Below are 144,179 nucleotides of genomic sequence, written 5' to 3' on the forward strand. Positions count from 1 at the left end.
CATACTTCGGGTTCTCAACTAGAGCCCTGTGCAATCCTTGGGCAAGAAACAATGCCAGGAGCAGTCACCATCCGGGACAGCAAGGGCATCTTCCTCGGTGCTGGAGAATGACCGGGCCGAGAACCATGGGAATCATCGTCACTGGCACGGTGACCGTCTGTCACAGACGCCATCCATGACATCGATGGCATCTTCGTCTGTGCTGGAAAATGACCAGGCCGAGTACAGAGGGAAACATAGTCACTGCCACGGTAACTGTCCATTACCATTCTGGACATCGGTGGCAGTTTCCTCTGTGCTGGAGAATGACCAGGCCGAACACCGAGGGAAACATCGTCGCCGGCACTGACACCTCACCGGCATCAATGTCCATTGAGCCAGTTGTGAAGCGGGCTCGGGTACAAGACTGTGCATGCTCCTCTGCACCCGAGGCATTCCCCACCCACACTGGTGCCAGGTACTGAGCCACCACAGATTCATGTGGAAGTGTCAAGTACGCCAGGCCTCTCTCCCCCTGTAGCTGCACTACTTATACCAGCTTCCAGGGAGGAGCTGGACGTCCTCATCCATCAGGCTGTCTTTGATGCCCTCCGGAACCTACTAACACCGGAGCCATTGATATTCACAACTTTGTGGCACCGCCTTGTTGTGGAACCTACCAACGACAGCCTAATTCATAGACGCAGACTCGTCCTTATGAACCTCCACAGACCCCTATACCTATCCCGGGATCCTCGAAGGGCGATGGGCACTATAATCCCACTTCGGCACAGATCCCATCGAGACCTAAGTAAAGGAAGTGTCTGAAACCATCCCTTTCGACCTGGTCACTAAAAAGGACCAGAAGTTTTCGGGAGGATCTAGGTTGTAACTTCTCCCAAGAACTATAATGGTGTCACATATTGCTATTTACCAGCTATATTTGATACAACACCAAGGGAACCTCTCTGCATCCACATGAATTTCGAGCAACATGTGATTGCTTTGAAATGTCCTCCCGTTGCCAGCAACAGGACTCAGTGCTAGATGGTGAACCTGGCTTATGGCCCCTGATTTAGGCCCAATGTCCAAGATAAACTAGCTGATTTGCCGTGCACCGCAGATAATCTCTTCTTGCACAAGGTCCAACAGACAGTGGCTCACTTGCAAGACCACCTAGAGAGGGATGCTAGAAGGACCTCTTACTGCTCCCACTCGAGACCAATGATATCTAGATCACGCCAGCTCCGCCAGTCAGGCAGGCTCCTGGATTTTTCAACCTTGCCAGAGAACAGAATGGTCCATCCCTCTGAGGACCAGGGCTCAGGATACCATTCCCCGAACGCAACAAAGGCAGAGGATTTTAATCCCGTTATTTCCTACTTTCAAAGAAAACAGGCGACCTACGCCCATCCTGGACCTCAGAAATCTCAACAAATTTCTTCAGAAAGAAAAGTTCGAAATGGTGTCTCTCGGCACCATGCTTCCCTTACAACCACAAGGGGGTTGCTTCTATTCTCTGGACTTTCTATACGCTTCATAGTGAGTCAACAACATTTTCAATACCAAGTTCTGCCATTCGAGCCTAGCAGTGACTGCCGCTCATCTACAAAGAACAGCATTCACGCGTTTCCTTACCTGGACGACTGCCTAATAAGGAGTCAATCCAAACAAGAAGCTCTAAATTCTCTAAGACTCACTATCAATCTACTACATTTGGCTGGGAATTCTGATCGACTACCATTAATCCCATATGGAGCAGATCTGGGCACTACAGTCGCAACAGCCTTCCTGTCCAACAACCGCGAAGACATCCTATCAAATTGTCCACATCTCTGTGCACAAGCAACATAGCCTCAGCCCATCAATTCTTCCATTGCTGGGCCACATGGTTTCCACGATCCACGTCACTCCTATGGCCAGACTAGCCATGAGAAGAACTCCGTGGATTTTAAAATTTCAATGGCTCTAAGCTGTTCAACCCCTTTCGTCCCTGATCCATATCACCGATCCAGTAACCAAATCCTCAGATGATCTTGGCCACGGTCGCATCCAACTTGGGTTGGAGAGCTCATATCAACACCCTCCAAACCCAAAATGCATTAACTCTGTTCCATGAAAAGTCTCAGATCAACTTCCTGGAGCTTCGAGCCATGCGTTATGCTCTTTATGCCTTCAAACACTGCCTCTCACACAAAACTTTGTGGATACAGACAGACAGCATAGTGGCAATGTGGTACTCAAACAAACAGGGACGCACAGGCTCTTATCTGCTCTGCCAGGAAGCCGTGCAGTTCTGGGCCTAGGCCCTTGCATACTCCATGCATCTCCAGGCCACTTATCTAACAGACATGCCTAACATACTAACAGACCATCTCAATCGATGTCTCCATCCCCACAAGTGGTCTCTGAATCCATGTGTAGCGAGCAAAATCTTCTAGCGCTGAGGTCAACCAACCATCTACCTCTTGCATCTGAATCGAACCACAGACTGGACAGATTCTGCTCCCTACAATGCGTTTGCCATGGACACCTTTGCTCGTCACTGCAACAAAGGCCTCCTATATGCGTCTCTTATGAAACCGCTCATAGCCAAAACTCTCGTGATGCTACAGCAGGTCAGGTTTTCAATGATTCTCATAACCCCGTACTGGCCTCCACAAGTATGCATCCCCATACTTCTCAACCTATCACTCCAGGAACCACTTCGCCTGCCCACAGGTCAACCTCATAACACAGACTCACTGATATTCTCAGGTACTTGTAGCTTCATGAAAACCTTCCACATGTAAATCTTACCATTCAAAATGGGCAAGATTTACCAAATGGCATGCACAAAAAGGTATTGGCCCCTTTTTCCTGCCCCACTCCATCTCTATTAGGCTATCTAGGATACCTTTTCGGATTCTGGTGCCCAGACATCCTCCGCACGGGTACACCTCAGTTCCATCTCAGCATACCACCAGGGAGAAGGGGATGCCCTGTTAACGGCTCAACCCCTTATGAGTCGGCTTATCATGGATTTTCTACAACTTAAGCCTCCTCTACGATCACCGGTTACGGAATGGGGCCTAAATGTAGTGCTTACAAGGCTCATGCGTTCCCTGTTCGAGCCTTTGCATTCCTATAACATTAAAATTCTAACATGGAAAATTATTTTCCTAGTAGCCATCACCTTTGCTAAAAGGGTCAGTGAGTTATAAGCCCTTGTTGCATACTCGTGACTAAGTGGTCCTCCGTATTCACCCTAAATTTCTTCTTAAAGTGGACACAGCCTCTCACCTTACTCGATCTATAGTCTGCCCTCTCTTTCCCAAGGCCTCACTCTCACCAGGGTGAGGATTTTCCACACCTTGGACTGTAAGCTTGCACTTGCATTCTATCTAGACCGCACTGTCACCCAACTATTTGCTTCTTTAACAAATACAAGCTGCGAGTTCCTGTGGGCAAACAAACTCTCTCCAACTGGCTAGCAGACTGTATCGAATTCTGCGATGAGGAAGCAAGCCTTCCTCTCCAGGAGTGAGTGCAGGCACATTTTGTAAGGGCCATGGCAACATCGGTAGCACTCTATCGTTCCGTACCAATTACAGACATCTGCTAGGCTACAAAATGGAGCTCTCTTCACACATTCGCAGCCTTCTACTGCTTAGATAAGGAAATCCACCAAGACTGCCTTTGGCCAATCTGTCTTGAAAAACTTTGTTCCAGTATAATCCCCAACTCCTTCCACAACCACTTGCTGTGATTTCAGGCTGCCTCATCATTGCCAATAGCACCCCAATTATTGTGCCTGCTGCACGAGTTGTCTGCTATTGGCCTGTTGTAATAGGAGTCAGCCTGTAGCTTGCTAATCACCCATATGTGAGGACTACCATCCTGCTTGTCCTGGGAGAAAGCAGAGTTGCTTACCTGTAACAGGTGTACTCCCAGGACAACAGGATGTAGTCCTCAAGAAATCCACCTGCCACCTCACGGAGTTTGAGTCCGCTTAAGTTTATTTTATTATTTTGCTTGTGCTTTTTGCTACAAACGAGACTGAAGGGAGACCCCTGTGGAGACAGGGATCATAGCATGCTGGGCATGCTCAGTGTGCCAGTCAAAAGTTCTAGAAACTTTGACAGAAAAGTGTTCCGTGACAGGGCTCCGTCCAGTGACGTTATCCATATGTGAGGACTACATCCTGCTGTCCTGGGAGAACACCTGTTACAGGTAAGCAACTCTGCTTTCCTGAATCTCACATTTCTTTTTTTGAGCTATGCCAGTTTTTTTTTGTTCCCTTTGTATATCTCCTGTTTAGTCCCTTTTACTATTTAGAAAAACCTGAATTTCAATAGATATTTGTTACTCTGGAACTATAAAAGATGGGAGTGAACCAATCAGTTATTACTCTTTCGGATAGTAGAAAGACTAGGGGGCACTCCATGAAGTTAGCATGGGGCACATTTAAAACTAATCGGAGAAAGTTCTTTTTTACTCAACGCACAATTAAACTCTGGAATTTGTTGCCAGAGGATGTGGTTAGTGCAGTTAGTATAGTGGTGATTAAAAAAGGATTGGATAAGTTCTTGGAGAAGAAGTCCATTACCTGCTATTAAGTTCACTTAGGGGTAGATTTTCAAAGGGGGTATGCGCGAACCTACCCCAAACCCCCCCTGCGTGCGCCGAGCCTATTTTGCATAGGCTCGGTGGCGCACGCAAGCCCCGGGACGTGTGTAAGTCTCAGGGCTTGCGTGTCGGGGGGCGTGCCGCGAGTGACACGGAGTTTCGGGGGCGGGCCCGGTGGTGTGGTGCCGGCCTGGAGGTGTGGTCGAGGCCTCCGGACCAGCCCCCAGGTCGGGTGATGGTGCGCGCAGATTTACGCCTGCTTTCCGCAGGCATAAATCTGCCAACAAAGGTAGGGGGGGGTTAGGTAGGGGAAGGTGAGGGGAAGCGGAAGGAAAGTTCCCTCCGAGGCCGCTCCGATTTCGGAGCGGCCTCGGAGGGAACAGGCAGCGCACGCTGGGCTCAGCGCGTGCAGGTTGCACAAATGTGCACCCCGTTGCGCACGCCGACCCCGGATTTTATAAGATACGCGCGTATCTTATAAAATCCAGCGTACTTTTGTTTGCGCCTGGTGCACGAACAAAAGTACGCCCGCGCGTACATTTATAAAATCTACCCCTTAGAGAATAGCCACTGCCATTAGCAATGGTAACATGGAATAGACTTAGTTTTTGGGTATTTGCCAGGTTCTTATGACCTGGATTGGCCACTGTTGGAAACAGGATGCTGGGCTTGATGGACCCTTGGTCTGACCCAGTAAGGCATTTTCTTATGTTCTTATGTTCTTAATCCTTTCTGGGGTTCTATAGTGTTGTCAACATAATTCAGTGATCAATTTCCTTAAACATTTTTCTTACTGTATTCTTTGATCCATCATTTTCCATTCATATCGTGTTCTGTTTACCCACCAATTTTTTAGCTGCATTTTCACAATAATTCATTTGCACTTAAGTTCAACAAAGAAGCTTTATTTCTATAAGTTCCAGAGGTGTAGAAGTTATGTGTACTAGTATCCATATGCCTAATAAAATTTTTACATCTTTCAAATTACAGCTGGGTTTGCTCTCAGAAATAACTGTTGTGTCCTGAGGGACTTCTCAGAGTTTAGAACATTAACCGAGGGATATGGGGCACCACAGCAAAGCCAACTCACAGGATTTCAGAAAGATTAACAAGACTCAAATCAACATTTAGAGGACACATTTCACATGGGTTTTATATGCAGAAATAGGCTTTTTGAGAACTGCTTAACCTCTCTGCCTGTTGAAGTACATGCATAGTGCCAGCACACACATTTACAAGCAGAGAGGGTGAGCATAAATGGCGCAGTTGGGGAGGGGGTTATCACTTACTCATTGATGTGAATATGCACATATTTTCACTGGAGAAAGTCCCCGCCTCTATAGCGTGCATATTTTCTGCCCCAATCTTCAATGGGAAAGATTTCCTTTAAAAATTGACCAAAAGGCAGCGGGTACTTTGAAAGTTGCCCTCTAAGCCCCTCTGAACTTCATTTGCTCTTCTAATCAAGACACATTTCAATTCTTTCGGTTGGATAATTGTTCTAATTACCGGTATGTAATGATTTTGGCCAAACTAAGTAACAGCGATAAGAATGCATTGCACTTTCACAAAGAGAAAAACAATTGTTGGTCTGTTGGATGTCGGGCTTTGCAGAGGCCTAGCAGGGGGTGTTGCTGAAGAACATGGTTAGGATTTAACTTTCCAGTTCTTCTGCTGTTTGCAGCATAGACACAGGTTTGTCCTCAGAAGCAGTGGGTCATTACATCACCGACCTAAGAAGGGTTTAATTTATTAAAGTTTCCCTCATTCTAATGGGGGAAAATTTTCATACCCCCAAGAGTCATTTCTCTAATGTGGTGATTCGTGTTTTTTTGTTTTTGTTTGTTTTTTTAAATTGCTAATAATAAAGGATGCCTTTAGCAGAAAGGGATTGTGTAAAATAACCCAATGTTTGCAGTACTGGAGATAAAGGCAACACATGCATGCCTCAGTTTAGCCATTCCTACTGCTACAAAATGATTTCTTATGTTTTGCATCTGGATATGGCCATATACTAACTTAACAACTTCAGGTCATATGGTGACTTGAGTATATATGGAGTCATTTCTTACTGGCCAGAGAAGTATGACTTTTTAAATATATTAAACTTACCATTATTTTTGTTCTGCATATTGAGAGACCTATTTGTTTTTAGTTTTTATTTTATTTTTCCTGGGAACTTCAATGTTATAACCAAAAAAAAAAAAAATTCATTTGAAAAATGACTTTGCTATAATGCACAGGAGGAAAATCAGTAAAAAAATAATTTTTCTACTTTTCTTGGTTTTTGTTAAGATTGAAATTCCCAGAAAAAAGAAAATAAAAACTGAAAATGAAGGTCCCTATGCATAAGGTCTGTGGACAGGAAGGACCAAAAATTACTGAGTTAGAGATATCTGCCAGTTGAAAACACTAAAAAAACAAAAAACCCCCAAAAAGTATTTCAGCACACCTTTAAAATGGACACGTTCTAAGCTTCCCTTATTTCAGGTCCGGCAGTTTGAGGGATGCACAAGCTCCAGTCACAGTGTTCCATCTGAACACACCCTTTGCCTTTTTTTTACATTTTCCCAGAACAGTATCATGCAGCTGTCATATCTTCCTTAAGGGGAACTAAAGTTTGTCCTTCCACTCTCCTCAGAAGACAATGCACAGTAATGTAATGTGACCAAAACTAGATTTTCATGGCATGTGCAGGATGACATTTTGGTTGGTTAGCCACGAGACAAAGCGTCACATCCTTGATGATGGTTTTTGAACAAACTATTCAACTGTGTTCCTTTTGTGTGCTCGTGAGGGTCACGCTCACCAGATGTGGTTTGATGCCTGCAGAAGAAGCCAGGTATATTAAGTGTAGTTCTTCATAAAAAAAAAAAAATAAATGATACGGATAGCAACAAAATATGCAGAAGAATGGAAAAGAAATGAACAGAGATAATCCATACGGATGCATATAATTAGGGGGTATGTTGCATTAATAATGAAGGGCCCTCTTTTCAGGAGTATGTTTCATTTCTGTACTTATGGCAACAATTTTTTTAAAATTCCAGATAAATATCCTGTTTGCACAGAGCTGTTTCTCAGTCTAGGCCATTGCTACATGAGATATCCGAGAACCTCCTTCCTCAACGGCATAACACAACTCAGTCTTTCCAGCCTACTTCAGGAAAACATTAGCTTTGATATGTGGTTTTTGTCTCGGACATACTCTTCATGAGGTTCAAGTACAGGCTGATTTTTCTAGAAATGCTCCCTGGATTCTGAAGAAAAAGTCAATATTAAGCACACTCGTCAGGATCTAGGACCATTGGATAAGTTAAAAGCCAAGCCAGCAAATGTTTTGTAGATGTCTGGACAGATTCTTTTTTGTACAAAATTAAACTAACCAAACATATCCAACAACTGTAAGGGACCGACTCCGCCTAACCTAGTGTGGTCACTATTGGGCCTTTGGTAAACAGACTGGAGGCGTTGTCTATTCAGTAGCTCCGTGAGAAGAACATGCCATTCAAATCGGAGCTCTTCTTGGGCTCTGATGTGTGCTGTTTCACAGATAGCACAAGTTAATATAAAATTACTTTCAGATCAAGGGGAATATATTTTGAATGAATTACTGTTTTATGTTTCTATTGAATTTATTATGGGTTTTTTTTGTTAGTCAGAATTTAAACCCTCCAGCTTATTGGAAGTCTCAACAGTTAGACGTTTTCTTCCAGAATAGCATCACATCCTCAAGAAGAAAGAAAACAAGATTGATTTTTTTTCTTTATATAATATTGTCATATTCTAGGTGAGTCTGAAGTCCATAGGAGAGATTATACTTTTATGCAGTCATAGTGTTTCCAGGGCTTTAAGCTAAAACCAGGCTGTTCCAGGAGTCTTGCTTAGAGTTGGCTTGTGGAGATGCGGTCAGAGCAGAATGGTGCCCTTGTGGTGAAAGCTTCAGGCTTGAGAGGGCAGGATGAATGGAAGAACCATGCCCTGAGAGTGCAGAAATTGATGATGCCTAAGCAAGATGAGAGAGAAAACAAAGACAATCAGACAACATACCCATGGATTCAAAATGCAATTAAAATATGTTGGAATCGCCATTTTAAAACCATCTTTCCATCTCCACCCTTACCTGAGAAATGGCACTCGAGTGTCCATAATGAGATGAGAGCCCTGGTTCTGTCTTTATAGGACGCATGTCCTCTATGTTAGTGTTGGAGTTGGTGGAGCTGGTGGTAGGAGTGAGACTCTCGCTAGTGGCTGACCCTACAAAAGAGCAACAATTATAGATGGCTACTTTCTATGGTACATTATGTACTTGTATTGTTAATTTAATAAATGTTGACACATCCTTCCGGTAAAGCTGTAGAAGATGCCCTTACTCATCAGAAGAGTAGAAAAAAAGAAATGAGACAGAACGCTCTTGCTGGGGTTGGAAGTCCCCTCTAATTCCAGTAGGGCTACAAACACTTCCAAGCATTTTTAAGATACATAAACCTTAGAGGCTCTTTCAAGTGTAAAAGATGAAAGTCATTACTCTCAATGTGTTCTATTACACATAAAGCTGAACATGATATCCTTCTGCCAGAAGCTACAAAGAACCAATAAGTGGTACTTAATAGAGATGTGCTTCGTTTTTTTCTACCGGGTCGTTTTTTGGTTCGAATACTTCGTGGTATAATTCGGGTCTTCTCGTTTCGTTTTCGGTTCGTTTGCCCGAAAACGAAACGAGAAACCCGAAACCGGACCGAAAAACGAATCGGTAACGAAGCGAAAAAAAAAACCCACCCCAAGCATTTAAAAACAATTTTAAGCATTTTCGTACATATATAACAACCCCCCCCCATCCCGATCCCTCCCCAAGACTTACAAAGATCCCTGGTGGTCCAGCGGAGTCCCGGCTTCCATTTGCCATGCCCTCCGTGCCCTAGTTCGTGCCAGTGCAAGCCGCGCGCCAAAATGGTGCCGAATAGCCCGAACGACCATGTCACAGGGGCTTTCGGCGCTATTGGTCAGCCCCTGTCACATGGCCATCGGCGCCATCTTGTGCTCCTATCATGTGACAGGAGCTGACCAATGGCGCCGAAAGCCTCTGTGACATAGTATGGGCAAAGGCTATCGGCGCCATTTTGGTTACTGGCAGCCGAAAACGAAATCGCTTTCGGACCCTTGCTGGACCCCCAGGGATTATTGGCAAGCCTTGGGGGGGTCAGGAGGGGGCTCCTGACCCCCCCAAGGCTTGCCAATAATCCCTGGGGGTCCAGCAAGGGTCCGAAAGCGATTTCGTTTTCGGCTGCCAGTAACCAAAATGGCGCCGATAGCCTTTGCCCATACTATGTCACAGAGGCTTTCGGCGCCATTGGTCAGCTCCTGTCACATGATAGGAGCACAAGATGGCGCCGATGGCCATGTGACAGGGGCTGACCAATAGCGCCGAAAGCCCCTGTGACATGGTCGTTCGGGCTATTCGGCACCATTTTGGCGCGCGGCTTGCACTGGCACGAACTAGGGCACGGAGGGCATGGCAAATGGAAGCCGGGACTCCGCTGGACCACCAGGGATCTTCGTAAGTCTTGGGGAGGGATCGGGGGGTGGTGTATTATAATTAATTTAAATTTGGGGTGGTTTTTAATTTAAAAAAAATAATTTTTGCCCCTCTCCCCAGGCAAACCCGAAAACGAATTTTCCCCCGAATTGCGGGGAAAATTTTGTTTCCGGTTTCGGGGGCTCCGAAATAACGGCGTTTATGTCGTGTTTCGGATACTCCGAAACAGAAACGAATTAGGAAATTTCGTTAAATTTCCTAAATAGGGCGAAAAACGAACCACATCTCTAGTACTTAACAGGGCTCTGGCAATGGCATAGTTAGGAGAGAGGCTGCATTAAAATGAGTTTCTAAAAAAAACAAAACAAAAAGCAAGAGCAGTATTGTAAACTTGGAGCTATTGGAAGTTTAGTGCCCATAGGCATTGTTCCCTTTTCTCTCCCCTTCATCCAACTCAGAGTACCTTTGATAACTTTTAGAATGACTCCTTCAGACAGCTAAAATGGATTTTATTTGTACATTTTGCTTTTTAAATTTTTAGCCAGCTGGAGCTCCTCCAAGATGAGCCATGTAAGCAAAATAATCAGTTGGTCTATATTAATTAAATTACAAGTACACTGCGTGGATAAATTTGAAACCATTTGAAATCCTTGCCAACCTGGTTGCATCCAGGAAAGGTAAACCATGGAGAAGAATTAATTTATATAGGGCAGACATACAGTATGTCTCACTGTGTGAATATTTTGACAACAGCTTAACCTTTTTCATTGATATGCTTAACCTTGATCTCAGGTTTAAGCAAGCAGTGACCTTTCTGACATAATTGTAATCCTTGTGATTTACTGAATTGGTTGCGTTCCCCGCGATCTGGTGTTGCCTGTTAACAGGAGCAGTAATAAATAGTAAGTGAAACCTGGTAATTGTATTTGCAGTCCATTCTCTGGCAAATGATGGGTTGTGTAGATCTGGATTTTAGATTTAATTACTTGCCCTTCCAAATCCTAGCTCAAGGCAAATTACAATTGGGTGCAGATGGTAGGTTCCTGCCTCAGATAGCTTATAGTCTAAGGGGGGCCTATTTACTAACCTGAAGTAAAATAGTACATCCTCATACTATTTTACTGCAACTTATTTCCATGCAGGATTTACTAAACTGCGTGCAATGCAACTCATTTACCATGACTATGTTGCACCTGAAATAGCCAGCGAAGCGCACATATAGCTAATTGCAAATTCTGTACATTTATTTGCATTTTACTGTGCACAAACTCATTTTCATAGCTTAATAAATAGTCCGCTCAACTTGTACCTCAAGTGCAATGGAGGGTGAAGCAATTTGCCCAAGGTCACAGGGAGTCTTAGTAGGACTGGAATCCCTGGTTTTAGTTCCACTGCTCTAACTACTAGGCTACCTCCTCCATGTACCCTAATAGCTCCTCAATTTCTGTTATACAAAAACAGGGAAATCTGTGCTGAATTTAGGTTTTACCGCCTCTAGGCATTAATAGTGCTGTTGCCCCCTGTCCCCTTCTCAGACAATAAAGAGCAGAAGGGCTCAGAAAAGGCCTTCTTTGCTCTGCTCTCTCTGCTCCAGGCAGATCTACTTCTCTACTTAAGGACTGGAGGATAGCAAAGATAATGCCAATTTCCATAAAGGGCTGCAAGGATGCCCTGAGTAACTATAGACCGGTAAACCTGCTGTCTGGGCCGGGTCACATGGTAGAAGCTATTGTCAAGAACAAAATGAACGGTCATATAGATAAACATAGCTTAATGAGGAAGACCCAGCAAGGGCTTTAGCAAAGGGGTGACTTATTAACCTGCCCGAATTCTTTGAAGGTGTGAAAAAGCATGTGGGTGAAGGTGACCCGATCAATACAGTGTATCTGGATTTTCAGAAGGCATTCGATAAAATCCTTCATGTCAGACTTTTCACGAAAACTAAAAAGCCAATGGGATAGGAGGTGATGTCTTACCCTGGAGTGGTAACCGGTTAAAAGATAGGAAAGAAAGCGTAGGACTAAATGGTCAGGTTCTCCCAGTGGAGAAAGGTGAATCGTGGATTGCCCCAGGGATTTGTCCTTGGTATTGTTTTACTGTATTCATTAATGAGCTAAAAAAGGGGAGCAGCAAGTGACGTGATTAAACTTGCAGTTGCTACAAAAATATTCAAAGTAGATAAAACACAGGCAGACTGTGTGGAACTGCAGAAGCCTCCAGAAAAGGAGAGGGCAGGTGATTTGTCTTCTGGCTAAGGAAAGAGCATCTTGGATTTTCATCTGGTTGGAGAAGAATTCCAAGATGGGGGTTCAATCAGGTCTCTAGGAAAAAGAAAACCTTTAAGCTTGGCTGGAATACTGGATGCACAACCAGGTATTTGATGCTGTTGAACGTGGAAAGTGGGTTCCTGAGGCCTGAGGGTGTATCTGAACGATGAGAAACCCTTTAGGAGTAAAGGGAAGGCCAAAGACTCTTGCCACTGTTTTACCTGAGGTTCCTGAGGAGAGGCATTTTGAGGTTGTAGACTAAATAAGGGCTGTGACTGATTTATTTTGGGGGATGCTATTACTGGGAAAACTATTGTTTTGTACTGCTGAACCTTCGATTTGTCGTAGGGTAAAACAATTTTTTTGTTTTGGACCATAACTCGTAATTTGTGGACTGTTTTGTCCAAGACATTGAATGTGACCCCTTTTCCTTCATAGCAGGAGCTGTTTTTCCAGATGGCACACTAAGTTGCGAAGTCCTCTGGAGATCCATGAGTCTGCAACATTCTGTAATCTGTTTCATGGCACTGAGCTGGGGGTATAACATGAAACCTAAGGCATTCACTCACAGCTCCATATATTTTCCTTCTGTTACTTCCTCCCAGAGCCATAGCCAGGCAATTTGGCACCTATAACCATATGCTGTGCCGGATTTAAGACGGGGGGGGGGGGTTGTAGGGGTAATGGTGGCTGCCCTAGGCATCAGGCCCAAGGGGGCTGTTACCTGCAAGGCTGCTTTACCTATGAGCATAGCATGTGACTTGTTGTTTAAATTATACAAGGCTGTGCCCTGATGACTATATTGGTCAGTTCCCTGAATCTCAGGCAGCAGAGAACAGCCCACTGCTTTCTGTTTCAGCCTCACCCCTGCCAGGTAGCATGCAAAGAACAGGAGGGGGCCAGCTTGTGAACCTGAAGCAGACAGAACACAATAGAAAGCACAGAAGAGTTTCACTGCCCCTCCTTGCCTCTTGTTCCTCCCTCCTTCATGCCTACAAGGAACAGGAAGGGGATGAAGCTAGATTGCAAAGAAGACAGTTTTTTGTCTGCATATTTCTATTTCTAATTTGCGATCCCTTATTCTGTATTGGGTGAGGGTCTGTGTTCTGTGTGTGTGACTAGGGTGATTATTCTGATAGCATGTAGTTTCTGGGTAGGGATCTGAGGCACTCCAGATTGTTCTGTTTTCCCAATAGGAAGCATATTGGTGTTTTAAGGCTTGGTAGCAGGGGTAGCAGAACACCTTTTTGGTTGGGGAGGGCAAGCCAATCAAACTCCATCTCTTCCCCTTCTCCCCACTCTCCTCTAGCTCTTTCTTTATTCCCCCTACATCCCCCTTTCCCCCCTCCCATGCAAATCAGGGGCAAGAGGCTAACTCAGATATCTAGACAAACCCCTTTGAATAGTGACTGGATAGGTTTTAGTGGATATGTACTGTAGAGTGCAATTCCAATCTTACCCCTAGATTCATCAAAATGCGTTAATAACGCATTGATAACGCCTGCGTGCTGAGGGAAATTTTAGAATTATGGTGCGGTAAACTTATCGCACCCTGTGATTATCCCTATTTTTCGCTGAGAGAGAGAGCCTAACGCCAGGAAAAAAGTTGTAGTTATTTCCGGTGTTAAAACCGTGCGATATTGCCCCTCATTTCACTAAATCCCGCCTGTCCCAAAAATTTGCATTCATGCCATACGTTACTGTTCTTAGCGCATGCGTTATGGCGTTAACGCCATAACGCATTTTGATGAATGGCCCTATTAGTTTGATTCTGAAGGTTGATCTTTGCGACATGTCCTGCTCATTGAGCTGCCTCTTCACAGCACTCACCTGTAGGTGTCTTTGGTTTATTGAGGTTCTTCGGTTTACGTTTCCTGGTCTGAATTCCCTCTTTCTTCATTGCTAGTGGTCTTGGTACCTGCAAAGGGGGAAGGACTGTTTTCATTTTCTATGTAAACAACATGTTGAAATTTACAGCTGAGAAAAATGTATCCAGCATAATTGCATGACACGTCATGATGCACCACTAGATCAATCGGAGCAAATCTGCTGGTAAAGCCAGGTACCCTCTCATCATCGTGGAGAATCCTGCTGAACTCTCTCTACTGTAATGAACTCTTGCATGGCTGATGAAAGTGTGGTTTGCTTTTTTGTGGTGTCAATATGCAACAACCGCCTCCGCTTTTGGAGGCTGGGCAGGGAATGGTGGTACAGTTCGATTTATTAATTTCAGAATGAAGGCAGAACTTTAAAACTACATCGTAGTTGAGCAGTTTTATATAATATATGTAGAAGCATAGAAAGATGATGGCAGAAAAAGACCATATGGCCCATCCGTAAGATAAAAGTGAGGTAATTTTCAACCATTCTGCATTGGGACAAAGCGCATAGGTCCTTTTTACCCACAGACCTTGCATGAATCTTGAAAAGAGGATGCTCGTACTTTTGCTCTGAAACTTGGAATTAGAATTTTTGAGGGATTTTATAAACTATCCTCAAGACATTTGTGCCTGCTTTTTGTAAAGGTACTTATTTTGTGGAAAACAATCTGAATCGATTTTGAAAATGCAATCTGTGTGATTTTTCCTTCCCTAAACTGGAAACGCCACCGCGAATGCCTCATCAAACTGCTCCTAAACCCGCATAACTCTGAGCCTCAGCAAGGGAAGGCAGTTTACAGAAGGCCAATTTACTTGGGCAAAACACAATTTGCCCACACAAACTGCTTTGGAAATTGTCCTTTAGGAGGGTTTCAAAGGAGTATCTGCAGCATTTGATGCGCAGAAATGTTCTTTTACTTAATCATCCACCTGACAGGTGGGCAAACTTACATGCCTACCTCCTGTACGTGTGTTACATTACCCGTTCACAGGGGAAGGGTTGGGGGTGGGTTGGGACTTGCATGCAGACCTTTTCATTTCTAAAAGTAGGGATGTAAATCTAAAAGAAAGAAATTCTGCACACATTGTAGCTGGCAAATGCGCACACCGGTCACATCAATTGCTTCCATTTGTGCGGGTAAATCTGGTGAGATGATTTTCAAAGCGGACCAACCCGCATAATCCTCCTTTGAAAACCTTTGGTGGCTAACTTATGCACGATGCTACAAAATTACCCCTGGCATCTGCTAAGTGAAAGTTCACCTTTCTACCAACATTAACTTTGAGTTGGATCTATTTTTACCTCTTTTTAATAATTGCTTGCCCATTTATAACCCTTTTCATTTACAGGCCGATACAGTAAAATCGGCAGGAGAGCCGGCACTCCGAGGCGAGCGCCCGCTCTACCAACGTGCGCCCAGGCCACTTTTCTGGGCGCGCGATCCAGTATTTAAATGAGGGTCCGCGGTAAAAAGAGGTGCTAGGGACACTAGCGGGTCCCTAGCGCCTCCTTTTGGCCCGGAGTGGCAGCTGTCAGCGAGTTTGACAGCTGACGCTCAATTTTGCCGGCGTCGGTTCTCGAGCTCGCTGACAGCCACGGGTTCGGAAAACGGACGCCGGCATAATTGAGCGTCCGTCTTCCGGGCCGCGGGCACATTTAACTTTTTTTTTTAATTTTGGGGCCTCCGACTTAATATCGCTATGATATTAAGTTGGAGAGTGTACAGAAAAGCAGTTTTTTCTGCTTTTCTGTACACTTTCCCGGTGCCAGCAGGCGTTAATTTCTGAAAGTAAAATGTGCGGCTTGGCTGCACAGAGTGCACTGTTAGCCCGCGATTGGCTGCGCGTTTTCGACGCGCTATTACCCCTTACGTATAAGGAGTACTGTATCGGCCTGTTAGCGAGGCCATGCATTTTTATAGGGTGTAGGAAGAGTGCGAGCCTTTATTCAGTGCACTGCGATAGTTGATCTGAGTTGCAGTTTTAGGGCTTAGTGAATCGAGGTCTTTTGCTTTTCAGGTTAGCTTGGGCTGTGGATTCTTGGGGGCGGGGGTAGTATTCACAGCCCCAGGAGGGGAGGGAATTATAGTCCTTGTGCAATGCTGACATCTGGTGGCCAGACCTAGAGCCCATGATTGTAGGGTTCCTGACGGAGCCCTGACACATGATCCCTGCCGGCCAATGACTGTTGCGCAATCCCTTACTGAGTGAGTTGGGAGGGGGTGTAAATTAGGGGAACCCACCCAGGCAGTTGTGAATGAAGGGCCAGAACCTAGCCCTGGCTCTGATTGAACTGAAAGTACAAAAAGTGCAGGAGGGAACTGAGGCATCAGAAAATAAAAAGCTTTCCTAGTTCAGACAGAGCAATGGCCTATTGACAGATCAACTCTGTGTCTCTTAATTTACTTGCATCTTTGTTTATACCAAATCTATCTTCAACAAAAATACTGGGGCAGATTTTCAAAAGGTTACGTGCGCCGGGCCTATTTTCAAAAGGCCCCGCGATGTGCGTAAAGCCCCCGGGACGCGTGTAAGTCCTGGGGCTTGCAAAAAGGCAGGGAGAGGCGGTCCAGGGGGCGGGATGAGGTCAGAGGCTCCCGGCACAGTGGCCATTTGCTGCTGGGCTGGGGATCACGCGCTGGCAGTTGGCCGGCGCATGCAACTTACTTCGGCCCCAGGGCCGAAGTAAGTTTTACAACCAAAAAAAAAAAGAAAAATGTAGGGGAGAAAGGGCGGGGGGAGAGAAGGGAAGGTGGGGTGGGGGGTAGGGAAGGGGGGAAGGCAGCGCGGCTCAGCGCGCGCAAGGTGCACAATTGTGCACCCCCTTGTGCGCACCAACCCCCGATTTTATAACATGCGCGCGCATGTTATAAAATTGGGCGTACATGTGTGCGCTCCGGGTAGCACGCGCACATGTACGCCCGCGCGCATGTTTTAAAATCTACCCCACTATTTCTCCCACCTGCAGTCCACTCAATATAAATTATTAGCATCCTGGGAGAGTTTTCTGTACTGATCATTAACATTCATTCATTGCTTCCACCTGTTTGAAAGGGACAGTGTCAGGGTAGTAAACTCTGGAAACTGAAAATCTCTAAAACTTTATGTCACCCCTAAATAGTTATGCCTTACTATTATTATTATTTTTTTTTAAGCATTTTGACTGGTTTCAACCAAACTTTCAGCAGTTTAGGACAGCATACCCACCACTGTGGCCAATATTTGCAGCCTTTGGGCAGTGGCACAGACATGCAAACTGCAGCGACGGAGCCTCAGCAGCAGTGCAACAGGAAGACTGGCTCAGCACTATGAGCCACTTCAGTTTCTCAAATTAATTAAATCTAACTGAAATTAGTGGCTGTATGCAACAATTGTTTTTCTGAAATTTATCAGGGGAAAAGGCTAAATAATATGCATGCAGCAACAATAAGCAGCACCTATGGTTTTATAATTCACTTCCCTCAGGAGTCTGGGAATTCAATTTAGCTTAGAATATTTTAAAAACAGTACTAAGGCATTCCAGAGTATGGGGTCTTGCCCACCTCACACTTCGACAGTCCCTTTGCCACAGGCCACGTGCAGTGCCTTCAGTATATCTGAGATATTAACATTCTAAGACATCCTGGAATGTCTTGCATCGACTTTCTGTTCAAAGCCAAATTAAGAGCCTGATTTATTAAAAGCATTTTTCCCATTCTGTGTCTATGGGGGAAAAAAAAAGCATATTGAATCCGGCTCCAAATTCAGTATTTGGATTCTTCTAATCTCAAGTTAGTCTGGGTTTGGGCCTATCTAAAGGCCTCACCCTGACTTTGGTTTGTCTTTCTAGCCATGAATAAGAGAAGAGACAAGAAAGAGCAACAACAATATAGTGGTTCAATTGTGTAAGTTCTCTTCCTAATTTACAAGTACCCTAGAACATTCAACTCAAGTTCAACGCAACTTTGAAGATACTGGGAAAGATACTGTGAGCACTGTTGGATTGTGGTTTATTCTTTCTGTGGACAGAGTTAAAGAACTGAATGCTCCCTATGATGCTTGTCTCTTGGTTCTGCACACCTGCTGCTCAGTTTTGCTTCTCAGGTTTTTGTCTTGCTCGCTTGTCTATTTCCAGTTAATAAGAACTGTCAGCCTCAATCTAAATGCATGACAGTCTGTCCAAGTTCCATGCTATTAGAAGTGCGTGTGACAAAGGCTCATTACCCCATGTAGCTTCATGTATAGCCCACAGGCGTTACAGACCGGCTCACCCTCTGCGTTCCTGCGCCACAGTGTGGTGGTTGTTGTATGACAGTTAGCACATGATAGTCCAATGCGACGGGAAGCTGACTGTAAGAGAAAAAAAAAAAGAAAGGAGCCACATAATGATGGTATGAATTTCTCATTTTGACCAAGAGTTATACCACAAGCATGACAAGACTTATTCAAAGCTTTCTAATCGTGCCACCCCCATTAGTTTTCAGATGATGCATTTAAAATATTTCATATATCACTTCTACTTACAACCAAGTTTCAAGGTTCCTGACCATTTTAGGTAGTAGTTAAGAACAGAGCGCTGTGAATCTGAAGGTCCTGCTTCCTTTCTCTTCTCCATGTGATCAAAGCCCTACACCTCTGAGAGCTCAAAATTAAACTGTAAGCAACCTGGCATAAAACTGGAGCATACTTTAGGCTTCATAGTTTTAATTTACCAGATTGATTAACTTTTCTTTCTCCCAAATGCTTCTCTGATCCCAAACAGGTTTTACTGAGGGCTATCCCTGTCTTCATCCCATCCCCTCTGAACACATACTTTACTAATGCAACATAGCAGCATCTGTTTATGGAGGATGAGCAGTAGTTTTCAATCTTGTTCTAATAATATTTTGTCCACTAGAGGGGGCTAGAATTAAGAATAAATGCCTCACAGATAAGACCTTGCTATCCCGAGCAATGTAACATACAGAGCAAAAACTAGGAATATAATTTTGTTCACCTGGCTTGCTAATTTTGGCAAAAACACTGCAGGTGCTTTGAAAAAGCATTTGAAATGTGAGAGAGATATAATAAACTGAGAAATTATACTGAAACCACTATAAATTTGTTAGTTGAACTATGTCTAGGACCTCTGATTTCCTGTGAAGCCATGGCAAATGCCACCGAATGTGCCTTTAGCCACAGAATCAGCTATGCTGTGCTCTACAGAATCATGGGAAAACAGAAAACTCTACCACTGCCACCTCCTATCACCCAATCATGCTGCCTTCCCTGGAACACCACACTCTTGTTGTTCCTGCCTACGCCTGTAAGCCGGGGAGCGTGACCACCTGGAACATATCGCTCCTTATCCGAGACAGCTTTTGTCATCTTCCTTTGTGCTCCAGTCTGCTGGGTAGCTAAACATGAAAGAGTCCATTTTTTTTAGTTCACACCCATTACCCCTTCCCTCTTATTTCCTACTACAGGGTCCCACGATAATCCAAACAGCCACCATCAGCACAGCAGTTACCTAAACATCCAGAGCCCTAGATCAATGTGGTCTTTCCAGACAGTACTCAACCACCACTAACCCTCTGCACCGACCCAGTCACCACTATGAGTGCATAAGCCTTATGACAGATCTGGCTATGTAAACACCTGCGTTTCCACTAGGACTTCCAGGCTTTGCTCTTCTTGCAGCCTGCCAGACTCGGCCGCTAATACATTTTTCTGTTGACTCTTCACTTTTTTTTCCTTTTTTTACAAATAGGGATCCTCTGTGCTTTTCCCATGCCTTCTTCAAAATCCTCCCCCCTCTGGGCCACACTGCACCTCTCTCCTTCACCTTTCCTCTTCCATCCCGCAGGACATAACCTGTTTCCCAGGCCCCTTCCACGAGGTTGTCCTGTGGAACTGACCTGGCATCCAACAGCCATGGAAGACTGAGGGGGACTTAAAGGGGCCATGCCCTTTAAATGCTTGACCTAGAGAGGGGGCAACAAATATAAAGTTGGTAACCTGGGTGTACTTTCTATTCATCTGCCACTGTACCTCTTCTCTATCAGATCTCATTCTCTCTTCTTTTTGGATTCCCGCATCTCCCTCTCTTTCTCATTACTTTCCCATATCTGAGCTGCTGCTCACATGCAACCTCAACAGTAACTTTTTGTTTCACTGTGAAAGCCAAGTTCTTGTTGGCTTCAAGTGGCTTAGTTGAACCATGGCTATAGGCTGAGGGGGTAGGGGAGAACCAAGACCAGATTAAGAGATACTGAGGCCCTAATCTCAAGTTTAAGAGACCCCATAGCATTACCAAAAAATGTAAAACTTCAATTTAGATTTGTATTTAGAGGCCCTAAACTGTGTTGGCATAATGTGGCTGAATCTGGCACCAAGAGAACCTGTGGGAGTCAGCATGTGAGGATGGAGGGATAGCAAGGGATGTGACTAGAAGGGGAAAGGATGGAATGTGATTGGAGGAGGGGGTGAAAGGTATGTTGGGACAAGACCTGGGTCTCCAGTCTCCTTCGATTCTCAGAATATGCCACTTCCCATAGAGTCCAGCTGCTGGTCCCACCTTTCCATGCTGCGATTCTTTGCCGACCTGGCATGCCTTTCCCTCACTGCAGCTGCTGCTGGACCCTGTGCCAGCAATGTTTCTTGGCTCACTAAAGCTGAGATGACGCTCAAAATCGTATAAATGAGCAGGCTGCTCCTCCAAATGATTTTCAAAACCTGACAGACTTTCTCAAATCCTCTGCCATAGAAGTTATTGATTTCCCCATTTTGTTAAGTTTCCTTAATATCAAAACAGGATATAAGTAAATTGATGGTATGTTACTTTAAAAATTTAATTGCTTTGTTCCATGGCAGTAAGGTTCATATGTTTCCGGAAATATCAAAGATCACACAGGAAAGACGCAAGGGTTTCCTAAATATGAGACAGGAGGTGATATCTTTTGGGACTACCTTTTTATTACGCTACCCCTGCAAATGTATCATAAAAAATGAATCTGATATATATTTTTTTTTCTCCAGAGCAGCTGAGGGCTTACTTGGACTCTTTTTCCCCTCAAAATACCATAGAGAATCAGGGAGTATAGGTTAAAGTAGAACAGCACCGTTATCAGGTTAAGCTTTGTTTAGAAAATAATTTCCTAAATTCTCCTTGAAGTATACCCCCTAGGACTTAATTATAATGAGAACTGGTTACTACATTAGAATATAATTTTCAAATTGTTTGTTTAATGAGATGTAAATTGTTTCTTCTAATGTAATGTAACATGTTACCTGTAATACTTTACAATACAATATGTATTAGAAAAGTGATAAAGAATTAAAAAAAAAAAAAAAAGCTGAGATGAATAGTCCAAAGCTATTTCCTGTTCTAACTGTAAATTGCAAAAAAAATGGGACAATATTGTTGGCATGACATTGCTCAGCATCAGTGAACAGAGCATCATGGAGCAGAAAGAAGGATGGCGTGATGGCACCAAGTAAACAAAGATGCATAGAGGTTGAGGGAGAGGGTGAGATGGACCTCTGTGAAAAGGAGAAGATGGAGGGAGAGAAAGAAAAGTTATATGAGGGGTAGAGAGGATGGAATGAAGGAAAGGAGAAGATGGATGGAACATGCAACTAGGGAGGAAATTCAGAGGAGAGGGAGGAGTTACAGAGAGGAAAAGAAGGGCAGGAGTGGAAGAGGTAGGGAAGTAGGACTGGAGATGAAAATGGGAGGAACGCTAGAGAGACTGGAGAGGGAAGCACAAAGGATAAACTGAGGAAGAGGGGATCAAAAAGTGGAAGATAGGAGAGACGGAGGATGCAAGGAGGTGAGAGGAAAATAGTGGCAGGTACAAGTAGAGACATGCTGTTTTGGAAGAGGGTGGAAAAGAAGGAGAAAGAAAAGGCAAGAAAAAGGAAATTAAAAGGAAAATAGTGAAAGGGAAAATAAAAATTGGGAAACATTTAAAAATGCACAGATTTTTAATAAAAGTGGCTCTTTTGCATATTAAGCAGTACAAAAAGTTCAGGCTATATCTTAAAACCTGTGCTGCAGATTCTGTCTCTGAGCTGCTGCAGAAAACTGGGGGCCTTGACCAAACATCTGCACTGAAGTGTCCTGCTTCACTCCTTTTCTATAACCTTGCATATTTTATTTTTTTTTTGTGCCAACAATAACACAAGGCAATCTTTTGTAGATTAATAAATGCTTTTCTATTCCACACCATTAGAGGTATGATTTCTTACAACACAAGCTTGCAGTGTGCATTTATATTGAATGCTATAACTAAAGATTTTGAATTTCTAGAAATGCCATGATTCTTCCTTCTGGGCACAGTAGATATTTGTGATTGTGATGTGGGGAAAATAGCATCCCACAGTGTAGCATTTTGAGCCATTCCAGCATTTACTGTGAGCTTGATCAGCTGCAGTTGAACAGGCAAGAATGCCTTAGCAATCCCTGTACAGGCAAGAAACAGGTAGGAATGATTCAAAGGTTCTGTGCAATAGAGATATGAAAACATTTTTCACTGGTGAAAGGACCTCAGTTTGCAGATACGGAGAAATTACTTACCTGATAATTTCGTTTTCCTTAGTGTAGACAGATGGACTCAGGACCAATGGGTTATATGCTCCACTGCCAGCAGATGGAGACAGTCAGGTTTCAAAGCTGATATCACCCTAGGTACACCCCTGCAGTGACCTCAGCCCTTCAGCATTCTCTAGTATGTGGACATACTATTGAAAAAACTAAATTAAAACCAACTCAACTAAAAATCGGACAACCATAACTGGACTCAACCAAACATAAATGCTGAATCCCAGCAAGATTATAGATGCCCTGATCTAGGGATTGGGCAACGGTTTACCCGTAATCTCTTGGAATCGATATTCATATCATGGGCGATTTCTTGACACCGTTCTTGAGCAGCCATGGGTGGGATGCTGAGTCCATCTGGCTACACTAAGGAAAACTAAATTATCAGGTAAGTAATTTCTCCATTTCCTAGCGTGTAGCCAGATGGACTCAGGAACATTGGGATGTACAAAAGCTACTCCTGATCGGGGCAGGAGGCTGTCCGCGGTCCAGTTAACACCACCCTCGCAAAGGCTGCGTCCTCTCGGGCCTGAACATCCAGGCAATAGAACCTGGAGAAGGTGTGTAAGGAGGACCACGTCACTGCTCGGCAGATGTCAACAGGAGACAACAGTCTAACTTCTGCCCAGGAGACTGCCTGAGCCCTAGTGGAATGAGCTTTAATTTGAAAGGGTAATGGCTTTCCTGCCTCCACATAGGCTCCCGTGACTACCTCCTTGATACAGCAAGCTATAGTAGCCCACGAAGCTAGTTTGCCCTGCCTCCTTCCACCATGAAGAACAAACAAGTGGGTCCATCTTGCGGACCGGTTCTGAAACTTCCAGATACCACACCAAAAGCCTACTGACATTTAAATGGTGGAGGAGGCAGTATTCTTCCACGTCCTTGTGCCTATCTAGGGATGGCAACGAGATGGACTGATTCAAATGAAACTCCGAGACTACCATGGGCAAGAAGGATAGAATGGTACAAAGTTGTAATGCTCCTGGAGTTTATTTATTTATTTATTTATTTTTATATACTGACATTCAAACTAAAATATCACATTGGTTTACAAAAAGTAAATAGCGCTGCTTACAATAAGATCTTCACAGCATTTCTCAAAATAAACAGAAATTAATGGAGTCATCTGGAGGAATGGTTCCTGACACGACAACGCCTATAGTTCAGAGATGTGACAAGCCAAGCATATAGCCACCAGGAACACCGTTTTCAGGGTTAACAAGCACAAGGAAAGACTGCGTTGCAGTCGAAAAGATGGCCCTGCAAAAAAGTCCAATACTAGATTAAGATTCCACAATGGTACTGGCCACCATAGGGGCGGCCGGAGGTGCTTTATCCATGTCTGGATGAGCCGACAGGCGGATTCCATTCACCTCGCCCCTGAAACAGGAGGGAGCCGCTACCTGGACCTTCAAGGAGTTAAGGGTCAAACCTGGATTCAAGCTGTCCTTTAAAAATTCCAGAATTAGTGGGATTTTGACCGTCCAAGGGGAAACACCACATACCTCTCAACAGGCCTCGGATACTCTCCAGACCCACACATACACTAAGGATGTAGAGAACTTCTGCACACAGAGTAAGGTGGCAATTACTGTTGCCGAATATCCTCGCTTCATTAGGTGAGCCCTCTCAAGGGCCAAACCATAAGTATCGAGATGGATCCTCGTGAATGACCAGCCCCTGCTGAAGCAGGTCCCTGTGTGGTGGGAAGCACGGGGGGAGGGGGGGTCTCCACCAGGAATCTCCACATGTCCACATACCACGGATGCCTGGGCCAATCTGGGGCTACTAGTAGGAATAATCCCCTATGGCACTCGATTCTGTGAATGACCCTACCCAGCAGGGTCCACGGAGGAAAGGCGTATAGCAAATCCTCTTTTGACCAGGTCTGAACGAGAGCATCGATCCCCAGAGCCCACTGATCTCTTCTGCGACTGAAGAATCGGGGAACCTTCGCATTGTGAGATGCGGCCAGTAGGTTGATGGATGGGAGTCCCCAGTGATCTACCACCAGCTGAAAGGCTTTGGCCGACAACGCCCATTCTCCTGGATCCAGAATCTCCCTGCTTAGAAAGTCTGCTCTGACTGCGATGTGGGAGGCCGAGATCATCTGTAGTTGCGTTTCCATCCATTCCATAAGGAGATCTAGCTCCTTTGACAATTGCAGGCTCTTGGTTCCCCCCTGGCGGTTGATGTAGGCTACCATTGTTGTGTTGTCCAACATTACATGGACCGCTTGCCCCTGGAGTATGTCACTGAATTGTAGACATGCCAGTCTGACTGCCCGGGCTTCCAGGCGGTGTATGTTCCAGAGTGCCTCTTTATCGGTCCTGCAGACATTCCACAGTTGTATGGCCATTATCACAGAGTGCAGAGTTTCCATACAGAAATGAATTACTCGCAGATGTTGGTTGACATTCTGAGGTCCAGGATGGGGCAAAAAGAACTTTTCTCCTTGGGTTTTCTGGCCGCTTTCAAATTTGCTTCCAAAGAGGAGTGATCCCTTAAAGGGCATCTTTGTGAGGTTTGCCTTAGAGATTGCATCTGCTGACCAATTTCACAGCCATAGCTGTCTTCTGGCCGCTACCACTGAAGCCACTCCTCTGGCCAAGGTATGGACTAGGTCAGAGCCCGTGTCAGCTAAAAAGGAAGCAATGGGTTCCAAAACCTCTCTGGAATTCGTCCCTGAGTCATCCACCTCCCGAGAGAGGAGCAGATACGAATAAGCTACCAGTGCACAACAAGAAGCAATCTGTAAGGGCATTGCTATTGCGTCAAAGGCTGGTGTAAGGATGGACTCCATCCGCCTATCTTGTGCATCCTTCAAGGCCACTGCACTGGGATTGTTGTTTGCTTCGAAACGGCGCAGACCAGCGTATCCACTTTAGGGAAATGCAGACGTTCTCTTGCCGCCGGATCCAGTGGGTATAGAGCTTCTAATGCTCGTCCACCTTTCAAAACTCGCTTCAGGGACGTCCCATTCTAGGTCAATCAACTCCTGGATAGCTTTCTCCTGGAAGCTAGAAAATAGCAAGAGGCTTTCTGTAGAGAAACCATAATGGAATTCTTCTTTGGTTCCGTCATAGAGTCCGCCCCAGGAACTCCCAGCATCTTCAAAGTCTGGGAAACCAGGGCCGGCAATTCATGGTCCGATATGGTTCTAAACCCAGAGGGATTTCCCCATCTTCCAAGGAATCTGCATCCCCTTCTTTGTCCGTGCTGTCCAGGTGAGGCGAGGCATGTCTCGAGGCCTGCCTTACTGGCTGGGGTTATGTCCAGACAGGGGCAAGTGAAACAGACTGCGCCTGTACGAAGGCTTTAAGGCCTTGAAAAAATTCCACCCACGTGAAGGCAGCTGGGCCCATGCCTAGCCCAGGAAGTACTGGGGTAGGTGCTGCTGGATTTCCCTCTCCCATGGAAGACCCATCTCTGGGATTACTCAGATCCAGGGTAAAATTGTGGCCGACCCATCCTCTGATTAGGAGGAGCCTGGCTTAATAAAGTGTGGGGAGGCCATCTCTCCCTGGGCTTCCTCACAGGTCAGACTGTGTAGCCCTATTATGACAAGCAGCGTAGAGAGAACGGAGCTAGGGACGGTAGCCGCACGTTCAGCCGGCTTGCGCTTAAAAAAATGTGTGTGCACAGGTTTCGGGCACCTATGCAGGCTGCAGCAAGGTGCACGTACAGCCTGTGCACCTGGCTTTATCTAAACTCTGTGCCTAGAAAGTAGTGCATGTATGTATGCATGGCATTTTGAGCACAGCGCGTGTACAAAGTTGGCATGCACTGCGCATACCAATGCTCCATGTTGGGCAATGGAGGACGCACAAGATGGCGCTGCCGTGGCCTACCATGCTGTGTGCCTACAGAGCCTAAAGCGGGGCCTAGCTCACAGGGGGCCACTCAACACGCTTCGAAGCCCACTTCTCTTTACACCAACAGGATTGGGAACAACGTCCGTACGGCACGCCGAACAGGGAGACCGGAGGAAGTCTTACCGAACCCCTCCAATGTCTCTGAATCGGGAGGAATCCTTTTTTTTTTTTTTTTTTTACTTGGGCTCAGCGCTTACCGGCTGAGTACAGAGACAATCTCTGGCTGTGGGGGGAGAGGGCTTTGGCTGTCACTGCCGCGCTCGGCTTCCTGCACCTGCTGCATTTCAGCTGCTTCAGCAGCAAAGTCCATGCCAGAAACCGGCTACCAGACCAAGGCACACCTCTGAGGGATTTCAGTAATCACCTCAGGAATTCTCAACTGGGGGTGGGACCTTAGGCATCACCGCAGGAAAGCAGGGTTCAATCTTTTAAATTGGAGAAAGTAGAATTTCCTCTTCTAAAGGGTACAGCGATCCCCATAGGGAAAGCACATCCACATCTGCTAGGAGAGGGAGAGATACTGAAGGGCTGAAGTCACTGCAGGGGTGTATTTAGGGTGACGTTAGCTTTGAAACATGACTCCATCTCCATCTGCTAGAAGGGAAGCATATAACCCATTGGTCCTGAGTCCATTTGGCTACACGCTAGGAAATCTTTTTGACTTAAATTTACCCTGATTTAATTCCTGTTCTTGCAGTGTATGTACCATTTTTCTTCATGCTACTGAGTTAATAGTATCCAGCGGGAAGATGCCTTGACACCCAGAACATTATAGGGCTTTCTGATTTACTTTGTTATTTTTGGACAAGTTTCTTTGGTTTATTCTTAAGGCTAAAACCTTCAGGGCTCAGCATCTGATCTATAAGAGGTTTTGCCATATATTTATGTCCATAGTAAAATCCTTTTGTAAGTCAGGCCCATGGAACTGACTGAGGACAAAGAGGTCATTATCCAGCTGAGCAAGTTAGCTGGATAAACTTATCCGGCTAATTTGTCCGGGATAGTTAGTGATATGGTTGCACCGCTAAATGTATCTAACTATCCAAGACTTAGCCAGATAACTTTATCTGGCTAGCTTTAGGCCTGCTCAGTGGCAGGTTTAACTTATCTGACTAATTTAGCCTTATCCGCTAACTTAGCTGATTATAGGCTAACTAAATTATAGGCAGATACAGTACAGTGCGCACTGTTAACCCGCGATTGGACGCACGTTTTCGACGCGCTAGCATTACCCCTTATTCAGTAAGGGGTCAAACGCGCATCCAACCCCCCCCCCGAACCTAATAGCGCCCGCAACATGCAAATGTATGTTGATGGCCCTATTAGTTATGCCCACGCGATTTCAGAAAGGAAAATGTGCAGCCAAGCCGCACATTTTACTTTCAGAAATTAGCGCCTACCCAAACGTAGCGCCTACCCAAAGGTAGGCGCTAATTTCTCTGGGCACTGGGAATGTGCACAGAAAAGCAGTAAAGACTGCTTTTCTGAGCACCCTCCGACTTAATATCATGGTGATATTAAGTCGGAGGTCCCGAAAGTTACAAAAAGTTAAAAAAAAAAAAAAGAAATTTGAAGTCGGCCAGCGGCTCGAAAACCGGATGCTCATTTTTGCCGGCAAAAAGAGGCTCCCTAGCGCCTCTTTTTATCTCTTTCTACCACCGGCCCTAATTTGAATACTGAATTGCGCGCACAGGAGAGCGGACTTTACTGTATCGGCCCGTTAGAGGGGTAAGTAGCCACGCCCCAAAATACCCCCATTCTGTCCACCACTTAGCCGGATAACTAATTAGCTGGATAAATACTTATTTGGCTAAGTGGCAGCCGCTGAACATGTCTAAATATTCAAGCAACACCTCTTAGCCAGTTAAGTCTGTACTTGTATGGCTACGTGGGGTTGAATATGTTTGTTTGAAAACTAAACAAGTAGTATCAAACAGAGAGCCTTCAACAAAAAGGGAGTCACTGGCTGGAGTGTTTTTGATTAGAATGTGCTGACTCAGGCATCCTGAGATTGTTCCTTTTTTAGTAGAAGGACAAAGAGTGTGATGCAGTTAATTCAAGAGCCCAAACTCTCAATGCCTGAGATTGCAAAAGTGCCTCCTCACCAGCCTTCTCTGGGGCTTGATCAAGGGTCGATTGATGCCATTCATCTTGTGGTACAGGCCACATGCATTGCACAGGTAATGGCCGGTGCCATCCCTCCTCCACAGTGGTGTGGACATCGCTCCACAGTTGACGCATTCTCGGCCCTCTGAGAAATCGTCAAAGAATTCTGTGGAGAAGAAAGTGAGAACTTATAAAACAATCATTTTACTAATAAAGCAAAAAAAGAACAGTATTGAGGTACAGATATTATGGATTTTTTTAGGTTTGCAAAAGATATTTCCTTTTTTGCTAATGACATTTATCAGAGGTTTGCTAATGACATTTATCAGAGGTGAACATATTTTGGGAAAACTTGGGCTCCAGCCCACATTTTTTTGGAGCCAGGGTAAAGCATTTCTTTAGAGTTTTTTTTTTAAATGTTGTAGCCTTTTTTAGTCTTGTTTTCTCCATCTTTTCATTTGCATTTTGTTGTAACTTTCTTTGGCCTACTCCCAGCCTTTCTCTCCTCTTCCCTCCCATGCCCTCCAACCTGCTGAGGCCGCTCTCTTCTTGGACCACGTCCACTTTTAATGCCGCATCTCCTGCTTTCCGACAAAACTCAGCTTTTGCCAGGCCCAGCTCCCATCTTCTGACTACCTACTGCAACTTGTGCCCCAACTCTGGCCTAGGCCGATTCCTTTTCTAACTGCTGCCCAATGCTCCTCTCCCGGGTGCAGATGCCTCAGGCCAAATTTTAGGTATCAGGCATTCTTATACCCACGATTTTTCCAGCCTTGCTCCTCATGTTTTTCTTAAGTGAAAGGACTTTGAGGATCCTACTTTTGAGTTTGTGCATGAGAGAGAAAGTATGACTTTATTTAAAGTTTGGACTCAACTGATGCAAAATCAGGACTTAGGAAAACTGACATCTAAAAGATGACCTGTGTGTCTTAGAAAAAGTGTACACTTTCCTTTTGCATGCTCTTTAAGGGGCCGTTTAACTAAACTGCATTACGTTTACTGCAGGGAAAACTACCTCAGGATTTACTAAATGTGGTAGCACGGTAGTTTTCCACATGTTTCCTGGCATAGCAGTGCACCATGGAGGCCCCTCATTCCCACAAGCCCTGAATCCAAAAATCTCTAGGGGATCTAGTGGAACCTATCTGTCCCAACCCCTCTGCTACACCTTTTAGCAGTTAAAAGTAAAAAAAAAAAAAAATCCATTTGGGCCCACCCCCATAGGATGGAAGCCCCAACCTCTTCCCCTCTTCAGACTTCTTTTCCTCTGGGAATCTCTCAAAACCTTACTTGATATCCCTGGTGGTGTATTGGTGGCAGAAACACCTACAGGCTCCTGGCCTGCTGGCGCCATTTTCAAAATGGTTCAGCTGGTGGAGATTGGGGAGAGCTGGTGGCCAGGTTTTAGTAGGCGCTGCTAATAGCATACAATAAAATGTTTTAGTGCATGCTTGTGGAAAATACTGCTCCCTAAATCAAAATTCTTTAAAAAAAAACTCAAAGAAAAAACCTCCATCAATGAAACTAAAATAAAATTTTCCACCTCTGCAACCTCTGAAACAAAACAAAACAAATCCTCTGAATACCCCTAGAGGCAATGTCATCGGTCAAATCTACATTTGATGAATGGGAAGGGAAAAAAACTACCGTAATTGGTCTAATAAATACCCCCGTTTTGAACATAAGGAGGGTAAATTTTAAAGATAGGAAGGACTGTGGGTATTTTTTACCTGCAGACATTCCACAGATTTTCAAAGTGATAGTACACACATACTTTGTTTTGAAAATTCTCATCAAAAGCATGCATACAAATTCCCCTCTCCCTCACAGAGTTGCACCTTCTCCTGGCATGGTATAATGTGTAAGGTGTATATTTACGCACACATTTTTAAAACTGAAAAGTATTACACATAAATCCAATCTCTACTCCAACTCTGCACCCCCCTCTCCAGAATGCCTCTTATTGGTGTGCACAAAAGTGAGTGCAGAATTGAGTTCCATGCATATTTTTTGTATGCAAAGACTGGCAAATTTTCTAAGGAGCCATTATGTGTGCAATAAACCACATTTTATGCATGTAAATGGCTTTGAAAATTCAGCTCATAAAAGATCATTTGTATTTATTTACTTATTTTATTTAAAAACATTTTTATACCGTCTTTTCACAGACATCAGCTGAGCAAAACAGTTTACAATAAAAACTTTTATAAAATAAAAACAAGAGATAAAATAAAATAAAATAGGAGATAATATCAACTAATTAAATGAAATTACCTGAAAAAAACCAGTAATCTATAAAATTTAAAATTTACATTAGGGGAGCTGCTGAGCGGAGAGGAGAGAGAGAGAGGAGTTCTGCTGCTGGTGCCTTGACGGCTTGTTAACGCCACCTGACACCCTTCGGAACAGCGGCGGGTTCTGGACCCGGAAGGAGACGCCCAGTGACGTCAGCAGCCTGTGTCTGCCTTTAAAAAGATCTGCAGACGCTGGAAACCCCGGGAGCTGCTGAGCGGAGAGGAGAGAGAGAGAGGAGTTCTGCTGCTGGCGCCTTGACGGCTTGTTAACGCCACCTGACACCCTTCGGAACAGCGGCGGGTTCTGGACCCGGAAGGAGATGCCCAGTGACGTCAGCAGCCTGCGTCTGCCTTTAAAAAGATCTGCAGACGCTGGAAACCCCGGGAGCTGCTGAGCGGAGAGGAGAGAGAGAGAGGAGTTCTGCTGCTGGCGCCTTGACGGCTTGTTAACGCCACCTGACACCCTTCGGAACAGCGGCGGGTTCTGGACCCGGAAGGAGACGCCCAGTGACGTCAGCAGCCTGCGTTTGCCTTTAAAAATATCTGCAGACGCTGGAAACCCCGGGAGCTGCTGAGCGGAGAGGAGAGAGAGAGAGGAGTTCTGCTGCTGGCGCCTTGACGGCTTGTTAACGCCACCTGACACCCTTCGGAACAGCGGCGGGTTCTGGACCCGGAAGGAGACGCCCAGTGACGTCAGCAGCCTGCGTCTGCCTTTAAAAAGATCTACAGATGGCGCGTCGTCGCCGTCGGCGCGCTACCTAAGCCGCGCGCTCCGTAAGGGGCGCGCGGCTTGGACCGGCTTAGACCGGCGAAGGCGAAGAAGGCGCCCAGGACTCTATTCCAGGACATCGGAACCTCTGGTACCTCTTCAGCCCTATATTGCCTTGCTACAGAAGAGTGAGTAACCCCATATTCATTGACTTTAACGTTTCCTTAACACAATGCCTCATACTAAAAGAAAGGGAAAGGTCAAGCAGGAGTCCTCAATACCAGCGAGACCTATCCCTACTCAATCAGTGATAACGGGATTTTACTCACCGTCGGCATATTTAACCCCTGAGAGGCCTATTATAGAGGAAGACAAGGAGCAAGTGTCTCCTCTATCAGGCGAAGTTAGTCTAAGTCCAGGAGCCCCATCAGTGCCGGCTCCCCCTCAGTCTACTGCCTATACCTTGGAGTCAGGCTCACATACCATACGGAAGTCGTTGGTAGTAGGGGGCTCAAATGAGGAGGCTCCAGGGATAAGGTCAGTACAAGAAAGCGAGCTTGGTGAAGCAGCTGTTACATCTCAAATGGGAGAGCATAAAGTCGGTGGAAAATCTAATGGAACAGATGGGAGTCCAAACGTTCCTGGAGAGAATATTCCTTCTCCAAACCTTGGGAACACTGACAGACAAGAACTGGAAGGGAACCTTTTGTTATCATCAACCCCAATTGTTAAATCTGTAAACCCTAAGAAAGTTTCCTTAGAAATGCTATGGCAAGCGATAACTGGTTTGCAAGTAAACATTGCAAATTTAAATGATAACATAAAAGAGATGCAGAATGTTATATTAAATATTAATCCTTTGGTCACTAATAATAGTGCGACGTTGGTAAAGGTGGAGGAAGAATTAAACTCGATTAAGAATGTACAGTTTAATATCATTAAAGGAGAAAATGTAATGGCCAAGAAAGTAGAAAACTTGGAAAATGTAGTCCGTTACCAAAACCTTAGAATAGTCAACTTCCCTAAGTGTAGATTAATGTCATCTAAAGAACAACTGAAAAATTATTTTATGAATGTTCTTTCAATAACATCTGAAAACCTACCTTTAATATCCAATGCGTATTTTATAGGACAGAGTAACCAAAGTAGCAATGTAAATGCAAATCAAGAATATCAGGAAACAACGTTAAATGTCACCGAATTACTAGAGACATCTCTCAGTGCCCAGGTAGAGAGTAGGGGTACTTTGTTAGTAAAATTTTCTCAGTCAGAAGACAGAGATAAAATTTTAAAACAGTTTATGTTAAATAGAACCTCTCTCTACCTGGGCCAGAAGATATGGATTTATCCAGACATAGCGAGAGAAACTCAAACTAGGAGAAAAAAGTTTATTGCATTAGCAAACCTTGCCAAAACGTTTGGGATTCGTACCATCATAAGGTTTCCATGCAAGTGCATAATGTGGGTGAATGATAAAAAGTATATATATTATGAACCACAGGACCTAGAAAAGTTCTTAGAAGGTCAGAGGGCTCAGGCAGAAAGAGACAGGAATTCTAGTCAGGATACTGTTGGGTCTTAATGCTTAGTCGACTTACTTCTGTTAATTTTGTTCTAAATTTATTTCCTATAAAGTTTCTTGCTTATAGTGGCTCCCTAGATTTGTTTGGTAACTGGAAGAAGGTGATAGGGTATGATTGTTAGATATTGAAGTTGCAATTATGGTAACCTTTTCTTCCTCAAAAATAATTTTCATGGTATGAACATTATTGAAATGTATTTTTGATTTTATTTTGTGAATTAAAATCATAAATAAAGAATTAAAAAAAAAAAATTTTACATTAAAGGACATACAAATAGGGGAGATAAAGTATTGGTTCCAAACAAATGTGTTAAGGTTAGCATCCCTTCTGCAGGATATTGCGCAAAGGAGAAAACAATGGAATGTCTAGTATCATGTTTTTGGGTTTTTTTAAGCTACGTAGCTGTCGGCAGATTAAAGATGAGCATGCCTCCTACCAATTACCCAACCGAAAATGGAATCAGAAGGCCTCATTACAATCTTGACAATTAAAGAAACCCTATTTGAATGGACAAGGAGGTATATAGAAGGACCCTTTGATAATGCCACCACTGGGTTGCGATACATTTTAGTTTTTGTGGAGGTAATCCCTTTCCATGTGTGCCCTATCAGCCAAGGCCCTAGCTTTACAGCTGATCAATTATTTAGCCTGGTGAGACTCCCTAAAGAGATTCCAGTTAATCAAGCAACACATTTTACAACCCAGCTCCTAAAAGAAATGTGTACTTTTCTTAAAATCACTGCGCTATGTCTTTATCCACCCCAAACAGATGGACTACTTGAGCAATTTAATAAAACTTTGAAATGACATCAGCAGGTGGAACAAACTGCAATAAGGGAATCTCCCCTGTAGTCTTCCACAGGGATTTCCCTATTTAAAGGTTTATATGGGCATCAACCTCTTAATATCTCAGATTTGAGTAAAGTGATAAAAGAAGGACAACCTTTAAATGAAGGAGGAGTAGCCTAGTAGTCAGAGCAGAGGGCTATAACCCCCACCAAACCAGAGTTCAAATCCACTGTGCACTGTGCAACCTTGGGCAAGTCACTTTACCCTTTGTTGCCTCAGGTTCAAAATTAGATTGTAAGCCCTGTGGGGTCAGGGAAATACCTACAGTACTTGAATGTAAGTGCCACAAAGTAGAATATATGTTGTTATGATGAAAGAACAGTTAAATTTAATCAGATTTTCTACTGAAAACCTTGCAAAGGCCCAGCATAACCAGGACCACCACCATACTGGTAAGAAAGAGGTAAAAGTATGGGAATATTTCTCAGGGAATAGTATGTTATTACTTTTGTCTAGGATTGAGGAGTAAAACATTGGCAGAGATTGAAATTACTTGCAATGTTGGTCCCATCAGCTATGAAGTTTTTCAGGTTGGCAGACATGGAGGGACTCATTCTTACCTTGCTAACCTTTTTAAACCTTGGAAGGCCCAAGACAACATGGGATCACTTTTCACAGGGCTGAGGTGCCTAACTTCGGTGCCTATTCAACCCGCAGTCGGACGCGGGTTGAATAGGCACTAATCCATCCCCTAATGCAATAAGGGGATTAGCGCCTATTCAACATGTGTCCAATACGGAGTGAATCTAATAGTGCAGATCACATGTAAATGCATGTGAATGAGGTTTTTATGCATTCACTCTGATGCAAAAAAAAAGGTGCGTCTGATGCACATTTAACAATCAGCTATTAACGCCTGCCTGGAGCAGGCGCTAATAGCCGAGCGTATTTAAAACAAGCACAGAAAAGAGAAAAAAAAATGCTTTTCTGTACTTATTTTAAATGCTTAAAGAAATTTTATTAAAAAGAAATGTTTTAATAAAATGTCGGGTGCAGGAAACGGACACTCAACTGACAAGCGTCTGTTTCCTGAACCCCTGGCATCTGTTTTCTTAACCGGCAGATGGCTGAGTTAGGAAAACCGATCGGGGTCGCGTTAGATAGGAGGCGCTAGGGCCTCCTTGCTAACACGACCTCCTAATTTAAATATTGCATGGCGCCCCCCCTTGGGGGTGCCTGAGGCGCATTAAGAAAGTGGGCGCTGACTGTTCAGTGCCCACTTTCTACGCAAATTTATTGCATCGGCCCCTTTGGGAATTAGGCACCTAAATCAGCCTTACCAAAAACTGACTAGGGCTGAGGGTGTATATTTAGGGGCCTATTTTCACTAGAAGCCTAAATTTAGGGGTCTAAAAAGTGAATGGCTGTGGGGGTGGCGGGAGTTAGGTGCTTAACACTGATTTTCAGCAGCAGATCTTAACCTAAGTCTTTGCAAAACAATTGCAGGTCTAAATTTAAGTTTGCAGAGTTTAGGTTCCTAAATTTAGTAAGATCATCAGCTGAAAATCTTCCAAAATTTAGGTGCATAATATGTAGAGATTTATTTTCGGTATTGAGCATTTTTGAAAAACTAACTCCTATGTTTATTGCCCCAGAAATTGATAAAGTAGACCTGGGGCCCAACCAGCTAACATCTCATCCCAAAAATAACAATTTAAAAAACTGATAAATCATTTTCCATTTTCTGCAATCTCAGGGACCGCACATTAAATATCTCATCATATAGAAACCAAATAGGGCCAGCGCAGTGGCTCAGTGTCCATGTTGTACACTGCCATGCAAAGAGCCTAGGTTTGATATGTGGGTCATGCCTTTCACTTTCTTGGTTGGCTGGGATGGGGATGCTGCAGAGGACATGTTCACTGCTCCCATAGGGAGGGAGTCCAAGTCATTCTGCGAGGGTGACCCCCGAGTGCCCATTTTTAGGGTTCATGATTGCAGGGTTTTGGAAGGCGCCCTGGGTGCAGAAATGGTCACTGCAAAGATTGAGCTAAAAGAAGTGGAGAAGGGACATAAAATAGGAGAAAAATCCTTGGGGATTTACAAATGGTGGCATATGATACTGTAGCCCAACAGTGGCCATTTCTGACTGACCTGGAAAACCAAAGGCTGTTTAACAAAATGGTGCTAACTTCAGGGCTGAACAAATTGGGACCCGGTGGGGCAGGATTGACTGAGAATCACTCCTGGCCTATTTCAATTGCTTCTTTTGCTTGCAATGCTATGGACAGGGTAAGATCAAGTCAGGTGAGGATGGGGGATATTGGAAAACCTGTACAAGGGAGGGGGGGGGGGGGAGGACAGGGACTGTTAATTTAAAAACTTCCATGACATGTAGAGTTATTTTCCCCCATTTCTGAAATGAAAGGAAATTGAAAAAAAAAAACAAACCCTAATTTTGGCAGCATTTTTTTGGTTCATTTTCTAATTAAATGAAAGTTTTTTTTGTTGTATTTTTAATTTTGTTAGAAAATAAATTCACATCCTAAGTGGTGAAACACAGCTCTGACTGATCATTTGAGAGGAAGGATTAATGATGAATCCAGCTAAGTGTGGTCTTCTTACAAGAGAAATAGAATACTTGGTAGGCAATAACTAACCAAGCCTTAGATTAATCATTTTGCTATAAATTTTGCAAGAATAGTGCCTGCGATAAAAAAAAAGGGGCATGGTTGAGGTAATTTTCCAGATATCGCAATGTGTGCTATTTTACTACATCACATAGGTATTTTAGCACAAAGTGCGTTAAATCAAGCCCTTACAGTGGTTCTCTCTCTCTCTCTCCAGCAGCCCAAAATGTGGTAAAAGCCTGTATGGGCACTTCTCAGCTTGTGATGTGAAAGTGATATCTGGAAAATTACCTAACCATGCCTCCCCACCCCCTTTTTTTTTTTTTAATCACTGGCACTATTCTTGCAAAATGTAAAGCAAAATGATGAATCTAGGCCTTAGTTAACAACTTAGCTCCAGCTGTAACTAAAATGTCTAGATCAATATACTAATAAAATAGTCAAGCCATGTCAGTCATTTGTTGTATTTACCTTTTCTAGAGAATGCCTGGTTTTTATCAGAGATAATGCAAATATTTCACCACCTTGTGCCTACTGTTGTAGCTCGGGGCAGTGCCAAGTCATCATGAGGAGCTGCCGTTGTGACCAGGGCAGCTTCTTGTCACCTAGAGGTATTGCCACCACTGTGACCTTGGGCATTAACAGGTTGCTGACAGAACCCTGCACTGATGTGGTCTAGAGCAATGTTTCCCAACCTCTCCTGAAGGCACACCTATCCAATTGAGTTTTCAGGATTTCCACAATAAATATGCAGAGATAGACTCACATACCCTGTGTATAATAAGATATATAGTATCTTATGTAGAGAGAACACAGTTTACATGCAGTGGACCAGGCTCAGCTCCATCAAAGATCTTTCATTGATACCAAGGTAGATATAGGGTAACACCTCTAACTTCTACACAAATGACAGTTACATAGGTTAATCAATAACACAGATGAGAGAGAGAGAGAGAGAGAACACCTATCTACAAGGGCCTCATAGTAGTTAAGTATTTATATCTCTATAGGAGGGCCACCTGATAGGTCAAGGTGAGGTGTTAGTGGTGGTTTAGGGTTTAGGGCCAGTTTGACATGTAGACTTAGACGTATGAACAGCACAGTACACCTTGGTGAAGATTTGACGTCATTTGGAGTGAGGAAAGTCTCACAAAGATGAAAATTCTACTATGTTCTCTCACCCTAGCTTGATGGACGCATTATTACATGCGTTAACGCCATAACGCCCTTAGATGCATGACCCCCATAGTTGGCAAAATATTTCTTTAACTGGCTACAATAAGAAAACATGTACTCTAAGTGGCTATATGTAAAATCATTATCTTTCAGTACTCACATGTAAGATGAGCTTTCGGCTAGGCTGGAATGTTGGCATTGACCCTTGGTATACTTTAAACATATCACAGTAATTTTCCATTTTGCACTAGCAGTTTTCCAGCACATTCTTTTCATACAGCATCTGCCTTGCAAATACTATGTATAACATTAAGCAGAAATATAGTATAATGCTTATGAATAATAAAAGAAAACTTTAAAATACCGACTTATGTTTGGCATTCCTGTTAAAATTGTTTTATTGCCTCTTGAACGCTCTAAAATATACCTTTCTCAGATGGGATCTCTCTCGTGCATATTCATTATGGATATCCTAAAAACCTGACTGGTTAGGTGTTCCTCCAAGGGAAGGGAAACACTGGCCTAGAGCAGCCTCATGTCATCATGGTACACAGAAAAGGAGAGACTGGCAGTAAGAGAAGGGGGAAAAGGGCTGGAGGAGAAAGAGACTGGAGGTAGAGAAGTAGGTGAGGTAAGTAGAGCAGAGGCTGATGGGAGGGGGATAAACAATAGGTAGGAGAGAATGCAAAAAGAGAAAAAGAATATGCAAAGAGAACAATTTCCCCTGATTTCTAAAATTGTGGCTGCCACCAAGTTTTTTATGCATTTTCCATCCCTGATTATTTTTCTCTGCTATTATACAAGACGAATCTTAGCTTATCGTTGATTTATTTGGTTGCACCCAATTGAAGATTACGTTTATTCAATGCTGCAACAAACTAGGGCAGGCTACAGCTGAACTGCTTGCAGTAGTCCTCGAGCTCTTGTTTCACCAGCCTTGGTAAATGTCCATTTAAAATTGCATTCATCAAAACGGCCCTCAAGGTTTCCAGCCAAAGGCACCTTTTAAAGCTTTCATTTGTTTGACAAAGCATTAAATTCTGCAGTTATGGGATTCATTTGACATCTCTTTTGCTCTTTGCTCCCTCCCTTCTGTGCTCGAGCCTGCAGAAAAGGAAACATTTATACAGGCAGCAAATTGCCTGAACAACTCCCACTGGGAGTGAGAACAATGAAACGAGGGGAGCACACTCCTTCCAAAACAGCAGTCATGCAGAGGCCAACAATTTCCCTTTCCTAGATCTGAACATACAGGGTGACAGGTCAGATTTATGCTTGATGTACGCGGAGGGTGGGCGGCAGTGACCTGGAATGCCATGGAAATATTGTTACAAGGGCGTGGTGCCTCCTTTTAATAGTGGGACCAGAAAATGCCAAATAGGTATTAGAAAGATGTCTCTTCATGCTGGGAAGATGGCCTGGACTTATCCTGTTTATTTATTTATTTATTTGATGAGTTTTATATGCCGTTATTCGGTTGAGCCATCATAACGGTTTACAAAAGTGTACAATATCTTGTAACTGAGCATTAGAAAGAACAGTAAACAGATTCTTAACAAATGGGTAGTAGTATAGAAACAATTGAACCATTAAACAGTATCAGCGAAATGGATATCGAGTCCAGAATGAGATAATAATAGGATAGAGGGGGAGGGGAAGTAGGAATCCTGTTGATGTTCACAAGGCCTTTTTGGCATTAGGAAATGGGAATTTGAAAAGTGCTAACATTTGCTGACAGCTGTGGTGCAGTGGCAAACATACCCAAATTAAAGCCACAGGTGTGGCCCCAGCCTGCTGAGCCAGTAGTTCCAGTATCCTGCAGAGCGACAGCACCATTGTAACGCACAAACGTCAGCCACTGTGACTTGGCCCCTGACCATTAGAAGTTTAATATATTCATTAAAAAAAGGCTTTTTAAATAAAAGAAATGGACTAATGGCTAAAAGATGTGCATGATATAACTAAATAAATAGCTTCAACTGAATAGCAAGGCAACAAGCTTTGCCTTACAGATTTTGAAATTTTCATTTTACCAGCCATGACACTGCCCCTTTAAATAGGAGTGCTGCCTGCCCTCCACGACTTCACGTACCCAAAATGCACAGCTAGACTGTCTGGCAGAAAAGGGCTCCAGTCCAGTTAATGTGTGTTTTGAGGTATTTGAATTTCAAAATATATTTTGAAAGCTTGTTTAAAAAAAAATCAGAAGGTGGAAGTCTTTGATTTCCTACATGTGTTCTTTCTTTTTCTTTAAAATTCAGGGGCCTTATCTATTTATCATTTTGACTTCCAAATTTGGAGACATTTTTGGCATCGGAAACATGGGGATACCTTCTCCTATTGCAGTGTTGGAGGGCCTACATTTTGTGTTCAGCTGGATCATGTCTAACTGGCTTCTTGCTTACCTTCATTAAGCAAGGTAGGAAACAGCACCCTGAAGCATTTTAGCACTTTGAAACTGTCATTTACTACTGCTGCTATGGTACAACTGTCTGGATTATGTAATGTGAGATTTCTAGCGTCTTTGAGGTAGATATTGAGCTGCTGCGTGGCTTGGTTAGTTAGCTAAATAAACGTATCCAACTTAGTCCATATATTTAGTAGCACTGCTGCATCACTGAATATATATCCAGCTATTTTTAAGTTAGCCAGATAAGTTTATCCAGTAAACTTTAGGAGAGCCCTATGAGCCGACCAAACTTAGCTAGATAAGTTATCAGGCTAACTATAAATATCTGAGTTAGCCGGATAACTTATCTGGACATGTTGGCTCCTTCCCAGAATGCCCTCATGCCATCCAACACTTAGCCAGCTAACTGTTTATCCAGCTAAATAAATGGTGGCTGCTCAGCAGGGCTGGATATTCAGTTGCCCTAACTTATCCAGGTAAATAGCACTGAATAATGCATCCTATTGATTAGTGTAGGGATCCTGCATTTGCTTTGCCCTTGTAGGGCCTAGCAGAGAATCAAGTGCTCCCCAGCAACTTCCAGATAAGTACAGCAAAGGCTGCAGGAAAGTAGGTGTATGGCTCCTGGAGGAAAAACCTAGCATGGCATTTAAAGCAAACATAACTGTTTTAAAAAGCATCGTCTTCTTTCTGAAGGGGGCATAGCTTTATATTTTACTGCTAGAGACCTGAGGGAAGCGTTTCAGTCCCAACCAATTTTTTGTTGACTAGCTGAAGTGGCAAAGTACAATTTTCCATGTATAAAATGATTCTAGCTAACTGCTTTTTTTGGAAAGACGATGTCTGGCAGAGTTAATGTGAAATCAGATTGATTAACTTTGGGAAACATTTTTCAGTAGTTCCTGTGTACTGTTTTTTGGTTTTGTTTTTTTTTAAGTAATATAAATAACTGAAGAAACAGTTTGGAAAAAACATGACAAATAATATAACTAGTAGTTTGCATTTACATGATTCTTTTAATCCTCACACTGTTTATGGGCACAGCTTCCTGAGAAACATGCTCAGCATCACCAGTAAGGTGGATTTTGGGTCATCGCCTGAACTTTGAAGAAACGCCGCTGTGTCTGTTCCTATTTAGCCTTCTCATTCAGTGCTCTAATGAGCTGTGTAGAAAGCTCTTCATTCAGCAGATTTTCTGTGTCTGTTTCACTTACTATTCATTGGAAACTGTGCATTTCTGTTCAAAACAAAATAATGACTAATAGGTGAGTAGTGTTAAGAGCAAGCAGCGTTCTTTAGAGGTCTCTCGGCTTTCACCTTCTCCTTGTCTCCCTCATTCTCTCTTTCTTGTGCCTGGTGAAAGTGGCTCCTGTTAGTGCGGGGCTGGAGGTTTGTTTATAGTCGGAGAGAAATTTAATATCAACACCCCCCTATCAAAACCAGAGAAGCACCTCAATCAAGGCGAGGAGATTGTCCTTTAAACCACAGAAAGGCACTTACAACATTTAAACAGTTAAAAAAAAACAACTCCTCTGGTACTGAGAAACTGTTTCCTAAACCAATTTGTTATGATAAGAAATGAGACATATTTCAGATTCCTGTATGTATGGCATGGGAGGCTTCCCCATTAACCGAAGTACCTCTGTGAACTCACAGCATGCCTCACATCCCTTGTCCTGCGCGAAGGTATTGCAGAGGCCTGGTCTGCTTCTTGTAAGCTTTCGGATTCTTCAAAATGAGGAGAGCCCAGCTACAATTATTGCTCATTGTATATCACGTTCAGCCTGATTTATTAAGCTTTATTTTCCCATAGAGACAAAATGGGGAGGGGGGGGGAAATCCCTTCGTAAATAAGGCCCATTAACTTTACTTTTTATTGTCAAGAATTTAGTAAGAACTGGGCTTGATGTCACATGGTTTTACAACCAAGGAGAAGTGTAAGGGCTGTGCAATTAAACTTTAAGGCAGTAATGGAAAATTATTTTGAAAACGTAGGCATCAACTAAAATCTTAGGAGTGAGGAGGTGAAACAAGTTTGTAGCTCCCTCCTCCTCACGTTTCTTTTTGCTTTTTATGTTATATTTGTATAACTCTTCTCTCAAACAAACATTTGACCCGAAGCAGTTCACAACACAATAAATACCCCAGCAAATAATTCATAAAATACAAAACAACAACAAAATACAACAATCACAAAATCTAGACATTCCTAACATATGGATACATCAATAAATATAAATCATACATAATAATGTGTGTGGGTGTTCTGAGAAAGAGTATATGTCTTTGTGGTTGTTAATGTGTATGTGCCAATAAAGTTTCTGCAATCTAAAAAATCTATTTGTGACTGAGCATGCAGTGTCATTACTTGCAATTAGTTCAAGAGCCAGACCAGGAATCCAGAATATATCTCTATAAGAGATATAAGCAGATGTGTAGGAGAAATGAGGGCTGCAACTCTGCTCACCCATGGGCTCTAGAATGTGTTCAATTTCTTTAGTTATTTAGAAAAGAATATTTATTTTGGAGATATTTTGTCTCATGTCTGTTGGGTTCTAGGGTTGACTTAGTGTGTTTTTGGGAGCTGTTGATACACGTGCTGCAAGGAAAGTGCGTGAAGGCATCAGATTCCCCATGGGCCAGTTTTGAAAAAATCCCCTGGGCCAATATTTTCTTGCTATCTGTTAGGGAGCGCTAGCAGAGTGGTCCCGTTTCCGAGGAGATTGTATGCCCTTGGACCACGGCACGACCCCAGAGAACTCCAAGGCGGTACCGAGGCAGGCGAGACGTGTCCGAGCATGGGAGAAGACTGTAGACCAGGCCTCCGCCGACCTGCACAGCCTCAGTAAGGCCAACCACGCAAGGTTGGTCTCTGAGTGGTCCTCTGACCACTCCAAGCCCTTTCGAACCTGCCGCTGGGTAACGGCAAAGGCGGCAGGCCGGACAGGAGACAAGGCTGGACGAAGACTCTGGAACATGAAGACTCAGACGAGGAATGTGGAGACTCAGACAAGGAACGTGGAGACAGACGAGGAACTTGGAGACTCAGACGAGGAACTTGGAAAGACTGAGTGCTAGGAAGACTTAGACGAAGACTTGGAAGAACTCAGTGCTAGGAAGACTCAGACGAGGATTCATGAGCTGCGACGCAGTGCGCCCTACACAGCTCACCCATGGGTCTGGTCACGGACCACGCTGGATGCGGGGCAGACTCCAGGAGTAGAAGTGGAACTTGAGACTGGAACATGTCGAAGATTCAGTAGAGGCCTGCACCGGTGCGCGCCCTACTGGTCACGGACCAGTAGGGCGCCCTACACAGCCCACCCATGACTGGTCACGGACCACGCTGGAGCGGATCAGGTTCCGGCAGAGTCTTGGTCATGGATGGAAGCAGACACAAGGGAATCCGAGGGCCGGGATGAGAATCAGGACAGGACCAAGACGAAACTTGGCTTCAGGCAAGGATAACCCTCTGGAGGTTTGTGCTGCAGGCGAGAAGGCAGGCCTTGTACCACGAAGCGCCCTACACAGCCCCCCATGGGCTGGTCACGGATCACGACAGTGCCATGCCAGGAAAGGTGGATGAGGAACCAGGGATTCAGGACCTCAAGGATGGATCACAGAACATCAGGACTGGATCACAAACATCAGAAACATTAGGACTGGATCACGGACATCAGGAACATCAGGACTGGATCATGGAACATCAGGAGTGGAACACGTAACATCAAGACATCAACAGAGACCAAGAACGGAACAATGAGGGATCCCATGAGGAACAAAGAATGCCAAGCTGGAGTGAAGACGAGAAGTCCTAGGGAGGACTAACCCCTTGTGAAGGCAAGGACGGAGTGGAAGCAGGGCCCTTAAATAGAGGTGAAGATCATAAGACGTCCAGGGAGGAGTCCAGGTGGGGCCTGGGGCATATCCGGCCACGGGCCCTTTAAAAGCAGGGAGAAGATGCGGCCGCACCCCTTAGGGGAAGTAGGCAGGACCCTGGACAGCGACCATGCTGCTGTTCAATAGCAGGAATGAAGCAGGAGGAAGCTGGGCCTCAGAGCAGACCCCGAAGCTGGAGGTGGCATCCGAGCCGTGAAGAGGAGAACAGAGGACAGCTCCTGCCATGGAGGCGAGGCCGGGGACTGCGGCCTCTGGGCCGCGAAGCAGAGAAGACGGCGGCGGCTGCACCAGCCGCACTGAGGAGCATCAGCAGCCTCCTGCCGCATGTGAGCACAGCAGCCGGCTGAAGAGAGAGGTGAGAAGCCTCCCGTGGCTCCGGCCGCAAGAGGAATCATAACACAATCTGCCCCTGGTAAAGTTACCCATGTCAATATCTGGTACCTTGTCACACTACCCTCTGTCCTTATCTCCCAGTGCTCTGTTTAGTGATAATTCAACAATTTTAGTCTGTTTAAAACATCCAAACGCTACAACAAAATCATGGGACTAATTTGAAAGCAAAAATGACTCTATAGCACTAATTTAACACTGCATTAAATCTAAAATTCCTCAAATAAAATGAAAAACTCAATTACAAGGGGTCATCATATGAAAGTGAAGGAGTTATAATTATAGGAGGTTATAATTATAGGAGCCAAAACATTGACCTAATTCAAGCATGCATGGGATAGGCACAAAGGGACCTAGAACAAAGACCACAGATCAAGTAGGGTTTGTGACATCCCAGTAAGCAGGCACAAATGGTCAGAACAAATTGTTCGTATCTACTGCTAACTTCTATGTTTGTATTTTCCATTCATACCACAACCAGAACTGGTGACTGACTTTAACTCATCAAGTAGCACAGAGTTCCCATAGTTCTAACCAGACTGTCCAAGTTTGCCATAGTGACTTGAAGACAGGGGTGGAAACGGGAAGCGGACAGAGCCAGATAACCCTATTTTTCTACAACCGCCCTCCCCCCCCCCAAAAAAAATGCTGAAAATAGCATTTGGTACATTTCAATTATAACAGAAACAGAAGGCGATTTACAAATAATTATCATCATCAAATGTTAACAATATGGTCTAACAATCACAAGAAAAGAGAGAGTATGGTAATAACCTAAAAAAGGATAATACCAAAATATACAGTATAAGTACACAGGAAGGAAATAAAACAAATAGCATAATTCCCCGGCTAGCTGAATTTTTCTATGTCAGATGGAAGGAGTGAGCTTGAGATTAAAAGAATAACATTGTCCAAGCAAGCTTTTCAGAAAATGGGAATTATGCTGAAGAAGAGACATTTCACCAGGGATACTAAAGTTCATGTGCTGAAATGTTTTGTCTGGTCCATCTATAAGGATGTGAAAGTTGGCCAATTAGCCAAGCTATGCAAAGTAGATTAGCAGCACTGGAAATGTATATTAGGAGGTTTCTGATATTATCTTGGACGCACAATAAAAAGACAAATGAGGAAGCGTTACAGAGGTCAAGAATTTGGAGGTCTCTTCTGAAAGTAGCAAAAAATAGGAAGGTTCAATTTTAAGGACATTTCATGAGAGCGGAGGGTTAAAAAAATTCTTGCAATAACAGGCATGATTGAAGGGAAAAAGAGCAGAGGGAGACAGGCTCAAATAAAAGAATAACATGAAGGAGTTGGATGGAAAACAGAAATACCAAAACAGCCTTACAGGCTACCAGTGAAAGAAGTAGATGCAAGGCCATCACAGAGAAGGCACAGCGCAAACAGGTTGCAAATATTAAGGGGCCAATATAATAAGGGGTGCTAAATCTATCCTGAGTTTTTACTCCCGTTTTAGCACGGGTCTTTCGGCACTAATATAGCCCTGGTATGTATAAAGGATTTTAGGGCCAAAAAATCCTGCACTAAAAATCCCATGGCAGGCTTAGCGCAGGTGCATGCAAATTGCAGGGCGATAGCCTAATGAGCTATTATCCTGCAATGCAAAGAGGTGTGCTAAGCAAGAGACTGCCTAGCGCGTCTCCTACTACTGCGAGAAATTTAACCCTGCTCAGTGGTGGTATTGAAGGATTAAAAAAAATGAATATTAAGTGTTGGACTCTTAATATTAATTTATTCACTTTCTGCCGAGGGGGGAGTTGTGGTCTGGCAAGCTTTGTTTTAAGACGTGGACCTTCCAAATGCACCATTTCAGGTAGAGGACCCCCTGGGTCAGACCCAGACCGCTTGGCCCATCGGGCCAGACCTTGGGGGTGGGGAGGGAGCTTTGGTCAGATCAGCCGCTGGTGCTGGTCTGGATCTAAGCATCAGGTCTGAATGGATGCTTATATTAGCTCCCATTTTGATTGTGGGTGCCTGATGCAGTTGTGGGTGCACAGCCATGTCTCCTGGGCACCTGATGAAATTGTGCGCTAGGGATGCACGGTTTTTCCCTGGCGTGTCCTTTTTAATGCAGCAGCTCATTGTAATATTGCATCGGGTGCCTGGGAGAGGTGGCTGTGTGTGCATTAGGAAAGCGGGCGCGCAATACGAGCGCCTGTTTTACCGTGCGTCTTATTGCATCGGCCTGTGAGTGCAGAAAACAGAACTACCGGCAGCAGCACAGCGCCACTGAGCAAGTTTTACACATAGGAGGGCAGTGATCACCAGATGGTTTCTGTGGGTAAATGCATGTTTGCCCGCGTATAAAGCACAACTTGATTATTGCCTCCCTCCTCCCTTTATTGCAGGTAAACGTACCCTTGCTGTGAACAGCACAAATAATTTACTTGCGAAAAACAGGGGTGGGGACAGATCAGGAAAGGCAAAGCATGGTCGGAGCTTGTATACTCAGATCATCAAGTGTGCTTTGTGCCTTCTCCAATGCACAAACTTTGCACCCACCTTAGGTGCACTGGTGGGATTATCAAAGGGTTTCTGTCTGAAAATGAACAGTCATTATTTTCTCTTAATTAAAAATGACAATGAATTTTGAAATATATAATAATTTAGAACTGCCAAGTGTTACATATTCCAAAACTAATATTGAAAATAAAATACTCTGTTTTCTACCTTTGTTGTACACATTTTTTCCTCATCATCTTACCATTGATATTTTCTCAGCTTTCATCTTATGTTTTCTCCTGATTCTTTTTCCTGGCTCTCCTCTTCATTTTATCTTTCCTTATACATGACTCTCCTCCTTTCTCTGTCTCCAAATCTGTTTTTCAGGTCATTTCTCTTCATCTCGTATCTTTCTCCTCTCATTGCCATCTGTCTTCTCATCTTTCATCTTTATTTTCTTCTTACCCCCAGCCCCTTATCTCTTCTTCCCCTGTCTCACCCACTTCCTAGCTCTCAAGAGAATTTGGACACAAAAGAGAGGATTAACAGCCTGAGGATCTCCCTGTAAATCTGGGAGGCTCGGGCTTCTTCACAGACTGCCATACCATTTTTTGGACTGATATAATAATGATTTACATATGATGTTAAGACTTTTTTGAATGTCATTCCTTCCCTATGTTTTGGTCTTGATTTTCGAAGTTGGGTCACCTGATTTATTCTCCACAGCTGTCTGACATGTCCTGCACAGAAGGAGATTATGTACAATCTGCAAAAGTTTGAATTGACTCCAAGAAATGTAGCACACTCATTGAATACAGCAACCCCACAAACTTGTTGCAGAATAATGTATAGATGTACACAGCTTAGATAGGGCTTATGGGTAGGACTCCTCTTGGCATCTAGTTCCACACTTTACCTGGGTGACCTCATCAGGCTTTCAGTGTCAAATACCACCTACTGTAAATAAGTTTCTAACCCTCACCTGAAAAGTCTCAGTTTTCTTCTGACTCCTCTGACAGCTTTCAAACTGTTTCTCTGGCCTCCATTTGGAGTCTCTTTATTATCTAAAACTCAATAGGTCAAGCACTGAGCTCTTCCATCTTCCCCCTTCCTCATCACTTCCCTGGTACCAGTTTTCCTCCTGATCCCCCAGGCCCTCTACTTTGCTATCATATTCTAATCTTTTGTCTCCTTCCCTCCCCATTTCTGCTTCCTTTCCAAACCTTGTTACATCTTCCTGTATAAAAACAATAAAAATACACACACCTCAATGAAACCTCCGCTCAACCAACGAAGGCCTTCTGAAAATCCCACCTACGCACTCCAAACAACTAACCTCAACCCGTGAAAGAGCCATATTCCTCAGCAGCCACAAACTCTGGAACACCCTCCCAACGGAACTAAGAACTCAACCAAACCTAAAAACCTTCAAAAAGGAACTTAAAACCTGGATGTTCACCAAAGCCTACCAAAACACCCAATGACTCATACACACCCTCCCCTAACTATAACACAAATCTGGACTGAAACCTCCTCACCCCTGCTCTTTTAACCTTCATTCAGAACCCCACCATGTTCCCCTTGCTACGTTAAGAATATTCCCCTCAATCTTAATAATGCTTTAAATGAACGCAGTATGTATAAATGAATGCTCTATATACATAAATGCATCTATTAACCTTCTAACACTTTATCCATAGAAAACGTGTTAACCAATATGAATACGATGTTAATCCCCATCCTAACCTCTTAACACCTTACCCATCGAAACTTGTAAACCGTTGTGATGGCAAAACCGAATGATGGTATATAAAACTTGATAAATAAATAAATAAATAATGTATTCCAGAATTTGCCTCTTCTTCCATCCTCAGCCAAGTCAAGTAGTTAGGTAGGAAAGGAGAGAGGAGATTCCCAGATTTTGTGGTTGTGTAGGCAAGGAAGGAGGAGAGAGTGGGGACTTCTAGATTTGGAAGGAGAGGGAAAAGAGCAGGGACTCTCGGATTTGGGGGGAGGGGGGAAACTTGGAGATGTGTGGGACAGTGAACGAGATCTCAGAGATTGGGTTGAAATTGTGTGGGAGGTATGGAAGGCCCTCTCTCCTTACTTCATTTTTGACTCTAGCAGGAAATCAAGATATTAATCTGGGCTTTGAAGATGCAAGTGATCAAGTAAGATTTGGCAAATTGAAAGGCATTCTAATAACTGGGTAATTGCTGAAAGGGTCCAGTCCTTCATCAATTACAAGGAAAATGTGCTCTACCTCATGAGCACTTTTTCAAAATGTATTTTCAGACAAAGAATATCAACACTAATAAACAGAGTTGAGGTATCTTTATTAGTGGGCGTGATGGAACCAAGCCTCCTACAAATTAGTGATCCATTGTCAATTTGGTATAAATATCTGTTCAATTGCAATGAATCCAGAAACTTGTAGAAAATAAAGGACTATTGGAACATAAAAATATAAATCAAAGTTGCGTATAACAAACATACAAATATGAACGAAACAAACATATTGACAGTGGAAAGCAGGTTAAGAGATGCAATACAAGTGGGACAATAATTGACTGAGAGTTTGTAAAACAGGATGGCTGCTGACATCAGCATGCCAAGTGGGCTAACCAGCAAACTTCATTTATACACAGTTTTGTGGAATGTGGTAACAAGTATTTGGAAAGCAATATTGCATATGTCACAAAAGATTATTAAAGATGAGATTCCATTCAATAAGAACCTTTCAATTTCTGGGAATTGAAACGGTGTAATAGGCAATTCATTTTGACTGGATTAATAGCAGCAAGAAATGTGATTCTTATCAAATGGACAGAAAAAAAACTTCCCCCAGAGCTGCCATTAGGACAGGGAGTTTTAGGATGATGTTTGGCTAAACAAGAACAGGAAAGCAGAGTCCTTTAGGTTAGCATGAAGAAGCTGCATAGGCTGGCTGCTCTCAGAGGTACAAGCGACGGTGCAGCAAATGTTTTCTGAAGGCGACTGGAGAAATAAATGCAACTGAATGTCCAAAACTTGAAATTGGGAAGAAGGTTAATGAGGAGGGATTAGTAAAACCTCTAGGAGTGGATCACAGGCACAGTGAATGGAAGAAAATGGTCAAAAAAGGTTTGGATAAGTTCTTGGAGGAGAAGTCCATTAACGGCTATTAATCAAGTTTACTTAGGGAATAGCCACTGCTATTGATTGCATCAGTGGCATGGGATCTTCTTGGTGTTTGGGTACTTGCCAGGTTCTTGTGGCCTGGTTTGGCCTCTGTTGGAAACAGGATGCTGGACCCTTGGTCTGACCCAGCATGGCAATTTCTTATGTTCTTATGTAAGGGAATAAAAGCTATGTAGAAGGAAGAGTTGAGAAAACAAAAAAATGTAGGCAATGCTCACTCTGTTTTTGCTAAATATTTTGAGTGTACCATTACAAAGTAAAGATGCTGATCATATTGTAACTGTTAACTGTTATATGTACAACTGAAAACAATAAAATTTCCCAATAAAAATATGTTTAAAAAAGTATCTCCTTTCTTTCTCTTATTTACAAGATATTTACTTTCTTTTAAAATAAATAAAAGATGGTCACAGTGCCCAGGAATTTAGTTAATCTCATTGGGGATGGAATGGGTGGAAGAAAGTAGAAACAATTACCACCAGTTATTGTCTTTTCTCATTAAAAGAAATACTGATTATTATCCTTTTTGACACCTATAGGTGTGGGTACTTCCAAGTTTGGAGTATATATATTTTATAAATTCTAAAGATGTACATTTAACTGGTCTGCCTTGCCCCTTGTTTCTAAAATTCTCTCTGTCACCTCACTCTGCAGCTGTTTTATATTGTAGATGTGGAAGAGACATGCTTTTGATGACAGTGATGAGTACAGTGGCATCTCTAAATAGAAGTATTTAGGGTGGTGATGGGGAGGGAGCCAAAGTGACATAGACACACATTGTATATGCCATTAAATTGGCTATAAAAGATACAACAAGAAAAAGTCCCAAGGTCCTTCTGTGTAATAATAATAATTAAAAAAAACAAACCGGCCAGTTTTAACCTCCCAGTAAAGCCACCATTAAAATTATTTGCTAACCTTGTTCAAGCAATTCTTCTATATGGATAAAAGAGTAAGGTCTAAAGTCTGTTCAAGAAAGGACATCTCAAAATAAATCCTTCACCTCCAGTTCTGCATCCACAGAGAGTTCCCCCAGCAACGGACCTAGGACATTGACCCTTATAATTCACCATTCAAAAAAACTAAAAAAACTTTAAAATTCTGTTGTCACCTCAGTATCAGCAGCACAAGCACCTTCCACTGCCAGACACTTTGTGGAGTAACACAAAACTCTAACAAAAAGAAACTTAGAACAAATTTGTCATGTTGTAACAGTGCTAACTCCAAGGATTCAAACAGTAACAACTCTACCTATGAAGAGGCAGCATTAGGCAGCACCAGCACAGTCCCTAAAACCAGCATCAGCCCCTAAAACACTAATACACCTATTAGGAAAACAGAACAAGTCAGGCTGCTATAGATCCCTCCTCAGAAACCAGTGGTGTAGCCATGGCTGGGCCTGGGTGAGCCGTGGCCACACGATATTTGCTCAGGCCCACCCCATCAGCGTTGCCCAGCACCAAGAAGAGGAGGCCCATCGCAGGGTCATCATGGAGCTCATCTCTTGTAGCCCGAGAAGAGGAGGACCATCGCAGGACCATCACGGAACTCATCCCATATGGCCTGAGAAGATGAGACCCATCGCAGAGCTCATCCCAAGTGAGAAAAAGAGGTCCGACGCAATGCCATCGCAGAGATCATCCTGTGTGGCCCGAGAAGAAGAGGCCCAATGCAGGGCAATTGTGGAGCTCAACCTGTGTGGCCTGAGAAGAAGAGGCCAGACAGCAGTGCCATCACAGAGCTCATTCCACACGGCTCGAGAAGAGGAGGCTCATTGCAGCAAGGAGACCCAGAAGAGAAGGAGAGCCCTGATAAAGTGTGTGGGAGTGAGAAACCTGTGTGGGTGTATGTGTGAGAGAGTGAGAGCATTGAAGTGAAAAACCTGTGTGTATGTCTGAGAGAGAGCATGGGAATGAAGTCTGTGTGCATATGTATATGTGAGAGAGCATGGGAGTGAGAAGCCTGTGTGTATATGTGTATGTGTGAGAGAGAGCATTGGAGTGAGTAGCCTCTGAGTGTGTGTGTATCTGTGAGAGAGAGCATGGGAGTGAGTAGCCTCTGTGTGTGTATGTGTGAGAGAGAGCATGGGAGTGAGAAGTCTGTGTCTGTGTGAGGGAAAGTAAGGGAGTGAGAAGTCTGTGTATGTGTGAGAGAGAAGATGGGAGTGAGAAGCTTGTGTGTGTATGTATGAGAGCATGGGAGGGAGAAGCTTATATGTGTGAGAGAACATGGGAGTGAAAAGCTTGTATGTGTGAGAGAGAGCATGTGGAAGTGACTATGTGTTTTTGAGAGAGAAAGCATGTGGAGTGAAGAGCCTGGTGTGTGTGAAAGAGTGAGAGAGAGAACGTGGGCATGGAGAGTCTGTATGGGTGTGAGAAAGAGAGTATGTGGATGTGAGATCCTGTGGATGTGAAAGAAAGCAAGCGTATAGGAATGGGAATCTGCATGTGAGAGAGCATGTAAGAATGAGAGCCTGTGGGTGTGTGAGAGTGAGAACGTGCCTGTTAGAGAGAGTATATGAGAATGAGAGCCTGCAAGTGAGAGCAGGAATCTGGGTAAGAGAGTGTGTGTGGGAGTGGGAGCCTGTATGAGGGAGGAAGGAAAGCAGACAGGAGAAGAAAGAAGAAACGTAATGCCTGCTCAAGGGTAGGCCTTTATTTCTGAGGGTTAAAATGTGTCCATTAGGACACACTTTTTTTTTTTGCATTGGAAGGTAATAGCTAATAACCTCATCAACATGAATTTACATGTAATGAGTGCTATTAGCTTCATGAGGGGTTGAACTTACATTTTGGACGTGCTAATTTCCTTATTGCATAAGGGATTGTGGACGCGCGTCCAAAACGTGCATCCAACCACGGGTTAACCAGTGCACTAGACTGAGCGCACTGTATTTCATCGGCCTTTAAATGCTTGGCAGTGGAGAGAATTTGTTTTGCTGTTACTGAGGTGACACCAGAATCTGAATATATATTTTTTTTGCTTATTGGGTTATAATATGAACAATCCTAGTTCTGCTCTGCACCCATTGTGAATCTTAAGTTCTTATGATTATTGCTGTTTTATTGAAGTTATAATATACTCTGCATTTATGGAAAGAGGATTCATAAAAGAATACATTGATATTTGTTTTATTATGTGATTGGATCTGATGTTTCTGTTACGTGTTTTGTCTACTTTTAATATGATATTGTGTATTTCTAAAATGCAATATATATATATATATATATATAAAATAAATTAATACAAATCAAAAAGCTATTTTTAATGTTGGTAAGTGCTTGAAACAAAATAAAGTGTCATTCATGACGCATGATGGCTATTGCAGACTACAAAGAAATCCATTGTCAGGTGCACTTTAAGGCATTATTTATTGAAAAGAATATAACTAGTAGGGCTCAAACCTATATGCCTACTGCCCACCCATGTTAACCTTAGTGCCCCCCAAAAAATACAGTTCTGGCTATGCCACTGTCAGAACTACACATTAGCAGAATATCTCACCTTTGTTGCACATGCAGAAAATAGAAATACCGCCGCCAAACACAATAAACATACAATGAAGTATAAATAGAAACGTGCACCAGACTGAACTAAAAACCACAACAAGCCAGACTCAGTATGCAGTGCATCAATGGAAAAACAGAAACATCACATTCATCATAAAACAATCAATAAAACTAAGATATATAAAACATCAACCATATAAATAAAAAGAATATTTCAAAACATTCAATAATTTTAATAACATCCAATAATTAAAACATATCAAAATGTTTAAAAAATTACCAAAGACTAATAAAATATTTAAAATCAGCAGATACATTAAATAACATCCAAAATTAAAACTATAGAGATAAAAAATATCCTCCACTCTCCAAACCAGGGAATGTTTGCTTTCCAATCACTCTGAGATTGTTTTGGATTAGTGGGGAAGAGGGATGGTGCACAAACTTTATACTCTCTCTCTAATATACACACACTCTTAACATATGTTTATTCTCTCTCACACAAACAATTATGACATGTTCACTTTCATGCACACTGCCTCCTTCTCTCTCTCTCACGCACACACAGGCAGGCTCCCTCCCTCTCTTACATAAATACAGGCAGGTACACAGGCAGTCTCCCTCTCTCTCTCATGCATATACAGGTGTGCACATAAGCAGGCACCCTCTCTCATACACATGCAGGCAGGTTCTCTCTCATTTATTTATTTATTTAACAGCTTTTTTTATACCGACATTAAAATACACATCATATCGGTTTACATCATAACGAAAGGTTGAAATTACATTGAATGGGGAGGGGGGAAACATGAGAACAATAAACAACAGAATAGGGGCTATGAGGAGGAGTCAGAAATCAAGCGAGGAAAAAAAAGGGGGGGGGAGGAGAGGGATATGAACATATTTACAAAAATTGAAAATGATAATACATAACATATTTATAAAACTTCAGGGTGGGTATGAGAATGAGGATTCCTTCACACATATACACAGGCAGGTTTCCTTCACACAAACACACAAATACACGCACACACACAGAGGCAGGTTTCCTTGCACATGCAAGTAGGCTCCCTCTCACTCACACAGGCAAGCTCTTTCCTTCACACACACAGGCAGGATCCCTCACATACATACACATAGGCAGGCTCCTCTCTCTCTCTCTCTCACACACACACACACACAAGCAGGCAGGATTCCTCACATACATACACATAGGCAGGCTCCTCTCTCTCTCTCTCTCTCTCACACACACACACACACACACACACACAAAAGCAGGCAGGCTCCCACTCACACACAGGCAGGTTCCCTCTTACACAACCACAGGTATGCAGTAAGGCTTTCAATCACACCCACATGGTGTTTCTCCCTCTTATTTCTTTAAGTCTCTGACGGCATGGGATCCGCGGCCCTGCAAATGTCTTCAAAACTTGCAGGGCTGGCATTTCTTTTATGCTGATCTCGTTCATCGTGAAATCAGCATACAAGATGTGCCAACACAGAGAGTTTTTACTACACTCATGGGGGCTGACAAACAAGGAGTGGACGGACAGCTGTCATACCTTATGCCTGTCAGATCTGGGTGGCACATAGGATGAGGTGCAGTGTGTTTGGCAGCATTCACTGCTGCACATGCAGGCACCTTAGAGACAAATATTCCTATCTGAAACCGGAGTGGCAAACTATTTTTTGGGGGGGCACTTGCTACCCCTTGCCACACTGTAGAGAACCTCTGGATGAGCATCACTGGACTTTGGTGCATTGGGTCCACAATAGGAACAGCTGGGTTAAAAGAAAGGTTTTCTAGGCTTCCACTCTTTTCAGAATGTTCTCAACTGTTTCACCTTGTGGATTTCAGAAACAGGAGAAGGAGTATCACCATGATATGCGTCACTATCCCTGTAGAGTAGCCCTCAATACCCTTATCCCCAGTGTAAATAGGAGATAACAGTAGGTATAATTAGTCACTTTGTTTTTGGAGATAACTGGAACACATTTCTTTTGTGTGCCCAGGGGTTAAACTCAGGCTGTGGGATCCTAAGATTCCTGCAGTCTCTCTGCATGGATAGGGGCCTGGTTTCAGTTGCCAAGGAGGCAACTTAGCATTCGGCTTTATTTTCTTTCCCACTCCTGGGCTTTCTCCTCTTCCCAGCAGAGGGTGCTGCTGAAGCTTCAGTACTACTCTCCCAGGGGCGAATGTAATAAGACCTGCACTGAAATCAGCACTATTTTCTAGTGTGTATTTTTTTTTTTTAGTGTGCACAGCTGGGCTTTCTCCTCTCCCCAGCAGAGGGCGCTGCTGAAGCTTCAGTACTATTCTCCCAGGGGCGAATGTAATAAGACCTGCACTGAAATCAGCACTATTTTCTAGTGTGTATTTTTTTTTTTAGTGTGCACAACTGGGCTTTCTCCTCTCCCCAGCAGAGGGTGCTGCTGAAGCTTCAGTACTATTCTCCCAGGGGCGAATGTAATAAGACCCGCACTGAAATCAGCACTATTTTATAGTGTGTATTTTTTTTTTTTAGCACGCACAGCAAAAGTAGGTGACTCCGTGGGATGAAATAAGGGGAGACAGCATGCAAATGAGACACAAGCAAAAACATCCGCAGAGGAGCAAGTACACCCGCCAATACCCGTTCAAGCCCCAGTGCAGAAAAGCTGTGAGAAAAACACAAACTATAAAATTATAGGCGCTAATAAAAAATGTTGCAGAGTTCAAACATGGGCAAGGGATCAAAGACAACAAAATATGAGAAGTGAATGTGGTAAGTTGTTTAGAAATTAAACTGCACCCAAAAGCTAACTCCACTTTGGGTTCTTTTGAGATCAGGGCACACATTGAAACACCTGCCACATGGTAAAGTGCCTGTCAGTTCTTCACCTATGTCATTGGTGTGGGAAAAGGTAAATATGCAATCAGAGTTATTTGGCATGGCTTATTTTGATCTATATTCGGAGGAATATTGCACTCAAATATGCACAGAGTTAGCATGGCTTATGTATAACTTAACTCCTTCCCTGACCCAGGCACTAAAATACCTGCTTAAAAAACCCTGCACTAACTGATCTCCCTGCTAGCGTAGCGCCCTGCATTGCCCGTGAATAGATCATTGCCTCTTTTACATGCCATTTGTGGGCACTCACGCAAAACCTGCCATTGGTTTTTAAGCAGGTTTTTTGTGCACACGTTTTTTTCCGCGCTGAACACGATATTGCATAGGCGCATAAGATCAGCAAAGAAAACCACGCGCAATTACATGCACAAAAAAACCCATGGCAGGTTTTGCGCAGCTTATTACATTGGCCCACCCCACCCCCACAACCACCACCACCACCGCGGGCTGCATGAGATCAGAGCTACTGCACTTTCTAACTCTAAAGCACCGCAGCATAGCTCTGCTGGAAAAGGGGCAGCCCATGAGAGAAGAGAATGCCAGAACTGATGGGGAAGGAGCAAGAAGGAAGGGAGACAGGAAATGGCTGGAGGGAAAGGAGAAGAGACAATTGAGGAAATCGAGGAGAGGGACAGACGCATGAAACAAGTAGAGGTGATAAGGTTTGGGGATAACTATCTCAATATTCATTATGGGTTTTTTGGGGTTTTTTAAAATCTTAGTTTTTCCTAGCTGACCTATCTTCATTTTTCTCCCAGCAAGACATTTTTCCCTTGGAAAAATGTTCTGAAGGGTGCCCTGGTGACCAGGGGCAGTTCTATAATGAGGCAGGGTGAGGCGGCCACTTCAGGCGGCAGAATTTGGAGGCAGCAAAAAAAATGCTCCTTGCAGAATGCCACTGTGGCATCTGCCTCACCCTGCCTGCTCCTGCTGCGGCTGCTGACCCAGGCCGCTGGCGGCAGAAAAGAGGAGGGTCGCTGCCGTGGTACACCGCCGGAGGCCAGGCTGGCTGTGTAGAGGAGGGTCGCTGCCACTGGAGGCCAGGCTGGCAGAGTGGAGGAGGGAGGAGGCACACCGCCTGAGGCGAAGCCGACAGCGTGGAGAAGGGAGGAAGGATACTGCCACCGCCACCGGAGGCTAGGCCGGCAGCGTGGAGGAGGTTGGAGGGACGCCACTGCCGCCAGAGGCCAGGCAGGCAGCAGGGAGGAGGGATGTCGCCACTGAAGGCCAGGCCACCTGCAGCTAGAGGGAGAAGAGCCATCACCACCACCAGAGGCCAGGCCGGCGGCAGCTGAAGGGAGGAGGGATGGGGGGGGGGCAGGGTGAGAAGGGGCAGGCAAGAGGGGGGAAGGGCAAGGGGGGGGGGGGATGCCATCTCATCCCTCACCTCAGGCAGCAGATTACCTTGAGCCGCTCCTGCCGGTGACACCAAGTCTTGACCTTACTTTTACCCAGCCCCCTACCACTTAAGAGGATATTCTAACAAGTCAGTTTTCCCTTTAAAAAAGAAATGACTCCTACTGTCAAGGAAATGAACATCTGCCATGAACAAGCCTGAGTCATTCTTTTCGAAAGCAGCTTTTTAAAAAAAAAGAAATGTGGGACAGTTCCTGAGCAGAGGCTGTGATAACTAGGAAAAGGAGGGAGACCTAGAAATTGAGAACCATTTTCTTAGCTGCCAGTTAATTACATTTTTAACTGGGTCACCCCTTGCACTGGCAAATTCAATTCCTGGATTGGGCCTTCTGCATCAGACTGGGGATGCTGCAGAAGTAGCATTCACAGGGGGGAATCATGGTCATTGTTAAGGGTGGTACCTGCTGGTTGGATTTAGTTTTGGAAGGTGCCCTGGTGCAGGGTTGCTAACCTCAGGAACATTCCCACAGTGACCAGGCTAGGAACAGGAAGAGGGTCTATTACAAGGGGAGAAAATTCACTGGGTGGGTGAGGATGAAGGCTCATGGAACCAGGAACCCAGCAATGGTTCCAACTAAGCTGGAAGAGAAGGGAAAATACCAGGCCCCCCAAATTTTAATTGGGTTTATTATTCCTCCCCAGTATCTCATGCATCGGGGCAGTGCTACATTACCATGTGTAAAAACACCTGCTAGAGAGGTAGCAAAGCAGCACAGAAATCCATAGGGACTATTTCAGAACACCCAGCTACTTCCACTGCTGACTGGGTGCAAACTGTGAACATTATGTACTATTTGTAAAACTTATGTGAAGCATTAAAAGATGCAAATAACCGCTCCTCTCCCCCCCCCCCCCAAGCAAAGCTGCTTAACTGTAACAGGTGTTCTCCTAGGACAGCAGGGTGTTAGTCCTCACATATGGATGACATCATCAGATGGAGCCTGGCACGGAAAACGTCTGCCAAAATTTCTAGAAACTTTGGCTGGCACACTGAGTATGCCCAGCAAGCCAATAACCCTGCATCCGTGCAGTGTCTCTCTTCAGTTGTGTACATAGATACAAGAAATAAAACTAACAAACCAATCCGGAGAACCCAACTCCACGGGGTAGATGGGGGATTTCATGAGGACTACCATCCTGCTGTCCTAGGAGAACACCTGTTACAGGTAAGCAACTTCACTTTCTACTAGGAGAAGCAGGATGGTAGTCCTCACATATGGGTGAATCCCTAGCTACAGGCTGGACCCGAACCAGCAGGACCAATAGACACCAAACCAGGTGCCAATGTGCACAACAACAGCGGGGACAGCCTGAAATCAAACCAGGGGCCTTCGGCTGGAAGAGTTGGGTTCACAGCTGAAAGAGGTTTCTGAGGACAGATTGGCCGAATCTGCTATCTTGCCGGCCATCCCTGTCCAGACAATAGTGCGCAGCGAATGTGTGGCGAGAACTCCACGTCACAGCACTGCAGATTTCCCACATTGAGACTGAACACAGATGGACCACAGAAGCTGCTATGGCTCTTACAGAGTACTCCGTGACGTGGCCCTCCAGCTGCAGTCCCGCTTGGGTGTAGCAGAAGGAGATACAGTCTGCTAGCCAGGTGGAAAGAGTCTGCTTAGTAACAGCCCTGCCCAGCCTGTTGGGGTCAAATGAGACAGCTGGGGCGTAGCCTATGGCCTGCTGTACGGTCCAGGTATAAGGCCAAGGCCCTCTTGTAATCCAGCATGTGCAGTGCCCTTGCCCCCGGGCTGGAATGAAGCCTAAGGAAGAAGGAAGATAGGACCACAGATTGGTTCAGATGGAAATCTATGACCACCTTCGGTAGGAACTTAGGGTGCGTGTAGAATCACTCTGTCGTGGAAGAACCTTGTGTAGGGTGGACAAGTCACCAAGGCATGTAACTCACTGACCATGCACGCCATGACCTTCCACGTCAAATCTTTGAGAGCTCACAAGTGCAGCGGCTCAAACGGCAGCTTCATCAGCTGGGCCAGCACCACGTTCAGGGCCCAAGAAACCGCTAGGGCCCGAAGAGGAGGCCGCAGCTGAAGCAGCCCACCCATGAACCGCCCCACGATAGGCTGCACAGAGATGGGCGAATCGTCCACCTCCTGGTCATAAGCTCCTTTGGCACTCAGGTGCACCTGAACGGAGTTGGTCTTAAGTCCTGCCTGGAGTTGCCAGACCGGGCAAGAGAAGGGGTTGAGGCCCTTCTGATCACACCAGATGGAGAACCTCTTCCATTTTAAGGCATAAGACTTCCTGGTGAAGACTTCCTTGAAGCCACCAGGACCCGGGCTACTTCCTCTGAAAGGCCTAGGGGCTGCAAGATTAACCTTTCAACATCCATGCTGTGAGAGAAAGGGCACGGAGGTTGGGATGACACAGCCTGCCCTGATACTGTGAGAGGAGGTCCAGGGCTGTCACCAGATGGATCAGGTGATGCCTGGAGAGTTCTTGCAAAAGCAGGAACTAGACTTACCTTGGCCAATGCGAAGCAATAAAGATCATGGTCTCCCGGTCCTGGTGAAGCTTCAGGAGAGTCTTCGTCACAAATGGCAGAGGCAGATAGGCATACAGGAGGGCCTGTCCCCCAATGAATGGCAAAGGCGTCTGTGGGCAGATCGCCGTCCGACCTGGACAAAGAGCAGTACTGGGGAACCTTCGCATTGCTGGGGGATGCGAACAGGTCCATGTCTGGGCTCCCCCAGAGATGCAAGATTTGGTCCACCAACTCTTGTTTCAGGGACCAATCATGGGGCCGGAAGGTGCGACTCAGCCTGTCTGCCAGGTTATTTTCTGTGCCCGCCAAGTTCATGGCCCAGAGAAACATCCCTTTCACCAACGTCCAGCTCCAGATTTGCACTGCCTCCTGACAAAGTAGGAAAGATCTAGTGCCCCCCTGCTTGTTGACATACCACATGGACACCTGGTTGTCCGTCCGAACGAGAACGACCTTGTTGGCCAAGCGATACAGGAAGGCCTACAGAGCATACCAGATTGCCCTCAGTTCCAATAGATTTATCTGAAACAGCCTTCTGTGCGGCCCAGAGGCCCTGGATGCAGAGACTGTCGACCTAGGCTCTCCATCCCAAGTGGGACGCATCCTTGGTCAGCACAACCTGAGGCAAGGGGGCTTAGAAAGGGATACCCTGCTCCAGGTTGAGTGGGGATGTCCACCAAGTCAGGGAGTTCCTGAGTGGGGGGTACCTGGATGCAGACCTGAAGGCCCTGGGTGGCTTGTTGCCACTGGGAGCGCAGCGTCCACTGGGCTCGGCTCATGTGGATGGGCAAAGGGAGTGACATGTACGTTCATGGCCATGTGTTCCAGAAGCTGCAGCATATGTTACACTGATACTAGCTGGCTGTTGAATCTCTGCTGCCAAGGAAACCAGGGCTCGCGCCCTGTCACATGGGATGAAGGCCTTTGCCTGTGTTGCATCCAGCATGGCCCCGATGAAAGCCAGCCATGGTGATGGACAGAGATTCAACTTTGGGTAGTTGATTAAAAACCCCAGATGCTCTAAGACCTGAAGGGTGCTGTGAAGCTCTTGTATTGCCCCAGCCTGTCTGTCGCACTTGACCAACCAGTCGTCCAGATATGGAAACACCTGGACCCCTAGCGGGCACCGGTAAGCCCCCACCACAGCTAAGCACTTCGTGAAAATCCACAGTGCAGAGGCGAGGCCAAACGGAAGCACGCGGTACTGGAAATGCTGGAGCCCAACCACAAAGCGAAGGTACCTCCTGTGACTTGAGAGGATCGCGATGTGGGTGTACACATCCTTTAGGTCGAGGGGGTAAAGCCAGTCCCCCCTTTGCAACAGGGGAATTATGGTGCCCAAGGATACCGTCTTGAACTGTTCCTTTTTTAGGAATCTGATCAAGGTTCACAAATCCAGAATGGGACAGAAGCCTCTTGTTTTCTTTAGAATCAGGAAGTAACGGGAGTAAAACCCCTGACCCTGCTGCTCCTGAGAAACAGGTTCCATGGCAGAAGGGCTGACAGCTCCTCTTGAAGCAGTTCTGGATGCGAGATGGGATCCACACTGTGGGCTCGGGGGAAAATCTGGTGGAGTCTCCACAAGATTCAGCCCATAGCCGTGACAGATGATGGACAGGACCCATCGATCTGACGTTACAGATGGCCACCGGTCCATAAAGAAGCAGAGCCGGCCCCCGACCAGGGGGTCCCTCAGCATTGGGAGAGGCAACTAGCACACACGTCCCCTCGCTGCTAGTCAAAACCCCATAGTGAGGCTAGCCTGAGGGGATGGTTGTGAGCGGGGGGCTCCGCTGTTGTTGGAGTCTGCCCCTGGCGCTCACTTGCTGTGCTTGGGAGCGGGGAGCTGGAGGGAAATACTTCCTTGGCCTGTAGAAAGGTCTCCTTGGCTCTGTCCGTGATGACCTTTTGGTAGAGGCCAGTGAGGCCGAGGTGCTGGCAGACAAATGCTGAAGGGTCTCATGGTGGTCCTTCAGCTCTGCAACCACCTCTTTGACCTTGTCGCCGAAAAGATTATTGCCAGTGCAAGGCAAGTCAGCCAGTCTGTCCTGCACTTCAGGGCGAAGGTCCGAGGCCCAAAGCCAGGTGAGACAGCAGGCAGAGATACCAGCCGCCGCTACATGCCCAGTTGTCTCAAAGACATTGTAGGTAGCATGCACCTCATGCTTACCATATTCAAGGCCCTGCTGGACGAGTGCCATGAGGGCCTCCTGAGGCTGCTGCACCAGGCCGTCTGCTACTCCTGGACTTGTTTCCAGAGGTTGCGGGTATATTGGGTCATGTATAACAGGTAGGAGGCGATATGAGCCACCAATATGAAGTCCTGATACACCCTCCTACTCATGGTATCCCATGCTCGGTTGTCCTTGACTGGCAGGGCTGAAGTATGGGTTTTTGACAGCTTCGCCTTCTTGAATGCCGACTCAACCACCATCGACTGATGGGGAAGCTGGTGCTTTTCGAAGCCCACAGCCTGCTGCACAAGGTACCCCATCGGCCTTTCGGTTGACCAGGGCAACAGAGAGGGGGTGTTTCTAGAGCAGGAGTTGCAATTCCCAGAAAATCTCATGCACCGGCACCACCACTACTGGCTAAAAGACAGGAAACAGAGAATAGGATTAAATGGACAATTTTCTCAGTGGAAGGGAGTGGGCAGTGGAGTGCCTCAGGGATCTGTATTGGGACCCTTTTCAATATATTTATAAATGATCTGGAAAGAAATATGACGAGTGAGGTAATCAAATTTGCAGATGATACAAAATTGTTCAGAGTAGTTAAATCACAAGCAGATTGTGATAAATTACAGGAAGACTTTGTGAGACTGGAAAATTGGGCATCAAAATGGCAGATGAAATTTAATGTGGATAAGTGCAAGGTGATGCATATAGGGAAAAATAACCCATGCTATAGTTACACAATGTTAGGTTCCATATTAGGTGCTACCACCCAAGAAAGAGATCTAAGCGTCATAGTGGATAACACATTGAAATCATCAGTTCAGTGTGCTGCGACAGTCAAAAAAGCAAACAGAATGTTGGGAATTATTAGGAAGGGAATGGTGAATAAAACAGAAAATGTCATAATGCCTCTGTATTGCTCCATGGTGAAACTGCACCTTGAATACTGTGTACAATTCTGGTTGCCGCATCTCAAAAAAGATATAATTGCGATGGGGAAGGTACAGAGAAGGGCGACCAAAATGATAAGGGGAATGGAACAGCTCCCCTATGAGGAAAGACTAAAGAGGCTAGGACTTTTCAGCTTGGAGAAGAGACAGCTGAGGGAGGATATGATAGAGGTATTTAAAATCATGAGAGGTCTAGAACGGGTAGATGTGAATCGGTTATTTACTCTTTCAGATAACAGAAAGACTAGGGGGCACTCCATGAAGTTAGCATGTGGCACATTTAAAACTAATCGGAGAAAGTTCTTTTTCACTCAACGTACAATTAAACTCTGGAATTTGTTGCCAGAGGATGTGATTAGTGCAGTTAGTATAGCTGTGTTTAAAAAAGGATTGGATAAGTTCTTGGAGGAGAAGTCCACTACCTGCTATTAATTAAGTTGACTTAGAAAATAGCCACTGCTATTACTAGCAACGGTAACATGGAATAGACTTAGTTTTTGGGTACTTGCCAGGTTTTTATGGCCTGGATTGGCCACTGTTGGAAACAGGATGCTGGGCTTGATGGACCCTTGGTCTGACCCAGTATGGCATGTTCTTATGTAACAAACTGGAGGAACTCAAGCATCTTATGGCGGGTATCCTCCTCAGTCATGAGCTGGAAGGGAATAGCCTCGGCCATTGTGCCAATGAATCCAGCGAAGGTCAAGTCCTCCAGTGGAGAATGCCGGCATTCCTCCAAAAGGGAAGGATCCAACGGAAGATCATCGGAGTCCACCGACGAAGCATCGAAGGTATGTTGTCCCCAGGGGCCGTAAGGGCCCTCGGGCTTTTTGAGGCCACCCAGAGAGGAGGGTCGTGGAGCTCCGGGCATATCCCTGGGCAAAGGCACTGGGAGGCTGGGGGGACCGTGGGCCCCAAATTGCTGGGCCCTGGCCCGGGGAGCGCTGGATGTGGTGCTAAGGGGCCTTGTGGCACAAAGTGCACCGATGGGCTGCTAATCCCCCATGAGGACTAACTTGTATGCCTTCCATTTTGGTGCCCAGCAGGTCGCTGAGGTGTTGCAAGGTGCCGTCATCAATGCTTTGGGAGGACACTGAGGAGGACGTCAAGGTGATCTAGCAAAGGCTCCAACCCGGTCACCACAGTCAGCATCAGCGCAGGCACCGGCATCGGTGTGGGTGCTGGCATGAAAGCCGTCGGCAAGGGCACTGGAATCGGGGAAGGCACCGTATCAGTGACAGGCATGCTAGCTCCCAATTGTGCAAAGCACGATCCACCACCAGGAGTAACTGACGATCCAACTCCAACTCGAATGCCTCCAACGAGAGTGCAGGCTGAAGGGAGGGTTGGGCCCAACTCCTCCTTGGAGCCCCGAGGAGGGTCGATGTCCAGCACTGGAATTGGTGAGGATGGCCCCGGACCACCAACATCGAAGGAGGATGGGACCTCCTTGTGTCGAGGCTGCTTAGGTGGCAGAGCGACAAGCCATGATCTACACATTCCCGGTCCCGCACGCAGGTGGCGACCAGTGCCTGTGCTTGCAGGATCTCCCACATGCTCGGCCCAGTCTTTCCCTGGCACCGAGGATGAGGAAGAGGATCCTGAAGTCCGAGACTTCAAGGAGACTGAGACCAGCTGATCCCCAGAACCCCTCTGCCCCGAGAGCTTCAGGGGAGGGGTAGTGACCGAGGGATTGAGGGCGATCAGTTCCCCTCAGTCCTTGGGCATCGACGGTGTTGACGCCGAAGTAGAGGGCTCAGATTTGCCCAAGCCAAACACCTTTTCCATTTTGTCCAGCCTGGCCTGGTGGCCCATTGGGGTCATCTGAGCACACAATTCGCAGCTATGGACATCGTGCGACTCCCCCAGGCAGAGGATGCACACTTCATGTGGATTCGTTAGGTACATAGTCCGGGGGCACTGGAGGGCATCGATGAAAGCCCAAGGCAGCCATGAGGTGCACCAGGGACCGCATGAGCATGGCGACTGGCAGACACAGAAGAAGCAAAAAAACTCAACGACAGAGAAGGATCCAAAGGGACTTGAGAGAGACCCAGCACAGAATGGAAAATATATGCGAAAAACCCAAAGAAAAAACTAACTTTTCCAAAAAAAAGCACGAGCTCCACCCCTTCAAGATGACAGCTCTGTGGAAAAGAAAGGACTGAAGAGAAACCCCGCATGGACGCAGGAATAGTGGCATGCTGGGCATGCTCAGTGTGCCAGCCAAAGTTTCTAGAAACTTTGACAGAAGTTTTCCGTGCGAGGCTCCATCTGATGATGTCACCCAGATGTGAGGACTACCATCCTGCTTGTCCTAGAAGAAAGATAGATGCCTTTGAGGATGGAAGATTTAGGTCAGACTGTTCCAACCAGAAATACTGTCAAAGCACCACAGTGGCCCCCAATAGGCTGCATAATCCTTGATAATCTCTCCCAAAATATATCCACATCACCTTCAGTTTGAGGAGGTGCATGGCATTTTTCTGCCAAATGATTCCATATTTGCCACGCATTGTGACAAGTGGTACTTCTTTATGTCACTTAAGCACCATCTCAATTTTACTGCCCTTCCCAAAGTAAGGATAAAATATTTTGGCAAACTAATGTTTCTTTCCTAGCAGTGGTATCACCACAAGCAGTTCCTCTTAAAGGAACATTACAAGCAAAGAGAAAAAGAAAGTTTTCAGAATTCAATTATCAATTAAAAACAAAATCCATTAAGATGCTCTCTGTTGATAGGTCGTTTATTTTGTTCCTACAGAGATAGCTGAGTTGGTGAAAGCTCTTCTTACTCAGCCACTGGGAGCTGCCTGCCGAAATGATTCCTGCTGGCATCGATTTGGTCCATGAAAAACAGAAACGTGGAATTGGGGAAGGGGATTACATATAAAAACGAGGAAGTGTAACCATAAAAGATTTTTTTTAATGTAAAAAGAAGGAATAAAACATATTGGGGTTAAAAGAAAAAGAAGCAGGACCTAGAAAAAGACCAATAGAAGAAGCAGTACAGATAAGAAATATATTTGGAAATTCCATTTAATAGAAGGCATTAAACCTCTTCTTCCTCATATTATTTTCACTTAAGACTATTTCCCGATTTAATATACTTTTTTCTTTCTCTGTAATTGCTTGTTATTATTAATTTGGGATTTTTAGCTCACCTTTCCAAATGATGCTGAAAGGCAGCTTCCAACATTATTAGAATTCAGGCACAATAAGTCCCTTCCCCAAAGAGCTTACAATCAAAGCGTGTACCTCTCTCTTCCCTGCTTTCTGCATTGGCTTTTCTGAGCAACATCTAGCTCCTCTTTCTGGTTTTGAAACGTTTTGCATGAGTTGGTTACCCGCTCCAGAAGGCCAAAAAGAAAAAAAAATAATGGAGAGAAAAAGTAATCATTTCCTAATAACAGATACAATATCTAAAAAGGTCAGCCCAGACTCAAACTGACATGCACAAGGGAAACCAAATCCCATTCAAGCCCATTCCAAAACTTATCTGGAGAGGAAAAATAACTTACAGTTTTCAAACTCAATTGGTTGAACTTTTTATCTTAAATGACAGACATTGCAAGATAGAGGGAGAGAAAAAAAAACCCCTTCAGATAAGAACCAGAATCTAGAGACCTGAACAAGATCAGATCGTGCCCGGGTTCAAATTCCCACCTGCTCTCAGGACAGATCAATGAGCGTTTCTTGGCACCCTCCTCTGAGGTTTTGAAACGTTGCAGAAATCTGGTGAACTTTGAGACTTCTACGTTTATTCTGCGATTATGATTAACCAGTTTCCTATTGATTAAGCCCTGAATAGATGTGACAAAGTTTGACCGAATTGTTATTATTATATAGGGATAACGACCTAGAAAGGGGGAAATGCCATTTTCCATGAAAGATAAAGCTGTGGAATGAAGAAGGGATAGTGCAAATCGGGTGGGGACATTTTCTGTATAATTTCTATAAGGGAAAATGCTTTTATCAGCGGGAAGTTAATCTCTGGTAAGGGGGAATCGTGAATAAACTGCTGCAAGCTGCCACTAGCATTCTTTTTCAGCTTATATCTGGGGAGAATTTACTAACTCATGGGAAATGTGTTTTGTTTTAAAAAGATGTGTTTAAACATTATTTACTTAACCTTTTACCCTTTTCCTAAACAGTCAAAAAAATCATTGGCAACATACATTAATGATTTTTTTTTTTTTTTTGCACAGTACGTTGTCTAATTTTACAGCTGAGATAAAAAAAAAAGATGTTTAAAAGAAAAACTGAATCCTAGTTTTTTTGGTTGGCTTACAAATCCTAACTATTAATAGAGGGCTTGAAACGGGTTTGTTTTCCTCAGCTACAGTCTGAGGTTCAATTACATTCAGAAGGGAGCCAGGGATAGGAACCATCGATGGTCCAGTCCTGCTCTCCGTCAGACGGGACATCAGTGAGATAACAAAAGGCACTCAGACTACATTTAATCAAAAGCACTTTTGCACTATACAGATTTTTCTCTCTCTCTCGTGTAACGTGTTTCTATTTATATTTTTTAAATCCTTTGTCTTTGTTTCCCATGCTCCTTGAAGGGATTTTGCAGTACAGATGTTTGGCTGCAGCGCGGCTCCGCGCCTAAACGTAAGGGATTGCGCCTGGAAGTTCTTCCGCTGACAGCCCATGGAAAGTCGGACATAGTTTTTGCTTTAAGATTTTAAACCCCTTGGGGGAAAAAAAACAGAAAGCAGGAAAGCCTGCGAAAAAATGGAAACCTTCGTCTTCAGAAAAGGTGAATTGTCTTTCATTTTAAAATCCCTTGGCCCGTGAAATAAATGCGCCACATCTGTCTCTGTCCACGTCCTGCATGAAGGAATTAACGCGCGCAAGCGATCAAACATCTGCTTTCAAAAAATATAGAAAAAACAGTTGTTCCCCCCCTCCCTCCGGAAGAAGCGAAATTTCGGAAAATCTCAGTCTATCACGTCCTCGTTCTGCATTAAGACGAGGACGGGACAGTGTTTTGGGGTTGTGAAATTACTGCCCAGACTTTGGATCCAAAATGGATGAAACAACCATTCTCGTGTTTTTCAGATTCAGCTGAAGGGGGGAGGGGGGAGGTCATTAATAATTTGTTTCCCTCCAAACTCTTGATCTCAGGTCTCAGCTGTCACGGTGAATTCCTGATGGGAAGCCCAGGACAAAATATTACCATTCGGATAATCAAGGATGGATACGCAGCTATTTTCTCTGTTGGGTGTTGTAGATTTTATTTCCCACCTTTAACATTCTTCTCCAGCTTTCCCATTTGCTAAGCAGCTGAAAGTTATAAATATGCTGGTGACAAAAGCGGAGTCACGTTTATAAACATGAAGGATTTCCTTAAAGCTTTGAATGTATCCAGCTGCTGCCAGCTGTGTGCAGTGGTTAAACTGCAGCTGGTTGTTGCTTGAAGCTCGTCAGAAATGCATTCTCCATTTCCATGCTCTCAATAAAGCCTTCTATTCTTAAATCGCGGGGTGGGGGATCTTATTCCTTGAAATAATCTAAATGTGGAACTATGGATGGGGAAATCTCACTGCCATGTTCCATTGTCATTTGCCAAAAGTTATTGTAAACTATTGATCCTGTTCATCCCTTTTCAGAAGCATCTTATTGTTCATCTCTGTGCGCCAGTTTGGCACCAATGGTTTCCCTTTTGAAAATCGTATATTTTTTTGGTTGTTGATAAATCTAGGGGCATGGTTTTTTTTTTTTTGTTTTTTTTTACCGGTGCAAAACTTTAATAAATGAACTCCCATGCGTTGCTGCAGATAGGCAATAAGAAGACATATGATGTTTGGTGAATTGAATTGCATGTTCACAAGAAAAATAATAGCAATTTCTGTAATGAGATTGTAAGGCTGGCATACAATAATTGGATTTATTAGGCAGATGAGCCTAATTCCAGACTCTGCACTTTCGGTCTTGTGGCACCTAATGCTTGGAATGGTCCTCCAAAGTTGATGCATCTTGCCCCTCCTTTCTGGTTGTATTCATCCTAAAAACCCATCCTTTTGAGATTGCTTTCAAATCTCAGACCCCTTGACTCTTCCAGGTCTTAGCCTTCTTACTTTAAACATGTTTACTATAATAGTTAAGTGATTACTACAAATGTTCAGGGTCTGACAAAATCCCAGGAGCAGGTCACCTGGATACCTAAAATTTGTCACCTGGCACCTAAAATTCATGGAATCTAAAAATAAAGGTAAAGAAGCAAAATAAATAAATAAATAAATAAATAAGGCAAGCAAAATAGTAACAACAACAACAAAAAGAGCCAAAAAATAAAATAAAAAGCAAGGTCAAAATTTCTTTGGCTCTTCAAACTTTTTGACTGGCACCCAAGTTTTTTAAATATATTTTGGCTGAGGTCCTTTCTAATGCTTTTAACTAGCAGGGTCTGCTTCTGGTGTGAGGCGGAGGAGTAATTTAATCACTACAGTAATGGTCTGTGAACCAGGAGGCCAATGCAATAGTGTGCTCAGCCGAGCGCACTGTATAACCCGCAGTTGGACACAGGATAAATAGGCGCTAATCCACCCCCTAATGCAATAGAGGGATTAGCGTCTGACGCAGAGTCTGACGCAGAGTGAATGAGATAGCGCTCATCACATGCAAATGCATGTGAATGAGCCTATTACTCATTCACTCCAAATACAAAAAGATAAATGTGCGTCTCAGATGTACATTTATCGCTCAGATATTAACGCTTGCCTGGAGCAGGCGTTGATAGCTGAGCGCATTGAAAAGAAGTACAGAAAAGCAGAAAAAATGCTTTTCTGTTCTTTTTTAAAGTAAAAAAGATAAAATAAAATAACTCAGCAGACCGCCAAGTTATGAAGACCGACTCCGGTAAATTCGGCGTCAGTTTTCAAAACCGGCAACCGCGGCAGGTCGCGTTAGGAAGGAGGCGCTAAGGTCGCGCCTCCTTCCTAGTGCAACCCCCTAATTTCCATATTGCATGGCGCCCCCCTTGCAGGCGCCATGCGTGCGTTAAAAAAGCGGGCGCTAAAAAGTCAGCACCCGCTTTCAGCGCACATAATTGCATCAGCCCCCATGGAAGCCAGGGTTCAAATCTTACTGACACCTCTTGTGACCTTGGGCAAGTCTTTTACACTCTTCATTGAAAGGCCAATACAGTACAGTGCGCTCTGGTGGAGCGCACTGTTAACCTGCGATTGGACGCGCGTTTTCAACGCGCTAGCTTTACCCCTTATTCAGTAAGGGGTAATAGCGCGTCGAAAACGAGCGTCCAACCCCCGAACCTAATAGCGCACGCAACATGCAAATGTATGTTGATGGCCCTATTAGGTATTCCCACGCGATTCAGTAAGTAAAATATGCAGCCAAGCCGCATATTTTACTTTAAGAAATTAGCGCCTACCCAAAGGTAGGCGATAATTTCTGCTGGTGCCAGGGAAGTGCACAGAAAAGCAGTAAAAACTGCTTTTCTGTGCACCCTCTGACTTAATATCATGGTGATATTAAGTCGGAGGTCCTGAAAGTTAAAAAAAGTAAAAAAAAAAATTTAAAAACATTTGAAAGCGGCTCGCGGGTTGAAAACCGGACGCTCAATTTTGCCGGCGTCCGGTTTCCGAACCCATGGCTGCCAGCAGGCTCGAGAACCTACGCTGGCAAAATTGAGCATCGGCTGTCCGAAAAGAGGTGCTAGGGACGCGCTAGTGTCCCTAGCGCCTCTTTTTTCCGCCGGCCCCAATTTAAATAAATCAAATTACTGTATCGCGCGCACAGGAGAGTGGCCTGTGCATGCGCTGGGAGACCCTCTCCCGTGATTTTTACTGTATCAGCCCGTGAGTTAGGTATGAACTTAGGTTATAAATCCCTTGGGGATAGAGAAAATACCTAAACATCTCTTGACTTGAGCTACCAATGTAAAGGCAGGTGCTAAATCTAAATAAATATAATGGTGTATACACTTTATAGTGCTAGAAAAATAATAAACAGTAGGTTAGAGCAGACTAAAAGCTCTAGTATTTACTGTTCTAGATTCTTTGCAGTCTGAGATGCCTTTTTTTGAATAATTATCCATGAGCTTTCGACACTACAGAAGTCCCTCCTTCGGATGCATGTAATACAAGGAATTTCCCATTTCTTGTTCAGAGTCATTCATTTGTGGAGTTGCTCAGACAACTGTATGAGTGCAGCTTGCTCTGGACATTGATAACTTTGGTTGTCAGTAGTTTTATTTTTGGATCTAAGTCTGTACATGAAGGAATTTTTGAAAGCTTCACCATAGCCCGGATTTAGGGAGATCCGGCACATGGTAGTCACTGTTGAAACCCCTGTCTATTAATTAGCAGCATTTAATACTTCTGCAGTAATTTAAGAAATGAATGAAACCTAATACAAATCAAGTGATGTTATGTGGTGGGCTCACCATGACCAGATAGTCAAAAAATGCCTTAAATTTAGAATACCTTTCTAATGACAAAAAAATGTTGCAACTGAAGCTTATGGGGCCCGGAGATCTAATTAAAGACTTTGACCCATTATTGTCTGCACCACCCCCTTTTTTTTGTATCTAACTCCAGACCAGTGCGGCTTCATTAGATGAAGATCCTATTAGGCTTGTGGATTACTACAATCCACAGACAGTCAATAGTGTCTAAACGGCTCTGTTGACATTGCTGATTTGGGGTAAACTATTTGCCTGAGGAAGAAATAAAATGAAGCAGGGCAGTCTGAACAATTCAGAAGGCCAAATATGTTTGTCTGCAGAGCAAGCCTATATTTCATGTTGCTTTAGATCAGGAATTTCATTCTTCCAAGAAGAAGTACTGAGATTCAAGTTCATTTTAGCACTATCTGTCTTATCTTTCATTTTTTTTTTTTTTTTTTAAATCAAGAGTACATCTCTTTAAGAGGATATATGCATGTTTTTTATTTCAAGAACTATGAAAGTCATTTAGTCAGGGTTGGAAAATGTGCAGGAGCCGGGTCACCTTAACACCTAAAATTTGGCACTTGGTCCCTAAAACGTAGAAAAGAAAAAAAAGAAAAAGAAGCCCAAAATATAAAAAAATCTAAATTAAAAATAGACAACAAAAGTGCAAACTAAGAAGAAATGCTAAAACAACAACAACAAGAAAAAAGAGAAAACAGTAAGGAAATAAGATTGGGGAAGAAATAAGCTGTCATTTTGAGCTTACTTACTTGCATCAAGGCTCCAAGAAAGCATTAGGGTAACCTGCACAGAGTGGCACTTACAGTAGCAGTCTGATTTCATTGGGACTCCAAAAGAGCATGGGGGTAGGGCATCACTGCAGCAGACATTAGGCATGCATGAGACAGGTATGAGAAGAGGAGTGAGAGGTTGGGTAGAAGACAGGCAAGGTATGAGATACAATCAGACTGCATTTGGGGATTTGTAGGCAGATCTACCCAAAGGGAACAAATCTCACCTGGGCAGACTGGATGGGCCATTTTGCTCTTTATCTGCCATTATTTACTGTGTTACTAAACTTTTCCCTGGCTCCTAACATTTTTTGCCCGCTGCCTAAGTTTTGAAATATATTTCACATATATTTTTTATGTGACCTGTGTAGAGGTGTTGCGGGGGCGGAGTTGGCCCTTGCATGTATATTTATTTATTTTAACAAGGATGTGCGTAAGTGTTCATGTACAAATTAATGCCCTCAGAAGAGGAGGTACAACTTTACTTGAGTGAACCTCTGAACATACCTGCGAATATGTGCATAGGTTTACTCTGAAACTCCTCAGTAAAGTCTGCAGGTTCAATGTACACAGGCTTTGCCACTATGCTGGGAGTTATAAAATGACCCTCCCTAGGACTACAAACATGTATCATCTTAATTAAGATTCTGAGCTCATATGCTCTATTTGGTTTCACGTTCTGTTATGCAAATAAAGAGAATGAAAACAGGGAATAAACTATTTTCTCTCTGAAAAAAAAAAAGAGGAGAACATGAAAAACAGAAAAAATGATCAAGGACAAAGCAGAACAAAAATTCTGGCAAAACTGGTTTTCCCAGTGAGGGTAAGCAAGAAAAATGCTTTAAAATGTCAAAGAACATGAAAAGGAACAAGAATCAAACGTGACTGCTAAAATAACTGAGAACAGTGTGGTAGGTACTTCTTATTGTACAGAAGAACCTTCCTGGATGTAGGGAGAAATGCATCTCCAGGTTTATAATGGGTCTCAATTTATGGAATTGTCAGATTCGGACAAAAGGGAATGCATCTCTTTTGTGTATCAAAGAATTGCTGCATAGGTTTTGCCCATGATTTCCAGAAGACACCCCTACTTTTACAATACATAGTGCATGACCTTGTGTAATGGAAATGCATTAAGAATATCTCCAAGATGTATTTTCAAACTATGGACTTGAATTTGGTTTCTGATGTTTTCTAAATAAATGGATGAAAGGAGTAAATAAAGAGAAAACTTGATCAAGGAATTGGGGAGCTAGAGGAATCAGTCATCCGTTCACTTCTTGGAAGTTAAACTGTGGTGTCCCTCTGGGGTCCATATTATGGCCTCTTCACTTCAGCAATTATGTTTACCCTCTTGCCATGTTGTTATGCAGTTTCAACATGGATTATTACATGCATGCAATGTCCAGCTGGTTATCCCATTAGGCTTGAGGCAAGAGGACGTGGTAGCTCAGGTGGAGTGGAGCAGTGGCCTAGTGGTCAAAGCACTGGGCCCAAAACCAGTGCAAAAGGGTTCAGCCCCCACTCAGGAGGCAACTTACCTCTCCCTCTAGAACAAATAAATGCAAGAATAACCTTTTCATAAGGATTGTGAGTAACTGCATGGACTACCCTTAAGAGAAACCTGGGGGTGACCTACATGGCACAGTAGATAAGAAGCTTGCTGGGCAGACTGGATGGACCATTTGGTCCTTTTCTGCCATCATCATTATGTTACAGACAGGCCGATTGAGTAAACTGTGCGGGAGAGCCGACGCTCCAAGGTGAGCGCCTGCTCTCCCATCGCGCGCCCAGGCCACTCTCCTGGGCACGCGATTCAATATGCAAATGAGGGCCTGCGCTAATAAGGAGGTGCTAGGGGCACTAGCACATCCCTAGCGCCTCCTTATTGGCAGAAGTGGTGGCTGTCAGCGGGTTTGACAGCTGACGCTTAATTTTATCGGCGTCAAGTGTCGAACCCGCTGACAGCCACGGGTTCGGAACATGAACGCCGGCAAAATTGAGCATCCGTCTTCCAACCCGCGGGCCGATTTTTTTTTTTTTTTAAGATTTTTGGGGCCTTAGACTTAATATCGCTATGATATTAAGTTGGAGGGTGTACAGAAAAGCAATTTTTTCTGCTTTTCTGTACACTTGCCGAATGCTGGCCGAAATTTCTGAGAGTAAAATGTGCGGCTTGGCCGCACATTTCACTGTCTGCATTGAGCGTGACTAATAGGCTCATCAACATGCATTTGCATGTTGCGGGCGCTATTAGTTTTTGGGGGGGTTGGATAAGCGTTTTCCTTGCGCTATTACCCCTTACTGTATAAGGGGTAAAAATAGCGCGTCCAAACGGGGGCTAACGGTGCGCTCGGCCTGAGCGCACCATACTGAATCGGCCTGTATGTTCGGTGACTGCATGCCTAGCATGGTCTTCCTAGAATGGGCTTAGATTGAATCCCCAGAAGACTGATGTGCTTTGGATTACTAAACCCTCAATCCATGCACCCTGTCCATCTCTATTTCTAGACAGGTGCTGCGGAAGATATACTTTTTGAAACTTCCTGGAGCATAAAAGATCAAATCATGGCTGTAAGGTGGTCTTTTTGCAACAGCGCTAGAACAGTCAGCGACAACCCTTCTTGTCAACCGCCAATTTAGTCACAGTGGTCTATGTCTATGTTCTTTCACAGTTGGATTCATGTGTGTGTTGGGTTGTTCTTTCTCAGTGTGGCCTTAGGGACCACATTGCACCTATTCTGACAGACCTGCATTGGCTAAATTTAAATTGCTCCTTTTCACTTATAAAATGCTGAGCAATTTAGTACTGCAGTGCTTAGCTATGCGCTTGCCTAGATATAGCCCTGCTCAGTCTTCCCATTCATCTCAGGAAAAGCTATTACAGATCCCATCTCCCAAAAAGGACAAGTTGGTAGGCACCAGAAATAAAACCTTTCCTTGTGCTGCACCTCAGTACTGGAATCTGCTTCCTCGGGATATTTACCTGACCTTATTAGTTTCAGGAAAATGAAAACCTGGCTTTTTTACTGTGGTTTATGATCAATAGTGCATTTCTACAGTGGCCTAGACTCAGTAATATTCCATACGGATCGCCTGTGGTTTACTATGTTTTTGCCTTCTGGTTTGGGCACCTGGGTTATTCTGTTAGGGTCTGTGTTTCCGAATTAGAGTTGGTGCCTGCCTTTCTTGTCATTTGGTTATTTGAACTAACAAGTTTTTTTTAAGTTCTTGTTCTGCTTTGTTTGCTCAATGTAAATATTTTGTTTGACTTATCTTGTATCTTATTTTATTTGTATATGATCTGCATTTATTGTATTCTGCCCTGAGTTTTGAAAGTGCAGTTTAGAAATGAATGAAGAAATGAAAGGAGGGAGTTTGTTCTGGAGGGAGAAAGTGAGAGAGAGAGAGATTGTTGTATGGGGTAGAAAGACGAGAGTATGAGGTTCATCTACAAAACTCGGCTGCTCCCCCCCTTCCCCCCGCACTGTTTTCACTGATGTGTGTCTAAGGTGTTAAACTCAGCACCTGACACATACAGCGGAGAGATGGTAAATAATTACAGGCAGCTCTAATGAGGCACTAATTAAAGGGAACTGGGTCCAGATGCCAGCGCTGGCATCATCGGTTTGGATTAGAGACTGCTGGGAAATGAGGATTTTCCCCACTGACTTCTAAAAAGATAGGATGCCCACAAAATTGGACAAGAGAGCCTCTAACTTTGGAAGAAAACATATCTGTAATGTGGAGGAAATGGTTGAAACGTTTCCAATAAAATGTGGCCCCTGCTTACCGAGCAGAAAATTTTGGAGTACGAAGGTGCTTGCCCCCTGCCTTTATTTGGAGTACTGAAATCAAAGTGCACCAGTAACTCATGCTATGAGGTCACAGATCAGGACTTCTGGCAAATAGCCCTGTAAACAGTGTTAGTGCCCAGTTATAAATGCCATTTGACATTTTCTATTGACCTTATACCTTTAACACCAGCAGAAAACGTGTCGCAAGTGAGCCCTCTGTTACCATTTCACCTGCTACTCAGCCTCATCGTACCCCGACTATGATGCCTCCCCGCCAGCAGAGATCTCCTTGGAGATCCGTTCTGTGCTTTCCACATCAGCTCCTCACAACTCATCCAAATCAGCCTGTGGTGCAGCCTTCTAGCCACCAGGAGTCCTCAGCAAACCTGGTCTCCAGCCTTTCCAAGCTCCTCCTCTTTGCCTGTATCACACCCAAGCCTCAGCCCTACATAACCTTGTCTGTTCCCTGCTTCAATGTCTTTGCCTCAATTCTGTCATGGCTCCTTGCCCTGACCCTTTGCCTTGCCTTGCCGACTCCAGGCCTTCTCGCTTCTTGCATTGCTTTGCCTTGTGGCCATCCGGCCTTCTAGCTCCTTGCCTTGCCGCCTACCTAGGTCTTCTCTATCTCTTTGGCTTATCTAGGCTTTCCCTTGCTCTGTGGCCGATTCAGGCCTTATCCTGCTGTATGGCCTATCCAGGCCTCCTTAGCTCTGTGAGCCTTCAGGCCATTATGTTCAGTGTTCTATCCTTGTCTTGCCCTGCTTCAGCTCGTGTCCTGCCCCAGTGCTTGTTCTGTGTCTGTCCTTGACTCAAGCCTCAGTTCCACTTCTTGCCTGCATTCAAGCCTCAGCTCCAGTCCTTGCCTGCATTCAAGCCTCCGTTCCAGTCCTTGCCTGCACCCAAGCCTCAGTTCCAGTCCTTACCAGCACTCTGTTCCAGTAACAGCTCCTGTCCTTGCCAGCACTCACCAAAATGTACCAGTACGACAGCGAAGCCAAGCCCTACTTGTCCCCAGATCCCAAGGACTGAACCAGCGTGGGAGAGGACTGGCTAGGTGGAAGACCGGCCCTATTCCTGACCTGCCATCTCGTGGAACTCCCCGGATGATGTTCCCTCAGTCCAGACCAGTCAACCCTAACACCCCCAGTGTATTCTGGTAGTAATTTGCCTTGGTGAGCTTTGTAGAACTCACAGGTATATGGAATAAAAGCATTATTCTCGTCCCTAGCTGCAGTATCAAAACTGTGTTGGAATAATATTTTAGTTCTGACAAGAAAGGGTCATCAAATTTTGAATTAAGGCCACCACAGCAACCAGAGCTGAAGACCACCTGTAGTGTCATTGCATCACAAATTGCCTTCTTTGACCTCATGTCACAGATATGTTCAGTACTAAAGAGGTTAGAATGCTTCGCCTTAGAAATAGGATACAACTGGACATTTCCGACCCCCCCCCCCCACCCCTCCTCCTCTCTGCCTCTCCCACTTCATGTCTGTCACCCTCATTGCTTTCGTTTCCCTGCTGTCTTTTCCCTTCCTATTTCTCCTCCCTTGCCTCTTCTTCCCCACTCTGCCTATGTTGCCCTGTCTTTTCCCCCTGTGCATCTTCCTTCCGAGCACCCTGTTCTTCCCTCACCCCATACCCCGTTATCTGCTTCCTCCAGAGGGTGCCAAAATCCTCTTCTTCCTTCCTTTCTTTCTTTTTTTTTGCCCTGGCTGTTTCCCTCCTGCTCCCTTGGGCTTGCAGCTCAGTCAGAACCTGGCTGGGAATGGCACCCCGAGCATTCATTCAAAACTATCCAGGAATTTTTCCCCATTTCATATCCCCTCCCAACTTATTTTAGTCCAGTCATGGCAGCTATAGACCTTGGCCAGGCGGCCATACGCCAGGGCTGCTTTTGGAATCCTGCAACCACAGGCCCTAAATCCCTTATGCAAGACGTTTAATTTTAGGCACCCAGGTAACCTGGCAGCAGGGTTTTTCCCAGCCCTGTGTGTTCCTGGTGATTATAATATAATCGTAATAATGGAAAGCCAGGCTTTTAGTAGGAATGTAGAGAGAAGAATCTTGATTCTACAACAGTTCTGGGTAGGGCAAGCAGAGCTAGCTAACGTATTAGCCTTCCACAGCTAATATGGTTCCAACTAGTGTATTATCTTTGTTCGTGGTGATACTGCATCATAAGAGCAGTGTCTACCTCCACAGCAACACTGACTCATGAACACATCCACATTAGAGCTCATAATCATTTTTACATCCTTACCAGAGCTTTTGGAACATTGACACTAAGAATAAGGGCCAGATTTAAAGATTTGAGCAAAGGCAGGGCAAAAACTGATGCAAAAAGCCTGCAAATCAGTGTGCTTGCCTGCATTTATACTAATGCATCTCTTACCCAAAGCTGTTAATTCCCTGCCAGTTCTATAAACTTCAAACTGGAACAGACGCTGATGCCTGACCTATGCCAGATAATGGTAAATATTCTGTGATGAAAATAATTCCATGGAAAATCTTGTTTGGGGGAAAAAGTGCTCCAGAACCTATGCCCTTAAATTTCAGGCTTGAGAAAAAGGTCCTGCAGTGCGTTACTGTTATTTTATTTTGTGAAATATTTTTTCGTTTCAGGAATTACAAAAAAAAAAAAAAAAGAGCTCATTTATATGGCATGTGCACAGCAGACAGATTGTAAACCGCCGATCTTTTATAAATGCTAAATGTATCTTTTTTTTTTTTAGTTTACCACTGATGAAATGGTGAAATTTCGTGTTAAATTCCCTACCATTTTTTGAGCAGGATGAGTTAAAAAAAAATGTTGAAAAAATGAACAAATCAATAAGAACATAAGAAAATGCCATACTGGGTCAGACCAAGGGTCCATCAAGCCCAGCATCCTGTTTCCAACAGTGGCCAATCCAGGCCATAAGAACCTGGCAAGTACCCAAAAACTAAGTCTATTCCATGTAACCATTGCTAATGGCAGTGGCTATTCTCTAAGTGAACTTAATAGCAGGTAATGGACTTCTCCTCCAAGAACTTATCCAATCCTTTTTTAAACACAGCTATACTAACTGCACTGACCACATTCTCTGGCAACAATTTCCAGAGTTTAATTGTGCGTTGAGTAAAAAAGAACTTTCTCCGATTAGTTTTAAATGTGCCCCATGCTAACTTCATGGAGTGCCCCCTAGTCTTTCTACTATCCGAAAGAGTAAATAACCGATTCACATCTACCCGTTTTAGACCTTTCATGATTTTAAACACCTCTATCATATCCCCCCTCAGTCGTCTCTTCTCCAAGCTGAAAAGTCCTAACCTCTTTAGTCTTTCCTCATAGGGGAGTTGTTCCATCCCCTTTATCATTTTGGTAGCCCTTCTCTGTACCTTCTCCATCGCAATTATATCTTTTTTGAGATGCGGCGACCAGAATTGTACACAGTATTCAAGGTGCGGTCTCACCATGGAGCGATACAGAGGCATTATGACATTTTCTGTTTTATTCATCATTCCTTTTCTAATAATTCCCAACATTCTGTTTGCTTTTTTGACTGCCGCAATCATTTTCATCTAGCTCAAAAACTACTGACATTAAATTGTTTTCTTCAGACATTTGCCAGGCTGCCTGGGCTTGAAATTCCAGTATTATTTTTCAAATGCTGGAAAATAATAACATGGGGCAAACAGTCAAAGGATTTTACAGTGGCAAAAATGGTTAATTTTTGCCATGCCCCCTTTAGTGCAGTTAATCGCAGTGCACTTGCTTTTGCAGGTGGGGAACAGGTGCAGGGTTAGGTCAGGCGAGGGAGGGTAAGTGTGGTGATGTTATTTTGTGCGCTACCCATGGGTACAAAGTATTCATAGGCCTACAAATTGCCCACAGTTTCAAAATTGCACTCATAGTAACTAACATAGTAGATGATGACAGATAAAGACCAGTTAACCCTTCCAGTCAGCCCAGTTGTCTTCCCCTTTAGTTCTCAGCCCCTTCGGATAGATGCACCGCCTGGATGCCTAGAATTTAGGGTCTGGCATCTGACGTCATCCCTAGCCGAACCGAAGGTGCTGCTTGCTGCCAGCCTGGGCCAGGGAGGAACGTCGATGCTCCTCCTGTCGCTGGCCCAGGCCAGGGAAAGGCCTGAGGATGTTTGAGAAAGGAAAGGGAGGGGTGGAGAAGGAAGGGGGAAAAAATGGCAAAAAGTTAAAAAAACAAAATGAAACAAAAAACCCCCCAGCAAACTAGAAAACTTAAAATAAGCAAAATAGCAGACTTTTAGACAAAGTGAGAAAGAGTAAAAGCAAAATAATAAGAACAATAATTGGGCAAAAAATCATTTTACAATGGTTCCTAAAAATGTTTGGCTGGCCCCCAAGTTTTCAGAAAATGTTTCCAGTTCTGGATGAGCTCACTGCCACCCCCCCGGTGTCTTTTACCTGACCTCACAATTCTGTTTCTACCGCTGCTTTCTACAAAGCAGGTTTACAGTGCCGGCTACCACCACCTCCACTGCTAGAATATTCCAGGCCTTGTCCTCTTTCCTTTGGATTCTTAAATGCTCCATGCTTAATCCAACACCCTGGATCACCCCGAACAGGCCGATCCAGTCCTGTTTGTGCCTCATTTCATGCATGAAGTTGCAAATCTGATTGTTCCATTGATTTCTCTTAAGATACTTGGAACCACAAGTACCTGCAGCCCTGCTCCGTGGACTTGTCATGTCTTAATCGCTGAGCTTTGCAATAATCCAAACAGCTATGAAAATGTTCAGCCTCCCCATGCTTGGCAATTGCTAGGAATGTAACAACCATGGTCAGTCCGTGCTGGAAGCCCCAGCCTTTCTGGGAAGCCTAATGTAGCCTTGACAAAATGTTGAGTGAGAAACACCATTGGAGACCTCAACTAAGGCAGTGTTACTCACTGTCAAAACCCTGTCTAATTCTATTAGATGTTAAATAATTGTGTTTTCTTTAAAAGCATCACTGAGCTCTTCGGCATACCAGTGACTGAAAAATAAACCAAGTTGCTAAAACTGTGCAATAGGATGACGAATAGAAAGGCATTTAGAGGGCCATTCGGAGTAAGCCAGGGAGCAGCAAAGTTATCTGGGTGACTTTACTCGGATATTTTCAGTGAAACATAACTGGATTTTTTTTTCTTTCTTGCTCTGCTGAATATACCCAGCTAAAGTCAAAGTTACCCGGATAATTTTAGGGCAGCCCTCCAGAGACTTACCCTGAAAATCAACTAAGGGGATGCCCCTGCTCCCAGGATTCCCCTGCCCTGCTAAAACTTGCCCATTCAGTGGGGGCAGGAAATTCAAAAGTTGGGGTTTGTCCAACTACATCCAAATGTAGCTGGATAAACCCCCTTTGAATATGGATCTTTTATTGCTGGGACTAGGGTATGATCCAACGGATGACAGAGCAGTGTGAGATGTGCTGAGTCATGGGCATGAATGGAAAGGAAACGTTATTTATTTATATTTTAATGCAGCATTGCGTTTTGTTTTGATAGACAGAAGGAAATGTATTTTTTTCTGGAGCATTTTTCACACTGGGCTTTTTCTTGTTTGTAATTCCTTCAAAGTGTGTTTCCGGCACTCAAAGTCACTAGGGAAAAATGCAACCTTCTGTGTGACTGATGCCTGCTCCATGCTCTGTAATCACGTCAAGTTTAGTGCATGCCAAAAATGGTCTGTAAAACCACCGTTCTTTCCTGGGCTCACATCTCTAGACTAATCAGAGTCTGTTGATGCTAACTTCTCAAGGAGCCGGTCCTTTTTTTTATTCATATTTTGTCAACATTCTTACAGTAGACCAAGCATGTAAAGGTCAGTAAACAAACAGAACTACGTTTTAACAAGGCCATTTTCAAATATTTTTGTTGGGGGAGGAGGAGGAGGGCTGTATTATATTGTTAAATAACATTATTCTAATTTGTACTTCTGAAACGCACCCATCCAGTTCAGCTTAATTCCTTTAGTTATTGCTGTTATGATTCATATACCGGATGTATGCAGCGCTGTACAGTGACACATAATGACAGTCCCTACTCCTTGGAGCTTATAATCTAGCAAAGATGGACCCTTGACACAGGGTCACTGCAAGCCTATTTGGCACCCTAGGCAAACCTTTGGTTATTCACACCCACCCTACCCCCAAATTTATCTTTTGGCGGCAGCTCCAGACCAGCAGTTCATCCTACCCACAGCAGTGGCTCCAGGACTGCACTCCTTTCTTTGGCAGTATTGGCTCTGGTCCAGCATCCCTCTGGACATCACACTGTCAGGATTTTGCTTGGCACTCTAGGCAACTGCCTAATTTTCCTAATGGAAGCACCAGCCTTGACTTGACAGATAACAAAATAGCTAGGATTCTATACACAGCATGCAGGGAATAAAATCTGAAAGTGGCAGCTGGGCAGTCTGGGTGGACCAATTGCTCCTTATTTCCCATCATCTACCGTGTCATAACAACATAAGAACATGCCATACTGGGTCAGACCAAGGGTCCATCAAGCCCAGCATCCTGTTTCCAACAGTGGCCAATTCAAGCTACAAGTATCTGGCAAGTACCCAAAAACTAAGCAGATCCCACGCTACTGAAGCCAGTAATAGCAGTGGCTATTTTCTAAGTCAACTTGATTAATAGCAGGTAATGGACTTCTCCTCCAAGAACTTATCCAAACCTTTTTTAAACCCAGCTATACTAACTGCACTAACCACATCCCCTGGCAACAAATTCCAAATTTTAATTGTGCATTGAGCGAAAAAAAATGTTCTGATTAGTTTTAAATGTGCTTCATGCTAACTTCATGGAGTGCCCCCTAGTCCTTCTATTATCCGAAGGAGTAAATAACCAATTCACATTTACCCGTTCTAGATCTCTCATGATTTTAAACATCTCTATCATATCCCCCCTCAGCCATCTCCTCTCCAAGCTGAACAGCCCTAACCTCTTGTCTTTCCTCACAGGGGAGCTGTTCCACCCCCTTTATCATTTTGGTTGCCCTTCTCTTTACCTTCTCCATCGCAACTATATCTTTCTTGAGATGCGGCGACCAGAACTGCACACAATACTCAAGGTGCGGTCTCACCATGGAACGATACAGAAGCAGTATGACATTTTCTGTTTTATTCACCATTCCATTCCTAATATCCTAACATTCTGTTTGCTTTTTTGACTGCCACAGCACACTGAGTTGAAGATGTCACTATGTTATTAGGAGTCCCCTCTCAACTCTGCACTAGAGAGGATTTTATGCCCTGAAGAAATATTTTTATGATTTAGAATAAAGGCATGGTCCCTTCATGTTTTCAACAATAACTACCACATTGACATTTTACTCACCATTGATATTATTTATCAGGTAATACTCTGGCTATAGTGTTTTCTTTTTCATTCCTGCTAATATAAGCCTTATTTCTTTTTAAACCATTTTCTTCCATCCTCCAGTAGGATAAAAAAATACTTTAGGGGGAATGTTGGAAACAAAGCACTACAAAAGGTGAGCTTGGATGGTAACTTCCTACTAATTTAATGCAGAGACATTAAGAACATAAGTTGCCATATTGGGTCATTATATCTCCAACAGTGACCAATCCAGGATACAAGTACCTGGAAAATACCCAAACAGGAAATAAATCCCATGTTACTAATTCTAGTAATAAGCAGTGGCTATTCCCTATCACTAAGTCAATTTGATTAACAGCATTTTATGGAGTTCTCCTTCAAGAACTTGTCTAAACCTTTTTTAAACACATCTATGCTAACTGCCTTAACCACATCCTCTGGCAATGAATTTCAGAGCTTAATTGTGCATTGAGTAAAAAATAAATGTCTCCAATGTGCTTTAAATGTGCTACTTGCTAACTTCATGGAGTGCCTTCTAGTCCTTCTATTATCTGAAAGAGAAAATAACCAATTCATATTTACCAGTTCTAGTCCTCTCATGATTTTATAGACCTCTATCATATCATAAGAACATAAGAAGTTGCCATACTGGGTGAGACCGAGGGTCCATGAAGCCCAGCATCCTGCTTCCAACAGTGGCCAATCCAGAATATAAGTACCTGGCAAGTACCCAAACATTAAGCAGATCTCATGCTACTAATACCAGTAATAATAGGCCCCAAATTCACCTGCTGGGTGTCACCGTTGTAGCTGCCCTTCCAATGACTGTGAACGGAAGACCTTATCAAGGAATCAAACCCAGATCTCGCTGCATAGCAGTGCACAGCACTGGCAGTGAACCAACCTAGTTATCCTTAACCATGCTTGCCCCTTATGGAAGGGAAGAAAAGGAAAGATAAAGGAGAAAGAAGAGAGGCAAAATCATAGAAACTGGGGGCTATGTGAATCCTTAGCACTAGCACCAAAGGAATCATTTCAAGTATCAAAAGGCATTAACTTGATTACTGCTTTATACTGCAGTACATATTTCAAAATCATCAAACGCAGCACCAGCTTATCCTGTGCCTTCATTACAATGTCCAAGGGAAGGCAAAGAAAGCTGGTAGGGAAAGGAACAGGGGTGAAACGCAGGAGAGGTGGAATCAATGGATGTGCGCCTCAGAGAAAGGATAATGGCATTGAAAAATGTAACATAAACAGATCTACCTCTGCCCAATGAGTTGTATCTGTTGAAGCCAGAACCAAATCAAGGCAAATTATAGACCATCATATATGGGATTATATACTCTAGCAGCTACCTATTTTTGGTTTAGTAAATCAATACAATAAAAAAATATTGCCAATGAAAAGGTGGTGCAAGCCACCATGCAGCTAGTGACACATTATTTAAAGGGTCGAAGAAGTGGCTTTACTGGGTGGAAGGATGGATTCTTTGGTTTACTTAAGAATATTATGGTGGTGAAAGAAGGCAGGAGACCATACTAAAAAGAGGGCTGTCTTCATGCATTACACTCCTGCAGCACTCTGCCGCTTTCTACATCACAGCCCTTATATATTTTGGCTGACATGCATAGGATGCCCTGTATGCCTCCTGCTGTCACTACTTTGAATAGGCTTGCACATCAGTGCCCATGGATATAACCATGCCACGTATAAACAAATATGCACATTTGGAGACCAAAGAATGATTGCAGTCACTCCCTCTTCTTGCTCCATCTTGAAAGTCTCCCTCACCAAAGAGCACATCACCAAAGAACACAGGATGCCTCAGCTTGTGCCTAAGCAGAAGAAACAAAGTCCCTATAAATGGTGGTAATGTGCCACCCCAGCCATTATGTGGGATACAGTATAAAAGTGGAGCTGTTGCATGCTTGAGGTCATTGATTGACAGTCAACCATGACTGCCAGAGGCAGCCCCCCCCCCCCCCCCACCCAGTTGGACTTCCAGAACCAGTACTGACACGAGGTGGCCTACCTCAATGGGTCCTTCTGATAATGCAGGTCAATCTTGTCTCCGCTCTCTCTCCCTGGGTGATAAGGGTAAAGTCTGCTCACTTTGTTGATGGATATCCCATGTATGCTGCTAGAATGAGACCGAATCTGTCTTCTAAACTAGAAGTCAGCGATCCTTGGCTGGAACGCATGCTGAGAGGGTTTTGCTGACATGCCAGCCCAATCCTCCTGCTTCTCCTTCCACCTGGACATCCAATTTCTCCGCTCTGCTTCCCCCCTGGACTGCTGGTCCCTCTCTCCGCGTACCTCATTGCAGTTTTGTCAGCCTCATAAACAGAAAGTGAATGTGGGGCTAAGACAGGATGTGCTCAGTGCTCTCAGAGTGTACTTCCTGCTTCTGAGACCGCCCACTACTGTCACGAGGCCCAGGGGAGGGAAGGAAGGAAGGGATTGGAGCTCTGAAAGCTACAGGGTTTGACCTGTGGACAGCTTGGATTGGAGGATGAACCTGAGAACATAGGAACGGGACCATTTCCTCAATGAAAGTCTCTGGAACTGTGTCCCTGAGGTACTGGATTGGTTTGTGGATCAGTGAAAAGGGTTTGCTGAGAACAAGCTTTTCCATAGGAGGAAAGGAAAATTAAAATTTCAGTTTTCTTCTCATAAACAACAATGGCAGGCGGGCAGGAAAGGGGAGGCCATCTGGACTTACTCCTTCTCTGAGCTGGAGCAGAGTAAATCATTTTGGGATAGAGTCTGTGGGAGAAGAGCTGCATACCATAGTTAGATACGCAGCTACTATTCATTTTTAGTTTGTATTTTATTAAATTTTTCCCAGGGATTTATCAGGGTTTATTATGACAAAGAACAAAAACAGGAGAAAATCAATGGAAAAATGTGACTCATTTTTTTTCTGGGTGAATATTGGAGTTTATTTTGGTGGACAGAAGCCAGGACAATAAAACAATATTAAGCAGACTTTCTCAATTACCTCTCTCTCCTCCCATCCCCTAGCATGTCCCTTTCTCTCCCCACACTCCTGAGAATCTCCCTCTCCCACCCATTGCAATAGAATTCTTCCTTACTAGTGGCGGCTCCAGACTTCTCCTCGCTCCTTTGGCAGCAGGCTTCCTGAGGCTCCCATGCGCTGCACACCTCACTTCTGCTTTTGAGTGAGCCTGCCAGGAATGGTAGCCGTGGCTGCTTCAAATGCTGCTTTGGCGGCACCAAGCAGCAGGCACTTTGGCTGCTGGAGGGGACGGGGAGGCAGCGACACTGGAGAGCGCGCGCTTCCACGGGTAGGGGAGGGGGCAGAACATAAAATGTTGCAGAAGCTTCCAGCAGTTACTAGAGGCCTTGAGACACTGCATCTGCAGCTCTGGAGCTGCTCTTTAATCAGTCTAAAACGGGTGAAAATCGGATTAAACAGATTACGACTTTTGAGAAAATCTGGGGATTTATGGGGTGAAAATTGGTTTAAACTGAAAATGAAGGACCCTAACCATAGGTTGGTGAGCTTAGGCCAACTCCACATCCTGTGTGCTCCAAACATCTTTGTTCAGACCCTTCTGGATATTTTTTGGAACAGAATAGCTGCCAAATAACCCCCGTTTTATGGCAGCACATAGTCTGCTGCCATTTGCCTCCTAATCGAGGAAGAAATAAAATAAATAGGATGAAAAAGGGAATTAAGTGAAGAAAGATAACAAGCAAAGCGTGAAAGGAAGGCAAAGGAAGAGGAAGAGATAATGAAGGAAAATACTAAAATAAGAGAGCAAGAGAAATGAAGCTATGAATCAAGGAAGGTGGGGAACCTGCAAATGCGCAGAGCGGAGGGCAGAGCATGCACCTTGCAGAATAAAACCTGCCGCTTCTCTCAGAGGAGGGCCAATGTCCCCTGCCGCCCAACTGTATTAGCGTGATGGATACAAGAACTGGGCTCTGTGAGATCATCACTGCCATCCGCTGCTGGTTTACGCGGGTCTCAGAAAGCCAGCACAGGCAGCCATGGCAGCGGGAGGCATGAAGCGTTCTGGATGAAGTGAGTATACCTAAAGAAAAAGGGCTCTCTCACGTTAGATTCAGCCAAAAAGCTGTAATATTAAATGAGACAGAGTGCTCCTGTTGGCATGGATTCGCTTCTCACATTTTGACCCCACCTTTGTCAAGAGGAGTCAACATGAAAGTCCCAACAAAATTATCCAGCTCCTCTGGTGTAAGTTTTCTAGGTCTATATATGTACTTTCCGTTTGCTAGTTCAAACTCTCTCTCTTCGATCCTGCCTCCTGCCGACCAGAAGCCATGCTACTATTGCTGGTGCCTGAATCTTTTTTTGTTTTATCCCTCTGTTTTGCCTCTTGGTCAATCTAGTAGATCAGGGCTGCTAAGGAGTCTCATTTCCAGCAGGGAAATCTCTACTTGGGCCTCATTGACACTAGCATACATTTAAAGAGTGAGTCACTAAAGGCTTTTCTCCCATTCGGTGTCTACGGGACAAATATTTAGTAAATCGGGCCCTTAATCAGCTAGTTTGCATGAGCTCGCTTTGATTATACTGTTCAAACTGAGGAGCACCTGCAAGGCCCACAATCTGTCGCAATCGGTGACCTCTTCGGAAAAAGTGTCTTGATTTCTGGTACCAAATGTTAAAGCAGTGCTGTTGCTTGAATGCCAGCGTTAAGCAGGTGTATGTGATCCCTCTCCCCTAAATCTTTTCTTTTTCTTATTCCCCAGACTGACTGGACACTGTATTGTGATTTTTAATTTTTTTTTGTTCCCTTTGTCAAAAGAGCTTAGAATGCTGAGCTGGTACCTTTCTTGTCATCCTCCAATCCACCTTCTAGTTGATTGCCCTGAGAAACTGAGGAATCACCAGTACAGATGACACAGATTGTGATCATACATGGAAGTCACATTAGCTACTGCGATATCAGTGAATGTTTGCAAAAAGAAAATAATACTAAAAATTACTGTGTGTCTTCCTTGGCTCATTTAAAACAATCATGATCCTGCACTGGAACCTCTTGGGATGACGTGGGATTTCTTTCTGAAAAGAATCTAGTAATATTTTTTACATCTACCTAGAAAATTATATGAAGCAGTGATAAGAGTGATAGTGAATTTATCTAGATCCGTGCAATCTTTGCTTCCTTAACATTATTCTCATATGTTCTTAATGTTACATTCATTCACAGGAGCAAAGATACACAATTTTATATTATGCATGCAAATACACATGTAACATTTCAAATATCCCTACCACATGTAAGTGACCATGAGAGAGAGAACGAGAGAAAGAAAGTGAGAGAGCCATTGTTAGAGGCAATCTGACACTCTATATATCTCCCACTTAAGAGGGGCACTTTCAACTCAGGGCAAGTTTTGGGGGGAGCGGTGTTACAAGGGTCTACAGACCCTTGCACCCTAGGCAGACCAATGTAATACCACCCCCTCCAAAAAACCTCACCCTGAGTTGAAAGTGCCCCTCTTACAGTGGGAGATATATAGAATGTCAAATTCTCTCTCTCTCTTTCTTTCCCTCCCTCCCCCTCTTTCCCTCCCCCCCCCCCCCCCCCCACCAGTGTTCAGGATCCCTCTGGCTCAAAATCTTCAGGCTTGCCCCTCATCAGGACCAGTAGTAAAGTTCCGCAGATAACATGATGCACGTTGCCATGTTCAGCCTTACAAAATTCGGGGGTTATGTGCATAAGTCTTGGCCCCACCCCGGAATGCCCAGGCCCCACCCCTTTTCTGCCTCCTTATTCTTGATGCACGGTATGTATGCGAGTACTTCCTGGTTTCTTAAAATTTTTGTGTTGCTCACGTGTGGCCCGCATACGCGTGTATGGGGCTGTTTTTGTCTGAGCAACGCTTTCAAAATCTACCTGAATGTCTGCTACTGATATCATATAATCCCTGCCCTAAGGTTTAGTGTCATCTCAGTGGTGGGTAAATTAATGGAGACCCTACTGAAAGAAAGAATAGTAAAGTATCTAGAACCCCGTGGGTTACAGGATCCATGGCAGCTTGCTTTTATTAGGGGGAGATTATGTCAGAAAACTCTGATCAATGGGTGTACCTGGATTTCTGAAAAACGTTTGATACTGCTCCATATAGGAGGATCCTAAAACATTTGAGCAGCCTTGGTGTGGGCCCCGGTGTAGTGGACTAGATTAGAAACTGAGTGGTAGAAAACAAAGAGTTAGTAGTAAATGGAAATCACTTTGAGGAAAGAAAAGGCGATTGTTGATGTGCACTTAGAGAGACAATGGAGTGGCTATGTCTGATGAGCTCTTGGTAGTGAAACAGTGTGATAAGGCAGTATTCAGAGCCAAAGAGTTCCTAGGATGCACAGGGAGAGCGATATTACCTCACCTAAAATATTGCACAGACCCTACCTCCAAAAGCATATCAAAAGGGTGTAGGCAATCCAGAGAAAGGCTTTCAAAATGTTGCAGAGTTTACATCAATAGCCATACAAGATGAGACTTACGAACCTAAATATGTATACCCTAAAAATGGGGGTATGATAAAACATTCAAATGCTTCAAAGGTATAAATGGGGCAAGAGAAGCAAACATTTTTCCAGTGAAAGATTACTCTAGCGCAGGTAGTCATGGTATGAGGCTCTAAGTGGGTATGAATACTCAGAAGCAACATCAGAAAATATCTCTTTAGAGAAGAGAAGGTGGATTCAAAGGACAGCATCCCAGTGGAGGTGCAGTGACAAATAACAGTAACTGAATTCAAAAAGGCATGGTCATAAGCACAGAGGACCCCTAGTTCTGAAGAGAACCAGAGATCAACTGAAGTTTATAATCTTTGGGGTCAGTCTGTCCATCAGACTGACTTAGGTGATCATCTAGACAACAGTGCAACAATGTTGGGAGCAGCACCAGGGCCTTGCTGTGTATGAATTCACAAAGCTCCATCAAAATGATAAAGGGGATGGAACAGCTCAGCTCCCTTATGAGGAAAGGCTGAAGAAGTTAGGGCTGTTCAGCTTGGAGAAGAGACGGCTGAGGGGAGATATGATAGAGGTCTTTAAGATCATGAGAGGTCTTGAACAAGTAGATGTGAATTGGTTATTTACACTTTTGGATAATAGAAGGACTAGGGGGCATTCCATGAAGTTAGCAAGTAGCACATTTAAGATTAATCGGAAAAAATTCTTTTTCACTCACCGCACAGAGGATGTGGTTAGTGCAATTAGTGTAACTGGGTTCAAAAAAGATGTGGATAAGTTCTTGGAGGAGAAGTCCATTAACGACTATTAATCAAGTTTACTTAGGGAATAGCCACTGCTATTAATTGCATCAGTAGCATGGGATCTTCATAGTGTTTGGGTAATTGCCAGGTTCTTATGGCCTGATTTGGCCTCTGTTGGAAGCAGGATGCTGGGCTTGATGGACCCTTGGTCTGACCCAGCATGGCAATTTCTTATGTTCTTATGTTCTTGATGACTCTATTGCAGGGGTCGGGAACCTTTTTGGCTGAGAGAGCCATGAACGCCACATATTTTAAAATGTAATTCTGTGAGAGCCATACTAACTACAACCCCCCACCCTCCTAACTCCCCCAAGACCTACCAAATTAATTTACTACAACCCCCCATCCTCCTAACCCCCCCCCCCAAGACCTGCCAAAAGTCCCTGGTGATCCAGTGGGGGTCCAGGGCTCGCAGACAAATCTTTAATAAAAAGTAAAAATCTAACAAAACCCCCCACCCTCCTGATGCCCCCAAGACCTCCAAAATTAATTTACTACAACCCTCACCCTCCTGACCCCCCCAAGACCTGCCAAAAGTCCCTGGTGGTCCAGCGGGGGTCCGGGAGTGATCTCCTGGACTTGGGCTGTCGGCTGCCAGTAGTCAAAATGGCGGTGACGGCCCTTTGCCCTCACTATGTCACTGGGGTCGACCAATGGCGGCGGTAGCCCCTGTGACATAGTAAGGGCAAAGGGCCGTCGACGCCATTTTGATTACTGGCAGCCGATGGCCCTTTGCCCTTACTATGTCACAGGGGCTACCGCCGCCATTGGTCGCCCCCAGTGACATAGTGAGGGCAAAGGGCCGTCACCGCCATTTTGACTACTGGCAGCCGACAGCCCAAGTCCAGGAGATCGCTCCCGGACCGCTCCTGGACCCCCGCTGGACCACTAGGGACTTTTGACAGGTCTTGGGGGGGGGGTCAGGAGGGTGGGGGATTTTGTTAGATTTTTACTTTTTTATTAAAGATTTGTCTGCGAGCCAGATGCAGCCATCAAAAGAGCCATATCTGGCTCCCGAGCCATAGGTTCCTGACCCCTGCTCTATTGGATAGTGCCCCAATTCTAGTCCTCTACTTCCTGTTCCAGCTCATCTCCTAGGCAGTGGATGGAAAACAGGAGGGGAGGGGTAAGCCTGGAGCAAACACAGACAAAGCACAGCAAATAAGTTCCATTCTCCCCTTCTGTTTTTTCCCTCTTTTCTCCTGTCCTGCTTAAACAGGAGGGATGGGGCTGGAGTGGACAAGAATTTGTTTTGTGTCTGCTTATTTCTACTCATAAAGTGGAGTCACTTATTCTGTATTTGGTGAAAACATTTTGTGTTCTATGTGTGTTGCTATGTGGTCCCAGCTTATTCTGTTTTCCCAATAGGAGTTGTATTATTAATAAATTTGGATTTTTAACTCAACTTTCCACATAATACTCAAGGCAGCTTACAGCACTTTTAGAATTCAGATACACTAAGTCTCCTCCGCAAAGAATTTACAATCTGAATGGACATAGTAATATAGTAATGTAGGCAGAAGATGCCCAATGGTCCATCCAGTCTGCCCAGCAAGCTTCTTATGGTAATATCTGCTGCACCGTGCAGGTTGCTCCCAGATTACTTTTAAGGGTAGTGTTAGGAGGGTATCCCTTGCTCGTGTCATAGGGGTAGCCCTCTAGCCACTCCATAAGCCCTTTCGGACTACAGGCAGTATGTGGACCCCTGTGTGGTGAGACAGCAAGAAGCACCACCAATGAGCCTGACCACAGGCGAAAGTGCTAAAGAAGAACCAGGGGGGGGGGGGGGGGCTTCACCTATACCAACCGTCATTCCCTCAGGTTGAACCCTTGATGCAGACAGCCAGTGGGGCTTAGGCAGATCCCAAGACATAATCAGGCACACTCAGAAGCCAGGATGCAGTCTGGGGTCGAGGCAGCAGACAAGCAGAATCCAGTAACAAGCAGGAAGAGTATCCAGAACCAGACACACCACAAGCAAGGCAGGAACTAGGATCAGGCCAAGGAACCTGTTGCCAAGGCAAGGAGGCAAGGTCCAGGCAGGCTAAGTAGTCTTGAGCATGTGACATCATCATCGGGGCAACTACCCAACTTTCTTGCCAGGGTGTGAGAATCGTGCGCATGCATGCCCTATGTATTTCTTCACTGGGACCTAGTAATACACATGTCAGAGTGTGGAAGGGCAGCTCCCTGCCACGCAGTGAATGTCTGAAGTCGAGGAGTCTTGGAAGGCAGCACAGATTGCAAGCGACGCTCTGTGCAGTTATCCCCAAGCCTTATGATAACCCATAAAAAATTTACTTCTAACAACATTTTAACTGGATGATGATGTTCTGACCCAATCAGTAGTGGACCCTTGGTCCGGAGGGTACTCACCGAGGAGAAGTCCTGATGAATTCTCTTCTGGAAGGTGGAGCAGAACTCAATCCAGCAAATACAAGGCAGATGGCAGGCAGGCTGAGTCAATACCAGGCAGGGTCAAGGCAGGCAGCAGGCAAGGCAAGGTCCAATTCCGGGCAGGGTCAAGGCAGGAGGCAGGCAAGGCAAAGTCCAATTCCGGGCAGGGTCAAGGCAGGCGGCAGGCAAGGCAAGGTCCAATTCCGGGCAGGGTCAAGGCAGGCAAGGCAAAGTCCAGTTCCGGGCAAGGTCAAGGCAGGCGGCAGGCAAAGCAAACTCCAGAAGAAACCAGCAAGGACCCTGTTGCAAAGGCATTTGAGCCTTCCCGGGGAGAGGTTTAAATCTCCCCGGGCGTCTGACGTCATCATCCGGGGCCGACCCGACTCTCCTGCCTTGGCCCCTTTAAGGGGGCGGGTCCTGCCGCGCTCTCCCCGACGCTGCTCTGGGGATGCAGGGAGAGAAATGCCTCGGCCCACGCAATCCGCGGCCGCTGCCGAGGGATCCACTCGACCCGGTAGGAGGTCCCGGCCGGGAACCCCCTCGGCCCGGGACCGCAACAGTACCCCCCTTCTTACGCCCTCTTCTAGAAGGACCAGGCTTACTGGGGTGTGAAAGATGAAAGTTCTGGAGTAAGGTCTTATCCAAGATGTTTACGGATGGTTCCCATGAGTTCTCCTCCAGACCAAAGCCTTCCCATGCAATCAGATATTCCCATCGTCTGTGATTACTACAGACGTCAAGAACCTCCCCTACCTGATAAATCGGATCATCCTCAGAAGCAACCATGGGTGGTCGAGAGGGAGCAGCATGGAACGGAGAGCAGATCACAGGTTTGAGCAAGGAGACGTGGAAGGAATTATGAATACGGAGACTGGTCGGGAGCCGCAAGCGATAGGTGACTGGACCCAAGCGGCGTTTGCTGACAAAGAAAGGTCCAATATATTTAGGAGCCAGTCTCATTGACGGAAACCGGAGACGTATGTGACGGGTACTCAGCCAAACCCGGTCTCCCGTATTAAATAGTGGAGAAGGGCGATGATGCTTATCCATCATCCGCTTGGAGGTAGCAGCTGCACGTAACAGCTTAGCATTAGTAGCCTTCCAGAGTTTATGAAGCTGTGATGCAGAAAGGTGGGCCGCCGGAGAGGCAACCAAAACTGGCAAAGGAAGAGGAGGTCGGGGCTGCTTCCCGTAAACAATCTGGAAGGGAGAATTCCCAGTGGCCAAGTGCGTGTGTGAATTATGTGAAAATTCGGCCCAGGGTAACAGCAAGGACCAATCGTCCTGACGATCATTCACAAACAGGTGGAGGAACGTCTTCAATCCACGGTTGATGCGTTCAGCCTGTCCATTCCCTTGTGGGTAAAAGCAGTGGTAAAATCCAACTGCACCCCAAAGCACCCCAAATGTTTTACACAACGCATCCCAATATTTGGCGGTAAATTGTGGACCTCTGTCTGATGTAATGTGGAGTGGAAGGCCATGAAGGCGGAACACATGAAGAGCAAACAGTTCTGCTAGCTCAAGGGCGGATGGTAGCTTGGGTAGAGGAATAAAGTGCGCCATTTTGGAAAATCGATCGACCACCAACCAAATAACCTGATTGCCGGAAGAAGAAGGAAGGTCCACAATAAAGTCCGTGGAGATATGGGTCCAAGGTTCCTGAGGGGGTGGTAGGGGTTGGAGGAGGCCCCATGGTTGACCAGGTAATGGTTTCTGTTGGGCACACTTTGGACAGGAATCGACGTAGGCCCGCCATCCTTGTGACAATTGGGCCACCAATAGTAGCGGGATAGTATTTCCAAGGTACCTGCTCTCCCGGGATGGCCCGCCGTAAGAGAATCATGCGCCCAAGAGAGTACCTTGGGACGAAGGCGAAGAGGAACCACTACCTTCCCTGGTGGCGCAGTCCTAGTGGCGGCCAGGACCACTCTGGCTGAGTCAATAATATAGCTGGGGGAGTCAGGTGTGTCATCGGTCTCATGCAGCCGGGACAGGGCATCAGCAAGGACGTTTTTTGTTGCACGTCGGTAACGTAATACAAAATCAAAACGACTGAAGAATAGCGACCACCGAGCCTGGCGTGGGTTCAATCGTTGTGCTTTACTAAAGTATTCCAAGTTCTTGTGATCTGTATAAACTGTAATCGTATGTTGCGCTCCCTCCAGCCATTGCCTCCATTCCTCGAAGGCTATCTTAATGGCCAGCAATTCCTTGTCTCCAATCCCGTAGTTCCTTTCTGCCTGGGAAAATTTGCAAGAAAAGTAGGAACAGGGGAGTAGTTTCCCTTGGTTGGAGTGTTGGCAAAGTACTGCTCCTACCGCCACATCAGAAGCATCCACTTCCACAATAAATGATCGCGTGGGATCTGGATGATGGAGACAGGGTTTTTGTAAAAATGCAGTTTTTAGATCCTCAAAAGCCCGTACTGCCTCGTCAGGCCAGTTCCTGGGTCTGCTCCCTTTTTAGTCAGAGCCGTGAGAGGTTGCCACAATGTGAGAAATCGAGGAGAATGAACGTCCTGTAGAAATTAGCGAACCCTAAAAAACGTTGTAGAGCCCGGAGTCCCACTGGTTGTGGCCATTCTCGGATGCTAGCCAATTTATCAGGGTCCATCTGAAAACCAGTGGTGGATATGATATAGCCCAGAAAAGGTAATGATTGTCTTTCAAATAGACATTTCTCCAATTTTACAAATAACCGATTTTCTCGTAGTCGTTGAAGAACTTTTCGAACTTTTATGCGATGAGCGGCCAGAGTTTTAGAGTAGATTAATATATCGTCCAGATAGATGATGACTCCTTGATTCAACATGTCTCGAAATATTTCATTCATTAAATTTTGGAATACCGCCGGTGCATTACAAAGACCAAATGGCATCACCAGATATTCGTAATGTCCATCTCGCGTATTAAACGCTGTCTTCTATTCGTCTCCAGGTTTAATCCGCACCAGGTTGTACGCCCCCCGTAAGTCCAGCTTAGTAAATATACTAGCTCCATGAAGGTGATCTAGTAATTCCGAAATCAGCGGGAGAGGATATCGGTCCTTGCGAATTATCGCATTAAGTCCACGATAGTCAATACATGGTCTTAATGACCCATCTTTCTTGGGAACAAAGAAGAACCCTGCTCCTGCCGGAGATGATGAAGGTCGAATAAATCCTCGTTCCAGATTTTCTTTAATGTACTGGGACATAGCTAAAGATTCGGGCCTAGATAACGGATACACCCGGCCTCTAGGTGGACAAGTATTAGGAAGTAAATTTATGGCACAGTCAAAAGTGCGATGTGCTGGGAGTACCTCTGCTTCTTTTTTGGAAAATACATCCGAAAAATCTGCATATTGTGATGGTGGTAGCAGTTTTGAAGTGGCTAGTTGGATTCTGGGCTGGGGTCTTTGCTTTAGACAGGTAGTGAAACATCCTGGTCCCCAAGCTGTAATCTGAAGAGTCCTCAAGTCAATAATGGGTGCGTGTTTTTGTAGCCAGGGGAGGCCCAAAACCACCGGGTGCCTTTTCCAAAATGAAGAAGAATATCTCCTCCTTATGGAGGATCCCCGTCTGGAGAGTTATCAGGGTGGTGCAGGTGGTGACTTGACCGGAAGATTCTCCCCCTGGATCGAGGAGATGTATAAGGGGAACTCACGATGAAGTACCGGTAACTGTAGCTGGTGGACCAAAATAAAGTTTCCTTCTGAACCTGAGTCGATTAGGGCCAGCATAGTGAGGGATCCTTGAAGATAATGTATCGTGACTGGAACGGTACAGTGAGGGGTGAGACTGCTCCCTAGGGTCAACCCCTCTAAGACACCTAGGTTCGGTAGTTTCCCGGACGATTGGGGCACTGAGCCAAAAGATGCCCCTTATTACTGCAGTATAGGCAAAGTCCCATTCTCCTTCGGCGTTGTTTTCCTCTGTGGTCAGGTGGATCCTACCCAACTGCATGGGCTCCTCCTTGCCTTCAGTGAATACTTCAGGAGGGTTAGAAGGAATCATAGGACGGGAGAAGGTGGGAGCCAAGGGAACTGTGCGACAGTAGGCTCTCATTTCCTTGGCTCGTTGCTGTAGGCGACGATCAATACGACCTGTAAGGTCGATCACCGCCTCTAGATCATCTGGAATCTCTCGCGCTGCCAACTCATCCTTGATGCGAGGGGAGAGTCCTTCCAAAAAATTTCCTCTTAGACAATCATTCTGCCAACCCAACTCGGAAGCCAAGGTGCAGAATTCCACCGCGAACTCTGCCAATGTACGAGTGCCTTGACGTAGGTTGAGGAGTTCCAAGGAGGCAGTAGACTGACATCCTGGTTCATCGAATACTTGACGGAAGGTCCGAACAAAACGTGGCAAGTCGTTCAAAATGGAGTCTCCTCGTTCCCAGATCGGAGATGCCCAGGCTAGGGCCTTCCCATCTAATAAGGAGATGATGAAGGACGTCTTGATTCGATCTGAGGAAAACTGCTGTTCCTGTAAGGAAAATCGAATGAAGCATTGATTTTAAAAATCCATGACATTGCTTGGCATCTCCCAGCATAGTGAGGTGGAGCAGGCAGATGGGTTACTATACTCGTTAAGGTTCGCAGTCGCAGGCATTGGGGCGGCACCCTCTGCTCCATGGACTGAGTCGAGCCGGTTAGCTAAATGTTCTACCGTGGCGGTCAGAGCCTCAAGGCATTGTTGTTGTTGTTGTGTTGTTGTTGTTGTTGCCTCTGTTGCATGAGTTGTTGAGCCAGGCCAGGAATAGCCTGGAGAGCATGCAAGTCCACCAGGTCAATGGCCTTTTGCAATCTGTTCTGACCCAATCAGTAGTGGACCCTTGGTCCGGAGGGTACTCACCGAGGAGAAGTCCTGATGAATTCTCTTCCGGAAGGTGGAGCGGAACTCAATCAGCAGGCAGGCTGAGTCAATACCAGGCAGGGTCAAAGCAGGCAGCAGGCAAGGGCAAGGTCCAATTCCGGGCAGGGTCAAGGCAGGCGGCAGGCAAGGCAAGGTCCAATTCCGGGCAGGGTCAAGGCAGGCGGCAGGCAAGGCAAAGTCCAGTTCCAGGCAGGGTCAAGGCAGGCGGCAGGCCAAAGCCAAACTCCAGAAGTAACCAGCAAGGACCCTGTTGCAAAGGCATTTGAGCCTTCCCGGGGAGAGGTTTAAATCTCCCTGGGCGTCTGACGTCATCATCCGGGGCCGACCCGACTCTCCAGCCTCGGCCCCTTTAAGGGGGCGGGTCCTGCCGCGCTCTCCCCGACGCTGCTCTGGGGACGCAGGGAGAGACACGCCGCGGCCCGCACGATCCGTGGCCGCCGCCGAGGGATCCACTCGACCCGGTAGGAGGTCCCGGCCGGGAACCCCCTCGGCCCGGAACCGCAACAGATGAGGCTTATTGAAAATTCAGACAGTGCTACTTGACATGCTTTGCTTATGAACTTGGCCATTAAAGCAGTCCTGTGGTTTTTCCCTTACGTTCGTATCAGTACCCCAGACTGCAAATCAGGACCCGTGTTAGTTGTCTGAATCCAATTCCTCTTCATCCTTGCCCCACCCGCCATGAAAGCAGAGAACAATGTTACAGTTGCATTCAAATGCATCAAAGCTTATTGGTTAAGGGTAGTTAATCCCATGCCTTCCATTAAGGGTAGTAACTGCTGCTCTGTGCAGATTACCCCCAAGCTTATCAGTTCTCTGGACTGTAAAAATCGGGGGCTCTCGTTGGTTGTCTAAATCCAGTTCCCATTTTCCCCCTGCCATTGAAGTGGAGAGCAATGCTGCAATTGCATCAAAAGCATCAAGGCTTTTTGGTTAAGGCTAGTAATCACCGCACCAGCAAGTTACCACATGCACCCTTTTCTTTATTACATCTTCTAGCCTTTAGGGATCCATAATGTTTATCCCTGCCCCTTTGAATTCTTTGACTGCTTTTTGTCTTCACTACCTCCTTTGGAAGGGCATTCAAGGAATCTACCACCCTCTCCAAGAAGAAATATTTCCTGACATTGGTTCTGAGTTGTCCTCACCACCACCCCCCTTGGAGTTTCATTTCGTGGCTCCTAGTTCTACTGTTACTTTTCCGTTAGAAAAAGTTCAAAGTTTGTACATCATTAAAACCTTTTAGGAATCCAAAGGTCTCCCCTGCACCAGGCTATACATGTTTAGATATCTGAGGATATACATGTTTAGATATCTGAGGGTATACATATTTAGATATCTGAGGGTACACATGTTTAGGTATCTGAAGCAACAGGAGATAAGGCAATTTGCTCGGTATTACCAGGAGTGTCAGTGGGGAAGTGGTTTTCCCAGTGCTCAGCCCATTGAAGGGAAGTTATATCTCCTGTACTTTTTATATGTAAGTTTAAAAAAGTTAAAAAAGTTAAAAATTGAATACTTGAATTCTGGTCTTTTTGGACCGATGATTAAAAGTGACCCAACAAAGTGCAAAAAACACAAGTCTCAACTTGTAAGCACAGTGGGTGGTATGATGGTCCCTAATTTCATATAATGGTGTATCTCTTTAAATTTATCAGAAATAATACACAGCATTGCAGCATTGCAGATTGAAAATACATTGAACCACGTTGTTTGCTTTAATGTTACATTGATCGTGGGTCTATAGAATTAAGAGATTTTTTTGTATTAGATTTTCAATTACCCCAATATAGACTGGGTAAATGTAACATTAGGACATGCTAGAGATATAAAGTTCCTGGATGTAATAAATGACTGCTTCATGGAGCAATTGGTTCAGGAACCAATGAAAGAGTGTGCTATTTTAGATTTAATTCTTACTGGAATGCAGGATTTGGTGAGAGAGGTAACAGTGGTGAGGCCACTTGGCAATAGTTATCATAACATGATCAAATTTAAACTAATAACTGGAAGGGGGACAATAAGTAAATCTACAGCTCTAACACTAAACTTTCAAAAGGGAAACTTTGATAAAATGAGGAGAGGAAAATAGAAAAAAACTGAAAGATGCAGCTGCAAAGGTTAAAAGTGTTCAACAGGCATGGACATTGTTTAAAAATTCAATCCTAGACATGCAGTCCAGATGTATTCCACGCATTAAGAAAGGTGGAAGGAAGGCAAAACGTTTACCAGCATGGTTAAAAAGTGAGTTGAAAGAGGCTATTTTAGCCAAAAAAACATCCTTCAAAAATTGGAAGAAGGATCCATCTGAAGAAAATAGAAAAAACATAAGCATTGTCAGGTTAAGTGTAAAATTTGAAATGAAGTTGGCCGTAGATGCAAAAACTCATAATAAAGTTTTTTAAAATATATCTGAAGCATGAAACCTGTGAGAGAGTCGGTTGGACCAAAGTTTTTTTTTAAAATATATCTGAAGCATTGAAACCTGTGAGAGAGTCGGTTGGACCGTTAAATGAAGCTTGCTGGGCAGACTGGATGGGCCGTTTGGTCTTCTTCTGCCCGTCATTTCTATGTTTCTATATAAGGGGTTTAAAGAGGCTTTTAGGGAAGATAAGGCCATTGAAGAAAGACTAAATGAATTCTTTGCTTCTGTGTTTACTAATGAGGATGTTGGGGAGATACTAGTTCCGAAGATGGTTTTCAAGGGTGATGAGTCAGATGAACTGAATCAAATCACTGTGAACCTGGAAGATGTAGTAGGCCAGATTGACAAACTAAAGAGTAGCAAATCACCTGGACCAGATGGTATGCATCCTAGGGTTCTGAAGGAACTAAAAAATGAAATTTCAGATCTATTAGTTAAAATTTGTAACCTATCATTAAAATCATCTATTGTACCTGAAAGACAGGAGGGTGGCCAATGTAACACCAATATTTAAAAAGAGCTCCAGGGGCAATCCGGGAAACTATAGACCAGTGAGCCTGACTTCAGTGCTGGGAAAAATAGTGGAAACTATTCTAAAGATCAAAATCACAGAGCATATAGAAAGACATGGTTTAATGGAACACAGTCAACATGGATTTACCCAAGGGAAGTCTTGCCTCACAAATCTGCCTCATTTTTTGAAGGGGTTAATAAACATGTGGATAAAGGTGAACCAGTAGATGTTGTGTATTTGGATTTTCAGAAGGCGTTTGACAAAGTTCCTCATGAGAGGCTTCTAAGAAAACTAAAAAGTCATGGGATAGGAGGTGATGTTCTTTCATGGATTACAAACTGGTTAAAAGACAGGAAACAGAGAAGGATTAAATGGCCAATTTTCTCAGTGGAAAAGGGTAAACAGTGCAGTGCCTCAGGGATCTGTACTTGGACTGGTGCTTTTCAATATATTTATAAATGATCTGGAAAGGAATACGATGAGTGAGGTTATCAAATTTGCAGATGATACAAAATTATTCAGAGTAGTTAAATCAAAAGCGGATTGTGATACATTGCAGGAGGACCTTGTGAGCCTTGAAGATTGGGCATCCAAATGGCAGATGAAATTTAATGTGGACAAGTGCAAGGTGTTGCATATATGGAAAAATAATCCTTGCTGTATTTACACAATGTTAGGTTCCATATTAGGAGCTACCATCCAGGAAAAAGATCTAGGCATCATAGTGGATAATACTTTAAAATCGTCGGCTCAGTGTGCTGCAGCAGTCAAAAAAGCAAACAAAATGTTAGGAATTATTAAGAAGGCAATGATTAACAAAACGGAAAATGTCATAATGCCTCTGTATCGCTCCATGGTGAGACCGCACCTTGAATACTGTGTACAATTCTGGTCACTGCATCTCAAAAAAGATATAGTTGCGATGGAAAAGGTACAGAGAAGGGCGACCAAAATAATAAAGGGGATGGAACAGCTGAAGGCTGAAGAGGCTAGGGCTGTTCAGCTTAGAGAAGAAAGGGCTGAGGGGGGATATGATAGAGGTCTTTAAAATAATGAGAGTTCTTGAATGAGTAAATGTAAATCAGTTATTTACACTTTCGGATAGTAGAAGGACTAGGGGGCACTCCATGAAGTTAACAAGTAGCATATTTAAGATTAATTGGAGAAAATTCTTTTTCACTCAACGCACAATTAAGCTCTGGAATTTGTTGCCAGAGGATGAGGTTAGTGCAGTTAGTGTAGCTAGGTTTAAAAAAGGTTTGGATAAGTTCTTGGAGGAGAAGTCCATTAACTGCTATTAATCAAGTTGACTTAGGGAATGGCCTCTGCTATTACTGGCATCAGTAGCATGGGATCTTCTTAGGTTTGGGTACTTGCCAGGTTCTCGTGGCCTGGTTTGGCCTCTGTTGGAAACAGGATGCTATGCTTGATGGACCCTTGGTCTGACCCAGCAAGGCAATTTCTTATGTTCATATGCCAGGCCTCTCTGGTTAGAGACACTACTTAGGTCCCGCCCCTCATATAGACTCCATATGGCTCAACTGACTTGCACAGCCTGTGCTTCCTCTGGTTGATTCACGTCACAGGTTCCAAGAAGGGAACTAACACTGCCAAAGTTCACTGTTCAGTCTCCAACACAGTAAGGACATTACATGCTTCACCTAATGAAGTCTAAATATAAGGACATTCTTCTGGCAATCTGGTTAACTAGAAACTCTTTTAACGTTTTCTGATCTTAACATAGCACAAGAAAGTACAAAGTTTTCCCCAAAACAAAACTCACATATAAGCAGCCTGCTCTCAGTAGTGTTTATATGGAAAACCCTGATAGCATTCACTGTTCAGTTATAGCCACTGAAAAGTAAGATGCAGAATTGTTTTCTATGATCAGACTGCCATAGTTCTATTCTCAACAGTATTTTAAAATGGGAATTCTTGCTGGGAATCACCACCTTCCTCGGTGGTGAAACAGAAAGCAGAGAAATGTGACAGCAGAAATAGACTTCATCATCTAATCCAGCTTTATAATCTCTAACATCCCCTCAGAGATCCCCTGTATACTATTTATCCCATGCTTTATTGAATTCAGATACTGTCTCTCTACCTCCTCCCCTAGAAGGCTTTTCCATGCATCTGTGAAGAAATATTTCCTTAGATTACACCTGAGTCTACCCCCTTTCACCCTCATCCCACGACACCTAGTTCTAGAGCCTGCTTTCCTTGAAAGGGGCTGACCTCCTGTGCATGGAGAACTTGGAGGGTACTCAATGTCTTTACCCATTTCTCCCCTTTCCTGCCTTTCTTCTAGGATTTACATTTTTAGATCCAACTCCATCCCCATATTTATTTATTTGGTTTATTGATTTATCTGATTTTTATATTCTACTTTTTCTTGGTACTTAAAATGCTTTAGAATGAAGACCACTGATCATTTTAATAGCCACCCTCTGGACTGACTCCAACTGGTTTATATCCTTTTGAAGGTGCAGTCTCCACAATGGTACATAGTCTTCCAAGTTAGGTCTCAGCAGAGATCTATACAAGGACTATATCACCTGCCTTTTTCTGCCTGCCCTTCCTCTCTCTATGCAGCCAAGCATCTTTCTAGCTTTTCCCTGTCACTTTATCCACCAATTGGGTACCTTAAGGCAATCAGATACAATCACTCCCGGATTCCGCTCTTCTTTTGTGAAGAGTTACACTTTCTACTAATGTATTACATAGAAACATAGGAATGACGGCAGAAAAAGACCAATCAGCCCATCTAGTCTGCCCAGCAAGTTCCTACACTTATTTTCCCATACTTATCTGTTTCATCAACTACCAAGTTCAGGGCCCTTGTTGGTAACTGTTTGATTCAAATTTCCTGCCATCCCCTGTCATTGATGCAGAGAGTAATGTTGGAGTTGCATCAAAGGTGAGCATAAGGCTTAATGGTTAAAGGTAGTAACCGCCACATCAAGCAAGTTACCCCAATGCTTGTTTACCCAGACTGCACAGATCAATGCTTTGTTGGATGTTGTCTGAATGTAAATCTGTTTTCCACATTTCCCCTTGCCGTTGAAGCAGAGAGCAACGTTGTATATGCATTCAAAGTGATGTATCAAGCTTAATTGGTTTAGGGCACGTAATAAGCAAGCTACCCCCACGCTTATTTGTTTACCCAGATTGTAAAGTTCATTCCTTGTTGTCTGAATGCAAATCCTCTTTTCCACATTTCCACCATGAACAGTTCTCCTGTTTAATATCTCAGAGACACCAAACCCTCAATACATTCCATCTCTTCTTCTTCAGGTAGGGTAGGAACGATCTGCTAGCTCGGCTTTCATTCTTTTCTCTTTGTCCAGTTCTTTTCTAACTCTCTGTGACCATTGTGACTGAGCCCACTTACTTTCTCTCGTCTCTTTTAAGTGACTACATTTCTTTAAAGATAGCCTCTTTTCATTCCTCCTGCCTTTGTGAGCAAGAACTGAGATGAGGACACAGTCTCTTCATGATAGATAGATATATAAAAAAAAATACAAAATGGAACCCTAATGGCAAAAAATAACAAAAGCAATTTTTTATTTAAATACATTAAATATTATCATGAAGTACAAAAATTATATACAAATACAAAACATGATATGAGAACAATTTACTACAAAGTGCAGCACAATGCAAACGGTTTAAACAATGTACTCCCAGAAAAGATTCAGCAGATGCCGGTACAGACGAAATAATAATATCAAAAATTCAAAATTACTATATAGTACATTTCAGTTCATGAATGAGGCTTCAAAGCTCTTTCTCTCAAAATGCTGATTCTGATTCCTGCTCCTGAGGGTCGGCGGGGAGGAGAGCTCAGATAAATTTTAACATCCAGCGATGTTGTGTATCGGCGTTTTTATGTAAGCAGCATATGAATACAGTGTTCCTTTCTGATACTCTTGCTGTCTTTTTGAGTCCCTGATATGTAAGCAACTTTCCCCCTGAGGGGGCAAGTGGACTTGTTTCCTTACGCATCTCTAAAACCAAGGAGCATTTTGAGAGAAAGAGCTTTGACGCCTCATTCATGACCTGAAATGTACTATATAGTAATTTTGAATTTTTGCTATTATTTTGTCTGTACCGGCATCTGCCAAATCTTTTCTGGGAGTACATTGTTTAAACAGTTTGCATTGTGCTGCTCTTTGTAGTAAATTGTTCTTATGTCATGTTTTTGTATTGGTATATAACTTTCGAACTTCATGATAATATTTAATGTATTGACATAAAAAATTGCTTTTGTTATTTTTTTTGCCATTAGTGTTCCATTTTGTATTTTTGTATTTCATACGGAACACTTCATTTTTTATTTGTCCTATTTATATTATTTCACTATCTATATCTATATCTATTTATATCTATCTATCTCTATATATATATATTTACAGAGAGAGAGAGAGAGAGACATACACACCCCAAAAAACCCAAGGTTTAAAATGTAAACGTAAGGGGTATCAAGTCTGTGGGTACGTTTAGTAGTGGGCTTTGTGCCAATTTTCAAAGGGAAAGTATTTATTTTTAAAAACTATTTCTTGCCTTACCGGGCTCATCAAAGTAAGGAATATTACAACATCATCAGGCTTGGTGCAATAATTTTTAAATATGTATGACCATCCTATCCCTTTAAACTGTACATAGTTTTAAAGGAGGGGTGGTGGTAGCGTCATCATGAATGTGAATTTAATAATCTAAATCTTGGGGGGGGTGCAGCTCAAGGTTGATAAGTTTGCCTTGGGTGCCTAACTCCCTTGCACCAGCCCTGATAACAACACGCCCCTAATAAGATGCATTCCTTATGATGCAGATTAGGAGTTTTCCCAGGAGCTCACATACTTTTAGAGCTATTTTAGAAGTAGAAGCGCAGGCCCAGTGGCTCAGGTGATGAGTGCTGTGCACTGCCATGGGGAAGGTCCTTGCTTCACTCCCTGATTTAGGTCCTTCTACTCCTTGGGTGGGCTGGAAAGGCGGCACTTACAACCCCCTCCCTCCCCACCTTAGGGTGCCATCAGGTAGCTGGATTTAGAGCTCATTAAACAGCTCCGAAAGGAGCCCTGGCCCAGGACTGTCCCTGCAATAGCCAGGCTAGGAATGCTAGGGGAAGGGACAAATTCCCAGCAAGTTGTGAATGGAGGCTGAAAGTACAATGCAGCAGACGAAAACTGACAGGTAAAAAAAAAAAAGTACACATCCTTCATTTTAAAAAATGTGCAGTAAAGTACATGACAGAATCAGGACCATTCCTTTGGCACTGAGACTTTTCTCATTATTTTATTCCACTCTAAGAACCTTATTCTGAGAAGGCTTTCCCTGTTCTGTGCCTATGGAAAATAATCTTTCTTGGAGAAAGCCAAAAATGTTCCTCAGGATTTATCTTAACACTTCAAGCCACATTTTTATGTACTTATTGATTTCAAATTTTAATTAATGTACTTAACCTACAATGCAATGGTCACACCTCATTCCAACTACTGCATTCATTCCACAGGGTGCTTTATATTTGTTTTCACTTGGAAACCTAACTTGCTTTCTCTTCCTTAGGTGTGCATGAAATTATTATCTGCCTTCCTCCTGTGGTTACTTTAAAATGCATTTGAGGCCTTGCCAGAATGTGGCAATATTCTGGACAAGCGCAGAGCACGTATTTTTCTCCACATAATGGGAAGCTCCTATCTATGAAGTTTACACATCTATTTATTTATTTAAAAACGTTCTTACCCACCCATCCAAAGTTGTGAGAAGAGTACAATAGTGTATTCCTAAAAACATGATTATACTCAAGACTTAAAGTAGTTAAAAAAAAAAACAAAAAACAAATTTGATCTGTTTTCTAGTAAGGCAATAGCATGAAGGAAAACCACAGCCTGAAAGTGTGTCTGACTGCCCTGGCATCGGAGAACCTCACAGCTAATCGCTTAAATACAACCACAGGTAACACCAGAATAGCCCATTGCTAGGGACCTTCATTTTCAGTTGTTGCTTTATTTTCCTTGGGAATTTATCAATGTTTATCATAACAAAATAAAGAAGAGAAAAATCAATGGAAAAAAAATTAGTCTTCTGTTTTTGTTCATTATAATAAACATTGATAAATCCTCTGGGAAAATAAAATAAAAACAGAAAATGAAGGACTCTACCAATTGCAAAGATCAAGGCACTGCTGACTTTAAACCCAGATGCACCAAAGCATTTCTCCCATTTTGAGACTATAGTGCAATGCTTAGCACATCTGGCTCATTGCAACAATAAAGAGAATTTTGTGGAGAATTCAGCCAGAGCAAAGTGAAAAGCTGCAACCAGATTCCACTGTAGATAAACCTGGAGTTTATCTAAGATATAAATGCTAAGTAGCTGAAGGAGGACTGCAGGGTCTGCAGGAGGGCACTAAGGAGGAACTGCACTGCAAGCAATGGCCTCAATATACCACCATCCTTGGGAGGGAGACAACAACCTTCAAGGGATCTCCCTGGTTTGGAAAACCTGCCAACTAAAGCTGTCAAAAAGGTGACCGAACCCCAGCTCTTGGGCTCCCAGACCAAGTGGTAACAAACATAGGAATGTGGATCCATTCGGTGTCATAGAAACCAAGGAATAGGACCAGGAATAGGAATATACCGGTTCAATATTAAAGGCCTATCATAGGTGAAATCTCCTCTCCTACAGGCTTCCTGCACCTCCTCCCCAAGACAAAGCAAAAGAAAAAAAAAAAAAAAAAAGCTGCTATTCATCTCACTGAAGGACCTTATCTATACATTTTCCATATCTTACAGCAGTCTCTTCAGTTCCTGAAGCACAAACCTGTCCCTTCCCCTTTTAACTATAGAATGATAGGGGTGAGGGAAGTACACATTATGGCATAAGGATATCCTAGATCTTTTCTCTGGAACAAGTCCAGGCTAAGACCCTACTCGCCCCCTTACCCTTAAAGCAACTCCTAAAAGGGGTGGGCAAAGCAGTTGATACTAATATTTAGCTCTTTTACCCTTGCTTTAAAAGCAGCACTGTAAAAAATGATTTACATCAGCAAGTAGTGAAATTAAGATCCCTGGTTTGTTCTCATTTCTTTCCTGAGAAAATATTTAATGTTTAAACTTGATGAAAGGAAATCCTTTGATATTCCCACCATTAGGACTGTAAAAAAATCAGAGACTTCTTTAAAAATCTGTTAACCCAGGGGGGAGCAAACCTGTTGAGCCACGACATCCCCTTTCTACAATGAGACCCCCCCCCCCCCCCGAAGATGGGCTACTATGCATGAGTGTGTGCCACACTGCTCAAAGCCCCCATTATGTTTCTCTTCAAACGTTGAAAGGAGTAAGCTGTGTGTCTCTCTCTCACACACACACACACATGGGGGCAAACACGTGCAAGCACAGAGAAGCAAACACCCTGTACCCAGGCAGAGAGAAAAACAGATACCTCGTACCCAAACACAGATACCCCACACTCAGATGGACAGGAGAGCGAAACAGATACCCAGACTGACACAGACAGACACAGAGCCCCCACATACAGACAGACAAAGACAGAAACCCAACACACCTAGGCAGGAAAATTCAGGCAGGCACACCACATCCAGGCAGAGAGACTCAGACAGAACATATCACACACAGAGACATAGACCGCACACACACCCAGACATACAGACCATTAACCAGGATGGCTGGGAAATTTTTCAAAAAAAAAAATCTTAGGTGCCAGACAAAATTTTTAGGAGCTGAGAAAAAAACTCCCATCACACCCTGCCCAACTTTTGGTTTTTGCTTTTCACTAATTTTCCCTGTTTCTCTCTGTTTGCATTTTTCTTAGTTTATTCATCTTTTTTTAATTTTTTTTGTTTTGATCTGTTTATAGAAATTGTTTACACTTTTTGCCTTTTATTCTCTCTTCCACACCTCTTCCCCCTCCTCCCCTCCATTTCTTCCTTCCTTTTTTTGGCATCTCTTTCCATTCCACTCTCCAACCTCACCATATCTTCCTCCCCCCCTTTCCCTGGCATCCAACAGCTTTGATCTCTCTCCCTGGGTAAGGACCAAGCAGCTCTTCCCCAGCTGAGGCTCTGAGGGTGGCAGCTCTTCCTGGGTGCTGAAATGAGGCAGTGGCTCTTCCTACGTCCAATTTTGCTGGGCCAGCTACAGCAGAAGCAGCTCCTCTCCTCAGCCCCACCGAAAGAGCTGCAAGGCTAAACCCTGGCAGCAGCCTCCCGGGCCCCGAGATTGGACTGCCAGAGCCGGCCCCTCCCCCCCTGTGGGACTGTTTAACCTCCCTCTCCCTCCTTGGGGACCCGTCCTCAGTTTGCTCCCCCCGTGTGTTAACCTTCCTCGGACTCTCACTTGGACTTGGCCCTGGCTATCTGCAAAGTATGAACGAGGGACAACTAGAAAAAGCCCAGGACTCCGGACGGATTTCAAACATAGATGCGGCCACACTAAAAGTTGCACCTTTTTTTTTTTTTTCTTATTTTGAAAAAAGTGCAAAACGATTCGAAAAACAAGGTGCGGACACAAGACAAGACAGCCAAGAGAGAAAGCAAGAGACGTAACACTAGGACTGGTTGCCGTGTTAAGGACTCAGATAGCTGGTTCCGCTCATTAAAGTGAACTTGTCCCTCAATGCCCTGCAATTAGCTAAATTATGCCACCCTACCTTGAAGACCTGCAACCCCAGGCAACAAGTCCCAGGATCCAAACAGCCTTTGGATCCTAGGACTTGTTGCAAGAATACGCATCACAGGACTTAAAAGAGAAAGAGTTCTTAGCATGGTCGACGTTTGACGGCTCATTGCTTTGACACTGGACCGGTTATGTCCTTAGGAAATCTGTGCAATGTATATAGGAAATAAATACATAAAAAGAGGGAAAGCCTCTTCCTGTGCAAAACCCACATGAAAAGAAGAAGCGGTGGAAGGAGCCCCGGGCCAGTCAGACGGGAGCCGCGGGGCCTCCTCGCCGCCGGCTCGGGCCCCCGCTTACCTAGGCTGGGGTGTCGGCCGCCTCCCGGGGCCCCTCGGCTCTGCAGGTTGTGGAGCAGGTTGCCGTCAAAGGACGAGGCCGTCCAGGCCGTGCCCACGTCCGGGCTCACGTAGGCCGAGTAAGGGTTGGGGTAGGCGCCCCCCCAGGCCCCGGCTGTACGGCTCCCTGCCGTTGGCCAGGGGCCCGCTGAAGGCCGCCTCCCGGGAGGCGGTGATGGGGGGGCTGGGGGAGAAGGAGAAGCGGGGGGAGAGGGGCGGGTGGGCGGAGGCCGGGGTGTAGGCCGCCGCCTCGGCCCCGGGCTGGCCCCAGACGCTGTGGGCCGCCGCGCCGGGGCTGCCCTGCTGGGAGGCTCCGCCGCTCTGGTGCAGGTAGGGCAGGCTGGGGATCATGGAGGGGACGCGGGTGGTGGGCACGTAGACGGGCGAGGCGGCGGCGGCGGCCGCGCCGTGCAGGAAGCCCCCGGCCCCCTCGTAGGACGGGGGCCCGTGGTGGTTGGCGGTCATGGCCAAGCTCTGGTACATCCCTGCGGGTCGGGGAGCTTCGGGTTCTCAAGAGTGTCCCCCCCCCCCCCCCTTGCTGCTGAGCTCCGCGGCTCCTTCAGAAAAGCAGGCGCCTGCCGTGGATCGGGGGCGAAAGGCGGGCGAGTCCGGGGGCGGAGGTCCTCAGAGGGGCTGAAGGCCGGGGCTGCATGGAGCTCGTCCCGCTTCACGTCCAGCAACTTCTCCGGCCAAGGCAACGTCTGGAGCGTCTCCTCCCTGGGGCGATCTACTTCTCCTCATACCTAGCAGAGAGGAAGAGAAGGGGAGAAGGTTTTACCAGAGGCGCAGGCCGGGGAGATAAGAGGGTTCTAGGGCGCTGGAGGTGAGAGACGCGGGGGGGGGGGGGGCTGATCCTGGAGTTTGCCTGGAGCCAGACCTTGCGCCGCAGGTCCAGCCCTTTGTGTTGCTAATTTCCCTGAGCAAACTCGTTTGATCTGAAATCACATCAGCGGCAATGAACCAGCAGCACAATTCAATTAAGCCGGGGGACTGCTGACAATTATTCATGGAGAGCGACGCAAAATAAACCCGAGGAGACCTGCCAGCCCTTACCGGCATGAGAAAATGATTTTAAGACTGTTCTCCCCCCTCCCCCTTCACATTGCAAGTTTTCTAGAGAAAAATAAATATTGTACCTGAGATTATTCTATAATGTTAGGTAAACTCATACAGTTTAGAGCTGCACAAAAGCCCCCACAATTTTTAAAGGCTTTCAAAATTCTCTATAAAACAAAACGTAGTCTAACTTATCTCGCCATTCGCCTTTCTTTCTATTAACTTTTTTTTATATTATTAATAACATTAACTTTAAGACTGAAGAGTGAAAAATAGCAGTGTACGGTATAGCAGGACATGCACATCTGGATTCTGGATGCCAGGAAAATGGAAGGCGGCTTTCTCCCAGTAGTGATTTTCTAGAGGAAAACTCAAGAGGAGCTTCGGGTCTATAGCAACATGAAACGATTGCAAAGAGAGAAAGTCACCGGCAACAAACGTTTCTTCTCCCGGGCAAGAATGTGCCCTAAATTAGGATGCAAAAATAAAGATTTTCGTGGCACTGATTTTAGGGCCGGACAGTGGACGGGACAGAGCAGAATTCCCCGGGGTTCGTTCAAGGGTTGGCAGGTAAAAAAAAAAAACCCAAACAAAAAACAGCATGCGGAAAAAAAAAGGATTTCTTCAGCTGCCAATGAAGAACGAGGAGCCCCGCGCGGAAGTAACTTCAAAAATATTTTAAGAAATGATTATGCATAATTACAAACTACTTTGTATCTCCTTTTAGCAAAGGAATTAATAATTATGTAAATTTAAATTACGCCAATGCTTCTATTCCCGGTTAAAAGTGTGCTTCTTTTGCAATAAAACACTTTAAATTGTGCTTTAAATAAATAATAGGCCCGGTCGCAGTGTGGAAGGCTTCGATCCCCTCTTAGCATTTTTCTTGCGCCTCACTCTAAGGAGGCTTTTTTTTTTAATTAATTCCTCTTTTGAGAATCCCAACTTGGCCGTGAGTGAAAGGCCAAGGTAACAGGAAGCGAAACGGCGGCGGTGCGCGCTCTTAACGGGAGAACAAGAACGAAATTAAACCGAAAGATCCCAGTTGTTTTCAAGCGACCTTTCTGTTCTTGTTATTTTTCTTGTCCAAGACCTTTTATTCTTTCAGAAGAAATAAAGCCAGACTTGAGTCGGCTTGCTAAACCCCGAGAATAGCTAAATTGGAGATAGCGCGGAAGTTACTTAGGTAAAGTCAAGGGGGAAACGCAGCTCCTGCCCATTCTGGAGGGTTTCGGCGCTGCTCTAAAAATTGGGCTTGTTTTGTTGTTGCAAGTTTCAAAAGAAAAATACAAAAAAAAAAAAAAAATCGTGAACGAGGAGTGAAACGCATTGCATTCAGGATAATAAAGAAAACATCGGGGGTAGGAATAAGCCGTCCGGTTGGAGGTCATTTGGTGCGCCCGGCGTCTTGTCAGCTCCACCAGTTTTCCCTTTTCGAGGTGAGCATGTCTAAAGATTTTTTTTATTTTTTTTTTAGCTGGGAGGGGAAGAAAGACCAAGCAGCAGGTCTCGGGGGAGTGAAGGCTCTCTTTTTCCCTCTGGGGAAAGACAACGCGAGAGAAACTACAACCCTTTGCTTGGAAGGGCCCAGACCTGGGCCTTGGTTAAAGGGGACACGGGACGGGAGAGTTATCGGAGCTGTCAAACGATATCAACCGGACACCCCCCTCCATCCACCTCCCTCGGTGTGAATTAGAAACGAAAGGCGAAAGGCAGCTAACAAGCAGCTCATCGGAGGGACAAGCGGGGCGAGCCTGGTCTGCGGATCTCCCGAGCCTGGGCAGAATGTAAAGGTGCCTTTTGTTTCAGTGTAAGCGGGAAGAGAATAGGGAGCAGTGGGGGAAAGGATTTTTCCAAATAGCTTCATCGGGGGGAAACAACAAATGGGGTTCGAGAAGGTTTGGCAGAGACGGTGGCAGCAGCAGATTGCGGAAGAGAGAGACAGAGAGAGAGAGAATAACTCTGCCCCTGCAGTTCTTACTCCGGTTTGGACAGCATCGTTCCAGAGGAAGCGAAGCGGATTCCAAACGTCAGGGTGCGAAATTAAAACACGCGGGATCGCCTTCCACCTGTGAAACGAAAGGACGCGTCCCTCCCTACAGGAAATATAAGGCAAGGGGGAGAGAAAGCCAGAAACTTCCAGGTAAAAAAAAAGGACCGTCTTCCTTAGCAGACAGAATAACTCCGGGTGTCAAGTTCTCGGGTATATAAATAAAAGCAGCGCACGTCGGAGTCTCGGGGCTGCAGCTCCCCCTTACCGCGACGCTAAACGGTTACCCACCTCCCCTGCCGAGCTCCGCTGCACCAGGTCCGCATGGCCTCGAGGCGAGGAAGAGGAGCCCGGGGACTTGTTGCTTTGCAGTTTTTAACTTGCACCGATTTTTGGCAGCTCTGAGTTCCCCTCTCAGCTCCAAGGCTTTGCCTCTCCCCCCCCCCCCCCCCCTTTCAGCTTCCACTCTTCTGCCACTTGGTGACTGGTTTCTGCCTATCACGTGAGGATTAATATCTGTTGCACCATCAGCAGGCGCCAGGCTTCATTCCTGCTTAAAAAAAAAAATAAAAAAAAAATAACCCACACAGCAGCCAAAGTCCAGGAGCTCCACTGGAAACTCAAATATGTATCTAAGGGCTTCGCAGAGAGCCCATTTGTATTAGCACTCTGACCCCCTTCCGTAAGTACTGGGAGGCAATGCTCATTCGGGGGAAAAGCAGGCCCTGTTCAAACCTCTTTCTTTTATGGCCCTGGCTGGCAGGAGTGGGACGGAAGCCACCGGGAGAGCTGGGGCTGGAAGTGTTCCGAGGGGATGGCACCGCCGATCGGAGGAGGGGGGGTGCGTGGTGGGCAGAGGGGTAGTGCCAACTGCACTGGGAAAGGGCAATAAACACAAAACAAAAGGACTTGCACGGCACCAAAATGTTATGCTGTTTTCAAAATGCTTTCAACCTAGGTGTGACATGTAACGTGGCAATGCATTGACTATTATTTATGTAGTTATTTATTGGATTCGTTTTCCGATGGGTGCAATAACGTTGACGTTGTAGAAAACGGCTGCTTATTCGCAAAGAGTTGTCCATAAACACAGAATGTGACAAAATAGGGTCCCTTGTTTGCCTGAACGGGGTAAGAAGGCAGAAAGTTTGAAAAGTTTAGAGATACAAAGCAATACATGGTTTGTTTTGTTTCTAATTTCCGGGCATGATCTCAAGAACCGATGCTTGCCTTTTAGACTAGAGACATCAAGGTTTATGTGGAAAGTACATAATCTGAAGACTTCTCTCTGTGACGTTATATTTAAAATCAATTTCAGGCTTTTGTGCCAATTGTTTTGGTTTCGTACGAGCTTTCGGGAAGTTCTCACTGCCCAGTGCCTGGGTTGGGGTTTCTGAAACCCCTGTAGGTCAGTACTCCTGCATTAGTGCTCGTCATCTTTAGCTAGAACTGCAATTTAAAATGCCCAGGAAGTGCTTCGAAAGTTAAATATGCTTCTTCTTCATGTCAACGTTTTTCGTTGGCTGTGACAGACCGGCCCCAGTTAAAAACAAAAAAACAAAAAACAACGACCCCCCCCCTCAAAAACAAACAACAAACAAACATTGGAACAAGATTTGGGGCCACCTTGCAAACCCTGGTGATTAGTTTTATTAACTCATTTTATTAATGATGGGTTATATACAACCTTTTATTTTTAGGGGTATAAATGAAATATGAAAGGCATTCGATTCACTTTTTAACGATGTTATATGATCCCTAAACACAACGTAATCAAAATACTAAAAAATATTGTAAACCAGAATATACGATAACACTTGCACATGCTCTAAAAATTGACATGCATGTGAGCAAAACTAAGGAACAGAGATGTACACAATTGTAGGAGCAAAGGGATTTAATCCCCCCGTTGTAATATTTTAAACATTTGATATATTTTCCATTGCTTTTTTTTTCAAGAGTGCAAAAGGGACAAGGGAATGTGAGTAAGTCCTTTAAAGAGTAGCCCGGTTCGCACTTTGTTAGTGACAATAAATCCCAATAGTTTAAATTAAACACGTTTAGGGATATCTCACTTGAAAGTTTATGTAAGTCACGTTCCCTTTTGGAAACTACAAATGCAAAAAGGCCATGAACTGCTGCGTACTGTGCAGGGATGGATTCGGCATTGTATGTTCAATACCTTATTAAATCAATTTCAATGCATTCCCAATAATCAAAGGGTACTGATATATTCACATATACGGATATAAAATCCACAGTTTATAGAGAGATAGATATTCCGAACCTTTAGTCGAGTTCATGGGATTGAAAGTTCTAATACATATGACGGGTTGGAAAGGATTTTCTTATCTTAGTAAAAGAAGCTACATTCGTTTTAATTCTTAATTTATGACTCTTTTTACTAATGTTTTTTTCCCCATAAAAAGATAAAGAGGGAGAAAGCGATATTGAGCAGGAATTTATTAATTCACAAAGTCCGGTAAGAAATATGCCATATCTGGCTATATTCTGCGCAGAACTTGCATGAAAGACCAATTGCATTTCAGACAGGGTGAAGCGCAGGCAATTGATAACCAGTTTTGTTCGGTTTTTTTTTAGTGTTATTTAGTATTTCTAAATCCGATTTTACAGGATGGGGAGAAAAGGGACCCTGTGAATTTCTCAGCGGTACAGAACTTAAGAAATCTTTTTGGAAAGGACCTGCCTTAAAGCTTATCTGCCCCTTACCTTCTGCTTTCCTCCTCTGAAATTAGGCTGGCAAGAAAGATATCGGCTTCAATAATAAGTGACCCATGGATTCGTTTATGAAGCAGATTGTTAATTTACAAATCCACTTCCTGTTTCCGATATTCAAGATTAAAACTTTCCTTAACTAGAGACTAATATATGTATGGGTGCATGTGTTTGTATAATCATAGATTACATTTCTCTAATAAATTGACACTTTTCTGTATTTGTCAAGGCCACAATGTTCAGCCATGGAGGATCCTCACCAACTGACAATTCTTCCTAAACCGATTTTCTGCAATTAGTCTCCCAGTCCAGGAAACAAATTGATGAAAATAAATTTAAAAAAAAAACCAAACAAACCCTCTTTATCCACCGCGGTACATATTCGGTTATTGTTCACACTTAGTTGTATAAATATAGTATGTGTGTGTGTGTGTTGTCAAATCCAATTTATTGTTTATATTCCACTCTTTCGTTTGATTTTATGGTAGTCACCTTTCTACGGTTCTGCTTAATATTATTTTTTTCCCGTTTTCTTTAAATAAATGGGGTTGGCAGGGTGGCGACCAGCAGAGGCGATTTCCGATACTTTCAATACTTTCACAGCCTGCCAGCTGCATGTACCGAATTTTTTTTTTTTCAAGAATAACAGTTTACTTCCACATCTGTGGGAAATCTCCTTAAAGAGACAGGGCATGTTAGGGCTTCCTCCCAATTTATGTACTTTGGGGGATATCCCGACTTTTTTTGTTCATTTGTTTTTACCTATATAAATGTGCTCTGGAAAATATACTCCCTGATTTTAATGCTTTTACTTACAAAAGAACAAGCGCTGTTAATAGGAAGAATATAGAAAAGGAAAAGTGATTTTTTTTCAGCAGTAGTAATTCAAGTCTTAAAGAAAAAAGGCAAACGTCATTTCTTGCTGGTGAACATTTAACAGATAGTGGGACAGAACTGAAGGTTGTGTGATACGCGAGAAAAAACCCCAAAAACGATTCGACTTCGCCATGGTAATTTCGATTTTCAAACAAGCTCTATAAAATATGGAAAACTGAAAGAAAAATAATGCGGGTTTTCAAACCGGGAGTCTAAGTTATTTTACAATAAAACTAATACAAAATCTGAATGTATAACGTACTGAAAATGTGGATTTTTCATTAAATAGTTTTTTTTTTTAATTTATAGCTTGACCTGTGTGAGAGTTTACAGTTAAAAGAAACAAAATCGGTATTTATTATGAAAGTGCAGGACAGAGAACTTCTGGATCCTTCACCACAGCGGGTGTAGAAGATCTTGGCGAGGCAGCTGAGGAAAGGGCCTGCCTTTAACGGTGCTCGTGCGAAGAAAATCAAATTTCACCTGCAAAACCGGTGCAGAACAAAACAGGAATACGGAGGGAAAAGCAGAGGAGAGGGAAAAGGGAAAATGTAATGATGGGATCCTTCGGGCAGACAGAAATAAAAAGTGAAGTCTATTTTACAAGCATAAGGTTTATTTAATTTACCCCGAGAAACTGTGAGATAATAAAATGGGGGCACGCAGGGAAAGCAAACTTCAGGATAACAGGATTGTGATAAAATAGGAGGTAGAGGAGAGGAAATAAAGTACAAATTGCAGGGAAATGAGGCAGAGAGAAGGGGGAGGGAAAAGCAAAGCCCGAAGGAGACTTTTATCGTCTCTGGGCTGGGTTTCAATTCACCAGTGCACGGAGAACTTGCATTACTTATCTCCTTGTAATGTCACAACTTCAGAGACACTTTTCCCAAACAAATGTCACGTCTGTTTACACGGACAAGGGCCTGAAAATAACCCTGAAATGCAAAACTAACAAGATTGACTATGCTCAGACCTCAGCTAAGCCTTTCACAAGTGATGGATTTACCGGCAAAGAAGGCTGGCGCTTTTGTATCAGGGACCGCAAACCTCTCGCGTTCTCAAAAGCTACTCCCATGCCCCGAAAATCCAATCTGGCACAGCAAATTGGCCTCTTAACAGTCTGATTGCACCCGGGTTCGTACACGGACACGGCCATCATTCCAAAGCTGCACCGTGCCGGCCAGTGCTAGGACCACCGAAGCAAACCGAAAGGCTTGGCCCAGAGCACCGTAGCTCCGCCAAACGAAGTGGGGGGAAAAAATATTCCCGAACCTGTTTCTTACCATTGGCTTAAAGCGCTAAGTAGGAGTTTAGCAGTTTGAAGAGCCCATTGCCTAAGATCCGGAGCAGAAGAAGTATGGGGCATCTCTCAGGGCGTTGGTATATCCAGGACAACTGAAGCGCACGGTCAGAGATCTAGGATGGCATCGGGGTATCCGAAAGCCTCACTGAGGGCCTCGAGTATCATTCCTGGGCCGCCTTGATTTGGCATCCAGCCCCTTAAGAAACATGGAGAGATTGCGCAAGAATCTCCCAGACTTTAGGATTTATTATATAACATGAGGCTGATCATCATTTTTTTGTTAAATCTTAGGGTACTTTTAATTGCTACTGCTTCAAAACTGTTTAATACCTGAGGGAGGGAGGGGGCTGTGTGTGTGTGTGTTAGGGGGGTGGTGACGGCCACTGCAGTAAATTTAAACCACTACTGTGTACATTTTACAGTGCTAAAGATTTACGACGCTGGAGGCCTGCAGCGATTGTAGTGAAATAATTTATACAGATTACCTGACATCCCTCTTACATATTCCGAGAACTATCCGAGAAAGTCAACAATGACCTTGAAGTTTGAGGGTCATAATTCTGTACCGTATAAATAAAAAAACACTTAGAGAACCTCTCCCCCTCCCCAGACACATTCTGGCTTTAGTAATAAATGTGAAGAAGGTGAGTCAGATTGGGAGAAGGTGCTTCAAACTATTCCATACTGAAATTCCAGACGCCTCTTCTACATGAAGATAAGGATACATTTTACCTTTAGGACACGATTCCGAAAATTAGTTAGAGCAAAGTAGCTCTGATAGGTAAACACTGGAGGAAGGGAGTGAAATATTGCTGCAGCATATAATATTGCTTTTAATGGTCGATGCCTTAGGGGCAAGACACTCCCGGACCGCGCTTCCATGTGCCTATTCTGGTCGCTTGCAAGCTTTTTGTTTTCACCCCGGAGTCTGGTTTAGCACTGAAGCAAGAAAACAATAATCCTAAAAGCGACCTGGGACTTGGCCTATAGAGAAGCAAGAATGGGTCAGTGGTTTCTATTTCTTGCATTAATGTATGCACAAAACAAAGGACGGTTATTGGCAGCAGTAGGGTTCCTAGCCGTCGTTGTAAATAGCCAGAGATTATGCCAAGGCCCTTTCTCCGTTGCAATCTGAGTTAAAATCGGTCGCAGCCCTCCTCCCCCCTCCATGCCCCATATACAGTAGGGACGCTTGGCTTTTTACAGTCTGTTGTGTTTTTTTTTTGCACACGACTTGCAGTGCATTTTATTAGGTTTCTCTCCTATTCCCCAACATAAATAGTGCCTGATCCTGATCCCTCCTCCTGATGGATGGTCAGCGTCCTAATTGCTGTCACTGCCATATTAATGAGGTGTGTGGTGACCGTGGTTAGTAAATAGGGGGCTGAAGGGCCTAGGCTGGGGGGGCCGCCGGCGTGTCTCCGCCTGCTGCCCGGGCTCAGACACACAGGCGCTGGGGGTCAGAGCATCAGGAGACCCCCGCTCTTCTTCCGAGCCCCCTTCTGGAAAGAAAGAAACGCAGGAAGAATACATCAAGCTCGGGGAGGGGGGAAGCGGCCTCTGACAGCCCACCTTGGACCGGATTCAGATCGGCTGACGTCATCGGTCTTTCCTTTGTGGCGGGGAACTTGGCCGCACGCGCGATCTAGGGAAGCAGCGTAGACTCCAGGCCCTCCGCTCAGACTTTCAGCGTGCAAAAAAAAAACAAAAACATCCCCAAGGAAATTAGAAATGCTTACTGCGGGGATTCGTTCGCTGGGATATGCAGTATTCATTTAAGTTTCAGGCTTTTATTAATTTTTTTTTTTACTGAATGCAAACATACTAGTTCTCCCCTCCCCCCAGCTTTAGTGCCATAGCATTTTTTTTAAACGGAGTCTCATTCCTGTAATTCTGTGCACGATAATATAACACCCATCCCCGGAGAAGGGATTCCTCAGCTCCTCCCGCTGGGTCATGAAGAGCCACTGAAATCACCACCGGGCTTTTGTTCTTATTCTTTTTGCTGACCGGATGCCACCCTTTTTTTTTCTCTTAAAACTACTCATTTACGGCAAAACGTCGTCTTTTACTTTTTCCAGAGGAAGGCGATTTTAGATTTTTTACCTAGTCGATTTGCAAGCCATTCCTTAGACCTGAGATGACTAAACCTTGCTTTCTGTCAGTTTTCAGAGCATTTTTTAAAGACATTGTTTTCCCATTTTTCAGATGCCTACATTTCTAGATGCAGCTGCTGCTGCTGGGTTGTAGGTGAGAATAAAACACTCCGCTCTTCCCCTTGGGAAGTTGTATTTGTAGATTCCTGGAACAGGTCCCAAACATTGCTCACATCCAAGATGGCAGGAAGACATTGATGGCAGGATCTTCCAAGAAAGTGCTGGCTCCTGCGCAGCCTTCTGGGATATTTGGTGAAACTTGAGCACCGAACCCTTGTCTGCTTGCAATGAGAGGTTCTGCCGAAACAGGAATGGCATTTTCCCACCCGGCTTCTCCCATACAGCTTCTTAAAAATAAAATTAAAGTTCCAAAACTTCTCAGACCCGTTCTACTCATATAAACAATTCTGTTCATGTCTGATACATACGCTGATTTCGCCAGTCATCCTAGGAGCCTGAAGTATGCCTACCACAGACAGCAGATATAGTTTTGGGATAAAGACCCAAATTAAGTGCAATAAAGGTAAGTTTCCCGGAAAATAATCATATTCCCCATCTAGTGTGGAACGCACAAGCAGCTAAAATCCATTCCAGTTCTGTTTGGATGAAAAGTGGTATATACATAAGTACAAATTATTATTATTGTTACCAATAAAAACAGTAGTCTTATCCCGGATATTTTCCATGTATACCTTAAACTAGTGCACAAGTCCTTTTATAAGTCTAAGTTTCTTTATTAGGATTTAAAGTATACAGAAAACTTAAATCAATGAGACAGTAATGTTCCATGCTTTCTCATTGTTTAACTTTTTTTGTATACTTTAAATCATAATAAATACTACTATACATAAAAAGTAACCAATATATGCAGTACCTCAGCATGATTTACTCCAAACCTAAAAAAATCTCAGCAGGTCTCCACATTTTGTTCAATTGACACAGGCTATTGTGTTTTTCAGCTGCAACACTTGGATATTTATATATACATACACACACACACACACATTCTTCCACCAAAAGTGAGAGTGGTATAGAAGAATTTTCAAACAAATAAATCAGGAAACTTACTGTACTAGTATGGGGACCATTTCCTAATACAAGTTTGTATGTAATGAATGACTTGTCCTGCCTTTCAAATAAACAATTAAAAATAATGCTATTGTCTTATCAATCACACATAATCATGTAAATTGCAAGAACACAACCGAAAATCTAACAGTTTCTTTGGAGGTGGTGATAAGCATAAATTTGGCACACAAGATTTCAATATAATTAACTAAGTGCATAATTCAGTTGCAATCATTTCCCATACATTCTCCTAAATAAATAAACATTTGGATAGGAATATAATGTAGAAAAATGGCAGAAAAAGACCATATGGCCTATCTAGTCTGCCCATCCTTACCAACTATTCCGCTTCATAATCCCTACCAATCCCACAGAGGACCTTTGCATTTATCCCATGCTTTCTTGAGTTCAGATACTGCCCTTGTTTCCATCACCTCCAAGGGAAGACTGTTCTTATGCATCCATTAACCTCTCTATAAAGAAATATATTTCCTTAGATTATTCTTGGATCTCATCTCATGATCCCTTTGTTCTAGATCCTCCTTTCCTTTGAAAGAGGCCTGTTTCCTGTGCATGGGAATCTTGGAAGTATTAAATGTCTGTATCGTATGTCCCTATCCTGCCTTTCCACTAGGGTACACATATTTAGGTCTTTAAGTCTGTTCCCTAGAGGAAAGGTGGGATAGGGGAGATATGATAGAGAGATTTAAATGAGATAGTGATTCACAGACAACACAACAGTTCCAAAATGGAACTGACAATAAAGGACTCAACGACCTAGGTTTCTTATCACATTATGAGCCATAAAGGTATAGTGCCTGTCACCTTCTGATCACTCATCAAACACTACCTCCTACACCCTTCTCTTCTCCACTTAAATTTTATATTTCCTTGTAAAATGTCATTTCTTGCTCATTTGAATTCTGATCTGAAGAAGAGAGTATTCACCTTATATATATATATATATATATATATATATATATATATATATATATATATGTTAACTTTATGTCTGTGCATTCAACTGGACTAACAAGGCAGCCAAACTACTTTAGCCAAAGACTTTCTAATCAATGAGTGTCAGAATCTTTCCCAAACCATGGAACCTTCAGGCCAATTTTTAGCAAAATTCAATTTATAGAGATGTCTTAATAATCTGATGCAATACATCTGAAAAACACACCCTTAGGAAAAATAGAGTGAAGATCCAGCCTCTCCTTAAGTGTCAAAAGCTGGTTCTTATGTGCCCTCAAACAATTCTGTAATTGTAAAAACTTGAAAAAATGAGAAGCAGGTAATCCATATTTTTCAGCCAAAACAGGGAAGCAATTAGTATGCCATTCTCCAAAATTTGGTCCAACATCCAAATTCTTTTAAATTGCCATAATGGCCAAGTAACATCGGATTTGTTTATCTTTCTCAGATAGGGGAAGGCACTGTATGATTACATGATACATCTAGTTTATTATCAAATTCATGAAATGGTCTGTGGGTTGCATGAATAGAAAGAACATGTTTTAAGGCTCTGGACAACTTCATACCTGCAAGAAAATGAAGTGGAAATGAAGATGCCAATTTACAATCCTATTTAACCAGTTTGGGTGTTGATTTTCATTACCCTCATATTCCATCCAGGAACTACTTTGCTACAATGTAAAAGCTTGATGAAACATGATCTACTTCTTTATAAAACTTGTGGGGAAAAAATACAGAAATCATGCTCAATATATAGTTAATCTGAGTGATAACAACTGTTTTAATAGAGATCAGTTGCCTCCATCACAATAAATGTAAGAGGGGCCATTTAACAGAGTGTAAGAGATTAAGGGTCCATTCAGCATTGTACAAAATTATACACTCAATCTCATAAAAAAATCAAATCTCCAACTATTTCAACCCATTCATTATCCAGATAAAATGATAGGCATCCAAGATTCCTAGCTGTGTATGTACATTTAAGGTGAGGGTTTCTGATTTGGACCAGTTAATTTTATATCCAGAGATTGTTGAAGATTTTTTAATTAATTCTAATAGTGCTGGAATTGACAACTCTGGATTTGCAAGATACAGCAAAATATCATCAGCATATGCAGACAACGTGACCTCCAAGTCTTGAAATGTAATCTCTTGCATGTTAGGCTCCTTCCTTATTGAAATAAGTAGGGATTCAAATGCTAAACTAAACTAAACTAAACAAAAATAGAGAATAGCGCACATTCCTGTCTAATATCACTGCTGAGAGTAAAATTGTCTGATAATATATTGTTCACCATGATCCTAGTTTTGGGTTTCTATATAATACCTAAATTCTCTGAATAACTCATCACACCATCAAAGAATACTAAATAGATAGTATCATTCTACACAAACAAAAGCTTTTTTCCCGTCTACTGTAAGAGAGAGAATTGGGTCACCCTAGCTTGATGGTACCCTGTTATAGAGTCCATCCAGCTAGGGTGAGAGTAGAAATGTAATCTTTTTGAGACTTTTCTCACTCCAAATGACATCAAATTTTCACCAAGGTCAAGGTGTACTGTGCTGTTTGTACGTCTCACTCTACATGCAATCTCTCTCTTTCTCTCTCTCTCTCTCTCTCTCTCTCTCATGAATAAGGGTAAGTTTGGTGAAGCAAGCATTATCCAAAATGAACCTTTCTCTCATAAAACCAGTTTCATCCAAGTTAATTACATTCCCAATTACCTTTTCTAGTTTAAGTGCCATTATTTTTGTGAAAATCTTGTAAACAATATTAATTAGAGAAATGGGTCTGAAATTGACAACTAGATGTGAATCTTTTCTAGGTTTAATATTACAATTAAAGCGTCAGTGAAACTAATTCAGATTTACTATCTTTCATACATTTCTAAAATATACAGCTGAGTTTAGGAGCAAACACCTCACAAAATACCTCATAAAATTCCACCATTAGCCATCAGCCATCAGGACCAGGTGATTGATTTATGGATGGGAAATTTTTTAATAGCAGCCTTAATATCCAGCTTAGTAATGGGAACATCTCATCAATCTCTATCCTTTTTAGATAATAAAGAATGATTCTAGCCTCTGAAGAAAATCATTTGCTACTAAAGGATTTTGGACTAGATCTGAAAGATAGAAAGATGAATAATATTTATGAAACTGCTCCAAAATATCTTCATCTATATATAATATTACTGATTGCATATTTTTAATATCACAAATTCTAGACTTAGATTTCCATTTCCTGAGAAATGACCAAGAGCTGTATACACTTACTAAGACTGATGCAACAACTTGCATTTAGCAGAATGCAGCTTTAACCATAATTGTGTGCCCATTTTCAGGCCAATGCAGAAAGGTGCTTTCAACCAAATGCACCTTTCTGTCTGCACTTCAATATGCATTTTCTGTGCACAAAACTTACTGCTCATGCAACAAGAATTTTTGCAAGCAGAAAATGTGCATTTCTAAAAAGGAGTACAGCTTAGTACCCTTGCATGGAAATCCCATGCAAATCAGAGCATTAAGCAGTACTCCCTGATGCAGAGAGACTGCATCTGGGCAGCGTGCCTTTTTTAGCGCTGGAAACTTAATTCCGCGTCAGAGCTGTAGTTTCCAGTGCTACTGTGCTGGCATTTAAAAGCCTTAAAAAACAGGGAAAAATATTTTTAAAAAGTTTTAAAATGTCCACACATACTGTAAGTCTGTACTTATCCAGCAAAGTAGTGGTTGCTGCCAGATAGCCTGATAAATCAGAATTTATCCGGCTAAATGCCAATGGCTGCCATCACTTATTGCCTATCAGGGATGCCTCCCCCTCCTTCCTGAGTTAAAATGTGCATTGGACCTAGTCCCAAAGCACATTTTACTCTAAACACACTTTTTTAAACTTCCGATGCATTTGTATTTCATTAGCTTACTGCATCGGGAGTTAAAAAAAAAAAAGAGAATCTTGTGGTTAAAATTGTGCGCTGAAAACCAGCACACAGTTTCTTAATGCCTAGATTACTGCATTGGCCTGTGTTTGTGAGTAAACCTTACTCCTGATGCAGCAAGGAGTTTTACATGCATAAAATGTGTCTGGAAAACTGTGCGTCCTGTTCAGTGCCCTCACATGGAAATCCCATACAAATGAAGGCATTAACCATTACCCACAATGCAGCAGAGGAGAGCCGGCTAAACTCGGGTTTTCTTAGCACTGGGAATTTTACTTCTAGTTAGAGATGGAGTTAAATTTCCAGCCCTGCTGAGCTGGCACGATGTAAAGTCAGGGGGAATGCATTGTCTGGAGAACAAGAACCCTTGCCAAAGTTTCAAAAGCTTGTCCTCATAATAAATCTGTTTATTTCCAGGAACGAGGACCATCGACTCCTCCAATTGTTTGTTTTTTTTTTAGCCACAGAGGGGCCGATGCAGTAAGATGTGTGTTCAAAATGGGCACTCATGCCCGCTGTCCTAACGTGCATGCAGCCACATCCCCCTGTATTTAAATAAGCGGGAAATCGGGGCACCATAAAAAAAAAAAAAAGGGTGCGCTAAGTGTTGGGGAAGTGGACCCTTGGACCGAGGTGAGGTTGGTGCTACCCACAGGGAGGAGCCCTGCAGGGCCTCACCATCAGCAAGCGGAGCCGGCTGGAGCAGAGGCCCAACAAGAACGTCACCAGTACCAGCCCTCGTTCCCCTTAGGCTGAGCCCTCAGATGCCGGGCTGGCTGGGCTTAGGCGCGGGCCTCTGTGCAGAGATGAATCCGTCGTAGAAGAGGGCAGTTGGCCAGTGGGCCTAGGGACACCCCGCTCAGTTCAGCAGCGTCGCTAGCGTGGCGCGTCGGGCCTGCTCAGCGGCTGGCTGCATCTCTGACCAGGGCCCAGCCGCAGCTTTGGCAGGCCCCTTACGACCCGTGGTGGGAGGTAAGAGCAGCTGGTAGTGGGACGGGCCCACGACCAGCCAAATGCCATATTAAGGAGGAATTGTGCTTCTGTAGGTCTCAAAGGAGTTTATTGCATTGGGTGCTCAATACAGCCATGGGAGTTCCATACCAGATTCCATTTTGATCGGGCTTCTGTTTTGCTAATTTTTTTGAGAGACTAAAGTTTATTATATCAGGTGCCCATTGCTATGGGCATCCAAAATTTGCATCGATAAAAAAAGTGCGCTTCTTTTTGATCCAATCAACATACATATATTTTTCTCCACTGCAAGCAGTAAATGTAATAGTCAGGAATGATACTAAGAGGAGGACATAATTTATCACAACACAGAGGACCATATTTTTTAATGTTTCTCGTGAGCCCTTGACTGGGAGTTAACTTTAGTCCACCTCTGGAACTGGAGTTAAATTCCCCATGCTAAAAGTGTGCATTGGGTGCCTGTGCGCTAGGCTAGGCAAACCTTATTGCATCATCCTGAGAGTTACCAGTTGAACGAGCCATTTTTAAGGAAATCTATCTTGCAGGACTAGCCAGCCAGTTGATTTATACTTTCACTTTAATTTCTTGAGCTCAGTAGTACGAGGAGGAATCAGTAGTTTGTTTTTTTTAATTGTGGCAGAAGTGAACACTGCAGTAACGTTATTATTCATAAGACAGTATAACACCGGGATTCCTCAAGATCAATTTACTCCTTTCAGGCCGCTGTGCTTTGATAAGCCTCCTAGCTGAAGTGGAGGATAGGGTTGGTACCCGTAGAGCAGCGCTGCTAAAATAGTCCTGGCTTCGGATCCTGCTGGGGGCATCACTGGGACATTCCTGACTTTCATGGGATGCAGGGGGCTGACCAGTCTTGGATACAAAGCATTCACTTTTTTGGAGTTCGGTGAATTCCCCCCTCTTCCTCCTGAGTTTGAAATATGCATTCAGCCTGTACTAAGCACACGTTTTAACTCGGATGTGGGCACAGTTTGTTGTGTTTGCACACATTTTAACTCCTAATGCAGGGATGGCCAACCTTTCATACACCAAGAGCCAAGAAACTAGAATACACATCCCCAAACCCCTCACATTTTAAAGAAACTGTGGGGGTGGGGGGTGGGGAGAGCCCAGAGCCCTTGAGGATCAGGGAAGCCAGGGGAAATGGTCCCAATAAGGAATTGAAGCTCTCCTCACTTCACCCTCAACTCCACCAGTATCTCTCTCTCAATCATTACCCCTATCCTGTCCCCACCAGTCTTTCTCTTTCTCTCACCCTGTTCTGACCAGTCCCATTAGTCCCATTAGTCCCATTAGTCTTTCTTTATCTCTTGCTGTTCCCCTCCTGGTCCCACCAGTCTCTCAATCCCCCCACCAGTAACTCTCTCTCTTTCAGTCCTCTCAGTTCTAGGACCACCACCCACTCTCTGTCTGTTCCTGACCCCAATGCCTTCTCTTTTCTTCTCCTCAGTACCTTCTCTGAGTCTCTAATATACCCTCCACTATCACCCCATCTGGCTGTCACACTCTCACTCTCCTCATCACTTCTGTGTGTCTGTCTCTCTCAAATTTTTTCATAAGAACATAAGAACATGCCATACTGGGTCAGACCAAGGGTCCATCAAGCCCAGCATCCTGTTTCCAACAGTGGCCAATCCAGGCCATAAGAACCTGGCAAGTACCCAAAAACTAAGTCTATTCCATGTTACCATTGCTAGTAATAGCAGTGGCTATTTTCTAAGTCAACTTAATTAATAGCAACTAATGAACTTCTCCTCCAAGAACTTATCCAATCCTTTTTTAAACACAGCTATACTAACTGCACTAACCACATCCTCTGGCAACAAATTCCAAAGTTTAATTGTGCGTTGAGTAAAAAAAACTTTCTCCGATTAGTTTTAAATGTGCCACATGCTAACTTCATGGAGTGCCCCCTAGTCTTTCTATTATCAGAAAGAGTAAATAACCGATTCACATCTACCTGTTCTAGACCGCTCATGATTTTATACACCTCTATCATATCCCCCCTCAGCCGTCTCTTCTCCAAGCTGAAAAGTCCTAACCTCTTTAGTCTTTCCTCATAGGGGAGCGGTTCCATTCCCCTTATCATTTTGGTAGCCCTTCTCTGTACCTTCTCCATCATAGGGAATCAAATCTTTAGACAGAAAAACTAAATCAATTCTTTAGTAAGTATGAAGGAGGAAAAGAACAAAAGATATTGTTCTGTCATGGGATATAATAATTTCCAAGTGTCAACCGATCCTTGATCATGAATGGTAGACTGAAGAAGCCTGAAGAATTTGGATAAGGTTGCTTTAATATTTGATTGCTTATTCATTAAAGGATCTAAAATCTGGTTAAAATCCCCAACTAGGATAACTGGAGCATCTGTACATTAAAAAATATCAGATATAATACTGTGGAAAAAATATGGCGTATCACTAGTAGGATCTTACAAATCAAAGAACAAGAATTTACCATCTTTATAAGAAACCAGAACCTCCTTAATCAATCTTCCAAGATCTGTAAACCTAAGGACTTATGAAAACGTATTCTTTTTGTACAGAACAGGGGAAAAAGCCAGCTCCCCAAACCATCCATCCACTTTTTAATTTTAGGGACTCTGCAGCAGAATCATAACCTCAGGTTTAACATTTTCAATATAACTCAAAATGTTCTTTCTTTTATTAGGGCGATTGAGAGTAGGGATGTGAATCGTGTCCTCGATCGTCTTAACGATCGATTTCGGCTGGGAGGGGGAGGGAATCGTATTGTTGCCGTTTGGGGGGGTAAAATATCGTGAAAAATCGTTAAAAATCGTTAAAAATCGAAAAATCGAAAAATCGGCACATTAAAACCCCCTAAAACCCACCCCCGACCCTTTAAATTAAATCCCCCACCCTCCCGAACCCCCCCCAAATAACTTAAATAACCTGCGGGTCCAGCAGCGGTCCAGAACGGCAGCGGTCCGGAACGGGCTCCTGCTCCTGAATCTTGTCGTCTTCAGCCGGCGCCATTTTCCAAAATGGCGCCGAAAAATGGCGGCGGCCATAGACGAAAAAGATTGGACGGCAGGAGGTCCTTCCGGACCCCCGCTGGACTTTTGGCAAGTCTCGTGGGGGTCAGGAGGCCCCCCACAAGCTGGCCAAAAGTTCCTGGAGGTCCAGCGGGGGTCAGGGAGCGATTTCCCGCCGCGAATCGTTTTCGTACGGAAAATGGTGCCGGCCATACGCGTATGGCCGGCGCCATTTTCCGTACGGAAAATGGCGCCGGCAGGAGATCGACTGCAGGAGGTCGTTCAGCGAGGCACCGGAACCCTCGCTGAACGACCTCCTGCAGTCGATCTCCTGCCGGCGCCATTTTCCGTACGGAAAATTGCGCCGGCCATACGCGTATGGCCGGCGCCATTTTCCGTACGAAAACGATTTGCGGCGGGAAATCGCTCCCTGACCCCCGCTGGACCTCCAGGAACTTTTGGCCAGCTTGTGGGGGGCCTCCTGACCCCCACGAGACTTGCCAAAAGTCCAGCGGGGGTCCGGAAGGACCTCCTGCCGTCCAATCTTTTTCGTCTATGGCCGCCGCCATTTTTCGGCGCCATTTTGGAAAATGGCGCCGGCTGAAGACGACAAGATTGAGGAGCAGGAGCCCGTTCCGGACCGCTGCCGTTCCGGACCGCCGCTGGACCCGCAGGTTATTTAAGTTATGGGGGGGGGGGGGGTTCGGGAGGGTGGGGGATTTAATTTAAAGGGTCGGGGTGGGTTTTAGGGGGTTTTAGTGTGCCGGCTCACGATTCTAACGATTTATAACGATAAATCGTTAGAATCTGTATTGTATTGTGTTCCATAACGGTTTAAGACGATATTAAAATTATCGGACGATAATTTTAATCGTCCTAAAACGATTCACATCCCTAATTGAGAGCATTAAGATTAAGTGACACACAAGTCTCTTGTGAGTCCTTAACCATGACTATAATTCCCATGGCCACATCAAACTTTAACAAAAAGCATGTTTCCTGATCTTTACAAAAATCTTTATCAGTTCAGGCATCATCATTAAGCATCTACAAATAGCCCATCTGATAGTAGAAAGAAAAACAGAACCTAAACAGATAACACTATAACCAAGGCAAAGTGAACCAACGTGCAATACACTGGGTTAAGCGAATCTATGTAAAATAGTGACCAGAGAACATTAGAACTAGCCAATAAGGATGTTATCCTTCTGTCATCGTGGGTGATGATTTGAGTACTACTATTCAGGAATATAAGACTCAATCCGCATACATTGTTGGAAGATTCCTTTAAAAGGGTTTCCAAAATCAGCCATTACAAAAGCATTCAAATGAGCATTATATGCCAATAGAATTTATTTATTACAGAGTAGAGGCAAAACATCAGTACAGCAGATGATGATTTGTGCTCTCCCTTTTTCTGCACAAGCTAATTTAATCAAGAAGATCATGATCCGGTATTAGAATGTTTTATCGATTCATTGTATTTCTAGTGACCTCGGAGTTATAATTGATAACCAGTTAAATCTAAAAAAGTTCATCACCAGCACAACCAAAGACTGCTTCTTCAAACTTCAGGTACTAAAAAGACTCAGACCGCTCCTGTACTTCCAAGACTTCAGATCGGTACTCCAGGCCATTATATTCTCCAAATTAGACTACTGTAATTCCATTCTGCTAGACCTTCCCACCTCTTCCACCAAACCGCTTCAGATGCTATAAAACTCGGCCGCCAGAATTTTAACAAACTCCAACAGAAGAGACCACATCACACCCATCCTAAAAAACCTGCACTGGCTCCCTGTAAACTTTAGAATTCTACACAAGTGTCTCACCATCATGCACAAAGCAATTTACAACAGAACATCCATCGATATACACTACCCACTCACACTGCACTTCTCTTCTAGACCCATCAGAGAAGCCTACAAGGGCTCGCTACACCCCCCCCCCCCCAGCCAAATCCTCACACCTCTCATCCACCAAAGATCGAGCCTTCTCGACAGCAGCACCAACCATCTGGAACGCCATGCCCACTGACCTTAGACAAGAATCTTGCATACGGACATTCAGAAAGAACCTCAAGACTTGGCTATTTCTACAAGCCTTCCCTGATCTATGATCACCCCAACTACAATAACATGCCATGGTCCTCTAATCGATGCACCCCAACCCTGACATGGCATTTGGCCCAATATCAGTTAGTTCTGAGTTTTATGACCTGATACTATTTAGTCATGAATATACAATATTATCATAGTCCTGAGTATATGACATTATTTATATATTTGATAATATTCAGTCCTGAGTACATGTTATTATTATAGTCCGGAGTATATGACCTGATTTTATTTATTTATGAGTTACTCATGCCTCTGACTCTTCCTCTTCCCAGTTTGAGTGCTCCTGTTTTATTGTAACTTTTCATGTTCATTTTTTACCTTATTGTTTATGTTGATGTTAATGTTATTGCCCCATTGTTTCTTGTAAACCGATATGATATGATTGGTATCATGAATGTCGGTATAAAAAAAAAGCAATAAATAAATAAATAAATAAATAAATAGTGAATAACTAGTGTTCACGTTTAAAAAAGGATGTAGTTAACTGACACGTACGATGTGTCCATCTACTGACACCATGCTGAATTCCCAAGGGAGGGGGTCAATTTCAGTGTGGATCATTATTTGATCTGTGTTCATGTCATGAAGATCCAAATGTTTGAATATCCTGATCTGATTGATTGATATTCTTCCTTTTTCCAACAGTGGCACTTTCAATATAAGCTTTAACATATTTTCATTGCAACACTATACAAGTGATTTCTGTTATCATCTGTCCTTGTAAAAAAAAAAATAATTAAAATTAAAATTCTGATCACTAGGCATAAAAGCTGTGTTAGACATAATAAATTTGAAGCTCCACTTGTACAGTATTGGATTTATGGAAATCATTCTGTTGAGGCCCTAACATTTTTTGTGATTCAGTTGGTTCATTTAAAGAGAAGAATGCATAATACTCGGTGCTTGTGACACCGAGAGCACCGATCTGTCATTGGCAAACTTTAGAGCTACTGGAAATTGAGTGGCAAGCTTCTATTTATTTATGAATGTATTTATAAATCCTCCTCACTGGCTCGTGTTCGCTGGAAAAGAGGTCCTTGTAGTTCCAGGAGTCTTTTAAATTCAGAACGAGACTAAACGGTTGAAAGGTTAGAGATTTAGCAGCTAGTTATGTGGCTGGTAAACTATATAATTCTTCTTTTTGTGGATGCTGAAATTCACGATGAGTTGAAGGTAAACGTTTTTGTGAATCATTATTTTCAAATGTAATATTTTGTGTAATATTTTTATAGAATGTAGTGAAGGCACTGTGGACACATTGTTGGTAAAGTCCTGATATACAGTTAGAGGACTCTCTACATATGAAAATGCCCCCTTAAATCTAGCGGGATGAGCTCTGGCAGATAAGATTGAAGAGACAAGGAGGAGTTGGTGGAGGGTGACTAAGCAATGTAGAAATGCTAAACAAATATTTGTGTTCAGTATTCACTGAAGAAGGAATTGGAGAAAGACTGGCAGCTGTTATTAGTGGGACAGATGTTACACCATTTATGAAAAATAGGGTTTGTGTGGATAAATCTATGGGGACAGATGGGATACATGCTAGAAAAGTTCTGGCAAGTTTGCTGAAGGATCTTTGGAAACAGGAGTGGGTCCTAAAAAACTGAAGAAGGGAAGATGTATTCCCTCTTCATATAAGCAGTAACAGGTGTGAGGTTGGAAATTACAGGCCAGTTAGTCTAACCTTAGTGGTTCAAAAATTAATGGAGACTCTGCTGAAGGAAATGATAGGTGAAGTATCTAGAGCTCAGAAGGTTGCAGGATCTGAGGCAACATGAGTTTACTGGAGGATGATTGTGTCAAGCATATCCGATAAAGTTCTTTGGCTGAGTAATTACAGAATGAGATCTGGTTTACTTGGAAAATCTTTCATACTGTCCCTCATAGACTCATAAATAAACTCAGCAGCTCAGGAGTGGGCTCCAAGGTGAGGAGCTGGATTAGAAACTGGTTCAGTGATAGACAACAGAGGGTGGTGGTAACTGGAGTGCCCTGGAGATCTGTCTGAAGTTAGTTCTATCAATATCATTTTAGGTGACATTGTAGCGAGTTTAGAAGGAAAGTTTGCCTTTTTACATATGGAACTAAGTTCTACAACAGACTGGACAACCTGAGTGAGTAGATATGATATGAAAGCTTGAGGAGTGGTAAAGAGCTTGAAATTAATATTCAATGTTATTTTTGTTTTGTTTTACTGTTTGTTATTCTGATTGTTTGTATTGTGCAGTACTCTGCCAAGATCACACCAATAGATCAATGAAGTGTAAATGTAAATACAGAAATAAATAAATGTGTTGATGTTTTTTTCCTTTGATTGTAATGTATTTTCACTGCTGGCTTTGCCAGCAAAAAAATGTGCACCAACCACCAACCAACCAAAGTTACATTTATATTACACAATAAAAAGAAACAGAGAAACAATGCCTGTATATAGTACAACTGTTTATTGAGATTTCACATAATTGAGAATATAATTGTTTTGTATTCAGGTGCCATCCATCTGGTTTAGGAATATCTATGGTAGAAGAAGCTGTTGCATCAGTGATGTGACAGACAGATCTTCAAAGAGGGTAACTTTAGTGTCAAGGTCACTGTCTAATGGGGTAGGTGTTATAATAGACTTGTGCACACATTCACTTGAAGGTTTCCTGAATAACGAGAACCACTCATACAGCGCCTTGTCCAAATCAGAATTCTAAGGCACATATAATGTTTGCGTTTAGCTATTCCCCAGAGTCACTTTCAACATAAAACTTGAGAATCTTGACTTTCTGTGCCTTTAAATCATAGATTGTAGCTTGACCAAGACAATATTCTTGCTGTTGTTTAGCAAAGTTTGCGCTGTGGTTGAGTTTTTTTTTTTAAATTACTTCCACTTTGTGATGAATAGAGAGCATATATCTCTTTTTCTTTGCTGGACCTGATTAGCCAACACTTTCCTCTGGAGTTTGGAATGGCAGACCCACAAAACAATTGCCCCAACATCGGTATCAGTTTCTGAACCCAATGATCCTTCGGCCCCTTTTTCTGTTGGTATCACCAGAGTCATTAAAAGAAAACGAGGGAAGCTGCTGATCAGCCACAGCTGTGTCTGCGAAGGACCAGCTTTTAAGTGTGATCCCCTTCCACAGGGTCTGCCCTATGCAGATTAAGAGGCCAACTACAGAGGCCTGGAAAAACTTGCTGCAGCCCCGGGAAAAGGATTCTTCCTGCAGGGACACAACGCTTACTCCTAGGCCCAAAGGGATCAGTTCTCAGTCAATCAAATAAAGACCTAACAGAAAAGGTTCTTTGATCCACTAGAGAATGTTCAGTGGCAAAAAGACACAAAAACACAGTTCTTCAAGATACTTGTGGAAATTGTCAGGGATTTGGACTCTCAGATGTTCCCATAAATCTCCTTTCTCCTCAGATCCCTCGGCAGAACACACACACATAGAACGTATGCTCCTTGTTTTGCTTTTCACACAGTACTTTGCGGCCACCCATGGAGGTGGCCAACGTGTAAAATAGCAAAAAATAAGAAGTGCTACTTTTGATGTCAGCCCGTCCCCTTCCTCCTACAGCTTGCTCCTTTTTTTTGTGAAACGTTGCCCTCCACCCTCCCAGACCTCCTCACTCTCAACCCCCTAATCTAGCCCACCCCCTAAAACTCCTTGAGCCATCATGTTTAAAATGGAGATGGTGAGCTTCATGTATAATTTTGCCCCATCATGCGATGAGGTAAAAGTATATTTGTGGCTGATTGGCTCCAGAGCATTAGGGATTGCTCCAAAACCAGCAGGCCGATACAGTACAGTGTGCTCCGGCGGAGCGCACTGTTAACCCACGATTGGGCACGCGTTTTGGATGCGCTAGCTTTACCCCTTATTCAGTAAGGGATAATAGCGCGTCCAAAATGCGCTTCCAACCCCCCCGAACCTAATAGCGCCCACAACATGCAAATACATGTTGATGGCCCCATTAGATATTCCCATGCGATTCAGAAAACAAAATGTGCAGCCAAGCCACACATTTTATTTTAAGAAATTAGCGCCTACCCAAAGGTAGGCGCTAATTTCTGCTGGTGCCGAGGAAGTGCATAGAAAGGCAGTAAAAACTGCTTTTCTGTGCACCCTCCGACTTAATATCATGGCGATATTAAGTTGGAGGTCCCGAAAGTTAAAAAAAGTAAAAAAATAAAATAAAATTTAAAAGCAGCCCGTGGCTCGCGGGTTGAAAACTGGACACTCAATTTTGCCGGTGTCTGGTTCCCGAACCCGTAGCTGTCAGCGGGCTCGAGAACCGACGCCGGCAAAATTGAGCACCGGCTGTCAAACCCACTGACAGCCGCCGCTCCTGTCCGAAAAGAGGCGCTAGGGACATGCTAGTGTCCCTAGTGCCTCTTTTTACCGCTGGCCCTAATTTTAATATATTAAAAGACTGTATTGTGCGCACAGGAGAGTGGCCTGTGTGTGTGCTGGGAGAGCGGGCGCTAGCCTGCTCTCCTGCAATTTTACTGTATGGGCCCGTTAGTAAGTAAGTAAATAAATAAATAAATACATAGGTACTGGTCGAGGGGGAGGGGGAGGCTTGGCAGGAAGAAGGTCAGGGAGGATCTTTTTTTTTTCACAAAAAGTGGGTGGAGCTTGGGAAGGAGGGGTGGGCCAACACTGAATGCTTTATTTTTTTCTTTGTATATATTGGCTGCCTTAATGGGTGGCAGGAGTGGGTTGGTGGGACAGGAGGGTGTATTGAGCCCCTCAGAGCTTTTACAAAGACCGGGTGGGGACAATGTTTGGGCTGCTTGGGAAAACTGGGATAAATACATACAGTTTGTGCCCAGATTTCTGGGTTCTTTTGAGTGGCACTAAACAGCATTGGACTGGTGATTGCTTTCATCAATCTTTCTTTATACTATGTGGAAGAAGGTAGGTCAAGAACTTTGAGTATGCAGAATAGAGAAAATGGGCATTTCAGGTGCCGAGAATTGTAGGAAGGAAACTGTGCTAGTAGAGTTCTCAGTTAGTGTTGAGAAATTAAACCAAATGGGGGATGGGGAAGATAAACTTGTTGGCCATTCCTAAAGACTTCTCCTTGGTTGAAAGTTATTGCCCAGTGTTTGAGGAAGCACTCACCAAACCTTCTGCCTGAATACATTTTGGTAGACTTCTACCTATTTATCCTTTTAGGGGAAATTCTTTTTCCACCTAACTCTACCCCTGCTGGCTCAGCACATTCTTGAAACTATTGGTTGTGTGGGCCTCTGGGAAGGTCATTTTGAAAATGCACGTTCCTTGTTATTTTATCATAGGGTGATACGTCCAAGCTGATGCGTGCAAATACAATTATAAAAAGATGCTAAAATATGAATGCAATTGCAAATCGCTACCAACTTTCGGGTTGATACAGTAAAGTCCGCAGGATTCTGTAATTAAATGAGGCCCAGGGGTAAAAACAGACAAAAGGAGGCGCTAGGAACACTAGCGCGTCCCTAGCACCTCCTTTTAGCCCGGAGCGGCGGCTGTCAGCGGGTTTGACAGCCAATGCTCAATTTTGCCAGCGTCGGTTCTTGAGCCCGCTGACAGCCATGGGCTCGGAAACCGGACGCTGGCAAAATTGAGCGTCCGGTTTTCGACCCGACAGCCGCGGGCCGAATTCAAATTAAAAAATTTTTTTTTTTACTTTTTTTACCCTTCGGGACCTCTGACTTAATATTGCCATGATATTAAGTCGGAGGGTGCACAGAAAAGCAGTAAAAACGGAACTTTCCCGGTGCCTGAAGAAATTAGCGCCTACCTTTGGGTAGGCGCTAATTTCTGATAGCAAAATGTACGGCTTGGCTGCACATTTTGTTTTCTGAATCGCGTGGGAATACCTAATAGGGCCATCAACATGCATTTGCATGTTGCGGGCGCTATTAGGTTTGGGGGATTGGACACGCGTTTTCGGCCCCTTACTAAATAAGGGTAACGCTAGCTCGTCGAAAAAGCGTGTCCAATGGTCCAATGGTGGGTTAACAGTGCTGATACAGTACAGTGCATCGGAGCGCACTGTACTGTATCAACCCGTTTGTATGCCAAATCATACACTAACCATATCCATTATCTGTAACTACACCTTTCTGGTTGGAGATGTTAATCAATAGCTTCATATTCTGATGTGGGGGAATGAGAAAGTGAAATAGATATTGCTTAGCTTCCTACGCAATCCTACAGAGAGATACTGGACACGGTACAGAAAAACCAGGTAATATGGTACAAGAGAGGGTGTGGTTTTTGAACTGCTTGCGTTAGGACAAGGCCCTTGGGTACTTTTCACCTGCAGACTTTGTGCCAAATTTCAAAGCAGACTTTCACTTTGAAACCTGTCACAGGTACAAATTACCCATTGCACTTTTGCATCTACATTTTGTGCAGCCAAGGCCAGAGAGACGCAGCGAGAATGTCTGTCAGCTTCATTGCTTTTTCTGCTACTGGGTGTGTCAGCTTCTTGGCCCTGCTGCTGTTTAGAGCGTTGGCTTCCTGAGCCCCGCTGCCTGTGCCACTGGTGACCATACTGGGGCAGAGAGAGAGAGAAGGGCAAGAAAGTGAGTGAGATGATCAGAGGAGGTGGGGAAAAAGTCAATGAGGGGAGGAGAGAGTGAGGAGGACAGCACACGGTGTCTGCTCCCGTCCTTCCTTTCCAAATTGGCGAGGAGCAGGCTGTGCCTTTAAATTCCAGGCCCCACTCTCCATCTGAGGGGAGCGGGAGGTGCACGCCAGTAACCCACTCCACAAGGCAGAGGAGAGTCAGCTGATTCCTGCTGGAAGAGCAAGGAGGGAGAGAAGAATTGCTAAAGAGGGTAATTTTCTGGAGAGGCGGAATTAGTAATTAGGGATGTGAATCGTTTTTATAACGAATTGAAATATCGTACGATATTTCTTAATTCGTTATATATTGGTTAAAATGTGAAACGAACACTTTTCCCCCAAAATTTTCATGAAAATCATTTTTCGGGTTAGTGCACGCTAACAGCGTGCACTAACAAAAAAAACATTTATTTTTGTTATTTTTTACTAAATAAAAAAAAATGCCGATCTGCGGAAAAACAAGATTTTCCCGCGGCCAGACGAACCCGAAAGTACATACGATCGGGCACCCGATTCACATCCCTAATTAGTATACATCAGATAGGGGAATGGATCTCAAGGATCTCCAGGGACTGAGGTGGTGGTGGTGGTGAGGGGGTTGAGGGGTGAGACTTGGGAGCTCAAGGATTAGGGGAGAATGAAACCTCAAGGAATCATTGTGGGGGGGGGGGGGGGGGGCAGGGTTTGGGGATAGAGGACCAGCAACATCGGGGCAGACAGGAGGAGGAGGGCTGAATTCTCTATACATGCCTCCACGTTCTTATCTTGGTCATCCTCCATCCCCCAGCCCTCGCCAATGCGCCACCCAAACATCCTTGGGCAAAGGAGGGGACGACTTGAGCACTGGCGGGGGCTGGGGTTGGAGGATCACTGGGATGAAGAGTGTGAAGAGTTTGTTTGTGTACGTATCTGTGTTTGGGGAGAGAGGGGGCCGATGCAATAAAATGCGCGTTACAACCAGCGCTGGTATTGCACGCCCGTTTTCCTAACGTGCGCCCAGCCACATCTCATGGGCGCCCGATGCAATATTTAAATGAGCTGCTGCGTTAAAAAAGGACGCGCTAGGGAAGAATTGTGCATCCCTCGTGCTCAAATGCATCGGGCGTCCACAATTGCCACAGGCGCTCAATACGAGCGTCCGTTTTATCCCGCTTCAGGTTGATTTTGCACAATATACACGCACAATAGCAAGGAGCAAAATCAGCCTGGAGCGTTTCTATTGTACGTGTATATTGTGCGTCCAGAATTTCTTTTTTTCATCAAGCCACTATATTTTACCTTAATTCTTAAAGATGGCAAGCAGTAGATTTAAGTATCACACAACGATACTAAAGAAGAAGGAACCACAGAGGACAGTATTTTTTAAATTTCTCCTGAGCTCTTGCCTCGCAGATCGACTTAATGCCAGCTCCGGGGCTGGAGTTTAATTTGCCCTGTTAAAACGAGCGTGTTGGGCAGCCAGTGATTTCCTGTATCGGAGGAGGTTTTAATAGCTAATAGCCTCATCTACGTGGAATTTGCATGTGATGAGTGCTACTGGCTATGCTTGTGTTTGGGCGCAGGTTTTGGATGCGCTAATCTCCTTATTGCATCGGGTGCCAGTCTAGCACATCCAAAACACGTGCCCAACCGCGTGTAAACCTGTGCGCTAGGCTGAGTGCACTTTATTGGATTGGCCCCAGAGAGAGAGCTCACACCCAGCCCTGGCCCAGCTGCCCCTCACACAGGTCACAACAGGCACTGGCCTCATTCCCCCATACCTCCTCCTCTGCTTTTACACACTCAACTCCCTAACTGATTTTCAAAGTGCCACTTACACACATACAACAGTAAGTTGCTTTGAAAATCAAGCCCTAAGAGGCATTATATAAGGAAGCATCACTACATCCCATCTAATTGACTTTGGGTACATAAAGGCCCCTTCCCCCGGTCCAGGCCATGGCTCCAGCCCCAAGCTCCTTTACTCAGACAGGTCTCCTCTCGTACATCCTTAGGTTCCTTGACTCATTGACACATGTACCCTTACACAGGCTCCCTCCCTCTCTCTCTCTCTCTCACTAACACCATTGCTCTCTCATACACACACAATCCCTCTCTCTCACTCACTCATGCACAAACATACAGAGGTGCTGCTCGTGGCCTGCCGACTCTCTACTCCAGGTCTCGGCTGCCAGCAGGATAGGCTCTGCTTGAGGCCCGCCCAGTCTGTACTCTCGGCCATGAGTAGAATGGGCTCTGCTCGGGGCCCCACATGGCTGCTCTTTGCTGCTCCCCAATTGCTGGCACCCTAGGCAACTGCCTAGTTCACCTATTGGGACATGCCGGCCCTGATAAAGCCCCTTCTGGCAGCTGCTGCAAGAATAAATGATCTAACATAGGGGTCAGTTATAGTAATGTTGCTATTATATGGCTATTAAATGTTGCGGCTGTAAAGAGCACAGTTTTCACAGTTGTTTACCCAGGATTCTGGCATTTACTCGGGGGAAAACAGTCTGAATGAAATGCTAGCTCTTCCAATATGGCTAAGAGTAAATATGGGTCCTACAGTGTGCATGCCACTCGCTGCAAGGGGAAAGGGCCTTGCTGTGGACTTGTTTCGTGTTACTTTCAAATCTCGGTTGGCTATTTAGTAGAGATGTGAATCATGTCCTCGATCGTCTTAACGATCGATTTCGGCTGGGAGGGGGAGGGAATCGTATCGTTGCCGTTTGGGTGTTTAGAATATCGTGAAAATCGTTAAAATCGTGAACCGGCACACTAAAACCCCCTAAAACCCACCCCGACCCTTTAAATTAAATCCCCCACCCCCAAATGCCTTAAATTACCCTGGGATCCAGCGGCGGTCCATAGCTAAATCGGGGGAAGGGGGAGGGCAGGAAAACCGGCACACTAAATCCCCCTAAAACCCACCCCCGACCCTTTAAATTAAATCCCCCCCCTCCCGAACCCCCCCAAATGCCTTAAAGTACCCTGGGGTCCAGCAGCGGTCCGAAACGGGCTCCTGCTGTTGAAGCGTGTTGTCTTCAGCCGGCGCCATTTTGCAAAATGGCTGCCGCAAAATGGCGGCGGCCATAGACCAACACGATTCGACCGCAGGAGGTCGCTTCCGGACCCCCGCTGGACTTTTGGCAAGTCTTGAGGGGGTCAGGAGGCCCCCCCAAGCTGGCCAAAAGTCTCTGGGGGTCCAGCGGGCGTCCGGGAGCGATCTCCTGCCGCGAATCGTTTTCCGTACGGATAATGGCGCCGGCAGGAGATCGACTGCAGGAGGTCATTCAGCGAGGGTTCCGGACCTCCGCTGAACGACCTCCTGCAGTCGATCTCCTGCCGGCGCCATTATCCGTACGGAAAACGATTCGCGGCAGGAGATCGCTCTCGGACGCCCGCTGGACCCCCAGAGACTTTTGGCCAGCTTGGGGGAGCCTCCTGACCCCCATAAGACTTGCCAAAAGTCCAGCGGGGGTCCGCTGCGGTCGAATCGTGTTGGTCTATGGCCGCCGCCATTTTGCGGCGGCCATTTTGCAAAATGGCGCCGGCTGAAGACAACACGCTTCAACAGCAGGAGCCCGTTTCGGACCGCCGCTGGACCCCAGGGTACTTTAAGGCATTTGGGGAGGTTCGGGAGGGGGGGGGGGATTTAATTTAAAGGGTCGGGGGTGGGTTTTAGGGGGATTTAGTGTGCCGGTTTTCGGCCTGTTTCGGACCGCTGCTGGACCCCAGGGTACTTTAAGGCATTTGGGGGAGGGGATTTAATTTAAAGGGTCGGGGGTGGGTTTTAGGGGGATTTAGTGTGCCGGTTTTCCTGCACTCCCCCTTCCCCCGATTTAGCTATGGACCGCCGCTGGACCCCAGGGTAATTTAAGGCATTTGGGGGGGGGGGGGGTTCGGGAGGGTGGGGGATTTAATTTAAAGGGTCGGGGGTGGGTTTTAGGGGGTTTTAGTGTGCCGGTTTTCCTGCCCTCCCCCTTCCCCCGATTTACGATTTTTTGACGATAAATCGGGGGAATTGGTATTGTATCGTGGCCCTAATGATTTTTGACGATTTAAAATATATCGGACGATATTTTAAATCATCAAAAAACGATTCACATCCCTACTATTTAGCACCCCTTCCAGTGCCGCACAAAGAGCAGGGGCAGAGTGCACAGGCACTATTGGCACATGCTAATTTTAGAAAGAAACAGCACTGGTTACTTTCTCTTGGAAAATGTGTGAAAAGCACAAGGCGTTAAAAGCCCCCACATAGGGAGGATAACTTTCAAACTGCACATGGCAGCATATATGTGCATATATGGCCACATATAGTTTTATCATAGTATTTTAAAACCCATGCATTGCATATCACATACTTAGGTATTATATGCATTTCTCTACCCTCAACATATTCATATATGTATGCATATGAGCAAATTCATGCAATACATGGACAGCGCATTAAATGCGCATACCTTTCCTATCTATTTAAAAAATATATTTGGGCATATTTTGCAAACGAAAATAAAGTATGACTTACTCGTTATAAATCAAGATTTATGTGCATAAGTCGGTATATTTCACAACAATTGCGCTTGAAATTGTCAGTTTTACCAATTACTCCACCAGGTCACCCAGTCCTTCTCCAGGTCATCAAGAACCTCCTGGTTCTGCAGCCTGAGCTTCCCCAGACCTCCCCACTCGGCCAACAGTAGACCATAAACACGTTTAACAAAACTTATCCCAAATCATTAGCAAGGGTAAAATTACGCGAGAAAGCTGGCAAATCTAGGGGGGCGATTTTCAAAAGGAGTTATGCGCGTGAATAAACTACTATAGCTTGCAACTACAAAGTGCCCCCTCAGAGGACCTGCAGAAGCTTCAGGCTACATTTATGTAAGGGAAGGTATCTCCTCCGCCTAGACCTGGAGAGGGACTTTCTCTGACTCCATGGAACGCTTTTGCTTCCAGAGCTCTGCCGGAGCGGTTTCGGAGATGCGGGTGCGTTTCTTCCCGCCGATCTTTTTCGCCAGACTCGATACATGGGCTGAGTCTCCGGAACTGAACCTACTGCAGACTCCTGAACCTGCAGCATGGCGGGGACTGAGAGAGCTTCTGCTAAGAACAGTGCAAATTACTCCTCAACTCAACCCCCATAAAGCAAGAAATAATCATTCATAGACTTTCTTTTATAACCAGCAAAGGTTCAGAGTACGCGATTCCCTTAAGCGTATTATACAGCGCCAAAAAAACAAAAAACAAAACAAAACACAGGGCTTGATTATATCTTTCCACCCAGATTTAAAATGTTTCCATTTCTCGAGTGTTCATAACCAGCAGATCAAAACGCCCACAGACAGAGTACCTGAGAGCCAAAGTAGGTGGAAATGGAAGGACACATAACGAGACAGATAGCTAAGTACGGCAGACAGATAAATACAGCTAGGCATGCAGGCAGCTTCATAAGTAACAGAACTTATATTTGATGGGGGTGTAGAGGGATTTCAATCTTTCTTCTTTTTTGTTGGTAGGAAAGAATCTGTATAATGCAGTGGGTTGCTCATTTCAAGGAACAATTTCGTTGGCAAAACTTTTATTCAGTTATTTGTTTTTACCGAAGAACAGTCCTCTGTTTCCGATGTTATTAGTTTTGTGAAGATCTTAATCATCTTCCAAAGCGAGCGTTTGAGCAATTTCAGGAAATTAATCTTTTATACCCGGCCAGAGGACAAGAGAGCTGCGGT

The 144,179-nt window shown here is 44.3% G+C and overlaps 1 protein-coding gene across 1 annotated transcript; it reads right to left on the reverse strand.

Moving 5' to 3' along the window:
- Nucleotides 1–5,476: 5,476 nt before the first annotated feature.
- GATA4 (GATA binding protein 4) lies at nucleotides 5,477–114,121 on the reverse strand. Its single transcript, XM_029596140.1, is given in 8 exon segments — nucleotides 5,477–8,593; nucleotides 8,711–8,844; nucleotides 14,221–14,308; nucleotides 18,474–18,599; nucleotides 28,814–28,980; nucleotides 110,613–110,754; nucleotides 110,756–111,393; nucleotides 113,988–114,121. Coding segments are annotated over 7 exon segments (1,191 nt in total). The 5' UTR covers nucleotides 111,134–111,393; nucleotides 113,988–114,121; the 3' UTR covers nucleotides 5,477–8,437.
- Nucleotides 114,122–144,179: the final 30,058 nt, after the last annotated feature.

The sequence above is a fragment of the Rhinatrema bivittatum genome, chromosome 3, assembly GCF_901001135.1.
Source record: "Rhinatrema bivittatum chromosome 3, aRhiBiv1.1, whole genome shotgun sequence".
NCBI lineage: Eukaryota > Metazoa > Chordata > Amphibia > Gymnophiona > Rhinatrematidae > Rhinatrema > Rhinatrema bivittatum.